At 43.3% G+C, this 121,896-nt stretch overlaps 2 protein-coding genes and 1 long non-coding RNA gene across 9 annotated transcripts; 2 read left to right on the forward strand and 1 right to left on the reverse strand.

Annotated features, from left to right (window-relative positions):
- Positions 1-19,670: 19,670 nt before the first annotated feature.
- LOC103877558 lies at positions 19,671-26,910 on the reverse strand. The gene is made up of 3 exons (XR_637302.4): positions 26,544-26,910; positions 26,061-26,423; positions 19,671-20,218 (listed from the first exon to the last, which is right to left on the reverse strand). It is a non-coding gene; the product is annotated as an uncharacterized LOC103877558 (long non-coding RNA).
- An 85-nt stretch (positions 26,911-26,995) lies between these two features.
- On the forward strand, positions 26,996-74,240 carry CAPRIN1 (cell cycle associated protein 1). Of its 4 annotated transcripts, XM_003910052.3 has the most exons (19): positions 26,996-27,255; positions 27,805-28,020; positions 45,789-45,851; positions 45,962-46,048; positions 50,264-50,502; positions 50,588-50,670; positions 53,646-53,783; positions 56,764-56,816; positions 56,894-56,980; positions 58,270-58,425; positions 58,511-58,619; positions 61,234-61,295; positions 62,022-62,132; positions 62,372-62,521; positions 63,763-63,913; positions 68,817-69,011; positions 69,543-69,643; positions 70,037-70,100; positions 71,630-74,240. In XM_003910052.3, exons 2-19 carry the CDS (start codon positions 27,805-27,807, stop codon positions 71,692-71,694), a joined length of 2,130 nt encoding a protein of 709 aa, XP_003910101.1. In that variant the 5' UTR covers positions 26,996-27,255; the 3' UTR covers positions 71,695-74,240. The 4 variants fall into 4 exon arrangements, with proteins under 4 accessions (XP_003910101.1, XP_021781618.1, XP_009184587.1 ...); XM_021925926.2 differs by lacking the exon at positions 69,543-69,643; XM_009186323.3 differs by lacking the exon at positions 26,996-27,255 and having other exon boundaries at positions 27,598-28,020; positions 71,630-71,996.
- Positions 74,241-76,040: 1,800 nt separating this feature from the next.
- NAT10 (N-acetyltransferase 10) lies at positions 76,041-119,603 on the forward strand. Of its 4 annotated transcripts, none has more exons than XM_021925922.2 (29): positions 76,041-77,961; positions 80,364-80,486; positions 80,891-80,982; positions 84,196-84,367; positions 85,849-85,971; positions 88,272-88,333; positions 90,598-90,712; positions 90,814-90,921; positions 94,846-94,979; positions 96,155-96,248; positions 96,707-96,805; positions 99,867-100,003; positions 103,537-103,661; positions 104,092-104,242; positions 104,832-104,928; positions 105,799-105,915; positions 106,778-106,879; positions 106,971-107,045; positions 107,947-108,063; positions 109,461-109,594; positions 109,794-109,842; positions 111,990-112,086; positions 112,184-112,294; positions 113,188-113,360; positions 113,880-113,999; positions 114,380-114,478; positions 114,936-115,009; positions 116,104-116,187; positions 118,772-119,603. In XM_021925922.2, exons 2-29 carry the CDS (start codon positions 80,379-80,381, stop codon positions 118,881-118,883), a joined length of 3,081 nt encoding a protein of 1,026 aa, XP_021781614.2. In that variant the 5' UTR covers positions 76,041-77,961; positions 80,364-80,378; the 3' UTR covers positions 118,884-119,603. The 4 variants fall into 4 exon arrangements, with proteins under 4 accessions (XP_021781614.2, XP_021781615.2, XP_021781616.2 ...); XM_021925923.2 differs by lacking the exon at positions 76,041-77,961 and adding an exon at positions 78,049-78,233; XM_021925924.2 differs by lacking the exon at positions 76,041-77,961 and adding an exon at positions 78,286-78,305.
- The last annotated feature ends 2,293 nt before the right edge of the window (positions 119,604-121,896 follow it).

The raw sequence follows: 121,896 nt of genomic DNA on the forward strand, positions 1-121,896 counted from the left end.
ATTTAAAAACTTCTTTGAGGGCCTTAACTACTTGTTGGATAGATTGGAAATAAAATTCTGGTCTCAAGTTTTAGTTGAACAGTCTTTTCACTATATCTTGAAATGTGAAAAATGGCCACTCACTGAGGGGTTTTGTTGTTGTTTTTTGTTTATTTGTTTGTTTGGTTGGTTTTGTTTTGTTTTTTTGAGACAGGGTCTCACTCTGTCACCCAGGCTGGAGTGCAGTGATGCGATCATGGCTCACTGCAGCCTCAACCTCCCAGGTTCAGGTGATCCTCCCACTTCAGCCTCTCAAGTAATTGGGACTACAGACATGTGCCACCATGCCTGGCTAATTTTTTGTAAAGATGGAGTTTTGCCATTTTACGCAGGCTGGTCTTGAACTTCTGAACTCAAGTGATCCTCCTGCCTCAGTCTCCCAAAGTGCTGAGACTACAGGTATGAGTCACTGTGCCCAGCCCATTAACTGAAATTTTAAAAATGACCAAAGAGGTTAATTTTGCTTGAAAAGAACTACTCACGGTTACTTGGGCTCTAAATTAGTATTCAATTTATAAAATGTATAAATTAACGCATATTTTTTCTTAAGTTTATGTTTAACTTATAAATCTTGTTTTAGCTATAAATCAAGTAATGTTTTTTGGTATTTAGTTATTTAAAGCTTACCAGATGAAATTTTCCCAAATAACTAGTATCATTTACAAATGTAGTAATTAAATCCATTTACATATTTTGAAATAACTTTGCATAATACCTCCCATCAGCAAGCACTTCAAGTAATTTACAGGATAGACTTACAACTCATACTTGTAAAATCTTTTTAAGCACTTAAGTAGTTCTTATACATGTAACACATCAAATCCATTAATGTGGTAAATCAGCTTCTCTTGTAAAGAGTCTAATTCTGTTAAAAACTATTTTACATCCTGCAGCTTAAAATTAGTCTAAAATAAATTGCATATTTCAGGTAAAATAAGCTAATTTGTGAGATTCTCTAATATGCCAGTTCTCTTAAATATTAGGTACCGTATCAGCTAGGATGCTCTGAGGTCACATAACAATTCCAGCCGGGCGCAGTGGCTTACGCCTGTAATCCCAGCACTTTGGGATGCCGAGGCGGGTGGATCACCTGAGGTCACGAGTTTGAGACCAGCCTGGCCAACATGGTGAAACCCCATCTTACTAAAAACACAAAAATTAGCTGGGTGTGGTGGCAGGCGCCTTTAATCCCAGCTGCTCGGGAGGCTGGGGCAGGAGAATCGCTTGAACCCGAGAGGTGGAGGTTGCAGTGAGCCGAGATTGTGCCATCACATTCCAGCCTGGGGACAAGAGAGACTTCATCTCAAAAAAAAAAAAAACAACAAAAAAACCAATTCCAAAAATCTCAGTGACTGAAAACAATAGTTTGATTTCTCACTCATACTACCTATTCACTTTGGGTTAGCTGAGGGAGTCTGCTTCAGGTCCTGCTCTCTCTGGGGCCCACACAAATGGAGAAGCCACTAAATGGAATGCCAGCACTGCTGGTACTGTGGTAGAGGAAAAGAGAGAGTGCCAAAGCAAACCCTAGTTCTTCAGCTCTCACCCTAAAGTGACATATGCTATTTCTGCTCACATTTCCTTGGCTAAAACAAGTCTTTTTTTTTTTTTTTTTTTTTTTTTTGAGACGGAGTCTCGCTGTGTCGCCCAGGCTGGAGTGCAGTGGCGCGATCTCGGCTCACTGCAAGCTCCGCCTCCTGGGTTCACACCATTCTCCCGCCTCAGCCTCCGAGTAGCTGGGACTACAGGCGCCCACCACCTCGCCCGGCTATTTTTTTGTATTTTTAGTAGAGACGGGGTTTCACCATGTTAGCCAGGATGGTCTCGATCTCCTGACCTCGTGATCCACCCGCCTCGGCCTCCCAAAGTGCTGGGATTACAGGCTTGAGCCACCGCGCCCGGCCTTTGGCCACCATTAACTCCAAAGAATCAGGAAAGTACAATTTTATCGTATTTCTCCATTCATAAGGTGGAGAACTAGAAATACTTTATAGGAATAACACTAATGGCCATCACAGATACTTGAAATAGGAAATATGTATATGATCCCGATGACTGAGAATAACACTAAACTGAAGGTATTGCCTGCTGTTTGATTTACCCAGTGGTGTTGAAGAGGCCAATTTTTACTGGCGTGTTAGAATCAATTGTTAAATTTTTAGGAAATTTGCAAGCCAATTGTTAAATAGAAGTTATTAAAAATTAAATTATGTAAACTTGCCATTAAATAAGTTATACTTAAAACAAAGGTCACATATATTCAAAATGCATTGCTTTCTAATTATCTTACTATTAAATACATTCTGCTAATACCTATGTTCTTAAGGTTATTTACATCTATTTTATCTGTAATAGTACAAAACTTCATAATAGTGTTCTATGGCACGTTTCTTCCCACTGTTCATTCAGTGACATCTCGTTGTTAGCTTACAATTGGCTGTGGTGGGAGTATATTTACACCAGGGAAATCAGCAAACACTACCAATTATGGTTTGATTTATTGTCTATTCTTAAGAAAGTGACGTAGAAAATGTAAATAATATAGTGTAGTGTCTCTAACAATTACATTGTGAACAGCACATAAAATTGAAGAAATGTTCTTCCAATATTCAAAATATATTATCTCACTCAGTAAAGAAGTCACTCATGTATTGATAAACAAGTGAAGTTCTGACATTATTATTGCTTCATTTTCTTCTCACTGATTAGTGGTAAGGAAAACATTAACCAACATTCACGTCAGAACTACTCTTGTTTGTCAGTTACAACCATGGGTTAACCATGGATATAAGAGGCAAAAATCAACAAAAGCATTTTGTGACAATCAATTGGCTATATATAATTCAAAATAAAAAATATTGGCCGGGTGCAGTGGCTCACGCCTATAATCCCAGTACTTTGGGATGCCAAGGCAGGCGGATCACTTGAGGCCAGGAGTTCGAGACCAGCCTGGCCAACATGGCAAAACCACATCTCTACTAAAAGTACAAAAAGTTAGCTGGGCATAGTGGCATGCACCTCTAATCCCAGCTACTTGGGAGCCTGAGGCACGAGAATCACTTGAACCTAGGAGGCAGATGTTGCAGTGAGCCGAGATGGTGCCATTCTACTCTAGTTTGGGGGACAGAATAAGACTCTGTCTCAAAAAAACAAACAAGCAAAACAAACAAAAAACAAAATTAAAAAGTATTATATATCTTTTTGTAAGTTGTGTATTATTCATTACATTAAAATGCAAGCTAAACATACATACACATATACATACACGCATGTAGAAACAAGCAGTTTTTCCTATTCTCTGCTTTCATACAGTCATTCAACATTTCTGACACCACATGTGTGGGATTTTTTTCCTCACACACCAAGCAATTATCTGGCAGATCTTCCAACAGACACTAGCTGTGTGTCCTCTAATTCAATTCACTTTTGACACCGTCTACCTGGAGTTAGCATCAGCTCCCTTAGGTTGAGGTCTCCATCCCACAAGACTGCCCCCTACTTCAGCTGCCAGTCGCAATCACAGGTTGCGACCGTGCTTCTGACTGACCAGCTATACGTCAGGGTTCCCACAGCCCCCTTCTCAGTTTCAATTAATTTGCTAGAGCCGCTCACTGAACTCAGGGAAACACTTTACTTATGTTTATTAACAAATAATATAATAAAGGAGACAGGTGAAGAGACAGAAGAGAGACACATAGAGTGAGGTCTGGCGGGGTCCCAAGCTCAGGGGCTTCTGTCCCCATGGAGGGTCAGTGCACCACTCTCCTGGCACACAGATGTGTTTGCAACCTGGTAGCTCTCCAACACCAGTCCTTTTGGGTTTTTATGGAGGCTTCATTTCGTCAATATGACTGGTTAAAGCCTTGCCATTGATGATCTGCTCAGTCTTCAGCTCCTCTCCTCTCCTCTCCCCAGAGATCAGGGAGTCAGCCTGAAGATTTCAGTACTCTAATCACATGATTGATTCCCCTGGCAACCAGCCCCCATCCCAAGGCTATCCAGGAGCCCCACCAAGAGTCACCTCATTCAAATGAAAGATGCTATTATTATTCAGGAAATAGCAAATGTCTTAGGAGCTCTGTGTCAGGAACTGGGGTCAAAGACCAAATAGCAAAACAGAAGATTCTCCTAGCACCCCTATTTACAAAGGTTTTAGGACTTCTGTGCCAGAAAATAGGGATGATGACCAAATATGTATTTCACAATGTCACACACGTGCACACACCTTTCCCCCAGAGAGCTGGTTGTTAAACATTCACCAGCACCGTTGGTCTTACGTCATCTCAATATACCTTCCTGGAGTTGAAATCTTCTGGAAAAGATCAAGTTTTTAACCTTTGTAGTCTGAAACTAAAAGTTAAAGGAACCTGCCAGGGTGGACTTGGGTGACCCTTACAAAGCGCTTATGATAGGAAAGACAAAAAAAAGAAAAGAAAAGAAAAGAAAAGAAAAGACACTCCCCATAATGATAGGAAGAGCCTGAAGAGCCTGAACCAGTGGGCTCACTTCTGCCTCACGCAAAGGAAACTGAAGGTTCTGGGTCTACCAGAAGGCCCTGCCTCAATGCCCTTGAAGGGAGGCTTCAAGAGTTGATGCTGAGAAGCTGTGCAGAGGGAATCCAGGGTGATCTTAGCTTACAGCACCTTAAGGAAATGACCAACAGCCCTAGTCCAGACTGTAGCCCGCCAGAGTTTCAGCAGGCACAGAGGCCGAGTGCCAGGGTGACACTGTTGAGCAGAAACTTCTCTTCACAGAACTCAGTTTCAGCTGAGTGAACAGGCAGCATCCAAGAGCAGATGTCCAGTCTCAGGCACTTCACTCTGGCTTCCAGCTCCAAAGCTTTGAGAGCCAAGCTGTGTTAAGGCCCCAAGTTCTAGAAGGCTTTTGGCTCTTAGTGAAGTTTCTATGTTAGATGAGATTTGTTTTCTACAAGAAGTAGCAGTTTAACTTTTTAAAAGGAGGGGGAAGAGGAAGAAAAGGAAGAGGAGGAAAAGATAGTTTGCTTGGTCTTTAAAGACCAAATTCAGGCCGGGGTGCAGTGGCTCACGCTTGTAATCCCAGCACCTTGGGAGGCCGAGGCGGGCGGATCATGAGGTCAGGAGTTCGAGACCAGCCTCGCCAACAGTGAAACCCCATCTCTACTAAAAACACAAAAATTAGCTGGGTGCGGTGGTGGGTGCGTGTAATCGCAGCTACTCAAGAGGCTGAGAGGAGAATCGCTTGAACCCGGGAGGCAGAGGTTGCTGTGAGCTGAGATCATGCCACTGCACTCTAGCCTGGGTGACAGAGCGAGACTCCGTCTCAAAAAAAAAAAAAAAAAAAAAAGATCAACATTCAGTTGGGCTCAAATCCAGCACCATGACAAAGAGCATAACATTTATCTTAAAGCAGAAGTGGAAAGGCAGTGAGGGTCCTCACATAGTCAGATCTCAGCAGGTTGCCAAGGGGCGATGTCCCAGTATACATGAAAGCTTGCTACCAAAGCCAGAGGTAGGGATATAAAGGTGGAAAATGTTTCCTAAAGGAAGAAGCCACTTTAAAATGTAGTATTTTTAAATAATTGTTTTCTTGTCCCTCTAAATTTTAGGCCCAACATCAGACAAAGTCTCAGTCCACTCTGATCTAAACTGTAGCTCTAGATCATGTAAACCAAGCCGAACATGTAAACTCTCCAAGTCTCCATGCAATCTTATTGGTAAAATGGAGAGAGTAACCCGACTCACTGGGTCATTGTACAGATTAAATAAAAACATATAAGTCGGGCATGGTGGCTCACGTCTGTAATCCCAGCACTTTGGGAGACCGAGGCAGGTGAATCACTTGAGTTCAGAAGTTCAAGCTCAGCCTAGGCAACATGGCAAGAACCCGTCTCTACCAAAAACACAAAAAATCAGCCAGGTGTGGTGGCAGGCCTGTGGTCCCAGCTAGTTAGGTGGCTGAGGTGGGAGAACTGCTTGGGTCCAGGAGGTCGAGGCTGCAGTGAGCCGAGATCATGTCACTGTACTCCAGTCTGGGTGACAGAGTGAGACTCTTTCTCAAAAAAAAAAAGAATAGGATGGAAAAGAAAACATATAAGATGTGCTTGGCACAGAGTAGGTGGTCAGTAAATGGTGGCCATAATTATTATAAGAAGGTACTTGACCTTACTGGGTTTATTTCTTTTTTCTCTAAAATTAGCAATTGCTTTATTAATGATTTCTGCAGAGAATCTATTGAGGATGTTTTATTAGAGTAGTTACCTGAGAGTTGGGAATAACAATCCATTTTGACATGTAATCCTACATGGGTGCCATCATTCATCTTTTTTATATTACTTGAATTTCAGGCATAGCGTGTAGGAAGAAATAAATAGCTTCTGAAGGACTATGCAAAGCAAACTTATAAAGATATGTGCATTTTGTGGGGGAAAAAATGCTCCTGGTGATTCTGATTGTGCCCATAAATATTTATTTAAATGAATGGATGCACAATCCCCTAAACTCCACAGTGGAGAACCTCTGGGAGCATATTCAAATTCTGTTGCCAAGCTCTGCTTACTTGCCCTAATTTCCAATTAACTTGAGCATGTCCAGAGGGTACATAGTACTATACTTTTAGACCTTCTACGACTCACGAGACAGATATTTCATGTCCTGGTAGATCCCTGGCTCTGTAAGGGCTTGCCCTGCACTAGCCCTGAGCAAGGTTACACACAGGTATTTGTGGGTGGCCCCACCGTTTTTTCCATAGCCAATTAAAGGGGAAGGCCCAACAAAAATCTAGTCTTATCTTGAGAAGTAACAGAAGTGAAGTTGGTTTTGTTCTTTTCACTTTTTTTTTTTTTTTTGGACAGAGTCTTGCTCTTGTCACCCAGGTTGGAGTGCAAGGGCACCATCTTGGCTCACTGCAACCTCCACTCGCTGGGTTCAAGCAATTCTCCTGCCTCAGCCTCCCGACCAGCTGAAATTACAGCTGCCCGCCACCACGCCAGGCTAATTTTTTGTATTTTTAGTAGAGATGGGGTTTCACCATGTTGGCCAGGCTGGTCTTGAACTCCTGGCCTCAGGTGATCCACCCACCTCGGCCTCCCAAAGTGCTGGGATTACAGGCAAGAGCTACCGCGCCCAGCCTGTTCTTTTCTTTTTTAAAAAAATTTAACATGCGGGCTGGGTAAGTGACTCGTGCCTGTAATCCTAGTACTTTGGGAAGCCAAGGCGGGAGGACTGCCTGAGCCCAGGAGTTCAAGACCAGCCTGGGCAACATGGCAAGACCATGTATCTGTTGTTTTTCTTTTTAAATTAATGTGCACACAAAATGAGAGCAGGGAGAATTGTCCCAAGTTTTGCTCTCTTCATGGGGACTAATAGGTTAAGTTAGTATTGACTTTGGCTCATTAGCCTCCTCGGAAGATCTTGTAGAGTTCTTTGTACCCCTCTAGGACATTGGTGCCAGAAGAAGATTCTACCTGCAGTGCTCAGAGAGTTGGCTGATTCCAAATGCCACCTCTTTCCTACTGCAGTTCTAACATTCTGTTAGGATTGAACCTCCAGCATGATCCTGACTCCCATTGGTGCTTCTTCTTGAAAGGGCACACATGACTTGTCCCTCTACTAGCAGGCTAGCAGCAAACGATGGCCACAAGTGATTCATGGGCATGTATAATTTTTCCTGGGAATTTCACAAATGTTAGGAAAGAGGGAAACCTGAGTGATACCATCCCACCTTCAAAGCAAGTAAGTCAGGGTTTGGAGCTTTCCCAGAATTCAAGCCAAGTATCAATGAGATTATTCTTGTAAGAGCATCCCAAATCTCAGTTCTACAACCCCTTTCCAAATATTTTCAGAGAAAACACTGGAAATGATTGGAATCCCTGCTAGTCAATCCAGTAAGGTCTTTGAGCATCAAGATAAGGTGTATTGGCATAGTTGTGACTTCATTTTTATGATCCAGCATGTGAAGTCCGAGACCTAAGAGTTATTGGCAGCTCTGGGTTCTGATCAAGTTGTCTATTGCCTGGCAGCCCTTGATTGCTTCAAGCACCATCGCTGCTTGTCAGTGGAGTCAGACATCTGATTATATCACTGCTGAGACTTCAAAATTCAAGCACCAACAATCCTACTAGGATGCAGCTTTAATCTGGTCTCTGATTCCACTGGACTCAGTATAAATATCCTCCAGTTCACAGGACACCACTGCTTTGTGTCAGGTCCCTGAAGCAGATGTGTCATAGTTCCTCCATAGTAGCAGATTTCTGTTCCCCATGGTGTATTATCTGGAACTAAGCTGACACTATTGAAATTAAGACCAAACTCTCACTATTGCCCCAACTTAATGGACTGAGGCCACAGATGTCAAGTTGCTACCACCTGCAATGAATGGAGCCAAGCCCTCTGTCCATTAGGCTAGAGCCTGACATCCTTCAGGAGATGGCTTAGAGTGATCCACTCTGAACTTTCATCCCTGTTTCTATTGCCACATTTGTCACTGGTCTTCCATTACATCAGTGGTATGAAAGTGTGGTCCTTGGACCAGCAGCATCCATATCACTTGAGAACCTGTAATGCATATTCTCAGGCCAGCCCCAAATCTACTCAATCAGAAATTCTGGGGCTGGGGCCTAGTGCTATGTGTTTTCACAAGCCCTCTTTGCCATTCTGATACATATTAAAGTTTGAGAATGACTGCAACTACATCATGATCCCCACAGTACTCCACATTTCCTTGTTCCTCAGTTCCCCACTGTTGGAATGTACCCGCCTACTCCCAGCTCTCTACCCACCCACTCTCAGCTCTCCAGTGTAGCCTCTGAAGCACCTGCTCTGCGATTAACAAATTCCTCTATGTCTTACACATCTCTTCTGGGGACGTTCTCCATAATTCATTCCATTAATTAAAACCTGATCTCTCTCTCTCTCTCTTTTTAGATAGGGTCTCCCTCTGTCACTCCGGCTGGAGTACAGTGGCTCGATCATGGCTCACTGCAGCCTCAATCTCTAGGCTCAAACAATCCTCCCACCTCAGCCTTCTAAGTAACTGGGACTACAGGCATGCACCGCCACACTCAGTTAATTTTTAAAACTTTTTTAGTAGAGATGAGGACTTGCTATGTTTCCCAGGCTGGTCTCAAACTCCTAAACACAACTGATCTGCCCACCTTGGCCTCCCAAAGTGTTGGGATTACAGGCATTAGCCACCATGCCCAGGCTTAAAGCCTGATCTCTTCTGTAGCAGCCTTCTGTGATACTAAATCTGTGCTCGCAACTATCCACTACAGGACAGGTTCTTGTCCTCCCTTCTCCTCGTCACTATTTCTAGATCATTACTTCTTCTCTACTCTCTTGTAAAAACTCCCACTCCTTTGAGGCTCATGCCCCATGATGGTTAATTTTATATGTTAATTTGACTGGGCTAAGGGACGCCCAGATAGTTGATAAAGCATTATTTCTGGGTGTGTCTGTGAGGATGTTCCAAGAGGAGATTAGCATTTGAATCAGAGACTGAGTAAAGAAGATCAGCCCTCACCAGTGTGGATGGGCATCAATCAATCTCTTGAGGGCCCAAATAGAAAAACAAGGTGGAGGAAGTGCTGGATGTAGTGGCTTACACCTGTAATCCCAGCACTTTGGGAGGTCAAGGTGGGAGGATTGCTTGAGGCCAGAAATTTGAGACCAGGCTGGGCAACATAGCAAGACCCCATTTATATGTGAAAAAAATTTTTAATTTTTAAAAATTTTTTAACGAGGAGGATGAGCAAATTATTCATTCTCTCTCTCTCTCTTTTTTTCTTTTGAGACAGAGTTTTGCTCTTGTTTCCCAGGTGGGAGTGCAATGGCATGATCGGCTCACTGCAACCTCTGCCTCCCAGGTTCAAGCGATTCTCCTGCCTCAGCATCCCAAGTAGCTGGGATTACAGGCATGTGCCACCATGCCTGGCTAATTTTTTTTTTTTGAGACGGAGTCTCGCTCTGTTGCCCAGGCTGGAGTGCAGTGGCGTGATCTCTGCTCACTGCAAGCTCTGCTCCCTGGGTTCATGCCATTCTTCTGCCTCAGTCACCCAAGTAGCTGGGACTAGAGGTGCCACTCCCAGCTAATTTTTTTTGTATTTTTAGTAGAGACAGAGTTTCACTGGGATGATCTCAATCTCCTGACCATGTGATCCGCCTGCCTCAGCCTCCCAAAGTGCTGGTATTACAGGTGTGAGCCACCACGCCCAGCCACACCCAGCCACGCCTGGCTACTTTTGTATTTTCAGTAGAGACAGGGTTTCACCATGTTGTTCAGGCTGGTCTTGAACTCCTGACCTCTGGTGATCCGCCTGCCTCCGTCTCCCAAAGTGCTGGGATTACAGGCGTGAGCCACCATGCCCGGCCCATTCTCTATCATTTTGAGCTAGGACATCCATCTTTCCTGCCTTTGGACAGCAGAGCTCCTGGTTCTCGGGCCTTCAAACTCCAGAACTTGTACTTTACACTTGGGACTTCTTTCTATGGGCTATGGAAAGCCATTGAAGAGTTTTAATCAGCTGATTGAATTGGTCTGACTTTACTTTGAAAAGAGCACTCTGGCTACTATGCAGGAAATAGCCTGTGGGGGAGGCATGGATGGGGCTGAGACACAGTGAACAGAACATGGGTGTGGTCCAGCTGGAAGCTGAAGGTGTGGGCTAGGGAGGTAACCCAACACTTTTTTTTTTTAGATGAGGTTTCGCTCTATCTCCCAGGCTGGAGTGCAGTGGCATGATCTCGGCTCACTGTAACCTTCGCCTCCTAGGTTCAAGCGATTCTCCTGCCTCAGCCTCCCAAGTAGCTGGAACTATGGGCACACACCACCACACCTGGCTAATTTGTGTATTTTTAGTAGAGATGGGGTTTCACTATGTTGTCTAGGCTGGTCTTGAGCTCCCGACCTCAGGTGATACACCAGCCTCGGCCTCCCAAAGTAGTGGAATTACAGGCCTGAGCCACCGCGCCCAGCCAACCCTACACTTTTAACCATATGCTCTCCTTGTACTTTTCTCTGAACGTGCAGTACCTGGACCAGCAGCATCCAACATTACCTGGGAATTTGTAATGTAAATTATCAGGCCTGACCCACTTACCTGCTTACTTTTATGAAACCTCTGATTCTTTACATCCCCTCTCATATCCATGAAATAACTTTCACCTCTTAATTCACAGTGGGGGAAAAAAGAATCTGTTGTGCAGGAATTCCTTCAATTTCCAACCACCATACCTATAAATGCCTATAAATTATTTTCTTCAGGTCCATTTCATACTAAAGAGGGATCCCTCCTTCTAAGTGTGGCTGAACCCTCTGTTTGTGTTTACCATTTACGCATGCTCAAGTCTCCATCAACATATTAAAACCAATAAGTGATTTCCCCTACCTCTGCCTCCAGCCATCACCCTGTCTGTCCCAAAGTCAAACATCTTGGAAGAGTTGTCTACATTCATTCTCTCTACTCTCTCATCACCTCCCCAGCCTACTTAAACCTGGCTTTGGTTCCTGCCGTTCCACTGACTGAACTCTCACTGGGCTTCCCAATGATCTCTTGCTGCTAAAAACACAGAAAACATTCAGTCATGTCACAAGTATGCCTGTACTTCCTGTTAAATTATTGAAATATTTTGCTCCAGTTTTAAAAAGAGCTGCCACCCCAAGTCCCCTCAGTACCTCCTCTCTGGTCACTGCCTCAGACCTTCCTCCATAGCTTCCCATCATCTAGCAACTAAAGAGCTAATGCCACCCACCACAGGCCTGCCTCATCCTGTCCCGTGTCAGGCTACTGTTCATTCTGATTGGTTGGTGTTCAAGCCATATCAGTTGTTAAATATTTTTAGTGTAGCCCACCCTGGCAAAACTCAGCAAATTTTCCAATCTCCATCTTGACTATTCAGAATCATTTAACATAATCAACTCTTTAAAACACTCTCTTCCTTTGATTTCCGTGATGCCATACTCTCTTGATATTTTTCCCTCTACTTCTCAGTTTCCTAGACTGACTTTCCCCATCCATATAACCTTTAAAATGTTGGTATTGCCCTCAGTCCTGTTCGCTTTGATATCTCAGTAGATCTCACTATTCTCACATCATGGCTTCAATGACTATCAATATGTGAATGAATTCCACATTGAATCCAAGACTTCTCTGAACTGCAGACAGGACTTAAATGTCTGCTTAGTGCATTCATTTGGCTGTCTTGTAACTCCTGCAAACTTAACATGCATACAATTGAACTTCCTGGCTGGGTGCGGTGGCTCAAGCCTATAATCCCAGCACTTTGGGAGGCCAAGGCAGGTAGGATCACCTGAGGTCAGGAGTTCAAAACCAGCCTGGCATACATGGTAAAACCCTGTCTCTACTGAAAATACAAAAAAATAGCTGGGTGTGGTGGCGAGCACCTATAATCCCAGCTACTCGGGAGGCTGAGGAAGAGAGAATCCCTTGAACCCGGGAGGCAAAGGTTGCAGTGAGCTGAGATGGTGCCATTGCACTCCAGTCTGGGCAAAAAGAGTAAAACTCCTTCTCAAAATAAATAAATAAATAAACAAACAAACAAATAAATAAATAAATAAAATTGAACTTCCCATCTCTTAGCTGCCCTTCTAGTCCTTCTACCAGGATGGTTCTACTATCCACCCAGATGCATGAATCTAGAAAACTAAGAGTCATCTATGACTCCTCTGTCTCCCTTACTGCCCTCTCATATTCAATCAATTACCATGTTCTATTTATTCTACCTCTAAAATATATGTAATGAATATTAAATCCATTAAAATCTCTCCATATGCCCTGCCAGTACTTTGCTCAAGCCACCATCGACCCTATGATTATGGTGGCCTCTTGTATTCTTGCATCCATATTTGCCTCTCTCCAATCTATTTTTTGTAAAGCAGCCAGAGTTATCTTTTAAAAATGCAAATCTGATTAGACCAATATATCCTTTTTCATTCTCCTGGGGTTCAAAATGAGGTCACATTCCTTTCAACGCTCAAATCAGATGACTTGGAGCCTTCAACTTGTCTCCCTTGTGTGGTAACTTCAGATTCCAAAGGTACAGATTGTCTTGATAAGTGGAACTGGGAAATTTGCTCATATTCTTTTTGCCTGCTGTGACTGTCAGTAAAATACCTGATTCTATGTGTTCTTCCATCCTCATGTAGTCCTTATCCATTGAGGTTATGATGTGCTGTGACTAGGCACAGATGTCTACCAAATAGCCTAGGGTAATCTTTATTCAATGAAAGAAAGTATTTTGATTATCTAGGGGCCCAAGAGTGTTTCAATTCTAGAACTAGGAAAAATATACATACATATATTTCTTTCAAAGTATTGCATTCGGCTGGGCATGGTGGCTCATGCCTGTAATCCCAGCACTTTGGGAGGCTGAGGCGGGCGGATCACCTGAGGTCAGGAGTTCAAGACAAGCCTGGCCAACATGGTGAAACCCTGTCTCTATTAAAAATACAAAAAATTAGCCTGGTGTGGTGGCGGCTGTAATTCCAGCTACTTGGGAGGCTGAGGCAGGAGAATTGCTTGAACCCGGGAGGCAGAGGTTGCAGATTGCGCCATCGCACTCCAGCCTGGGCAACAAGAGTGAAACTCCATTTCAAAAAACAAACAAATAAACAAACAAACTAAAATTAGCCGGGCATGGTGGCACACGCCTGTGGTCCCAGCTACTTGGGAAGCTGAGGTGGGAGGATCACTTGAGCCCAGAGAGATCTAGGCTGCAGTGAGCTATAATTGCACCACTGCACTCCAACCTGGGTAACAGAGTGAGACCCTGTCTCAAATAAATAAATAAATAAATAAATAAATAAAAAGAATATTGCCAGGACCTCAAAAGCCTCTCTTATGCTACATCCCAGTCATTACCTAATGACAAAGGTAATTACTGTTCTGATTTCTTTTACCATAGATTAGTTTGTTTTTATTGTTCCATACTTTTGTGTGTAGTTTCTTTGATTCAACACTATGTGTGTTGAATTCATCCATGTGGTTGCTAGTAGCAGTGGTTTGTTCGTTTTCACTGCTATATGTATTAAATACATCATATATTTATCTTTTTCTACTATTGATAGAAATTTGGGTTGTTTCCATTTTTGGTTACTAAGAACAATGCTGCCATGAACATGCCTGTATATGTCTCTCAATTACCATATCTATGCTTTTCTATTAGTATATGCCTAAAGCAGAATTTCTGAGTTATAGGGTATGTGAATACTCGGCTTTAGGAGATACTGACAAATACTGTTCTAAAATGGCTGGGCCAATTTATTTATTTATTTATTTATTTAATTTTTTTGAGACAGAGTCTCGCTCTGTCACCCAGGCTGGAGTGCAGTGTGATCTCAGCTCACTGCAACCTCCACCTCCCAGGTTCAAGTGATTCTCCTGTCTCAGGCTTCCGAGTAGCTGGGATTACAGGTACACCCCGCCATGCCCGTCTAATTTTTTGTATTTTAGTGGAGACGGGTTATGCCATGTTGCCCAGGCTGGTCTCAAACTCCTGAGCTCAGGCAATCCACCCGCCTCGGCCTCCCAAAGTGTTAGGATTACAGGCGTGAGCCACTGCGCACGGCTGTCTGGGCCAATTTATACTCCCATCCGCAGTGCGTGGAATTTCCAGTTGTTCTGCATTCTTGCCGTTCCTTGTTTATTTCAGGTTTTGCTTTGTTTTTGTTTTGTTTTCTTTTGTTTCTAAGACAGGGTCTTGCTTTGTCACCCTGGCTGGAGTGCAGTGGCATGAACATGGCTCACTGCAGCCTCAACCTCCCAGGCTCAAGAGATCTTCTCCCCTCAGCCCCCCAAGAAGCTGGGACTACAGGCGTGTGCCACCACACCCAGGTAATTTTTTCTTTTTTTTTTTTTTTTTGAGACGGAGTCTCACTCTGTCGCCCAGGCAGGAGTGCAGTGGCCGGATCTCAGCTCACTGCAAGCTCCGCCTCCCGGGTTCACGCCATTCTCCTGCCTCAGCCTCCGGAGTAGCTGGGACTACAGGCGCCCGCCACCTCGCCCGGCTAGTTTTTTGTATTTTTTAGTAGAGATGGGGTTTCACCGGATTAGCCAGGATGGTCTCGATCTCCTGACCTTGTGATCCGCCCGTCTCGGCCTCCCAAAGTGCTGGGATTACAGGCTTGAGCCACCGCGCCCGGCCACGCCCAGGTAATTTTTGTAGTTTTTGTAGAGATGGGGTTTTGCCATGTTGCCCAAGCTGGTCTTTAATTCCTGAGTTCAGGCCATCTGCCCGCATTGGCCTCTCAAAGTGCTGGGGTTACAGGCATAAGCCAATGTGCCTGGCCCATTTCAGTTTTTAAATTTTAGCCATTTTGATGACTGTGTAGTAGTAACTCACTGAAGTATATTACATTAAATTTTATCTCTTTATATATTTGACTATCCTTCTTAATACTAATTTTCTGGAGGCCATAGGATTATGTCTTATTCAACATGTGAATAAACACAGATAGTGCCTGCCATGCACAAGGTGCTAAGTGCTTGTTGCAGAAGTAATGAGGGACTGAGAAGTCTTCCGAAAGCTAAAATCAAACATTTCCGGTACATAAAAATCGACCTTGCCTAAGTTTAATCATCATCAAATCCCAGTCAACAGACATGCCTGAGTGTCCACTCACTGCCAGTATTAGTCTTCCGATACTTTCTTCCCAAGGCCTTGTCAGCTGAGTACTTCATAGCATTGCCTGGCAGTGTAGACATTAGAGCTGTGACAGTACTAATCATAAAGGTAAAAGAGCCCTCGAAATATAATTCCATTTCCCCCACTTTCTGGCAAAATCATTTGTAAATCCCACAAAGAGTGGAATAATCTAATCCTTGTCTAAAGACAACCAGTTATGCAAATAAAGCCCCAAGAAATCTCAGCACTTTGGGAGGCCAAGACAGGCGGATCACAAGGTCAGGAGATCGAGACCATCCTGGCTAACACGGTGAAACCCCGTCTCTACTAAAAAATACAAAAAACTAGCCGGGCAAGGTGGCGGGCGCCTGTAGTCCCAGCTACTTGGGAGGCTGAGGCAGGAGAATGGCATAAACCCGGGAGGCGGAGCTTGCAGTGAGCTGAGATCCGGCCACTGCACCCCAGCCTGGGCGACAGAGCAAGACTCCGTCTCAATAAATAAATAAATAAATAAATAAATAAATAAAGCCCCAAGAAGGTACCGCTTCTGAGACACATTTGCTAGCATAGCTATAATTAAAAACATGGCTAAGGGCAGGGCACGGTGGCTCATGCCTGTAATCCCAGCACTTTGGGAGGCCGAGGCAGGCAGATCACCTGAGGTCAGGAGTTCAAGACCAGCCTGGCCAACATGGTGAAACCCCGTCTCTACAAAAAATGCAAAAATTAGACGGGCATGATGGCAGGTGCCTGTAATCCCAGCTACTTGGGAGACTGGGGCGGAAGAATAGCTTGAACCTGGGAGGCGGAGGTTGCAGTGAGCTGAGATTGTGCCATTGCACTCCAGCCTAGGCGAAAAAGCAAGACTCCATCTCAAAACAAACAAACAAACAAACAAACATGGTTAATAACAAGTGTTTGATGAGGATGTGAAGAAACTGAAACCTCATACAAAGCTGAATATAGTGCAGCCACTTTGGAAAACACTTAGGCAGTTGCTCAAAACATTACATGTAGGCCAGGCACAGTGGCTCACACCTGCAATCCCAGCACTTTGGGAGGCTGAAGCGGGCAGATCACGAGGTCAGGAGATTGAGGCCAATGTGGCCAACATGATGAAACCCCATCTCTACTGAAAATACAAAAAAAATTAGCTGGGCATGGTGGTGCGCACCTATAGTCCCAGCTACTTTGGAGCCTGAGGCAGGAGAACCTCTTGAACCTGGGAGGTGGAGGTAGCAGAGAGATGAGATTACGCCACTGCACTCCAGCCTGGGCAAGAGTGAGACTCCATCTCAAAACAAAAACAAAAACATTACACATAGAGTTACCATATAACCTAGCAATCTACTGTAGGTATATACCTAGTGAATTGAAAACATGTGTTCATACAAAAAATCTGTACATGAATGTTGCATTAGTCTGTTCTCTCATTGCTATAAAGAACTACCTGAGGCCGGGTATGGTGGCTCACGCCTGTAACCCCAACACTTTGGGAGGCCAAGGCAGGTGGATCATGAGGTCAACAAATCAAGACCATCCTGGCCAACATGGTGAAACCCCATCTCTACTAAAAATACAAAAAAATTAGCTGAGTGTGGTGGCGTATGCCTGTAGTCCCAGCTAATCGGGAGGCTGAGGTAGAAGAATCACTTGAACCCAGGAGGCAGAGGTTGCAGTGAGCCAAGATTGTGCCACTGCATTACAGGCTGGTGACAGAGTAAGACTCTGTCTTAAAAAAAAAAAAAAAAAAAAGGAACCACCTGAACCTGGGTAATTTATAAAGAAAAGAGGTTTAATTGGCTTACTGTTCCACAGGCTGGGGGGTCCTCAGGAAATTTACCATCATGGCAGAAGGCAAAGGGGAAGCAGGCACAATCTTCACATGGTGAAGCAGGAGAGACACAGCGAAGGTGGAAGTGCTACACACTTTTAAATAACCAGATCTCGTGGAAACTCACTCACTATCACAACAGCAGCAAGAGAGAAGTCTGCCCTTATGATCCAATCACCTCCTACCCACCAGGCCCCTTCTCCAACATTGGGGATCACAATTTGACATAAGATTTGGGTGGGGACACAAATTTAAACCATATCAAATATTCACAACAGCATTATTCACAACAACCAAGAAGTGGAAAACAACCCAAGTGTCTATCAGTGGATGAATAGACAAACAAACTGTAGTATATCTATTCAGTGGAATATTATTCAGCCATAAAAAGGAATGAAATTCATGCCAAAACAAGGATGAATCTTAAAAATACTATGATAAGTGAAACAAGCCAGGCACAAAAGGCCCTATATTGTAGGGTTCCATCTATCTAAAACATCCAGAATAGGCAATTTCGTAGAGAAAGTAGATTAGGAGCAGCCAGGGGCTAGGAGGAGGGGTAAATGGGGAATGACTGCTAATGAGGTACATGTTACTTCCTGGGGTGATAAAAATGTCCTAAAATTAGGTAATGGCAATGGTTGCATTACTCTCAAATATCAAATATACTAAAAACCAGTTAATTGTACACCTTAAATGGGTTAATTTTATGATAGGTAAATTAGAGCCCAATAAAAGTTCTACAACACACTGAGCTGTTGTTTTGCTTTTGCATAATTTACTTACCTAAATTATTTGCAATAAACTTATATTACTCTTGCAATTTTTAAAAAATGAAGGTTTAAAAATATTTAATTATAATTTATACTTTTTTTTTTCTGTGAAAAGGCTGCATAAACGCATTCCTTGTCACACCATCATTTCTTTTTCTCTCATCAAATCAGCCCTAGCTATCCTAAGGAACGGTCTTCTTTGTGCTTTAGGTAGACGTTAGCACAGCGTTCACGAGGAGAAGCACCACCAGCTCTAGCTCTAAAGAACGCCAAGGAATATGATCTTGTTGTACTACAGGGCTGCCAGATCTGCATTTGGTTTAGACAAGGAGGGTCCGGAGAAAAGGTTGCTCCCTTCTTTCATTGTCCTCTGTAGGCAAAGTCTAAATGGGGTATGACTAGCCTATCCAATATCCCCTTCTATTTTTTCTCTTCTGCCCCCTTTTTTTTGGAGACGAAGTCTCACTCTTGTCCCCCAGGCTGGAGTGCAGTGGCGCAATCTTGGCTCACTGCAACCTCTGCCTCCCGGGTTCAAATGGTTCTCCTGCCTCAGCCTCCCGAGTAGCTGGGATTACAGGCGCCTGCCACCATGCCTGGCTAGTTTTTGTATTTTTGGTAGAGACGGGGTTTCACCATGTTGGCCAGTCTGGTCTCGAACTCCTGACCTCAGGTGATCCGCCCGCCTCGGCCTCCCCAAGTGCTGGGATTACAGGTGTGAGCCACGGCGCTGGGCCATCTTCTGGCCTCTTTAAGAGGAAAATACAAAACAAAAAGTAGCAGCAGGAAACATATATATTATAGTATACTACTGTCATTTTTATGACCTTTTTTTTTTTTTTTTGAGATGGAGTCTTTGTTGCCCAGGCTGGACTGCAGTGGTGCAATCTCGGCTCACTGCAACCTCCCCCTCCTGGGTTCAAGAAACTCTCCTGCCTCAGCCTCCTGACTAGCTAGAATTACAGGCATGAGCCACCACACCCGGCTAATGTTCGTATTTTTAGTAGAGAGGTGGTTTCACCATGTTGGTCTTCAAACCCGTGACCTCAGATGATCTGCCCGCCTCGGCCTCCCAAAGTGCTAGGATCACAGGCGTGAGCCACGGCACCTGGCCGCCTTTGATTACTCTTTTTTTTTTTAAATTTTACTTTAAGTTCTAGGGTACATGTGCACAACGTGCATGTTTGTTACATATGTATACATGTGCCATGTTGGTGTGCTGCACCCATTAACTCGTCATTTACATTAGGTATATCTCCTAATGCTAACCCTCCCCCCTCCCCCACCCCACGACAGGACCTGGTGTGTGATGTTCCCCTTTATGTGTCCTAGTGTTCTCATTGTTCAATTCCCACCTATGAGTGAGAAAATGCGGTGTTTGGTTTTTTGTCCTTGTGATAGTTTGCTGAGGATGATGGTTTCCAGCTTCATCCTTGTCTCTACAAAGGACATGAACTCATCCTTTGATTACTTTTTAAAATTTCTTCTTACCCTTAGTTTTTTCCTTGTTCCAATAATTTCCCTAGATCTGCCATACCAGCATTGCAAGAGGGCTTGTCAGAAACTCAAATGATCAGCCAGCCCTCAGAGTCTCTATTAGCCATTCAGCCGGCGGGGCCCAGCCAGCAGCGCTTTAGTAAGCCCTCCAGGCCATTCTGACTCTCCCCGAAGTTTTAGCACCATTGCTCTAATTGGCTTTTCAAGTATAATGTACCATACAAGAGCGGAAACTACAGACTTGCTGAGTCATCCTTCCTTTCTCTTGGTCACCCTAACCTTCCATTCACCATTCTGCCTGGATTCCATTCTGCCTGGATTCTTCTCTCGGCATATTTCTCTCGACATTTTCTCTTCCATCTTGGAATCCTTTTGCTTCTTCCTGAATCAGCACCTCGAGTTTGCTGTCCTTTTCCATCTATCAACATGCCCTACTTAAGACACTGTCACAGCACTACCTGGGAAGCAAGATAGGAAGATACCATGAAAAGAAGAATTTTTTGGAACATTTTCGGCACTTATTTTTGTGAAAATGAGTAGTATATACACTCTACGTCTATAGAGCAGAGATTCACAAGCTTGAATGTGCAAAGGGGAGTTTGGTTTTTTAAATGGATGTTCCTAGGTTTCAGATTCTGGGATGTAGAGACAATGTCTGGGGTGGAGTCTAGGAATTTTCATTTTGATAAGTACCTCAGGTCATTTTGAAATTGGTGGTCCTTGCCTACTTTAGGAAGCGCTGAATCAAGGACGAGAATTGGGGTGGGGGGCAGGGCTCTCTCCTTTGCAAATTCTACATCCATTGAAAATCTATGCAAGAAAAAAAAAAGCACGGGACCTACATTTTCTCATGACATTTTTCATGTCTCTAGCGATTTGGTGCTTAGGAAACCTTTAAATCAAGTTCTCAGGCTCTCAAGATAAAAAAAAAAGTTATCAACACACAAACAGTAAACCATTAATATAGGGGCAGTTGTGCTGTTAGGTGTGAAAATTATTCTTGAAATAATACTATCCTGACCAGCTACAGGAACAATCTTGAATAAGCTGATTACTTTTATACTTATATTCCTCTAGTATGTATTAACTGAGACACATAAAGTTTTATTCCTTCCAAAATTCGTGGAGCAGCTAGTTGTTACCTTGAAGGAAGTTATTTTTCTCAAATTACTGTTCACAGTGGTTGTATGTATTAGTAGGAGGATTGATACATAGAATACTTTATTGCCTGAAATGACCATGATCCACCTATGGTTTCAGATCCATCTTCCTGTGTTCTTTCTTGTCCTTCCCTTCCTTCCTTCCTTCCCTTACTTCCTCCCTCCTTCCTTCTCTTCCTTCCTTCCCCTCCTTCCTTCCCCTTCCCTCCTCCTTTCCTCCTTCCCTTCCCTGCCACCTCCTCCTCTCTTTCTTTCTTTTCTTTCTTGTTTTTGGGCAGGTCTGTTGCCCAGATGCGGTGGCATGGTCTCCCGGCTCCTGCAACCTCCGCCTCCTGGTTCCAAGCTGATTCTCCTGCCTCAGCCTCCTGAATGGCTAGGATTACAGACATGCTGCAAGCCCGCCTAATTTTTGCATTTTTTTAGTAGAGACGGGGTTTCGCCACATTAGCCAGACTGGTCTTGAACTCCTAACCTCAGGTGATTCGCCTGCCTCAGCCTCCCAAAGTGCTGGGATTACAGGCATGAGCCACCTCACCGGGCTGCATAATGCATTTCTAAACGCATTTTTTATTTGGGGGGCCAGTGTCATCAGAGTAGTTTTACTTGTGAAGTACTAGAACAAGTTGTTTTGTTTTTTTGGAGACACAGTCTTGCCCTGTCACCCAGGCTGGAGTGCAGTGGCGTGATCTCAGCTCACTGCAACCTCCGCCTCCTTCAAGCAATTCTCCTTCCTCAGCCTCCTGAGTAGCTGGGATTACAGGCACCCGCCACCATGCCTGGCTAGTTTTTGTATTTTTAGTAGAAACAGGGTTTCACCATGTTGACCAGGCTGGTCTCAAACTCCTGACCTCAGGTGATCCATCCGCCTTGGCCTCCCAAAGTGCTGGAATTACAGGCATGAGCCACTATGCCCAGCCAGTGACTACATTTTTTCTCTCATAAAATAGAATAGCTTTTCCCAAACTCGGCATTATTGACGTTTTGGTCTGAATAATTGTGTGTTGTTTTGTGCATTGTAAGATGTTTAAAAGCATCTTTGGCCTCTACATACTGGATGCAATTAACATTTTCCCCTCAAGTTGTGACAACTAAGTACTTCTAGACATTGCCAAGTGTCCCCAAGGGACAAAATCACCACAGGTTGGGAACCACTGAAATAGAAACATGACGTTAAGACAACATACAATTCATGTAAGTAACTATATGAAAGATTTTAGTGCCTGTGGCCAAAGTGTTTTTGCTTTTTAAAAATTTTTATCTTTAGGCCGGGCACAGTGGCTCAGGCCTGTAATCCCAGCACTTTGGGAGGCCAAGGCAGGTGGACTGCCTGAGCTCAGGAGTTCAAGACCACCCTGGCCAACATGGTGAAATCCTGCCTCTACCAAAAATACAAAAATTAGCCAGGCATGATGGCGGACACCTGTAATCCCAGCTACTCAGGAGGCTGAGGCAGGAGAACAGCTTGAATCCGGGAGGTGGAGATTGCAGTGAGCCGAGATCTTGCCACTGCACTCCAGCCTGGGCGATAGAATGAAACTCCATCTCAAAAAAATAAATAAGTAAAATAAAATAAAAATAAAATTTTTATTTTTATTTTTTAGATTGTGGGTTTCACTCTGTTGCCCAGGCTGGAGTGTAGTGACATGATCATAGCTCACTGCAGCCTCGAACTCCTGGGCTCAACTAATGCTCTCACCTCAGCCTCTCAAGTAGCTGGGATAACAAGCACATACCACTGTTTTTGCTTTTACGTTGAGTCAAGTGTGTAGCTTCTAAGAGTGTTCAATAACAAACAACAGTATTTCGTGAAATCTGAAATAACTATTCTGAACATATTGTACCTCTACAAAACATGAAGTTCTATTTCTTTTTTTTTCTTTTTTTTTTTTTTTTGAGACAGAGTCTCACTCTGTTGCTCAGACTGGAGTGCAGTGGCACGATCTCGGCTCACTGCAAGCTCCGCCTCCCAGGTTCATGCCATTCTCCTGCCTCAGCCTCCCAAGTAGCTGGGACTAAAGGCGCCCGCCACCATGCCTGGCTAGTTTTTTTGTATTTTTAGTAGAGATGGGGTTTCACTGTGTTAGCCAGGATGGTCTTGATCTCCTGACCTCGTGATCCGCCCGCCTTGGCCTCCCAAAGTGCTGGGATTACAGGCGTGAGCCACCGCGTCCGGCATGAAGTTCTACTTCTATAATATTACAAGTAAGAAAAGGTGGACATAGGAAAATATAAGCGGAAAAGGATGTTATCTCAGCTGACGACCACAATGTAAGAATTCAGAAACAGTATGGACCAATAGTAATAATAATATTATAACCGCACTGAAATGTTAATACAGTAGGCAATACTTAGTAACAAAATAGTTGTGCTGGGCATGCTATTGCTTATGAGGATCCAGAGATGAAAAAACGACTGCTCTTTTTCTTTGAAAAGCTTAGAGTTTAGTGGTGGTTTATGGACACATAGACAAACAATCATTGATTGACTTATAATAAAAAAGACTGTACTGGAAAAATTATGATAGAAATGTCTATTACTGACTTGTAAAATGATTGAAAAACAAATTTAAAAGACTTTAAGAGCCTTAGCTATGTGAACAGTGTAGTTCACACTCTGGTCAGGTTTCTGTCAACCTGAAGCAAAGAGGCAGTTCATGTAATTCAGATGAAGAGTCCCCTCTTTTGCTACAAATAAGCTTAGCATTAGCTTATTGGATGATTCAAGTTGAAGCAGTTGAATTATTTTGCTAAAATGATCAGGATAGTTTAATTATTCACTTCAACTGTGGAGACTTCAAAGTGCTGGGGTCTAATGAAAGGAACAAGCAAATGTCAGCTTGAAAGATTTGCGTTATTGAAATGTATTATGCATATTGTTGTATTTACTTTATGTTAATGTATTTAATATTGGCATATATTAAAGTATACCAGGGTTTTTAAATTTATAAACCATTTATAAACATATTCTGCTCTTCCACTGTGTTTTCCGGGAACTCTTTATTTCTTCTATGATACAATGACCTCAAGCTACTGCATAGCTCTGTATTAGAAAAAAGGGTTTAAAAAATGAGTATTTAAAATTCACATAAACATAGCTTCAGTCCTCTTTTGGTCAAGCAGGAAATAGACAAATTTGAATGACTGAGACCTTGGCATTGAGCTGGGCAGGAAGTCAGCTTTAGGACACAGCTTTGCCTTAAATTTATTGGTCTTTCTGGACTTGCTGACCTGAACAGACAACCACAGAATGTCAGAACACCAGTGAAATGGGATTGGGATGACATAGGAAGCGAAAGCGTGACAGCTACATATATTCACCAAATATTTCTGGTTCACCTGCTTGCTACCCGGTATCTGATAGAATACCATCTCTTGACTCTCTTATGGTTAGATAGGGTCATGTGACTCTTTCTGGCCAATGAATTTAAGCAGATGTGATGCATATCTACCTGTCTAAAGCATTTAATTGACTGAGATATTCCTGAGTTCTCTTGTGGTACAGTGATCAGCAACATTTGAGATATGGCATCAGCATGAATCTACTGAGTGACTACTATGAGCAGGGCATTCTGTTGAACTGTGACAGATGTGTACCATTTGTAGTTGTTTTTTGCTTTTTTTTTTTTTTTTGAGACAGCCTCACTCCGTTGTACAAGCTGGAATGCAGTGGCACGATCTTGGCTCACTGCAGCCTCTGCCTCCCGGGTTCTCATGCCTCAACCTCCTGAGTAGCTGTAATTATAGGCATGCGCCACCACACCCAGCAAATTTTTTTGTGTTTTTAGTAGAGACAGGATTTGCCATGTTGGCCAGGTTGGTTTCGAACTCCTGACCTCAAGTGATCTGCTAGCCTTGGCTTCCCAAAGTGGTGGAATTACAGGCGTGAGCCCCTTTACCTGGTCCCATTTGTAGTTTTAAACCAGGGATTGGCAAACACTTTTTTTGTAAAGGAAGAGATAGTATTCTAGGTTTTGCACACCTTACTGTCTGTTGCACACCCAACTACTCAACTCTGCCTTGCTATGGCAGAAAGGCAGTCATAGAATGGATGTAGATGGATGTGGATGTGTCCCAATAAAACTTTAGACATTGGTCAGGTTCTGAGGAATAAAGCAGTGATTTTCGAAACTTTAATGTACACATAAATCTCCTGAAGATCTTGTTAAAAATGCAGATTCAGTTAAGTCTGCTATGGAGTCCAAGATAGTAGTGACAGTGGTAGTGAGAGAGGTTGGGCTGAATAAACTTTGAGCTGCGAGGAGCTAAAGGATTATCATCTCCCTTTCTAGCCTCTAGGCCTGGCATAATTGCTCAGCATGGTGCTAAGCATGGTTTAGGTGACTAAATTTTGAAACTAGTACTCCCCATCGAATGCAGCAAAAGCCAAAGTCCTTACTACGGTCTTTCAGGCCCTACAAGACCAGTTCCCCCTGCCCCCCCCCTTTTTTTTTTTGAGATGGAGTCTCGCTCTGTCGCCCAGGCTGGAGTGCAGTGGCACGATCTCCGCTTACTGCAAGCTCCGCAGCCTCCCGGGTTCACGCCATTCTCCTGCCTCAGCCTCCCTAGAAGCTGGGACTACAGGCGCCCGCCACCACACCTGGCTAATTTTTTTGTATTTTCAGTAGAGATGGGGTTTCACCGTGTTCGCCAGGATGGTCTCGATCTCTTGACCTCGTGATCCGCCCACCTCGGCCTCCCAAAGTGCTGGGATTACAGGAATGAGCCACCGCGCCGGGCCAACCAGCCCCCTTTTATATGTTTGATCTCATCTCCTACTCTCTGCTCTTGCCACTATGGCTTCCATGCTGTTCCTTGAACCCAGCAAGCACACGCCTTCTTAGATCTTAGTACTTGGTGTTTCCTCTACCTGAAAAATTTTTCCTCCAAGGTAGCTACTTAGCCTTCTTCCTCGCTTCCTTCAGTACTAGCTCAAATGTCAGTAAGGCTTTCCCTGACCACCGTTTTTTCTTTTCTCTACCATTTCACTATCTGCCATATATTTACTTGTCTTCCCCTTACTTAGAATGTAAGCTCCATGTAAATATGTTTTGCTCATAATCCCTAGCACTTAAGAGTTCCCAGCACACAGTAAGGTGCACAATAAATACTCCAATGAATATATAACAGACTTTGCAGCTAACCAGGATATCTTGAGGTCGGAGGCTGCTGTTGTTTCTCCAGGCTCCCTCCGGATGCGCTGTTGCCAGCCAGCGTTACTCATTTCATTCCCTAGGCAACAGTGGGCTTGGTAGAACTCTCTTCTAAATCTCTTTTTCATAGAATTTAAATTATAAATTGGTCATTTACTGTTGTCGCACAATATTGCGTTGCTGAATTTTCCACTGATTATATTCATTTTATTTCCTTCCAGAACTTGGTTTCTTGTTTCTCTGCTCACTGTCCACACCCATTCCACTCCAAGGCTGGAATAATTCTCTTGGAAAAAAAAAGTAATCGTTTTCTTTGTATTTCATTGAACATTCCCTTTACAGTGTTGGGTAAACCTGAAACAAAAGGAAACAAAAGTCTAATAATTCGTAATACTCAGGCCTACTGGATACATAACATCATAGGGTAGCTGAAGACTCTGAGGCCAGAGCTTTAGGATTTAAAAAGCCACCAACCATGACCATGTCCGACACGTTCTACAGAGAACTCCTAGGTCACTGGGTGATTGTTTGGTGGGGAAGCGGCGAGTTGTCTTGTTTTCAAAAGACGTTATGGGGTATGCAGTTTGCTCGCTCTGCATACAGAAGGAATTCTAGAAGCCGGGATTGCACCACCCACCCCACGCACCCCTTACTTGCAGAAACCTTTGCCCCCCAACCCCCACCCCCACCAAATAAGGGCTCTTCAAGGGGCAGTTGCCAGCTCCAGACCCAGCTGCTTGACACCTATTGTCCCCACTTGGGCGTCAAACGATTTCGCCTGAAGGACCCTAGCGTTGATTGCTCTCAAAACTCAAGGCGCCTTTCCCTCGGCCTTGGCGGGGCCATCCCCACCTGCGTCCAGGAGGCGCCCCACAGCGCAGGGGCCAGGGGACAGCAGAGAGGCTAGCAGGCTGCCTCTTCCAGGCAGGCGTTCGCGCCGGGCAGCCCGAGCGGCCGCGAAGGCCCCCGCTCTCCGCTTCTCCCGCCCCCCGCGCCCCAGAGGGCTGCTGGCTGGCTAAGTTCCTCCCGCTCCCGGCTCTCGCCTCACTAGGAGCGGCTCTCGGTGAAGCGGGACAGGGCGAAGCGGCTTGTGCCCACGGAGCGCGCGACACTGCCCGGAAGGCACTGCCACCCTTGCCCCCTCAGCTGCCCACTCGTGATCTCCAGCGGCCTCCGCGCGCGCACGGTGAGCGCCACCCGGGACCGAGCCGCTGCAGGGGAAGAGGGCCGCTGCGCCCGAGTGTCCTTTATCTCCGGACCTGCTGGAGCTTCCGAAGGGCTTGCCCCCAAGTCCCCCCACCCCACCCCGGCCATTTCCCATGCCCTTCTCTGCCCCCAAGCCCCGGCCTCTCTTTTTCCTCCCTTCCCTGGAAGCCGGCGAAAGCCGGCCCTCCCAGCTGGGGACCGTTGCACTGGCCGTTGGCGGCCGGCGCGGCGATGCCCCGCCCCCGGCGCGAGCCTCGTTGCCCCGGGGCTGGTAGGCCGAGCCGGCGGCTCCGCGGGGGAGGGGCGGGTCGGGGGGCGGTGCGAGGCCCGGCCGGGCTCCCCGCTGGCGGGTCGCGCGCGCGCCCGCGCACTCTTCCTGCCCTCGAGGCGCGCCGCGCCCCCTCCCCCACCCGTTCGCGTAGGCTCCCGCCCGCTGCGCGTTTTGTCCCGCGTCTCGCCCCGTCCGTCTCCTGACTCGCCGCTCTTGTCCTTCCTCCCGCTTTTTCTTCTCTCCCCTCGCGGTCTGAAGATGCCCTCGGCCACCAGCCACAGCGGGAGCGGCAGCAAGTCGTCCGGACCGCCTCCGCCGTCGGGTTCCTCCGGGAGTGAGGCTGCCGCGGGAGCCGGGGCCGCCGCGCCGGCTTCTCAGCACCCCGCAACCGGCACCGGCGCTGTCCAGACCGAGGCCATGAAGCAGATTCTCGGGGTGATCGACAAGAAACTTCGGAACCTGGAGAAGAAAAAGGTGCCAGGAGTTGGCGGGGAAGGGAGGGGTGGCTGCGGCCGGGCTCTGCGCCCCCTCCGACCCTGGTCGCTGGAGTCTGCGCTTCTTTCCGTCTCGGGAGCGTTATTAGGTCCCCTCCTCCCACCCCCTGGTCCCCACGTCCGGTCTCCACGTTCAGCGGGAGCTTCGTGCCCAGAAAACGGGCTCCTGGAGGAGGCACTTGTCACCTGACTCCGACGCGGCACTGTCCTCCAGGCCTCTTTATTACTCTTCCGCTGTGGGTCTGGCTTTTGGCCTTTGGGAGTGGGACATGTGAGGGTGGGGGCCTGTCGTCAGGACATCACTGTATGATGCCCTTCTCTCCGTCTCCGAGACCCGATTTCTCTGACGAGGGCCCAAAATGAAGAGGTCCCTGCGCGGGGGGCTCCGGGCTCAACCAACCGCCTCGTGGAGTTGGGGCGGCCTGTGTCCTGTAGCCTTGCGGTCTGTCCGCTCGGTTACCATGCATTTGAGACCTGTCGAGCGTCCCCTTTTCTTCCGTGGGAGAGAAGTGTGTTTAGAATCTTAAGGCGGAACTGCCTTTCCGGCAGGCCCATTTTGAATGGATCTTCGATTTGCTACCCCCGCCCCCATGCGATGGGCTCCCCTGCGTTTCCCTCTTTGTTTCAATTGTTTAGGTGTCCCCCCTAGCCTCACGCTCAGCTCAATCGCGAGATGATTTTCTGCAGCGACTTTTTGTTCCTAGGGGACTCTGAAGGGGCGGGGGACTGCCAGGATTTAGATTCGTTGGGGGCTGGGTCCTGGGGAGACTGGAGAGGATGGCTGGGACTCGGGGCACATGGAGAGAGCGTCTAACATGGCGGCGGCTGCGGGGAGAGGGAAGCGCTTTACTGGAGCTGCATTGTGAGCACAAAGCGAAAGCAGAGGGGGAGGGCAGAGACCAGGCAGCCGCCCGGACTGGCCTCCTTAGGCCCCCCTCTAAAAAGAAAAATCGAGCCACACCCACGATTTTTTGGATTCAATATTTAGTCCTTGTAGATCACACTACTGAGGTGTATCTTCATCTGCAAGTCAGCCTTTTGTTTTATGCTTTCATTGCAGGACAGTGTAAACTCTGTTTAGAGGGGCGTGTGTATGTATGTAGAGAAAAGGTCTGGGCAGAGTGAATAATTAAAATGAGTAAGATCAGAGGTGGAAGGGGAGAAACAAGTTAGTCGTTTGTGAAAACGAGGTAATTACGTCTGTGACTATCATGTTAACTTGAATTTTACCTTGTAAAGTAAAATGAAAGTTTGATAACTTCTACTGTCTGCCTCTAGGAAAACATTTTTATAACATCTTGAATTTCCAGGAAATCATTTTGCAGTGTTTATGTAGCCGGATACCTAATAGCGTTACTTAGGTGCTGATATAGTAACTGGCTAAAACTTGGGCTGTGGGAAATAAGTTGAAGAAAACTGGCGATGTTTAGGTCTTACTAGTTTTACTTATTTACTGATATATTTTACATTTTGGGCGAGTTTTAAAACATTTAGATTTGATACTTCCTGTCTCCTCTTCAGTATTAAAGGTTGGGAGTTTTGCTTGAATTTCATGGACTTTATTTGAAATTGAGAGATGTTCTAATCTTGGGATTTCTTTTTTTTCCAATCATTTATTTTGATAAATGTGTGTTTTGTTATAGGTATTTGGAATAGTAGATGTAGTTACATCAACAAAGTAACAAAAGTATTTTCACTGTAAGCTGTGAGGTAGCTACATTCAAATGTTGAGTGGAATAAGCATGCCCAAGGCCAGTATCTTCTGAGTCTGACACATGATTTAGTTTACCCTGTTGAAATTGAGACTAACTTGGGTATCTTCTTAAATTTTTTTTTTTTGAGACGGAATTTCTATCTTTTTACCCAGGCTGGAGTGCAATGGCGCAATCTCAGTTCACTGCAACCTCTGCCTCCCGGGTTCAAGTGATTCTCCTCCCTCAGCCTCCCAAGTAGCTGGGAGTACAGATGCCTGCCACCATGCCCAGCTAATTTTTTGTATTTTTAGTAGAGACAGGGTTTAACCATGTTGGCCAGGATTGTCTCGATCTCTTGACCTCATGATCCGTCTTCCTTGGTTTCCCAAAGTGCTGGGATTACAGGTGTAAGCCCCTGTGCCTGGCCTCTTTTTAAAATTTTAATGCAGTAAGCAAGCCTATTGATCTGGCTGCTACTTGAATTTTTGATTCTTCAGAATTTCTTTGAAATATTTTCTTCTAGGATAGTACTCTGAATGTAAATATTAATTATGAACATTAATAATGTATTAATACTAATTATGAACATTAATGATTAGTGATATAAAGTGTAGAGACATTAATGACTGAAAGATAACTCCTCAAAGAAGTTAATATAAAGGTAGGTGCTGACTGGCAGTCAATCTAGTTGTGAGGTGGCTTTTAGAATCTAGTGTTCATGTACTTCTGAAAAAAAAATATAAATCTAGTTTATAAGCACCTCCTGAGGACTTGAACCGTGACTGGTCATTAAATGTGTATAGGTGCATGTGAATTACTATACTCTGTCATACCCCACCCTCAAGTTTTTTTTTATTTTTTGAGATGAATCTCGCTCTGTCGCACAGGCTGCAGTGCAGTGGGACGATCTCGGCTTCCTGCAACCTCCACCTCCCGGGTTCTAGTGATCTTCTTGCCTCAGCCTTCTAAGTAGCTGTGATTACAAGTGTGCAGCACCACCCCAGGCAATTTTTTTTTTCCTTTGAGAAGTCTCGCTCTTGTCCCCCAGTCTGGAGTGCTACGGCTTGATCTGGGCTCACTACAACCTCCGCCTCCCAGGTTCAAGTGATTCTCCTGCTCGGCCCCCCCAAGTAGCTAGGGTTACAGGCGCCTGCCACTACTCCCAGCTAATTTTTGTATTTTTAATGGAGACAGGTTTTACCTTGTTGGCCAGGTTGGTCTAGAACTCCTGACCTCAGGTGATCCACCCGCCTCGGCCTCCCAAAGTGCTGGGATTACAGGCGTGAGCCACCGCGTGCAGTCAGATTTTTTGTATTTTTAGTAGAGACGGCGTTTCACCACGTTGGCTAGGCTGATCTCGAACTCCTGACCTCAAGTGATCCACCCGTGTCCACCTTCCAAAATGCTGGGATTACAGGTGTGAGCCACCATGCCCGGCCTCCCCTCAAGTTATAAAGGAGAAAATAATGTAATTATTATATAATTAACTAGGCTAATCCATACTGAAAGATTGCCATGTTAATAATGGAGATTTAGCAAACTGCACAGAGTAACTTTTTTTTCCTGTTGTCTCAGTGTTTTAAGTGGTAGATAGCAGTAAAAAGGTCCTAAGTTACAGTTAAGTCTTGAGACTTTTCTGTAAGCCACAGATGGAACTCTACCCACGTAAGTAGTTAAGTTGGGAGTATTGATGTTGACTTAATTGCTATTAAAACTATATATTTTGCCTTTTGAAAAACTCAGGGCATTTGGATTTTCCCTAAATTTAAGCACATCTGGTTTTTAGTTTAAATCCTTTTTATATTTAGATGATTTACTTGTGAGAAGACTTAACTGTTTTTAAGTATGAGTGAGCATTTCTAATGCACTAAAATAGGATTGCTTTACAAATCAGTTTTGAATTCCTCTTTAGAAACCCTTGTGGAGTAAAGTGAGGTACTGTTTACAATTGGATTTGTTTTGACTTCAATCCATTTAGCAACTTACATTTGAGCTATATTTCAATCTTGACCTATTATCGGAGCCTTCTGGACCAAAATGCTTTTTTTATGGATTTTAAAATCATGTATCCTGGCAGAAATGACTATGGATATGTAGTATTGCTTAAATTAAAACAGATAATTGAAATAATTTTACTGTATTTTAAAAAACAAAGTTGTTTATTTTCTAATAATTTGAGCCATTAAAGAAAAAGCTAAGCATCTGCTCAATGAGAATGCATGCTTAACGTTGATGAAATATGATCCTATTATGTAATGCAACAAAAAGGCTTGGTAGGTTTTTAAATTCAGGCTTACAAAGAGTACATGAGGGCTGGGTGTGATGGCTCACGCCTGTAATCTCAGCACTTTGGGAGGCCGAGGTGGGTGGATCACCTGAGGTCGGGAGTTGAATACCAGCCTGACCAACATGGAAGAAACCCTGTCTCTACTAAAAATACAAAATTAGCCGAGCGTGGTGGCACATGCCTGTATTCCCAGTTACTCGGGAGGCTGAGGCAGGAGAATCGCTTGAACCCCCAGGAGGCGGAGGTTGCGGTAAGCTGAGATGGCGCCATTGCACTCCAGCCTGGGCAATAAGAGCGAAACTCCATCTCAAGAAAAAAAAAAAAAAAGAGTACATGAATGTTTATCAAAGAGAAGAAATACAGCTGTGTTAAAGAGAATCAAGTGTAAAACTCCATTTGCAAATCTTACAGGTAGTATTGAATTGAGTGGATTAACTGCCTAGTTTTCTTTATCAGTTCATTGGTGCTGAACTGGGCCCTAGGCTATGCAAGATATTTCGAAACTAAGTCTTAATTTTAACTGAAGAGAGACCTCATTTGATTTTATTAGATGTAATCACTTGTGATATAGAATAAAGGGTGTTTTAATAGATGACATTTAAAATTGTTATATTCTTTGTGAATATAATAGGTTTAGATTCTAGTGACTTTGGTAGGTGAAAGATTAACTAATGTTCACTTGCGTAAAATGCTAAAATAGCCTGACAGCTTTTTAACCAGTATGTGACCAAAACTGATAGCCAGAAGTGTAGTGTTTTTTATACTTCTTCCTGAAGGCTTTCTGCACTTCATTTTTACAGTTAGTAGTATTTAAAAAGAATGCTGTTGTTGTGAGGGTAACATTTCTTTCTAGAATGTTGCAGTGTGTCTGTGCTTAGAATTTTCGTTGCAGCTGTTGTGCAGAACTTAGGTGTTCAATGTTTTAAAATAAAAACATTCTTAACTATTTTATAAGTAAAATCTTTCCTTGAGGCTATGACCTGAAGCCTTCTTTGACATTTAAGATCTCTTGATGTGTTTGCTTCTCCATGGGTTGCAAGAACTATCCTTCTGCAATGCAGAGGGCAAGATTATTTTGCATTCAGCTTGTCACAGAAAAAAGCTGTAATGCTTAATTTGTTTCCGTTTGCTTGACTGTGTGTTTTTATGTGTAGCACTGGGAAGTATTTAAAAAGGTAAAGCTGTGAATTCCCCCAAGTGATAATGGGTATCTTTTTCTAGGTTGAGAGTAGAAGCGTATTACATTGAGAATGTATTGTTTTAACCTGGCCAAATTTGTTTAGGATACTACCCATGTGGCAAATATTTGAATGAGACTATATTTTGTGTGACTTACAGATTAAGCATACAATTTGCCAAAATTTTATGTAATTAATTTCCTAGTTTACATTTAGGGCTAGATGAAGACTAGTACTATTTCATCTTCTAGAAAAACTAATACTTTTCCTTTAGTAAAAGTGTTAATTTTTGTAATACTTTTACTTTTGCAGAAGGTTAAACTTACAGCAACTTAGTCATAGTTGTAATCTTATACTGTTATAAAATTTAAAAGATTTTTTATTTTTATTTATTATCATCATTTGAGACAAGTTTTGATCTCGTTGCCTAGGCTGGAGTGCAGTGGTGCGACCTCGGCTCACTACAACCTCCCACTCCCAGGTTCAAGCTTTTCTCCTGCCTTAGCCTCCTGAGTAGCTGGGATTACAGGTGCCCACCACCACGCCTGGCTTAATTTTTTGTGTTTTTAGTAGAGATGGGGTTTCACCATGTTCGCCAGGCTGGTCTCAAAACGCCTGACCTGAAGCGATCCACCTGCTTCAGCCTCCAAAATGTTGGGATTACAGGCATGAGCCACCACGTCTGGCGTAAGAGTTTTTTTTGGAGCTTAAACCACCTTAGAATTTAGTCCAATTCATTTTATAGAAGACAAAATTGAGATGTTTATATGGAATGAGTTAGGTTGGAATGGGCGATTTCCAAAGTTTCTCCCAGTTTTTTTTGAAACAGAATTTTGCTCTGTCGCCCAGGGCTGGAGTGCAGTGGTGCAATCTCAGCTCACTGCAACCTCTGCCTCCTGGGTTCAAGCGGTTCTTGTGCCTCAGCCTCCTGAGTAGCTGAGATTTACAGGTGCATGCCACCACGCCTGGCTAATTTTTGTATTTTTAGCAGAGACGGGGTTTCGACATGTTGACCATGTTGACCAAAACTAGCCGGGTGAGGTGGCGGGCGCCTGTAGTCCCAGCTACTGGGGAGGCTGAGGCAGGAGAATGGCATAAACCCGGGAGGTGGAGCCTGCAGTGAGCTGAGATCCGGCCACTGCACTCCAGCCTGGGCGACAGAGCGAGACTCCGTCTCAAAAAAAAAAAAAAAAAAAAAAAAAGAATGTAGTTCAAAGTAGGTGATGCTGGAACTTGTTAACATTTCTTTTTCCTGCTAGTCAGCTGCTTCAGTTCACTCAGACTTACCTGCCTAATTATAACCTTGGACAAGAAATAAGGGTTTTTACAGGATTGGCTTTTATCTTTTTTAAAAAATTGGACAAATGGCTTGTCAAACTTAACTCCTGGATACTTAACCTGCTTGAAAAATTATCTTACAATGGAACCTTAGGTAACATCCTTTTTTTTTTTTTTTTGAGATGAAGTTTTGCCCAGGCTAGAGTGCAATGGCGCGATCTCAGCTCACTGCAACCTCTGCCTCCCGGGTGCAAGCGATTCTCCTGCCTCAGCCTCCCCAAGTAGCTGGTATTACAGGCTCCCACCACCACACCTGGCTAATCTTTTGTATTTTTAGTAGAGACCAGGTTTCATCATGTTGCTCAGGCTGGTCTCCAACTCCTGACCTCAGGTGATTTGTCCACTTTGGCCTCCCAAAGTGTTGAGATTATAGGTGTGAGCCACTGCGCCCGGCCTAGGTTAGCATTCTTATGCCATTCTTAGCATTCAGAAATCCAGCATTCCCAACAGGTGTTCATTCAGCTTCTGCTTTACCCAGTCTTCTAGGCCCTGGTGGAATGCTCGTTTCTCAATGAAAGTTTGTTTCATTGGTGTGCCACTCTTAAGTTCTTGGTATTAGAAGTATATCCTTACCGGCTGGGCACAATGGCTCATGCCTGTAATCCTAACACCTTTGGGAGGCTGAGGCGGGCAGATCACCTGATGTCAGGAGTTCGAGACCAGCCTGGCCAACATGGTGAAACCCCGTCTCTACTAAAATTACAAAAATTAGCTGGGCGTAGTGGCTCATGCCTATAATCCCAGTTACCTGGGAGGCTGAGGCAGGATAATCACTGGAACCTGGGAGGTAGAGGCTGCATGAGCCAAGATCGTGCTACTACACTCCAGCATGGGTGACACAGCGAGAGAGTGTCTCAAAAAAAAAAAAAAAAAAGTATATCCTTACCACCACTGTTTAATAGTCTTTGTTTTCTAGTCTTTAATAGTCTTTGTTTTTTGGAACAGCATAGACTCCCACTATGCGAGCATGCTTTCAGCGTTTGAAGAAAGCTGCTGTGGATCAGCTATGGATTTGTATGTTCTTTCTACCCTGCTTTTAAAAATTGAGGAAACTTTTGCTTACTATCTTTTCTGTCTTCTGGGGATTTCACTAGCTAACAGTATCAGTTGAATTTGTGGAGGGCAAATAGGAGACAGTCAGCTGCCTACCATTGTGGGCAAAGTCAAAACTGGTAATTGTCTAAGTGAAGAATAGAGAATGTGGGGATTGATGACTTGAAATAATACCTAGAAAAACTGCTAAAGATTGGGCCGGGCGCGGTGGCTCACTCCTGTAATCCCAGCATTTTGGGAGGCTGAGGCGGGCAGATCACGAGGTCAGGAGATCGAGACCATCCTGGCTAACATGGTGAAACCCCCTCTTTACTAAAAATACAAAAATTTGGCGGGCGCCTGTAGTCCCAGCTACTTGGGAGGCTGAGGCAGGAGAATGGCGTGAACCTGGGAGGCGGAGCTTCCAGTGAGCTGAGATTGCACCACTGCACTCCAGCCTGGGCAACAGAGCAAGACTCCCTCTCAAAAAAAAAAAAAAAAAAAAAAAAAAAAAAAAGGAAACTGCTAAAGATTATAGAAAGTTGAGAGGAAAAGAAATATTTTGTCTTTGCAAAAGTTGGTGCAGTACTCTAGAGGTGATTTATTTGGCCTGGATACATAAAATATAGCTAGATGCTCTTAACTACTTTGGTTATTTTAGGGTTCATTTTTAAGTATTCCCTCCAGTTTAGAGATCTCCTTAGTTGAGAATAGGAATTACATAGTTTTCCTGGATAGCCAAGTTGGTTTTTTTCAGATGTTTCCTCCTAATCTTTCTTCCAACTATTTATAATTGTTTAGTTGAAGAATTTTTAGGGTTTTTTGGAGTTTATCATCTCTCTTGCTATTTATTTTTAATCGCATAATTAAAAATTTCTTCTTATATTTTTTATTTATGGAATTTGTTGGCTATAACAATAAAGAAGCAAAGCCCAGGAGGGCATCTATCATGGATATCCCTCTTCTGGCACCCTAATGGCACTGTACTGAACTTAATTTTAAAAATCCATTTCAAGAAAGTAACTTTGGTGGTAATGAAAAACTCCTTGGGAAGAGTGGAAGATCTAGATGTACTGCGATTCAGCAACATAATAATCTGATTGGAGAAAGGAAGAAGACAGCAGCAGCAGAGGCACAGCGGGAATGTAGCAACAGCTGGAATCCAGAATGATGTTCTAAGAGGGAGGGTTGTTAAGGCACAAATGATTTTTCTGGGATTTAAGACCTCACTCAGGTAAGTTATTTAACTGTGTCTTTCAATTTGCAGTTAGGTGAAATATGATTGATAGTAGTGCCTCCCTGATAGGGTTAGCTACCTTTTACATTTGAATGTCTGTTACATAGTGAATACTGTCAACTATTAAAAGCAGTAAAGAAACAGGAAATAAAGTGAGACTGGATAGCACTTGTTGGGATAATTATTTCCCAGTACCACATGACTCTACTGGGTGTGGTCACACCTGTCTATCCCATGATTCCCCCTTAAAGACTCTGGGTAATCTGGGAAATGGACTGATATTTATCTTGCTCATATGTGTGCTATAAATGGATTTTTAATACACTTAGGATACTCAGTAGCTGAAAAGGAACTCTAAATTGAATTTCAAGATAGAAAGGATCTAAGAGGGCAGGTTTGTGTTATCAACATTGTAACGTAGTAGGCTTTCTGATGAAGATAGTGCTTTTTGTTTTTTGTTTTTTTGAGACAGAGTTTTGCTCTTATTGCCCAGGCTGGAGTGCAATGGTGTGATCTTGGCTCACCGCAACCTCCATCTCCTGGGTTCAAGCGATACTCCTGCCTCAGCCTCCTGAGTAGCTGGGTTTATAGGCATGTGCTGCCATGCCTGGCTAGTTTTGTATTTTTAGTAGAGACGGGGTTTCTTCATGTTGGTCAGGCTGGTCTTGAACTCCTGACCTCAGGTGATCCACCTGTCTCGGCCTCCCAAAGTGCTGGGATTACAGGTGTGAGTCACCGTGCCCGGCCTGAAGATACATTTTTATGCTAGGAAAATGGTTTCATTCTCTAGGAAAAATGCTTAATATTTATTTTATGTGTTTCATGAGTAGTTGACCAATTTATTGTTACCTATTATGTGTTAGCCATGTTCCAGCCTAAGAAAGAATAAAGCTGTCTGGAGACCTTTATTACTCCTATCTTTACCATTCTGTTCTTAGTATAATGTTGGATCTGTCAATGTGACAAGCCATTTGTTGTATATTCACTTAGTTCATGCTATAAATTTTAACACCAGTAGAAACATTTTCTAGTTGGACTTTAATGTAAGCCATTTGAATAGGAAGTGACAATAGGAATGAAGCCACTTAAGATGGCATCATTTTTTTCTTGAGTAGTCTGTGCTTTCAGAGATTAGGCAAATTGTATTTGGAGAAGTACAGATACCATATCCTTTTCCTTATCGTGGAAGGCCACTTGAGTGACCTGAGATTCTAGCTATAGTAATCTTTATAGCTATTGTAATAGTTACTTTCATTTTGAAAAGTAGAAAATCAGACCAATTGTCGTAAGAGGCTTTCTGTTTATAGTGTACATTTTGGCATTTACCGCTTAGTTTAACTTCTGAGGTGTCAGGTAAGAATGCAAGATTTGACAAAAGTACTATTTATAAATGGAAGATGGTAAACTTTAATTTTTTTCTCTCTCACCTCTGCTTTTCAAAGATGGTAAAACCCCTAAGGGTGTTCAGATCATAAATGGGTATTCTCTTTTTTTTTTTTTTTTTTGAGATGGAGTCTCCCTCTGTGGCCCAGGCTGGAGCGCAGTGGCCGGATCTCAGCTCACTGCAAGCTCCGCCTCCCGGGTTTACGCCATTCTCCTGCCCCAGCCACCTCGCCTGGCTAGTTTTTTGTATTTTTTTAGTAGAGATGGGGTTTCACCGTGTTAGCCAGGATGGTCTCGATCTCTTGACCTCGTGATCCGCCTGTCTCGGCCTCCCAAAATGCTGGGATTACAGGCTTGAGCCACCACGCCCGGCCACGGGTGTTTTCTTTATGAAATAGTTACTTAGATTCGTAAGCTGGTCTAGAAACCCAACCACAGTTCAAGTTTTCTGGGTTGTTTTAAAGTTTCAGCTTTAAAGTTTATTAAACAGCTTCCAAATTAAAGCTGCCATATAATGGTTTTTAAGGTCACTAATCATATCATATGTTTGATTCAGAATAATTTACTTCCAAGTTCTACTGGGCTATTACGAGTTAATTACAATGTATTTGAATGAGATGAGTGTTTCTCACACTTAAGCATGCATCAGAATCACCCAGAAGACTCAATAAACTATAAATTGCTGGGTTCCCCCAACCCCCACTGAGTTTCTGATGCAGTAGGTCTGGGGTAGTGCCGGAGAATTTGTGTTTCTAACAAGTTGCCAGTTGATGCTGTGTTGCTGGTTTGGGGCCCATAGTTTTAAAAATCACTGACCTAAACCAACATAGGGTCTCTGCTCTGCAGAGATCTGATTATATATAATAGTAAAACAAAGTCCCTACCAGATCAGATTCCATGGTGATAAAGTTCTTTGTGTACCTGAATAGCTGAGAGATCAGGAAATCCTATATTTTACTGATAAGGGAAAAACTAGTGCATTTTAATTAAGTTTTTATTGTCATCCTGCAGTTTTCTTAACAAGTTTTGGTATTTCTTCTCACATGAGTGCTATTTTTTTTTTTTCTTTTCTTTTTTTTTTTTTGAGATGGAGTCTCCCACGCCTCTGTGGCTGGAGTGCAGTGGCCAGATCTCAGCTCACTGTAGCCTCACCTGGTTTATGCCTTCTCCTGCCTCAGCCTCCAAGTAGCTGACTACAGGCCTACCACCCTGCCTGGCTAGTTTTTGCATTTTTAGTAGAGACGGGGTTTCACTCATGTTAGCCAGGATGATCTTGATCTTGTGATCTCAAGTGATCCGCCCGCCTCGGCCTCCCAAAGTGCTGGGATTACAGGCTTGAGCCACCGCGCCTGGCCGATGAGTGCTATTTCTTAGAAACTTTGATCAGACTTAGGATCCTGATTTCCTGAAGCTTAGGCAAGGACAGGGGATAGGATATTTATAATAGTAGTGTAGAAAGTGTTAACAGTCATGGAAGAACATGTGTAATGCTATGATGCAAAATTTCTTTTATCGTGGTTAGAAAAATAAAGAGTATAGGGCCGGGCGCTATGGGTTCGCCTGATCCTTAGCATTTTGGGAGGAGACGGTAACGACGAGGTTAGAGATCAGATCTCATCCTGGCTAACACGGGTGAAACCCCTCGCTCTATTAAGAAATAATAAACCTGGGGTTGGAGGAGCCAGTTCAGTTGCTGGGAGGCTGAGGTCGAGAACGGCGGAACCCGAGGCAGAGCTTGCAGTGAGCTGACATTCAGCCACTGACCTGTGCCTGGGCGACAGAGCCAGACTGCCTCAAAAAAAAAAAAAAAAAAAAAAAAAAAAAGAAAAATGTTATATATATGACCTGTCGTTTCTTTTGTTCTCACTCTTGGTCAGATTGGACTGTGGTAGCGTGATCAGGGGTTGAGGCTACTCACTACAGCCTCAACCTCACCAGACTCTGTGATCCTCCTACCTGCACCTCCTGGGACTGCAGGTGCACTCACCACCTACTTCCTGCCAATTTTGGTATTTTGCAGAGACAGGGTTTTGCCATGTTGCCCGGGCTGGTGTCGAACTCCTATTCTTGAGCTCAGATGGTTTGCTCACCTTGGCCTCCTCGAAGTGTTAAAGTGCTAGGGATTATAGGCGTGAGCCACTGTTCTCGGCCAAGACCTATAGTTTCTGTACGTTTTAAATTTATTTTTATTTATTTTTTATTATTATTTTTGAGACAGATTCTTGCTGTCACCCAGGCTGGAGTGCAGTGGTACGATCTTGGCTCACTGCAACCTTTGCCTCCCAGGTTCAAACAGTTCTTCTGCCTCAGCCTCCTGAGTAGCTGGGACTACAGGTGCCCCCCACCATGCCCGGCTAATTTTTGTATTTTTAGTAGAGACAAGGTTTCACCATATTGGCCAGGCTGGTCTCGAACTCCTGACCTTGTGATCCGCCTGCCTCAGCCTCCCAAAGTGCTGAAATTACAGAAGTGAGCCACTGCACCCGGCCACCTTATTTATTTTTTTTGTGACGGAGTCTCACTCTGTTGTCCAGGCTGGAGTGCAGTAGCATGATCTTGGCTCACGGCAACCTCCACCTCCTGGGTTCAAGTGATTCTCCTGCGTCAGCCTCCCGAGTAGCTGGGACTACAAGCATGCGCCACCGTGCCTGGCTAATTTTTGTGTATATATATGTATTTTTTCCCAGTAGAGATAGGGTTTCATCATGTTGGCCAGGCTGGTCTCCAGCTCTTGACCTCGTGATCCACCTGCCTCAGCCTCCCAAAGTGCTGGCATTACAGGCGTGAGCCACCACACCCAGCGTTTTTTTTTTTTTTTTTTTTTTTAAAAGACAGTCTTACTGTGTTGCCCAGGCTGGAATGTAGTAACACGATCTTGATTCATTGTAGTCTCCACCTCCTGGGTTCAAGTGATTCTCGTGCCTCAGCCTCCTGAGTAGCTGGGATTACAGGTTTGTGCCACCACGCCTGGCTAATTTTTGTAGTTTTAGGAGAGACGAGATTTTGTCATGTTGGCCAAGATGGTCTTGAACTCCTGACCTCAAGTGATCCACCTGCCTTGGCCTCCCAAATTGTTGGGATTACAGGTGTGAGCCATGGCGTTGGGTACCTTTGATTTACTACGTTTTTTTGATTGGGTAATTCAATTTGGTGGGTATAGGAACTGTGGTTTGCTCTTTGAAAATTCTGTAAAAGATTCTTGAGATTGTTCAGTTATGATTTACATACTTCTTTCTTTACAGTAAACTCTTTAAGTTCTTCACCTTTTAAAAATCTCAGTTCTTGGATTGAAAAACAAGAATCATGTTAATAGTATTACTAAATCAGAGTAAATAGATGTATGAGCTTTAATAAAAATGCACAGTTTTTGTTGTTGTTGTTGTTGTTGTTTTAGCCAAGATACTGCACTGTCACCCAGGCTAGAGGGCAATCGTGCTCATCACGACTTCCAACTCCTAGTCTCGTGATCGTCCTGTCTCAGCCTCCCAGGTGGCTAGGACCATAGGCACTAAGTTAAAAAATTTCTACGCCTTGATAATTTTAAAATTTTTTATAGAGACAGGTTCTCACTATGTTGTCCAGGCTGGTCTTGAACTCCTGGCCTCAAGTGATCCTCCTGCCTTGGCCTCCCAAAGTGCTGGGATTGCAGATGTGAGCAACCATGCCTGGCCATAATGCATAGATCTTTATTTTGGCTATGCAGAGTTCTTTTTGCATACTTTCTTTTGTTGTAATGTTCCATGAAGAGGTGTACTATGAAGCTGAGTTTCACATACTGGCTGTTTGCCTTTCTTTTTCGTTTCCTCTTTAACCTTGTTCCGGTTATTGCTGTGTAACAGATTAATCCTTTAAGGAATTAAAACCATGATTTTCTTATGCGCAAAGATTCTGCCTGTCAGGGATTCAGACAGGGCACACAGGAGTTTTGATGTTTCTGTTCGATGACACCGGGGGCCTCATGTGGGAAGACTAAGACTTGTTCATTCATACGTTTGTTGCTTGGACTAAAATGAGTAGAACCACAGGGATTGCTGATCAGAAGCTATGAGGCCTTTCTTCATGGCATGGCTTCCTTATCATGTAGCAGTCTCAGAGTTACTGTGTTTGTTATGATGGCTCAAGGCTCCACATACAAGTGTTTGGATCATCAGCAAACAAGGCAGAGATGGATTGCTTTTATGACTCAGCCTTGGAAATCATAGAGCATCACTTATACAGTCTCACTCAGGTGCAGTGGCAGGGGAAGTGGACTAGTCGTTAATGGAGTAGTGTCAAGGTCACATTGTAGAACAGTATGTGAGACTGCATGCAGATTTTGTAGCTATCTTTGGAAAATGTAATCTGCCATAGCTCTCACTTTGGATGAATTCTAAATTTGTTATTGTGTAGAAAATTGGAGGTTTTCTACTATAGGATAACTTGTCCTACTATAAGAGTAGTATAGGTTCATAATTAAGGATTGTTATTGGTGAGAGTCCTGACAATGTACTGAAGTCTGTCAATTTTAATGTCATTTATATTGCATGGAATTCTTATTTTCATTGTACAAACTATATGTTCATTGCATAGCAGTTAAGCGTATAAAACAAAGCAAAAGGAACACAACTCCACCTATAATTTTATCACTCAGGTACCATTCTTACCTTTTTTATTGTTTATCTTTTTTTATTTATTTTCATCTCTACACAAGCATTTTTTAGGAATTTGATTCTATGTCCATTTTGGTTAGATATATAAACTCTACCCCATGAGGGATGTATGGTGTATTTCTAGATTGAGCAACAATTTTCTTAAATGTATAATACTATAGAAGAAAAGGAAGGTGATAAATACCAGGTATAAGTTAATAACAGTGTTTCTTTTGTTCAGTACTAATGAACTGTGTACTAGCGCTGAACTTTAAGCCCTCCTCTTTGTGTATTTTCTGTTTGTATATTTTTAAATAGAGGAATTGTGATTATAATACTATTATTTTGGAATATCCTAAATCATAAATTCAAATCTTACTTAGTTTTTTCTTTTTTTAAAGACGGAGTCTCGCTTTGTCCCAGGCTGGAGTGCAGTGGTGTGATCTCGGCTCACTGCAACCTTTGCCTCCTGGGTTCAAGCGATTCTCCTGCCTCAGCCTTCCGAGTAGCTGGGATGACAGGTGCGTGCCACCACGCCTGGCTAATTTTTGTATTTTTGGTAGAGACAGGGTTTCACCATATTGGCCAGGCTGGTCTTGAACTCCTGACCTTGTCATCTGCCAACGTTGACCTCCCCAAATGCTGGGATTGCAGGCGTGAGCCACTGGGCCCGGTCTAGTTTTTTATTTCTTAAAAGAAAAAATAGCCTACCCTTTAAAAAAATAAAATTTTTTATTTTAAAACTTTTTTTTTTTTTTTAAGCTTCCCAAGCTTATGAGTCTTCCCTTTTTAAAAACAGAATGAACTGTCTGTTGATCCTCAGAGTATCGTGAGGTAATTGGACACATCTTCTGCACCTGTGGTCAGATCTGTCATATCAGTGTAAAAAAATCTTTCTTTTTTTTCTCAAATCAGTAGACTGAAATTTTATACCTGTTTATTTGGAGGCTTATAGCTTGTGTGAAATAGTTCATCTAATAATAAAATTGAATACTTTTAAAAGCCTATAATGTCTTAGTGATTATCTTGGTTTTATTTACCTCCAGTGTTATGAAGGAATTGTGGTAGGGTTTTCAATCTGGGGTAGAATGTCTAGGCAAGTTGACATTTGTTTATGGTACAAAGAAAATAGATCATTTGACCTAAAAAAAAAAAAAAGAAAAAGAAAAACTTATTACCATTGCTTTTAAACTGGCTTCTGTGGTTTCTGAATGCCCTTTATTAGAATTTAACTTTGTACTTTGTTTCACAATTTTATTATTGGTAAGGGGGTAAGGATCTATGTATGTTCATGATTTTCTGGGATTAAGTATTGTCCTGTTAATTTAGATCTATCCTCATTCCCTGTCTTCTGACCTTTACAGTAGTAACAGTTTGTGACTGTGTTGCATTACCTGAATATCTGTGGGGTCTTATCTAATAGTAGTAGCTCAGGAAACCTGCAAAGTTTTAATCTTAGCAAGAAAACGTGATCTTAAACCAGATGTTAGTTTTCTATCCTCACCCCTGAGCTAGTAAAGCAAAGCTGTTGACTTGTGTACTAGTGAGCTGGTAGCTATCTTGTTCAAGATAAATGGATGAAGTACATTGAAGACAATATGCCCATGAGTTTATTCAGAAAAATACTTTTTTTTTTAAAATCGGGGTGGGGAGCAACGTCTCACTCTGTCGCCCAGGCTGGAGTTCAGTGGCATTATTTCAGCTAACTGCAACCTTCACCTCCAGGGTTCAAGCGATTCTCCCACCTCAGCTTCCCAAGTAGCTGGGACTACAGACTTGCACTACCATACCTAGCTAATTTTTGTATTTTTTGGTAGAGATGGGGTTTCATCATGTTGGCCAGCTGGTCTTAAACTCCTGACCTCAGGTTATCCACCCACCTTGGCCTTACAGAGTGCTAGGATTACAGGCGGGAGCCACTGTGCCTGGCCCGAAAAAAGTACTCTTTTCTTCTTTTTGAGATGAAATTTCGCTCTTGTGGCCCAGGCTGGAGTGCAATGGCGCGATCTCGGCTCACCGCAGCCTCCACCTCCTGGGTTCAAGTGATTCTCCTGCCTCAGCCTCCTGAGTAGCTGGGATTACAGGCATGCACCACCATGCCCAGCTAATTTTGTATTTTTAGTAGAGATGAGGTTTCTCCATGTTGGTCAGACTGGTGTTGAACTCCTGACCTCAGGTGATCTGCCCACCTTGGCCTCCCAAAGTGCTGGGATTACAGGCGTGAGTCACTGTGTTTGGCCTAATAATACTCTTATATCACCTAGTCACATGAATTCTTCTTATGGGGAGAGGGAGAGACAAAAATTTAACCTGATAAATGTCTGATATGCTCACCTGATACAGGCAAGATCCTAACCAAATTGTGGCCCTTAGCCATGTGGGTGGGAGCCATATGCCTAGTCCATCTAATACTCTTTCTTGTAGGAAGGAATAATGTGTCATTGATTTACAATACAGTCTTTGATATCATTCAGCAATGGTTGGAGTAGATCTAAAAAGTTTTATATACTTAGGCTGGGCATGGTGGCTTATGCCTGCAATCCTAGCACTTTGGGAGGCTGAGGCAGGTGGATCACCTGAGGTCAGGAGTTCGAGACCAGCCTGACCACGTGGTGAAACCCTGTCTCTACAAAAAATACAAAAAAATTAGCTGCGCATGGTGGTGAGTGCCTGTAATCCCAGCTACTTTAGGGGCTGATGCAGTAGAATAGCTTGAACATGGGAGGCAGAGGTTGCATTGAGACAAGATGGTGCCATTGCACTCTAGCCTGGGTGACAAGAGTGAAACTGTCTCAAAAAAAAAAAAAAAAATTTTTTTTTAAAAATGTACTTAGACTGGACTATATCTTAAAAGTTTATTTAAGGCAAAATTTGAGACAAACTTAAGAGGATTGTGTGGGTTTTGTCAAGCATGCTTAAGCTGGTATATACCTTCAATAGGGAATGTAATTCTTTTTTTCTTTTAATATAGGGTAAGCTTGATGATTACCAGGAACGAATGAACAAAGGGGAAAGGCTTAATCAAGACCAGCTGGTAAATATGTTATATATTTTTTTTAGACCTAATGCTTACTATTTTAAATAGAAAAATTAATTTTGTGGTGTTTTGTCTTCACAGTAAAGTTGGGTTGTCTGTCTTTTTAGGATGCCGTTTCTAAGTACCAGGAAGTCACAAATAATTTGGAGTTTGCAAAAGAATTACAGAGGAGTTTCATGGCACTAAGTCAGGATGTAAGTAAAAGAAAGTATATATATTTATGAAATACTTTTGTTGTTTCTTTGGGTTTTAGTCCTTCCATTACTATTGATAAGCTGTCTGCAAGGTGAGATAGTTGTATCCAGGTATATCTAAGATGCCTTCACATTCTGTAAAGTTTAGCGTAACACCTGAAAGATGTCTTTTAAAAATACTAAGTTTGAAACTGAGGGCGGTGGCATATGTTTGTAGCCCTAGCTCCTCAATAGGTTGAGGCCAAGAGTTCACGGCCGCTGTGCATATGATCACTCCTGTGAATAGCCACTGCACTTCAGCCTGGGCAACGTGATAAAACCCCATCTCTTAAAAAAAAACCATTAAATTAAAAAAAAATTTTAAAAGGAGCAAGTTTGAGATTTGACAAACGTGTTGTAACTAATGCTAAAGGTCTCATTGGTTTAACATGTTAGCTCTGCAAATACATATAAATAAGATAGTTGTTAGACATAAATAAAGAAATGTTTTTTATTTATCATGTTCCTTATGTCTAATGACTCACAATTTAACAGTCAGAAAATAAAGAGGCTCATTTATATAATTGGTAATTATTTTCTGCTTTAGGAACCTTAAGGGGTATGGCAAACTGATGTGCTCCTATATCAGCACTCGATCCAAAACAAAAACCTTTGGGAATAAGGACAAAAGTTAAATGCAAGCAAAGTCAGATAATTTGTTGAGGCCAGAAAATTAAGCCATCTGAATAAGTGTCATCTTCTTTGGAGAAGGCTAATAACATTGAAATACAGGCATATACTCCATAATGATGTTTCAGTCAACTGTGGACCACCTATATGATGGTGGTCCCGTAACATTATAATACTGTATTTTTATTGTACCTATTGTATGTTTAGATATACAAATAGTTACTACTGTGTTACAGTTGCCTACAGTAGTCAGTACAGTAACATGCTGTACACATTTGTAGTCTAGGAGCTAATATGCTAAACCATATAGCCTAGGTGTGTAGTGGATTGTACTATCTAGGTAATCTAAGTACACTCCATGTTTGCACAATGATGAAATTCCCTACTGACATATTTCTCAGAATGTATCCTTGTTAAGTAATGTGTGACTATATAAAGTTTCCTCTAATTTGCTGAAACAAAAAAAAAAAACAGTTTATTATATGAGACAATGCAGTGTAGGGATAAAGAGATGTGATTCTAGAAGCAGACTGCCCAGTTGAATCCTAATTTTGTGACTTGACTTAGTAGTATGACCATGGATGAGTTACTTAATTTCACTGTTCTTGTATTAGTCAAGGTTTTCCAGAGTAACAGATCCAATAGGATAGAAAGGGGGCTGATGGGCAGAGGCCATCAGTGCCTTGGTTTTCTAATCTGTAAAATGGTGATAATAATTGTACCTACCTCATAGGGTTGTGCTTAGAACAGTATTTGATGCATAACTAATATATTTCAAGCACTTAATCCTTTGTTTGTTTGTTTTGTTTTGAGATACAGCGTTGCTCTGTTGACCAGGCTGGAGTGCAGTGCTGCTATCTCAGCTTGCTGCAACCTCCGCCTCCCGAGTAGCTGGGACTACAGACCAGCGAGCACCACCATGCCCGTCTAATTTTTAAATTTTTAGTAGGGACGGGGTTTCGCCACGTCGGCCAGGCTTGTCTCAAACTCCTGACCCCTGAGGTGATTGGCCTGCCTCAGCCTCCCAGAGTGTTGGGATTACAGGCGTGAGCCAATGTGCCTAGCTTCAAGTACTTAATCTTAGAATTACTTATTATATCTGATCAGGGAAGGAAAATCTTTGCCTGGAAACAAAAAAAGTAATTTAATTTTGTACGTAGTGTCTTAGTCAACTTTGTGTTACTATAATGGAATGCCTGAGACTGGATAATTTATATAAAGAACATAAATTTGTTTCTCACACTTCTGGATGCTGGGAAGTCCAAGATCAAGGTACCAGCATCTTGCTGCATTACTGTGTCCTCACATGGTAGAGGGCTTAAGGGCAAGAGAGAGTGATCATACTCCTGCAAGCTCTTTTTATAGTAGTATTAATTCATTCTAAATAGCTCCCAAAAGGCCCAGCCTCCCAACACTATTGCATTGGGAGGGTTAAGTTTCCAACACTTGAATTTTTGGGGGTGCATTCAGACCATAGCACCAAAGGAGAGATTTATTCCACTTAGCTTGATGAACCCTGCCCAATTTCTTTTTCTTTTTTAAAATAGAAACAGGATTGCTATACAGTTTAATGTAACATCTATTTTGGAAGTTACTATCACTGTGTAATGAAAATACCTGTATCCTTTTTTGCTCCTCTTGTAACACTTTGGTATTTTCAGGACTTTTCTCTGAGCTTTGACTTCGTTAGCAGAGCTTTTATTTATCTTTGATCCTTTGGTATACTTTCCACAATTATTAAACATGCTTTTTGTTCAGCATTCAAGAACTTCCTTTGCCTGGCTCCAGCCTACCTTTTCGCCTTTTTCCTTCTTGAACTGTTCATTTCATACAGAATAGCTTTCTTAACTTCTTTTGCTTTGTTAACTTCCTTTCACATTCCTGCCCGTCTTCCTATGTTTCCTGCCTCCACCTACCTATAAAGACCTTCCTGCGCAGGGTGTGGTTGCTCACGCCTGTAACCCCACGGATGGATCACCTGAGGTTAGGAGTTGAAGACTAGCCTGGCCAGCGTAGTGAAACCCTGTCTCTGCTAAAAATACAAAAATTAGCCGGGCGAGGGAACACACACCTGTAATCCCAGGAGGCTGAGGCAGGAGAATTGCTTGAACTCAGGAGGTTGATGTGTCAGTGATCCAAGATTGTGCCACTGCACTCCTGGGCAAGAGTGAGACTCCATCTCAAAAACAAAACAAAAAACACCTTCCTGGCTGGTCATGGTGGCTCATACCTGTAATACTAGTATTTTAGGAGGCTGAGGTGAGAGGATTGCTTGAGGCCAGGAGTTCAAGACCCAAGACTGCCTTGGAAACATAGACCTTGCCTCAAAAAATTTTTATTAAATTATTTTTTAAAAAAGAATACTTTTTTTGTTTTTTGAGACAGTCTCACTGTTTCACCCAGGCTGAAGCAGTAGCATGATCTCAGCTCACTGTAGCTGTCACTTGCCATTTAGTGCTAAGATATTTATTCTGCACGCTTTGTTGCCATTATAGATTTGTCTTGTTATTGCAGCCTTCATCATTCCTCCCAGGTGTCCTTCCCCATTTTTCCCTTTAATATAAGTTTCATATGTCCCCATTTTGGTTTTCTGTGTCTTGGTTCATCCTAGTGAGGCTTGAGAAAGGAGAAAAAGTGGAAAGGAAAACATTGCCATTCCTCTTGAAAAGACTGGCCTTCCTCTGTCCCCAGCCTGATGTTAGATACACGAGAGAGGGAGAGAAATAATTGAGTTTGGCTGATGTTTTCCTTTCAGCCTTTCTAAGGAAGAAAAAAAGGAATGTGGAGAAAATACATTCAGACTTAGCTTTAGCTGTTTTTCTCCACCAGCATCATCTTATTCATAAAAAAAATTAGGCACTCTTTTCAATAGAATGGAATGTCTTTCTGAGACTGGCAGCGGATTATTTGGGGGCAAAGGGGCACTTGTGGGTTTTTGGCATTTCCTTGTGAGTCATTAGTAGATACTCAGAGTTAGAACTTTGGGTTATTTGTCCATAGAGGAGCTAGATTGAGGTAAGATTTTTATTGTTGCTGTGGTTGGGTTTCTTTTTTAATTGGCCTAGGCCTTTAAATTTCTGTATAATTTCTAACTTCATAAAATTTTTACCTTTTATATGCATAATGAAAAACTTCAGACATATATACCTAACTAAAGAAAACAGTACAATGAAACTCTTTGTACCTGTACCGAACTTGTTTATTTATCATCTCATGGTCAGTTGTATTTCACATAAATCCATATTCATTTCCTTGCTCCTTTTGCCCTCTAGATTATTTTGAAAGAAGCCCCAAACACATTGTTTCATCAGTAATATTTCAGTAGTAAAATACCTTCTAGGGAAAGAGCTGTTCTGAATTTTTAACAATTGCTTAAAATAGATTATGTTTAAAACTGTATTTGTAAGTCAGGAATCATCCTTTTGTGTACTGGGGTCATATCTCACTCATTGAGTAAAACATGCCTTATTTAAGCTGAACCTGAAATGGATTGAACTAAGTTTTATAGAACTCATTTTGGTGTTTTACATTGATATCGTTTTGCAGATTCAGAAAACAATAAAGAAGACAGCACGTCGGGAGCAGCTTATGAGAGAAGAAGCTGAACAGAAACGTTTAAAAACTGTACTTGAGCTACAATATGTTTTGGACAAATTGGGAGATGATGAAGTGCGGACTGACCTGAAACAAGGTTTGAATGGAGTGCCAATATTGTCCGAAGAGGAGCTGTCATTGTTGGATGAATTCTATAAGCTAGTAGACCCTGAACGGGACATGAGCTTGAGGTATTAGTGGTATTTGATAATAGAAACTTCTGAGTATTTAAGTTGACAACTGAAAGGTTATTAATTAGCTATTTACTATTAAAAGGTTGAATGAACAGTATGAACATGCCTCCATTCACCTGTGGGACCTGCTGGAAGGGAAGGAAAAACCTGTATGTGGAACCACCTGTGAGTATCACTGATAACTTTGATTTTATAACTAGGAATCTTTAAAAATTAATTTTCCTATGTTTATAGTTCACTTGGGAGAAAAAAAATTAGTTTTTTTTTTTTTTTTTTTTGAGATGGAGTCTACTCTGTTACCCAGGCTGGAGTGTAGTGGCGTGCTCTCAGCTCACTGCAACCTCCGCCTACCGGGTTCAAGTGATTCTATCACCTCAGCCTCCCAAGTAGCTGGGATTACAGACATGCGCCACCACGCCTGGCTAATTTTTGTATTTTTAGTAGAGACAGGGCTCTACTAGCCAGTTGGCTAGACTGGTCTCGAACTCCTTACCGTAAATGATTCACCTGCCTGGGCCTCCTAAAGTGCTGGGATTACAGATGTGAGCCACTGCGCCCAGCTAGTTTTCCTATTTAAAATTAATATTAATTGAATAAAATTTAGAAGTGTCTATATAACATTCATCTGCTATTTACTGCTTGGTTTCTTTTTTGTTTCTTTATATGTTTAATCTGTAATGTGGAAATCAGAACACAAGCAACAAACAACTGAAACTGGGAGTATGATAGTCCTAACTTCACATGGTCTTGTATGTAACTTAATTATGTTTGAGGTAGACAGATTAACATCAGATTGAGTTTCCACAGCTTTTAGTAATATATGGGAGGACTGTTTGTTTTATGGCTGAAGTTTCATGAAACAATTATTGCATTTCATACATTCTGCTCATGTTATTGCCTTAGTTTTTCTTTAGTTTGTCTTAGACATCTGCTAATTTGAGGATGTTAGTTTTTTTCTGTATTTAAAATATTCTGATACTTGGTCTAGTTTTCTGTGTGAGCTCCTTATTCTCAAACATGCAACTGTGAACTGATTTTTTAAAAAACGGACATTCACGTTTCACTCCTTCAGTAAACTAGGAATTTACGTTTTAGCCTTTTGTGAAACCAGGGAATAGATTCTTATCTTTGCGATTTGTAAGGTTGAATTAGGAAGGTAGATTTTTGAACATAAAATGAAAGCATCTGTATTTATGCATTTTTAGCTGTTGGTTGAAAAGAAATCAGATTGAATTATAAGCTTTAGTCACCAAAATGGTATGAGCTTTAATTGGCAAAATTTAGAAGAGTATGTTTGCTTTAAGGGTACCAGTCCTTGTCTGTCCTTTCTTCATTTAAGAAATAATTTTCTTGGTTTGTTAACTTTTACTCTGGTCTGTATTTCTTTGTAAAATATGTGTTTACCTTTTTGCTTTTAGTTCTGCAAGTTCTATATGTATAAGCTTGTTAGCTTAAAAAAGTAGTTTTAGGTCAAGCTTCATCAAATTTTCATGAGCATTGCTGAGTAACAAAGGTGTTATTAAACCTTTAAGCTTATAGCTTGTTTTGGGGTTATTTTCTACCTAATCTTATTCCCACATCATAGGAATGTGACATCTTTACAATGGAAAGGTACTAATCTTTATAATGGAAAGGTACTAATATACCCAAATTAGTGTTTTTATGTACATTTGATTTGTATCTATAACTTCTTGAAAACAGTTTTGAGCCAGGAGCTGCTGAAGTGAAATAAGGAAGACATATGAAGTGTTCATTATCTAAAGAGTTGTTGGTAGTTTATTAGGATTAATTTCCCAAAGCTTTTGATACAGTATAGTCCTCAAAATTTTATTTTTCTTTACAGTGACCTATCAGGGAGTGGCCCTACTGTATAACTATTAATAATATACAAGCCAAGGAAATTGAAAGTAATAACTCTTTATAATAATCTCCCCCTCTGCCCTGCACTGTTTTTAAATATCCTGGTACACCAAATTCTGATAGTTTTTGTTTTTAAATATCTTTCGATTGTCTACTTCTTTCTCTTCTACTTTTATGCCTTTCTCTTGTCTGACGCAGTTGCTTAACTGAGTCCACCCCTCTGCCTCTTTAAAATCTTTAGTGGCTTCATCTCAGTTTTATTTATATAAGTTTGTCCTTAACTTCAAGGACATTCATGGTCTGTTTTTTACCAGTTTCTGCAGCCACATCTTTCCCTATGCTTTTTCTTTGTTCCCTGTATTTTAGCCATAGTGGCTTCCTTTCCTTTTCTTGTATTTGACATCCTTTGTATAGGACTTTGTAATGCTCTTTCCTCCATCTTGAAACACTTCCACCCCTCTACTCTTCTAAATTTCAACTCTTGTAGCACTTACCTAGGAAAGCCTTTTGTGGCCTCACTCTGATTGGGTCCAATCCATTGTACTTCTGTGTAGTACTTTTCACAGATGTAAGTTTTCTGTAGTTGTATTTGATACCACCTCTGTTAGACCATAAGCTTATTGAGGGGAGATACTGTGTCTTTACATACCTTTTTGTTTTCCTAGTGCCTAGCATATTGCCTAATATGTAGTAGGTGCTGAATAAATACTTTTTGAATGAATAAATGTTAAATGTCATCTTTTTCCCCCTGACTAATTTACTTAAAATACATAAAGTTCAGGCCGGGCACGGTGGCTCATGCCTGTTAATCCCAGCCATTTGGGAAGCCGAGGTGGGCAGATCACCTGAGGTCAGACCTTCACAGGGCAACATGGTGAAACCCCGCCTCTACTAAAAATACAAAAATTGGCTGAACATGGTGGTACGCACCTGTAATCTCAGCTACTTGGGAGGCTGAGGAACAAGAATTGCATGAATCTGGGAGGCAGAGGTTGCAGTGAGCTGAGATAACGCCACTGCACTCCAACCTGGGTTTCAGAGCAAGACTGTATCTCAAAAACAAACAAAAAACCCCGTAAAGTTTAATATAAGTACATTCTTCTTGTTCCCTATCATTCTGTAATACATTTCTGTTCTTGGTGAAATGTAATCTTTTTATGTATATATGTGTTTTAGTAATGGTTGTTTTTTAATCACAATATTTTATAGAATGTTGGATCTTCTTCAAGCCAGGCATCCTCAGATAAGTCTTACATTATAATTCATGCTCTTTTTCTTAGATAAAGTTCTGAAGGAAATTGTTGAGCGTGTTTTTCAGTCAAACTACTTTGACAGCACCCACAACCACCAGAATGGGTTGTGTGAGGAAGAAGAGGCAGCCTCAGCACCTGCAGTTGAAGACCAGGTACCTGAAGCTGGTGAGTATTAGGTGGATATGAACTTTAGTTTAGGGTTCTGGTTTTATTTGATTTTGCTACAAGTTTATATATGTACTTAGTTTTCATATATGTACACTAGATTTTATTTTTAAAGAGACTTTAAGCATGACAAACTGTTAAGAGAGATTATTGAGTAATTCCTACCAGTATTCATTATCAGTCATTTGTCTTACTAGTCTTGATCACTATTACAAACTGATAGTTCTTTTGCAGCAGTAGTATGGGTGAGGGCCAGCTGTTAACAAGGATTTTCAAATAGGTTTCTGTCTGAAATGCCCAGATTTGCTGTTTACCATGCCATTGCATTGGATGAATAGTATGAGTTGCTTTTGTTTTGTTTTAATCATGGGGAGATTATAACTCCATAATCTTGAACTATAAATTCCTCCAAGGCAAGGAGTCTTTTCCAGTTAATTTTATCATGGGACACAACACTAATTATATAGCTAGACACCGAACTGTGAATACTTTTATGGTAACTCTTACATTGATGAGTGAAATTCTGAATATAAGGAAACATCGGAGTATAAATTTTGCTAGAATCAGAGTGCCTGAATTTAAATCTTGGCTTCAACATTTACTAGCTTTGTAACTTTGGGCAAGTTAGTAAAACTCTTGTACCTCAGATTCCCTATTTAGAAAATACGTCAAGGCCGGGCGCGGTGGCTCATGCCTGTAATCCCAGCACTTTGGGAGGCCAAGGCGGGCGGATCACGAGGTCAGGAGATCGAGACCATCCTGGCTAACATGGTGAAACACCGTCTCTACTAAAAATACAAAAAATTAGCTGGGCGTGGTGGCGGGCGCCTGTAGTCCCAGCTACTCGGGAGGCTGAGGCAGGAGAATGGCGTGAACCCAGGAGGCGGAGATTGCAGTGAGCCAAGATCTTGCCACTGCACTCCAGCCTGGGTGATAGAGCAAGACTCTGTCTCAAAAAGAAAATATGTCAAGTGTGTATATAGTGCCTGGCACACGGTAAGCACTTGGTAACGGGTAGCTAGTAGGTTGAAACTAGAAGGGAAGATTGTACATTGGTAGGATTAGTAGTTGGAGATTAATATAAGGCAATCTTTTTCCCCCTCTTACAACTTTACTAAGTAAGATTTTTAATCTGTATGCTGCTTTATACTATTACTTATGAGAAGAAAGAGGGCTTTTAATATAGTAGCTCTTTATTTGCGTTATACATGATCTGAAATAGCTACTGTTGAACCTAAAGTAATTAATTCTGGAATAAATGGTAAAGAAAACTTTCTAAAATATAAAACACTGTTAATTTAAAAATAAGTTTGTAAGTAAATTTAGATTATGTGATGGTGAACTATTTACTTTGTTTGGAATTTAAGTTGAATTTTTTTTTTTTTTTTTTTTTTGAGACAGTCTCTTGTCTGTCACCCAGGCTGGAGTGCAGTGGCGTGATCCTGGCTCACTGCAGCCTCTTGCCTCCCGGGTTCAAGCGATTATCCTGCCTCAGGCTCCTGAGTAGCAGGGACTACAGGCGCACACCACCACGCCAGGCTAATTTTTGTATTTTCAGTAGAGATGGAGTTTCACCATGTTGGTCAGGCTGATGTCGAACTCCTGACCTCAGGTATCCACCCGCCTTGGCCTCCCAAAGTGCTGGGATTAAAGGCGTGAGCCACTGCGCCCAGCCTTGTTTTTTTTTTGAGTCAGAGTCTAGCTCTGTTGCCCAGGCTGGAGTGTAGTGGCATGATCTTGGCTTACTGCAGTTTCTACTTCCAAGGGTCAAGCAATTCTCCTGCCTTAGCCTCTCGAGTAGCTGGGATTACAGGTGCACAACACCACGCTTGGCTGATCATTTATATCTTTAGTAGAGATAGGGTTTGACCATATCGGCCAGGCCGGTCTCGAGCTCCTGACCTCAAGTGATCCGCCTGCGTTGGCCTCCCAAAGTCCTGAGATTATAGGCGTGAGCCACCATACCTGGCCTTAAGTTAAATTCTTTTTTTGGGCACTGAATCTCACTCTATCACCCAGGCTGGAGTGTAGTGGCACGATCTCAGCTTGCTGCAACCTCTGCCTCCCGGGTTCAAGTGATTCTCGTGCCTCACCCTTCCCAGTAACTGGTATTACAGGCACACACCACCACGTCTGGCTAATTTTTGTATTTTTAGTAGAGACGGGGTTTCACCATGTTGGCCAGGCTAGTCTCAAGCCCCTGACCTCAGGTGATCCCCCTGTCCCGGCCTCCCAAAGTGCTGGGATTACAGGCGTGAGCCACCGCGCCTGGCCTAGTTGAATTCTTAACTTCAAAAAAGATTTATTGTACTTTATGGTATCATTTCTAAAAAGAGACTTTATTTATATTTATTTATTTATTTTTTGAGATGGAGTTTTGTTCTTGTTTCCCAGGCTGGAGCGCAATGGCCTGATCTCGGCTCACTGCAGCCTCCGCCTCCCGGGTTCAAGCGATTCTCCTGCCTCAGCCTCCTGAGTAACTGGGATTACAGGCGTCCAGTACCATGCCTGGCCAATTTTTTGCGTTTTTAGTAGAGATGGGGTTTCACCAGATTGGCCAGGTTGGTCTCGAACTCTTGACCTCAGGTGTGCACCCATCTTGGTCTTCCAAAGTGCTGGGATTATAGGCATGAGCCACTGTGCCCAGCCGACTTTATTTTTTAGAGCAGTTTTAGGCTCACAGCAAAACTGAACAGAAGGTGTAGCCATCTCCCATTTACTTTCTACCCTCACTGATGCACAGCCTCCCTCATTGTCAGCATCCACCTGACCAGAGTGGTACATTTGTTAACAATTGATAAACCCCCACTGACACATTATTATCACCCAAAGTCCATAGTTTACATTTGGGTTTACTCTTAGTGTTGTAATTCTCTGGGTTTGGACAAATGTATGATGATATGTTATCTACCAATATCACGCAGAGTAGTATTACTGACCTAAAAATCCTTTTGTTTTGCACCATTTTTTAACCTCTTAGAACCTGAACCAGCAGAAGAGTACACTGAGCAAAGTGAAGTTGAATCAACAGAGGTATGATTTTAATTTAATGCTGCCTTTACTTTGCTGCCTTTCAAACAAATGTCTCAAACATTTACTTTGCTTTGCAGTATGTAAATAGACAGTTCATGGCAGAAACACAGTTCACCAGTGGTGAAAAGGAGCAGGTAGATGAGTGGACAGTTGAAACGGTTGAGGTAAGAGTTCTCTGTATTGCAAGGTTGCTGTCTTTGTCTTCACTTAGTAATTTTTATCTCTACTGAGAACAAATTAAGATTGTTTTTTGCATTATTAGTACATTTATTATAATAACAAACTCATTACACCAGACTGTTACTTCGAAAAAATGAATGTTTATCCCTGTGGATGTTTAATAGGATCACTGTTTTGCTGAACCAATGTAAAAAAATTATTTTATACAAAGTTATATGTGGATTAATCTGTTACCATGATTTGTCTCTTACTGAAATTAGGTTGCTTTGTAAAAATCAGGGCTCCTACACTGATCTGTGTTTTGGGGTATCATCTTGTACTCCTTTACCCTAATGCTGTTTGGTCACCAGGCTGTAGACTTCCTCTAGTGTTTTCTAATGCTGTCTCTCAACTGATACGATGATTTTTTTTTGGGTCCTCATGTCTAGTTCAGTGACTCTCTTCATATTACTCCTCTCTGACTGCCTCTGGACCATCCTATTCATTGTCACAACTTAATTTTATTGGAAAAGTTAGCTTTAAGTTACTTGTACTTGAGGCTCTCAGTGATGCCTCGTTACCTGTAAGATACAGTCCAAAAAAACCTTACCAATGGGTCCTGGCCTTCCTTTTGATCCTCTTTTAGATGTCTTTCTTTACACCCCCAAAGTGCAGGAAAATAGCTGTAAGCTGAGGGTAATATGCTTTTCTTTTTAATATGTTATTCTTCTATCAAGACCATTCTCCTGGCCGGGCATGATGGCTCATGCCTGTAATCCCAGCACTTTGTGGGGCTGAGGCAGGTGGATCACATGAGGCCAAGAGTTGGAGACCAGCCTGGCCAACATGGTGTGAAACCCTGTCTCTACTAAAAATACAAAAATTAGCTGGGCGTGGTGGTGGGTGCCTGTAATCCCAGCTACTTGAGAGGCTGAGGCAGGAAAATTGCTTGAACCTGGGAGATGGAGGCTACAGTGAGCCGAGATCCTGCCACTGCTCTCCAGTCTGGGCTACAGAGCTAGATTCCATCTCAAAAATAAAAATTAATCAATCAATCAGTCAACCAACCTGAAATGCTACATAGTGGTCCTATGGAACTGAAACACTGTAGAAGTGATGATATTTTTCAGAATGTTAAATTTGGCATAAATGTAGTCCATTTGTGTAACTGCATTAAAGCCTGTTCTGTTTATAGTATTAGATGGTATATGTAGTTTGGGGGACACATCATGATGGTAGTGAGTGAAGCTTTTTTGCTCTCCTGTTGTTTCTCATCCTGTTTTTTCTACCTTAGGTGGTAAATTCACTCCAGCAGCAACCTCAGGCTGCATCCCCTTCAGTACCAGAGCCCCACTCGTTGACTCCAGTGGCTCAGGCAGATCCCCTTGTGAGAAGACAGCGAGTACAAGATCTTATGGCACAAATGCAGGGTCCCTATAATTTCATACAGGTATGTTCATTTTAGTCAAACACTGTAACAGAAACTTTAAGTGTTTATATTATTTGACTTTATTCTATCCTAACTTAACCTGTAGGATTCAATGCTGGATTTTGAAAACCAGACACTCGATCCTGCCATTGTATCTGCACAGCCTATGAATCCAACACAAAACATGGACATGCCCCAGCTGGTTTGCCCTCCAGGTTAGTAGTGGTACATTTTTATGTGAGAGAAGTATAAGGCCAGTACTTTTCAGGTTTTATAAAGTTTGTGAAAATTAATTTTATTTTAATGACTTTAATTTTGACTTAGGTCTTTTAATTTGATAAAAAGAATGTTATCGTTCCTATAATTTGAATTAAAAATGTAGTTCCATAATTGTTTATTTTTAAACTTCTTATTGCCATGTAGACATAGAAAAATATATGCAAGTTTAATGAGTTTTTATAAACTGAAAACACCTGCACCTAGATTAAGAAATGAAACATTACCAGTACCCCAGAAACCTACATTGTGTTTCCTTTCAATCACTAGTTATCCTCGCCCCTAGCGATAGCAATCACTTCCGTACTTGTAACTATAATAGACCAGTTTTGCCTGTTTTTGTAACTTTAACAAGTGAAATTTTGCTTGGCTTTTAAAATTTCCAAATTTAGGAGTAAAAATAATAGAGATGTCTTTCTTTGAATGCTTATAGCTTTCTAGGATAATTTCTGGATTTTATTACCTTAAAAAAAATACACAGCAATGAAGTGGGTAAGAGGCAAAGGGAAGAGAGAAACCACAAGATAGTTTCAGACTCTTTCTGGACTTACACCATTATTTGAAGTAGTAGCACTAAATAGAGTTGGTGCCTTCCATTGGGTTAAGTGGACCTTCTCTGCAGGACTATTAGTGATTGTAAGTCATCCTGGTTTTTCCCAGAACACATCAGTGTTAGTTGCACAAAAGTGGAACCAAGTAAAATAACCTATTTAATGTTGCATGATCTTAAATATCATAAAAGAAGTTGCTGAGTAAAAGTATGTTTAATGACACTTAATTTGGTGTAAGGTAGTTAGGATTTTTCTGAAGTAAAGGGAGCTCATATCTCTGTCACATTTCTACCAAGAGTTAGAAAACAAATCAAAGGTGACACCTACAAGAGAGCAGTCATGGTTTTTAGTGTTCATTTTCTGAGCTCTACCAAAGGAAGATAATAAGTCGTTTTCTCAGCTGGGAAATTGTGTGAAAGTCAGTATAGGTAGCACTGATAAAACCTGTAAGGCTATTTAGATATTTACATAATGCTGAGTCCATTAGACTCTCCAGTGAAAATGGGTGCTTTCTTAATGACTAACCAAAGATCGTCGTTTTGATTATCTGTTTAATCATAGTTGGGAAGGGAGGTGGGAGAATGATGGGAATTGTTAAGATGCATGCTGAGTTGAATATAGGCTCTTAAAACGTATATATTATTTATTTAGAGATGGAGTCTTGCTCTGTCACCAGGCTGGAGTGCAGTGGCGTGTTCTTGGCTTGGCTTACTGCAACCCCCGCCTCCTGGGTTCGAGCGATTTTCCTGCCTCAGCCTTCCAAGTAGCTGGAAGTACAGGTGCCTCGTTAATTTTTGTATTTTAGTAGGGACAGGGTTTCACCATGTTGGCCAGGATGGTCTCAAACTCTTGACCTCATGATCTACCTGCCTTGACCTCCCGAAGTGCTGGGATTACAAGCGTGAGCCACTGTGCCTGGCCAAAAAGTACATATTTAAAATTTTATTTTCTCTAGAAACATTTGAAATTAATTGAAAGTTGGTTAAGATATATTGAGCTGGGTATGGTAGCTCACGTCTGTAATCTCAGTACTTTGGGAGGCTGAGGAGGAAGGATCACTCGAGCCCAGGAGTTTGAGACCAGCCTGGGCAACATAGACCTTGCCTGTACAAAAATTAAAAATTAGTCAAATAAAAAAAGTTAGGTCGGCAGGGTGGCATGCACCTGTAGTCCCAGCTACTCAAGAAGCCAAGGTGGGAGGATTTCTTGTGCCCAGAGTTTGAGACTACAGTTAGCTATGCTGGCGCCACTGCACTCCAGCCTGGGCAACACAGTGAGACCCTGTTTCAGAAGAAACAAAAGATAAAAATAGAATACTGTCTGTCTGAGGTCTGGAGTATGAATAATGCTACTTTATTGTACCGCTTTAAAAGTTTTTCTCATGGCACTGATTATTTTTTAGTGCATTCTATTATAACATTTTACTTTACTCTTGGAAAAAACAAGATGAAACCAGTTGTGAAAGTAAACTATTAAATAATTATCACTGCCAGTAAACCAAAATGCTCACTTGAAAGCTAAAATTTTATCTGCATTTCCCAATTTATTTTCATGATTGCTAAAAAGTTTATTTATGGTTTACCTTTAATTGCCTTTAATTTACCTTTAATTGCCGGGCATGGTGGTTCATCCCTGTAATCCCAGCACTTTGGGAGGCTGAGGCGGGCAGATTGCTTGAGCCTAGGAGTTTGAGACCAGCCTGGGCAACATGGCGAAACCCTGTCTCTACTAAAAATACAAAAATTATCCGAGTGTGGTGGCACACACCTGTAGTCGCAGCTGCTTGGGAGGCTGAGGTGGGAGGATCACTTGAGCCTGGGAGGCAGAGGTTACAGTGAGCTGAGATCACATCCCTGTACTCTAGCCTGGGTGACAGAGCGAGATCCTGCCCCTCCCCCCCTCCCCCGCCAAAAGCCTTTAATAGTGAAATAAAAGGTATTTAGATGCGTCTCTCTAAAAATTTTAATTTTGTATGACAAAAATATTTTGGTCACCTTTGCAGTTCATTCTGAATCTAGACTTGTTCAGCCTAATCAAGTTCCTGTACAACCAGAAGCTACACAGGTAAGAGTGATAAAACTATTTTCTTCAGGGCCAGGTGAGGTGGCTCATGCCTATAATCCTAGTACTTTAGGAGGCTGAGATGGGAGGATCACTTGAGGTCAGAAGTTCAAGACCAGTCTGGGCAGTATAGCGAGACACTATCTCTATTTTTAAAAAATAATTTAAAAATATTTTTTCACTTTTGTTTTAATTGGTTCCTTGGTTTCTTTCTTAGCTTATGAAAGAAAGTATGAATTTCATCAGTGTCCAAGTCTTCTGTTGGAATTCAACAAATTTATTGTTGTGGATAGCTGTCAGCCTTTATTTTTATGTTTAGGTTCATTTTTCCTCTTGATGACTTTTTAAGTTTTTCTTAAGTCTTGCATTTTAAATAATGTATTATAATGAAATAAACTTTTTAAATTTAGAACTGAGAATTTCAGAAGACATAGTTTAGACATAATTCTAAAATTTAGTGCAGATTTCTCCATCTTAGAAGTACTTGTAGAGGGTCTTTATAACGAGACTTGGGTTTATTTAACATCAAGCTTCAAAAATGTATATGTTTTTTGCAATTTTTAGGTTTTATACAGATTTAAAAAGATGATAGTATTAATTTCTCCCTTTTTTAGCAGTTGTATCTGTTTCTTAGCCTTTCTTAGCCTTATGTGTGTTACAGGTAACTTGTTTTTTTCACAGTCAGTTTTGTAAGCAGGAAAAAGCTTTTATTTCTTTACTTATGTCTAGGTTCCTTTGGTATCATCCACAAGTGAGGGGTACACAGCATCTCAGCCCTTGTACCAGCCTTCTCATGCTACAGAGCAACGACCACAGAAGGAACCAATTGATCAGATTCAGGCAAGTTCTGTTACCAGGCCACATACATTTGATGAGGCACTTACTCATGAATTGGACAGAGGTACATTACCATTAATAACATTCTTCTTCTTTTTGGACCTACTTTGCTTTCATGAAATATTTGAGTTTGTTAATACACATAAGTTTGAGATTAATTTACCACTTTAGTACATCTATTCACTTTTTGTTTGGCTAAGTTTAGTTTACCTCTAAAGTGCATCTATTCACTTTGTGTTTAGGCAACAATCTCTTTAAATACAGACCAGACTACAGCATCATCATCCCTTCCTGCTGCGTCTCAGCCTCAAGTATTTCAGGCTGGGACGAGCAAACCTTTGCATAGCAGTGGAATCAATGTAAATGCAGCTCCATTCCAATCCATGCAAACGGTAAGCAAATTAACATTAATTGCCTAGTGTGTAATGTGAATCATGGTAGATTTTCTTTTCTTTTTTAAAGGTCTTCATTTAACTGTGCTTGAGTCTGCATCTTTCGTAACTGTAGGGTATATTTAATTGAACATAAACTGATTATTCCAGAGATTAACTGATATTAATGGATATTCTAGAGATAAATTTTAGCCTTATGAGTGATGTTCCTGCATCATCTTAATTTGTAGTTTTACCCTTTTGATTTGGTTAACCAAAAGTTTACACATTCAGAGAAATAGACTAATATAACATCCACATAATCATTACCTAGATTTAATAGTTGCCCTGTTTGCTTAATCTTTTATTTTACTGAAGTATTTTTAAGTTTCAGATGTTAATGCTTTACCTTGATTCTTGAGCAAGCACCTTTAGAGAATTTCTAGAAAATAATAATAATACTGTAATCTGTGGGGTTCAGCTAAATCAGTGCTCAGAGGAAAGTTCATAAGATTAAATATTAAAATATTTAACTTGATTAAAATGTCAATAAAAATGAAAAAAACATTCAACCTTGTTAAAGTTCATAGAATAAATTTCTGTAAGTGATACTGCATCAGGAGATTTTCTTATTTATTTATTTATTTATATTTTGAGACAAAGTCTTGCTCTGTCGCCCAGGCTGGAGTGTAGTGGCGTGATCTCACCTCACTGCAATATCTACCTCCTGGGTTCAAGCGATTCTCATGCCTCAGCCTCTGGAATAGCTGGCACTACAGGCATAAGCCACCATGCCCAGCTAATTTTTGTGTTTTTAGTAGAGATGGGGTTTCACCATGTTGGTCAGGCTGGTCTTGAACTTTTGGCTTCAGATGATCTGCCTGCCTCAGCCTCCCAAAGTGCTGGAATTACGTGAGCCACTGTGCCCAGCCAGAGTTTGTCTTTTAAAAAGATTTCTCATATATGTAAAAGTGTTTCCAAGGCTGCTGATTGTATGTCTTTTTATTTTTTTTAATTCCCTACTTCCATTTCACAGCATGTTATCATACTCCCCTTTAAGTACTATACAATATATATGTCTTTTTCCATATTGAAGCACTTGGAGAGATTTTTGTGTGTGTGTGTGTGTGTGAGATGTTTTTGTGTTTGAGACTTCTGTGATGTCTTTATTTATGTCTGAGGTAAAACCACCATTGAGTTTGGCCATGTTATAAAGCAGAGAATAAAAGGATGAACTAATCATTTACTTTATTTACTAACAGGTGTTCAATATGAATGCCCCAGTTCCTCCTGTTAATGAACCAGAAACTTTAAAACAGCAAAATCAGTACCAGGCCAGTTATAACCAGAGCTTTTCTAGTCAGCCTCACCAAGTAGAACAAACAGAGCTTCAGCAAGAACAGCTTCAAACAGGTACGAAATCCAGTGTCACCTCATTGGCTCCTTGCTTTCCAGCACAGTTATTGACAGTGTTAGGACAGTTTAGACTTCAGAGTGGTGGTGTCAAGAGTTTCTGTTTTAGTAGTAAACCATATAAATTTTTCATTTCAGATCATGAGTTAAATTGAATCTGTACTTTGATATGTGAATTATGTGCAAGTTTTGGAGGCTTTATACCCATTTTCCTTTTGTCACTGAACTTATATAATATCCCTATTGCATTGTATAATTTATATGGAATTAAATTTGTTACTTGAATTACCATAAACTATACTTTTTTTGTTGTTGTTGTTGAGATGGGGTCTCACTCTGTCACCCAGGCTGGAGTGCAGTGCTGTGATCTCGGCTCACTGCAACCTCTGACTCCTGGGCACAAGCAATCCTCCCTACCTTAGCCTCCCAAGTAGCTTGGGAATACACGCATGTGCCACCACGCCCAGCTAATTTTTTGTATTTTTGGTAGAGTTGGGGTTTCACCATGTTGCCCAGGCTTGCCTCAAACTTCTGAGCTCCCGTGATCTGCCCACCTCGGCCTCCCAAAGTGCTGGAATTAAAGGTGTGAGCCATTGCGCCTGGTGATAAACTATACTTTTAATTGTTAATTGACTGAAGGCTTTTAGCATGATATCTGGCATTGAGTCAGTTAGACAAAGTTAAGAAAAAACTCATGGTGGCTGCATTTCGTGGACTGGGTTGAAACATAATCTATTTTGTCAAGTAAGGTCATAATTTGGCTAGTTACCATACCTGTCACAATAGTAATGTAGACAGAGACATTTATTTGAGACAGGTTCTCACTTTGTTGCCCAGACTGGAGTGCAGTGATGCTAGCATAGCTCACTGCAGCCTCAAACTCCTGGGCTCAATGATCCTTCTCCCTCAGCCTCCTGAGTAGTTAGGACTACAGGTGCTTACCACCACACCTGGCTAATTTTATTTATTTATTTTTTTGTAGAGACAGGGTCTCCAGGAGCTTACTATGATGCCAGGCTGGTCTCCAATTCCTGGCCTTGAGCGAACTTACTGCCTCTGTCTCCCAGAGTGGTGGGATTATGGGCATGAACTACCTTGCCTAGCTCGATAGAGATACTTTAGATTTTTTTTAAGAAATTGGGTCTCTGTTGACCAGGCTGGAGTGCAGCGGTGTAATCATGTACTGGACCCTTTAACTCGGGGGCTCAAGTGATCTTCCTGTCTCAGCCCCACAAGTAGCTGGGACTGCAGGGTTTTCTCAAATTCAGGGCCTCCAGCAGTCCTCCCACCTCTGCCTTTCAACGCATTGGGATTATAGGCATAAGCCACCATACCCAGCCAGATGGTTTTAAGTCTTCTAGGTCTTTTAATGTCTTCTTTAGGTCTTTGGTTCTTTAATTCCTCGGAATTTAATTGGAATCCCACAACAAACCAGCAATCAGAGGAGTTAATACTTTGATTTTGTCAGCCCAATTTTGAAAAGTTGTACAATTTTCTAATCATTCAATTTCTTGGTAAACTTGGATCAGCATTAGATTTTTCAGTAGTAAATTCTTACATGTCCTGTAGTATTCAGTATCTCTAATATGAAGTTCAAATTTTCCGTACTCTGATAGAAGTTACCAGTTTATACTACGCTCAGCTTCTGAATGATAAAAACTAGTGGTGCGATCACCATGGCTCACTGTAACCTCTGCCTCCGGGTTCAAGGGATCCTCCTACCTCAGTCTCCCAAGTAGCTGGTACCACAGGCATGTGCCACCATGCCTGGCTAAATTTTTATTTATTTTATTTTTTTTATTTTTGTATGTTTGTATTCTTGGTAGAGAGAGGATTTCACCATATTGTCCAGGCTGGTCTCGAACTCCTGGTTTGGGCTTAAGTGATCTGCCTGCTTCGGCCTCCCAAAGTGCTAGGATTACACTCACACCAGTTACACACACAACAAGTTCTCTTTTAATCTCAGGGCCTTCATACTTCCTTTCCAAGTTCTTGCCGAAAACTTTCTCCCACTGATAAGTACATGGATTGCTTTTCTATTTTTGTTTTTAAAAGTTCATTTATTTATTTATTTTTTTATTTTATTTTATTTTTTTTTTGAGACGGAGTCTCGCTCTGTAGCCCAGGCTGGAGTGCAGTGGCCGGATCTCAGCTCACTACAAGCTCCGCCTCCCGGGTTCACGCCATTCTCCGGCCTCAGCCTCCCGAGTAGCTGGGACTACAGGCGCCCGCCACCTCGCCCGGCTATTTTTTGTATTTCTTAGTAGAGACGGGGTTTCACCGTGTTAGCCAGGATGGTCTCGATCTCCTGACCTCGTGATCCGCCCATCTCGGCCTCCCAAAGTGCTGGGATTACAGGCTTGAGCCACCGCGCCCGGCCCATTTATTTATTTTTAATTGAGAAATAGAAACTATATATATGTGTATTTATCATATACGGCATGATGTGTTGAAATGTGTGTACATTGTGGGCAGGCTTCATGGCTGGCACCTATAATCCCAGCTACATTTGAGGCTGAGGTGGGAGGATTGCTTGAGGCCAGGTGTTCATGATGAAATAACATGTATACATTGTGGGCCATTGTCCAGTGCAATGACACGATCTCGGCTCACTGCAACCTCTGCATCTTGGGTTCAATCGCTTGGGTTCAAGCGATTCTCCTGCCTTGGCCTCCTGCCTCGGGCCTCAGGTGATCTACCTGCCTCAGCCTTCCAAAGTGCAGGGATTACAGGCGTGAGCCACCATGCCTGGCCTGATATTTGTTGAACAAATCATTTCAGTATGTCCCATCATTCTAGAAATTGTGTTTTAATTTGAATTAGTGTCTAATCAGGAACAACATGACAAAAGAATCTTTGGCTTTTTAAAATGGCCTACACGTTTATACTTTACCAAAATTTAAGTAGGAATGTGGGTATTTTAAAATAAAATGAAGACTGGGTGTGGTGGCTCATGCCAGTAATCCCAGCTCTTTGGGAGGCCCGCTTAAGACCAGAAGTTTGAGACCAACCTGGGCAACATAGTGAGAGCCCCACCTCTATAAAGTAAATACAGAAATTAGCAGGGTGAGGTGGTGAATGCCTGTAGTCGGAGCTCCTCAGGAGGCTGAGGCTGGAGGATCACTTAAGCCCAGGAGTTCAAGGTTGCAGTGAGCCATGATTATTTGACTGAACTCCAACAGTAACACTGAGTGAGAGAGCTAGACCTTGTCTTAAAAGTAAAAATTAAATAAAGATCACACTTAAGTTGTTGCTGTGAGTTGCTTCCTTTCTTTCTTTCCTTCTTCCTTTCCTTTTTTGAGACAGAGTCTGGCTCTTGTCTCCCAGGCTGGAGTGCAGTGGTACCATCTCGACTCACTACAACCTCTGCCTTCCAGGCTTAAGCCATCCTCCCACGTCAGCCTCCCAAGTAGCTGGGACCACAGGCATGCACCACCATGCCTAGCTGAGTTTTTGTATTTTTGTTGTTGTTGTTGTGGAGATGGGGTCTCACTGTGTTGCCCAGCTGGTCTCAAACTCCTGAGCTCAAGCAGTCTGCTCACCTTGGTCTCCCAAAGTGCTGACCTTGGTCTCCCAAAGTGCTGGGATTGCCAGCGTGAGCCACTGCACTCACCCTTGCTATGAATTTCTTAACAGTAAGATTTGATCAAGATTACAAGCTGTTATTGATAAAAAGTGATTCTAAAATTCAGTTCTTTTGGATACTTTGTACATGGATACAAATGAACCATTTTACATGGCAAATGTTATGTGTATTTGTCATTCACTTATAATTTTAAATTTTGGGAATATAATAAAAGGCAATCTGTATAAAAAGATGACACTGATGTAGTTGGTTTATTAAGTAATTCAAGAGGAGCCATGGCTCTCTCTTTTCCTTAGGTATTCCCTAGTGCTTTCATCTAAAATAGGATTCTAACAACTATTAATGTATTTGGAGTTTCTTAAGGATGTAAAAATAGGTCAAGTAAAGATTTTTAAGAGTCATACAGCTGCTTTTCTCTCTGCCCCAAAAGAGGAGATTTGGGTTGGCCAGCACCTTTGACCCTTGTTGTTAGTGTGTGGGCTTTCCTTTGTTCTGTTGTCTTTCTCACCTCCCAGAGGTACTTTTAGCACCCTATTTTTTTCTCCTCTTTGAATTATATACATTGTTCAGTAGTAGTTAATTTTTGAAAATTTCTAGATTCTAGAACTCTCTCCATTGTGGATGGAGCTTGTATATATGTTAGTGTGTATGTTCTAGAACCTTAGCTTCAAGTGGGTTGAGTGCCAATGTGAGTACCATGTGATTGTTTTCTAAATTGGCTGTACTTGCCATTTTAAATACTTTGAAATGGAATTTGGCATTAAGGGCTATAAATTGAAGGCCTCTGCTGATTAAACTATGTAATTGATGACATATTCTACCATATAGCTCCTTAAATATGAGAGAGTGGTTTTGTATGTTTTACTAAGTACCAAAGGATATTTAAAATAAGAAAATTTCTACCACTAAGGAGCTTTATAATGAAAATAAGTAATTACATGGTACAAAATATGGTAATGTACTAAGAGTAAATCTTTTGAGTTATTTTGGGTCTCTTGTGCTAAAAAGTAGATGCCTTTCAGAAGATGTTAATATAGCCTTTCAAATAATTTGTTTGGAAGAATCAATCATGCACCCTGCTTTCAAAGGTTTGGAATTGTGGTTGGAGAATTTTACCCCCATTAGCTTAGTCTAAGGGTAGGAGAAAGGTAAGAGACTTTATTCATGTTTAGTTTTCCTTATCGTTGTATGCACATTTATTTAAGGATTAAACTTCAAGGAGACTGTGTAAGACACTTAAACTAGAAAGTGCATGGGAGAACAAACGGTAATGAGCTGTGTATATATATACCCTTTTCTTTCTTTTTTAAATTACAGTGGTTGGCACTTACCATGGTTCCCCGGACCAGTCCCATCAAGTGACTGGTAACCACCAGCAGCCTCCTCAGCAGAACACTGGATTTCCACGTAGCAATCAGCCCTATTACAATAGTCGTGGTGTGTCTCGTGGAGGCTCCCGTGGTGCTAGAGGCTTGATGAATGGATACCGGGGCCCTGCCAACGGATTCAGAGGTAAAAAAAAATTTAAAAAGGAAGTTCTATGACCTTTTACTAGTTCAAATTAGTTTTTGATTTGTAAAATATTATCACAGTTTTTTGAAAGGATGTATCTGTATTAGCCTCTTATGTACAATTTAAACTAAATGTATATATTTTGATACAATTGGTATAATTTGTGTATTTGGTATAATTTGTTATTTAAATAACAAATCATGGAATTTTTGTTCATTTGGTTATGTCAAATTAATGTCTACCACTGTCTCCTGGAGGATAAGTATTTTCCACATTACCAAAACTTATGGGGATTGTTTATTATGTTTGTATAGATGTGTGTTTACATGCATAGATGGGTTAAAAGTTTATCTTCTGAGGGGCCGTTAGTACTTATAGAAATTTATAAACAGATTGGATCAAGATAGGAAATTGGAAATTAATTTGATTAGCCTAGCTTACAATTTTCTAGTTCTTCCCATCTTCATTAATAAAAGTAAAAATTCCTTGTGAAGATAAGAAAATTATTTCTTTTCTTGTCCTAAATTTTAGGAGGATATGATGGTTACCGCCCTTCATTCTCTAACACTCCAAACAGTGGTTATACACAGTCTCAGTTCAGTGCTCCCCGGGATTACTCTGGCTATCAGCGGGTAGGTAAAGCAGTTCTAAAGTGTAAACCTGAACTAAGTATACCAATGAAAGTGACTTAGTGTAGTTGCTTAATGAACCTAAGTAACTAATTTGGCATTAACTTTGTGGTGTCCAAGACACTTTGTTGAAACAAAAGCTTTTAGCACTCATAACATAAGTACTCCTTTAGTAAAGCCTGTTAAAGACAGTGATTTCCAAGAGCAGAGAAATATATTTCACTGAATGTTCTTGAGAATAGAAGTACAACAATTACAGAATAAGGTGTAGCCATGATACACTGAAGTGTCTAAAAGATTAAGGAAGAATTCTGTATTGAGTGTTAGACTGAAAGAATAGATGGGTAAGCATTTTTTAAAAAGTACCTTTTCAATACTAACTAGTTTGTCTTTTAGGATGGATATCAGCAGAATTTCAAGCGAGGCTCTGGGCAGAGTGGACCACGGGGAGCCCCACGAGGTAATATTTTGTGGTGGTGATCCTAGCTCCTAAGTGGAGCTTCTGTTCTGGCCTTGGAAGAGCTGTTCATAGTCTGCATGTTAGGAATACATTTATCCTTTCCAGACTTGTTGCTAGGGATTAAATGAAGTGCTCTGTTTCTAAAACTTAATCTTGGACCCAAATTTTAATTTTTGAATGACTTTCCCTGTTACTATATAAACTGTCTTGAAAACTAGAACATATTCTCTTCCTCAGAAAAAGTGTTTTTCCAACTGAAAATTATTTTTCAGGTCCTAAAACCTGCTAAATGTTTTTAGGAAGTACTTACTGAAACATTTTTGTAAGACATTTTTGGAATGAGATTGAACATTTATATAAATTTATTATTTTCATTTTTTGGAAACATGCCTATCATATTTTAAGGCCAGACACCCTTTAATGGCCGGATAAGCCATAGTTAACATTTAGAGAACCATTTAGAAGTAATAGAACTAATGGAATTTGCAATGCCTTTTGGACCTCTATTAGTATATAAATATCAAGTTATTTCTGACTTTTAAACAAAACCCCCAAATTCCTAACTTACTGAACTAAAAAAAATTACAGGTTTGGAGAGTTTTTTGTTTTTCTTTTACTATGGGAAAACTACTTCCCATTCTGTCAGGAAGTTAACCTATTTAACAATTAGAGCTAGCATTTCATGTAGTCTGAAATTCTAAATGGTTCTCTGATTTGAGGGAGGTTAAACATCAAATAGGTTTCCTCTATTGGCCATAACATGTATAAAATGTGTGTTAAGGAGGAATTACAAAGTACTTTGATTTGAATGCTAGTAGAAACTGGCCAGGAAAAATAACATTTTTCTAAAAATTAATGGATCACTTGGGAATTACTGACTTGACTAGAAATATCAAAGGATATTTGCATGTGAATGTGGGTTATGTTCTTCTTTCCCACTTTGTAGCGTATTCGATGAAAGTTGAGTTCAAACTGATAGCTAAAAATCTGTTTTAACAGCATGCGAAAAGTTATTTTATCTGTTAAAAGTCATTATACAATTTTGAATGTTATGTAGTTTCTTTTTAACAGTTTAGGTAATAAGGTCTGTTTTCATTCTGGTGCTTTTATTAATTTTGATAGTATGATGTTACTTACTACTGAAATGTAAGCTAGAGTGTACACTAGAATGTAAGCTCCATGAGAGCAGGTACCTTGTCTGTCTTCTCTGCTGTATCTATTCCCAACGCTTGATGACGGTGCCTGGCACATAGTAGGCACTCAATAAATACTTGTTGAATGAATGAATGAATGAGTACTGGTGGAATACTCCATTAGCTCTACTCTTCTTTTAGCTAAGAGAACATGAGCAAATTTGCGCATGACAACTTCCAGGACAGGGGAAACTTGAACACTGAAGAATTGACCTCTTAAGCCTAATAATGTGGTGACAGGATGCCCACATGCTTCTTGACTTCAGATGAAAATCTGCTTGAAGGCAAAACAAATAATATTTGAAAGAAAAATCAAATGCCATTTTTGTCTTCTAGGTCGTGGAGGGCCCCCAAGACCCAACAGAGGGATGCCGCAAATGAACACTCAGCAAGTGAATTAATCTGATTCACAGGATTATGTTTAATCGCCAAAAACACACTGGCCAGTGTACCATAATATGTTACCAGAAGAGTTATTATCTATTTGTTCTCCCTTTCAGGAAACTTATTGTAAAGGGACTGTTTTCATCCCATAAAGACAGGACTACAATTGTCAGCTTTCTATTACCTGGATATGGAAGGAAACTATTTTTACTCTGCATGTTCTGTCCTAAGCGTCATCTTGAGCCTTGCACATGATACTCAGATTCCTCACCCTTGCTTAGGAGTAAAACAATATACTTTACAGGGTGATAATAATCTCCATAGTTATTTGAAGTGGCTTGATAAAGGCAAGATTGACTTTTTCAACATTGGATAAAATCTACAAATCGGCCCTTGAGTTATTCAATGGTAACTGACAAACTAAAATATTTCCCTAGAAAGGAAGATGAAAGGAGTGGAGTGTGGTTTGGCAGAACAACTACATTTCACAGCTTTTCCAGTCAAATTGGAGCACTGAACGTTCAGATGCATACCAAATTATGCATGGGTCCTAATCACACCTATAAGGCTGGCTACCAGCTTTGACACAGCACTGTTCATCTGGCCAAACAACTGTGGTTAAAAACACATGTAAAATGCTTTTTAACAGCTGATACTGTATAAGACAAAGCCAAGATGCAAAATTAGGCTTTGATTGGCACTTTTTGAAAAATATGCAACAAATATGGGATGTAATCTGGATGGCCGCTTCTGTACTTAATGTGAAATATTTAGATACCTTTTTGAACACTTAACAGTTTTTTTGAGACAATGACTTTTGTAAGGATTGGTACTATCATTCCTTATGACATGTACATTGTCTGTCACTAATCCTTGGATTTTGCTGTATTGTCACCTAAATTGGTACAGGTACTGATGAAATCTCTAGTGGATAATCATAACACTCTTGGTCACATGTTTTTCCTTCAGCTTGAAAGCTTTTTTTTAAAAGGAAAAGATACCAAATGCCTGCTGCTACCACCCTTTTCAATTGCTATCTTTTGAAAGGCACCAGTATGTGTTTTAGATTGATTTCCCTGTTTCAGGGAAATCACAGACGGTAGTTTCAGTTCTGATGGTATAAGCAAAACAAATAAAACATGTTTATAAAAGTTGTATCTTGAAACACTGGTGTTCAACAGCTAGCAGCTTATGTGATTCACCCCCATACCACGTTAGTGTCACAAATTTTATGGTTATCTCCAGCAACATTTCTCTAGTACTTGCACTTACTATCTTTTGTCTAATTTAACCTTACCTGAATTCTCCTTTTCTCCTGGAGGCATTTATATTCAAAGTGATAATTCCTTCCCTTAGATGCATAGGGAGAGTCTCTAAATTTGATGGAAATGGACACTTGAGTAGTGACTTAGCCTTATGTACTCTGTTGGAATTTGTGCTAGCAGTTTGAGCACTAGTTCTGTGTGCCTATGAACTTAATGCTGCTTATTATCTCATTCTGACTTCATGGAGAATTAAGCCCACCTTTAAGCAAAGGCTACTAAGTTAATGGTGTTTTCTGTGCAGAAATTAAATTTTATTTTCAGCATTTAGCCCAGGAATTTTTCCAGTAGGTGCTCAGCTATTTAAAAACAAAACTATTCTCAAACATTCATCATTAGACAACTGGAGTTTTTGCTGGTTTTGTAACCTACCAAAATGGATAGGCTGTTGAACATTCCACATTCAAAAGTTTTGTAGGGTGGTGGGAAATGGGGGATCTTCAATGTTTATTTTAAAATAAAATAAAATAAGTTCTTGACTTTTCTCATGTGTGGTTGTGGTACATCATATTGGAAGGGTTAACCTGTTACTTTGGCAAATGAGTATTTTTTTGCTAGCACCTCCCCTTGCGTGCTTTAAATGACATCTGCCTGGGATGTACCACAACCATATGTTATCTGTATCTTAGGGGAATGGATAAAATATTTGTGGTTTACTGGGTAATCCCTAGATGATGTATGCTTGCAATCCTATATATAAAACTAAATTTGCTATCTATGTAGAAAATAATTTCATGATATTTACAATCAGGATTGAAGTAAGTTCTTCACACAGTGACCTCTATGAATCAGTTTCAGAGAAGGGATGGGGAAGAAATGCCTTCTAGGTTTTGAACTTCTATGCATTAGTGCAGATGTGAATGTGTAAAGGTGTTCATAGTTTGACTATTCTATGTATGTTTTTTCAAAGAATTGTTTTTTTAAACTATAATTTTTCTTTTTTTGGTTATTTTACCATCACAGTTTAAATGTGTATCTTTTATGTCTACTCAGACCATATTTTTAAAGGGGTGCCTCATTATGGGGTAGAGAACCTTTCAATAAGTCTCATTAAGATCTGAATCTTGGTTCTAAGTATTCTGTATAATATGTGATTGCTTGTCCTAGCTGCAGAAGGCCTTCTGTTTGGTCAAATGCATATTTTAGCAGAGTTTCAAGGAAACGATTGTCACACGTGTCACTGTAGCCTCTTGGTGTAGCAAGCTCACATATAAAATACTTTTGTATATGCACAATATAAATCATCTCATGTGGATATGAAACTTCTTTTTTAAAACTTAAAAAGGTAGAATGTCATTGATTACCTTGATTAGGGCAGTTTTATTTCCAGATCCTAATAATTCCTAAAAAATACAGAAAAGTTTTTTTCAATCATTGTACCTTGATATTAAATATCCTTTAAATATTTCTAATCAGTTAGCTTCTACAGTTCTTTTGTCTCCTTTTATATGCAACTCTTATGTGGGAGACTTTTCCACTTAAAGGAGACATAGAATGTGTGCTTATTCTCAGAAGGTTGATTAACTGAGGTGATCAGTTAACAGCTAGTTGAGCAGTCAGCTTCCTAAGTGTTTTAGGACATTTGTTCATTATATTTTCAGTAATATAACTAGAGGAAATGGAATGCAGGTAAGTGCCGAATTCAAACCCTTCATTTCATCTTTAAGCTCGGAATCTGCATTCCACTTGAGTTCTTGTTAAGCATTCTAAGTTTTAATTGATCGTAAGTTAGATTTCACAGAATCAGTATTGCCCTTCATCTTGTCCTTTTTATAGAGTTAATGGGGAGGAAAACCCCTCAGGAAAATGAAAGTAAATTGTTAAGGCTCATACCTTTTTCCATTTTGAATTCTACAAAAGTTCTGGAAAAGACTAGTGAATGTTTAAAATTACATTAGATTAAATTCTATGAAAGCCTGGTTTTCTCACTGTCCTTGAACGAAGTCTGCTTAAGTTGTTAAAAACCATCCAGCAAAAGCTATAAGTGAAGAATTGCTACTGGTATGAGGAGAGGAAAAGGTTTATGTAAGAAATCTGATAGCCTCATCTTCTAATACACTTCTCAGCCTCTACTACTAATATCCTACTTTAACAAGCCGTTCTGAAGCTAATCCAGTTACGTGAGCAGTACGGCTGTTTTGAGTATAGGCAGTGGAAGATCAGCAGTTTGTTCCTGATCATCTAGCAAAGGCATTTCTGTATTGCTCATTTGGAAATACCAGCTTTAAGTACTGTGTTTAATAGGCAGACACACTGTATTAAGCCACTGAATTAAGGCTTTATTCAGCAAATTAGGGTATCCTTTGCCCAGCATCATGCCAAGCACTAGGCATTTAGTGGTAACAAAAATCACTGTGGTTCCTGCTTTCATTGAACTGTCTAATCAAAGACACTGATATGACACCAAAGTGTAGCAAATGCCATGTTGGAGCAATGTGGTAGATACTAAAGCCATGACGGAGAGTGTATATCCTAGTTAAAATGATCAGGGGAGATAACTGAAAGGGGTAATTGAGTAGATTTGAAGGGTAAGGGGTAGTAGACTAGTCAAAAGAAAGGGACAGAAGAACATATCTAAACGTCTGATCACCAGTGACTGAAAGTACCAGGATCAAGTGGAAAGAGAAAGGACTAGCAAAGTTACAGGTTAGAGAAACAGGTAAAGACTACTGTGGACAGCGTAATAGTTGCATTTCATGTTTTGTCTCTCTAAGAACAGTTGCAAAATGTTTTGTCTCTCAAAAACAGTTGCAAACTATTGAAGGTTTTAAAGCTGTGTGTTGGGCCGGGTGTGGTGGCTCTTGCCTGAAATCCCAGCACTTCGGGAGGCTGAGGCAGGGGGATCATGAGGTCAGGAGTTTGAGACCAGCCTGGCCAATATGGTGAAATCCCGTCTCTACTAAAAATACTGAAACTAGCCGGGCGTGGTGGCATGCGCCTGTAGTCCCAGCAATTCGGGAGGCTGAGGCAGAAGAATCGCTTGAACCTGGTAGGTTGCAGTGAGCAGAGATGGCGCCACTGCACTCCAGCCTGGGTGACAGAGCGAGACTTCGTCTCAAAAAAACAAAACAAAACAAAACTTGTTTGGGGTGGGGATGGTGGCCCACTTAATAAAGTTGCCATTTAAATAACATTCAATGCAATGCTGAGAACAACATACGGACCAAGAGATGGTACGGAGGCTTGTTGGAGTGGTCCATGTGAGAAATAATGGATTCCAACTTAAGGTGGAGATGGGGTGGTGGTGAATGGATTCTGTAGATACCCTATCTCACTGGTCACGACTCGGTATCCTTTGCTGAGTTCTCCAGGCCTTGGATGTCAGACTCTCAGTATTCCAAGTCAACTCCTTGATTACCCAACACCAGTTGCTCAGAGCAAATGTTTTGGGTGCCATCTTCAATTTACTTTTATACCCTGTATCTAATCCTTAAGTGAGTTCACGTAGTTTAACTTGAATATCCAGTTATCTAATACTTTTAACCACTGCCACGACTACCATCCTAGCACAGGTGACTACAATAGCTTATAATTGTTCTCCCGTTTTCTACCGTTGCCTTCCTGTGGTTTAGTTTTTTGGCTAAGAGCCTTTTAAGAGGGCAAAGCACATTTTCTCATTTCCCTGTCCCCCACAAACTCCTGTGGTTTCTCATGATGACTAGAATTAAATTCTAAATCTGGTCCTTCACTTGCCCACTGCTTTGGCCACAGACTGCTTTGCCAGGACTTCTTCCCCATCTTGGAGCTTTTGTATGTACATCTTTGGCATGGGGGAGCATTTCACTCAGATACTGTCAGGGCTTATTCTTTATAAATTTTAGGTCCTTGTTTCATCCAGTGTCACCCCCCCCACCCCCCGTCAGAGGCCTTCCGTGTTCGCTTCTAAAATAGTGCCCTTAGTTACTTCATTCACTGGATACTTTTGCTTAATAGCATTTAAAACAACCTAGAATTAACCACGAGGGGCAGTAACATTTTGGTCACTATCCCTTGTAAGCAGAATAGTGCATGGGCATATTGACATTTTGCTGAATGAACTAAAAAATTTCATGATGAATGTTGGATTAAATGGGTGGTGCTGCTGATGACATTAAAATTGGAAGTGTCTATCTGGGGAAGGGGTTTGCATTCAGACATCTGCGGTATCCAGGAGGAAACACCAAGCAGTTGATAATGCTTTTTGAAGTTCAGCGATCTGCCCCAAAGTCAAGAATGCAACATGCTATGTATAGGTTGTCCTTGTAGTCATGTTCTTGGAGTTTACTGGAAGCCCAGGGGGAGTAATTTCATTTGACGACCATATACAGGCCTAATGGGAGCCTGCAAAGTACAGAGGCCGCAGTCATGGGTAGATTACAGGATTCCCATCTGTAAGATCAGTACTGTGGGGGTGGAGGGACAAGCGAGACCAATAAAATAGGTCTGTCGGCCGAGTTTCCTCAACTTACGGGGATCGGTTAAATTGAGCACAGATAGCTGGATCCGTCGCGTCTCGCGTACCCAGGCTGACGCTGAAAACCCTGGACCTACGTGGGCAGGCCCTGGGGGTGCGGACATCTATTTTGCCCTTCTCAGCCAAGGTACCTTAGTTCGGATATGAAGAGCGTGAAGAGGCAAACCGCACCCAATACCCCAGCTACCGCGAGCTGTGAGACTAAAATGCGCAACCGCAGTGGACATCTAAACCCCAGCTCCGCCTCCGGTGGCTTACGTCATTACTCAGCGACAGCCTTGAGGAAGGTCCCTTCTCGCTCGGCATCGCTGCGACTGTAATGCGCTTGCGCACGTGCAGTGTACCAGTGCCTGAGAGGGGCGCGTGCCGCGGAGCCAGGCCAAGTCCGAGACCCGGTCACCAGGCATCCGCTAGGGGCAGTTAGCTGTGCCTTCTCTTTCGGAGTTGTTCCGTGCTCCCACGTGCTTCTGCTTCTCCACTGGCTGGGATCCGCCGGGCTCGGGACGCAGGTACCCAACGCGGGAGGGCCGCGTATGGATGCCAAGATCGGTGTCTGTGTTCTTCCTGTCCCGAGAGGGGACCGGCCTCAGGATGAAGGCTCTGCATCCGGACTGGCCTACGCCGACTGTCCTCCACCCCTCTTTTGGGGCGCTCCTAGATAACAGAATCACCTCTCCAATACGCAGCCGCTCTGGGCGCGTGCTTCTCGAGCATCCTCGGGGATTGCGTGGCTTGATACTCACCCGCTAAGTGCCTGTAACTGGGGAGTCGGGTTGAATGGGTGGGTGACAACACTTGCTTTCCGTGGAGCTTGCCCGCAGTGCCCGGCGGCAGCTCTAAGCTTTAAACTTAGGTAATCTGATTCCAGATCCTTCCACGTTCTTAAATCCTTCACTGTGGACATTCCTTTATACTTTTTATTCAGCAGTCACATTCAGGACTTGGTTTTGTTTGCCAGTGCACCTAAAGTGGTGCCTGCCACCTAGATGTTATGTGTAGATAGATAAATGAATGAGTGAGTGAAAAATAATCATCTCCTTCAAGGCCTTCCCCATCCAGGCCTTCCATGACAGCTTCAGCCTATAGTAATCTCAGCGCTTCCTTCATCTGACCCCTCACTATAGCTGTTTTTTTTACATCTAATTTTACCTGGTTCTTGTTCCTCATCTCATTCTTTTAAATACCTTCTTCAGGAAGAATGCAAGGTTGAAGTCAAGGGCCTTGTGGTACTGCTTCTGGGGCTCCCACAGTAGTTAGAGCAAAAGGCAGCCCCCATTAATTAGTTGTTGATTGATTTTTGCGGGATCTTTATGTGGCCGGCAACACAGGGTTTACAAGTTGAGAAGATTGGTGAACTGGGAAGAGCTCAGGTTTTGGAGTCGGGAAGACTTGAGTGTGAATTCTGTCTCTCGTTTTTCTGCCTCGGGGTATTTGAATTCTGTATACTTTCTCCTTTACTTATAAATTGGGGTCCTTGACAGTGATTTAGTGTTTTATAATAAGACATATACTAAAATCTGTGTTTGGATTGGAAGGTTAGAAGGGACAGTTAAAGTGTGGTAAGCTTCAGTAAATGAACTTGATGTTTGTAATGCAGTAGGTACCGGAATTTCTAAGTAGCATGTCACTTTTACATCGAAGTAGCATGTTACTTTTACAGTGATATTTCTGACGTTTTTATTGTGATGATGCAATATTTTACTGTAGGTAATCACGGAACTTTTTTTTTTTTTTTTTTTTTTGAGACGGAGTCTCGCTCTGTTGCCTAGGTTGGAGTGCAATGGCACACGATCTCGGCTCACTGCAACTTCCGCCTCCCGGTTTCAAGTGATTCTCTTGCCTCAGCCTCTCCTGCAGCTCCACCACCACTCCTGGCTAAGTTTTGTGTTTTTGGTAGAGATGGGGTTTCGCCATGTTGGCCAGGTTGGTCTTGAATTCCTGACTTCAGGTGATCCACCCGCCTCGGCCTTCCAAAGTGCTGGGCTTACAGGCGTGAACCACCACACCCGGTGAGAACTTTTGAGGTCTGTGTACAAAGGCTTCAGTATAGTTTTCCCTAAAATGAGGAAACATTTGGACACATTACATCATGGAATTATTCATTGATAGTTATTGATTTCCCTGACTTTATTAGTAACACGTGAATTTTTTAAGACTCCACAAAAACAAAAGAACAAAATAAAAGTCCCACCATCTAGAAGTAGCTACTTTATACTTTGATACTTCCTTCCAGCCTTTTTTTTTCCCCTCTGTTATGTGTATGCATTAGAAATGTTATGATACTTTATTCTGTCGTGATTCTGTCATAAACATCTATATCCATATCCTTAGTTATTAAAAATGCTTGGCTGCGTGTGGTGGCTCACGCCTGTAATCCCAGCACTTTGGGAGGCTGAGGCGGGCGGATTGGGAGGTCAAGAGATCGAGACCATCCTGGCCAGCGTGCGCCTGTAGTCCCAGCTACTCGGGAGGCTGAGGCAGGAGGATTGGTTGAACCCAGGAGGCAGAGGTTGCAGGAAGCCAAGATCATGCCACTGCACTCCAGCCTGGCAACAGAGTGAGACTCCGTCTCAAAAACAAACAAAATGCTTTAGATATTTGGATATACCCTATGTATTTTAGTCATTCTCCTACTTTTTTGAATATACAAGTTTCTGATTTTTAAAAAGTCTTTAATAGAGGTGAATTACAGGCTTCCCAGGCTGAGGGGAGGTTTTCTCACCTCCGAAGCCCAAGGTTTCCTGAGTTTAACACTAGAGACTAATGTCTTCCCTATGGAGCTCTTAGAGGGTTAAGTAAGACAATATTTATAGATATGCCTAGCACAGTCCCTGGCCCCACAAGAGGCAGCCAGCTAATGTTCCTTAGACAGTCTAGTGCACATGGCCAGTTGTATTTCTTTCTCTTTTAGTAATAATTTTTCACCATGCATCGGAAAAAGGTGGATAACCGAATCCGGATTCTCATTGAGAATGGGGTAGCTGAGCGGCAAAGATCTCTCTTTGTTGTAGTCGGGGATCGAGGAAAAGATCAGGTATGACCCGGTAAATGTTTCCTGAATTACTTTTTCTCTTGTCCAAAAGACTCAGCATGTTTAAGCACTCTGGTGTTTCAGGATATAATGGCATTAAGATCTCTTTGGCTGGTAAGATGCCTAGTGGGAACCTTTATTTCCTGGAAGTGGTGAATTCTCTGTATTTAGATTGATTAGCAGACAACTAATACCTTTTGAAGCCTGGGGTGGTGGGTTGACCACAAGGTTAACTGTATGTGACGTGGCTTCTAGTCCAAACCTGGTCATTGGTCGCCTTGGGACCTTGGGCACTTCCCTTCCCTGGCCCTCAATTTAGTTTCCACATCTGTCAAATGAGGTCTTAAGCCTGGCAGTCTCTAAAGTCTCTTTTGTGCCTGAAATTCTGTGACTTTTTTGTTTGGCAGGTGGTAATACTTCATCACATGTTATCCAAAGCAACTGTGAAGGCTCGGCCTTCAGTGCTGTGGTGTTATAAGAAAGAGCTGGGGTTTAGCAGGTAAGCTGGGCTCTTCATGTGTTTTATCCAACTTACAATTCCTGCTCATTAGTTAAATGCCGGGAAATGATTCCTTGACATATTTTTTGTGGGTCTTTAGTGGAGGTGCTATCTCTGAGGACAAATGGAGCTGATATCCTTTCTTCATTTCTGAAAATAAGTTTCAAATCATTTTCATGCTTTTTAAGTCACGAATCCAATGCCTTGCCTTCTGCGTATGGTTTTCCTTCCTGCTTTTCTAGGCCGATTAAGCCCATCTCATTGCAAGTTCCTTCAAACTGTCTTTCTTACCTCAAATTTATTCTACCTTTTCACTATATCTTTTTTTCTCCCCTTCTTTGATGGAGGGGGATATGTCTCATCCCATGTCCAAGGAAAACCCCTTTATGTACCCTGTGTCTCCTCCCTCACCTCTTTCAGGACCTTATTGTCTTTCCTCTACTGGTCACCCCATACCCTTTGGAAACTTTCTCCTTCCTGTAAACATGCTCAGATTTTTCTATTATCAAAAGCTGATTACTTACATACCCAGATTTCTCTCTCAGGTTAGCATTTCCTCCCATTTTTATTGCCATATACCTTAAAACAGAAATCTTTTGCATTTAGTGGCCACTTTTGCAGTCTGGTTTCTGCTTCTATAATTGTGATCAAATTGTGCCATTAGACATCCCCAGCAGATTGATGCCTAATGGGTCAACTTTTCTCTCTCTCTCTCCTCCTTTTCAGAGCTCTGCCTCTTCTTCTACCAGTTCACTGCTGTATTGACAGTAGGCTATTTGAAGCTGTGGTAGTCAAGACTTGTAGTCACAGATAACAAACTTTCAACACAAATACAATTTGGCACAAAGGGATTTCACTGAGGTATATGGGATATTTCCTGGAATCCAAGGGGATAAGATTTCAGCCCTACTCACGGGTGATCTAGAGCCAGAGTGCTAATGTTCCCAGCTCAGTTTGTCATCTCGGCATATCTGCTCCATGCAGACCAGCTTTCTCACTGCAGACCAGCTTTCTGTTTTCTGTTGTCCCCCTAGTAGAAACAACACTGGAGTTTTCCTTGTTTCAGGCCCAGCCATGTGGAAATCAGACTTTTTCCCAAAATTCTGGTGGAAAGATGCCTATTCCTGGCCAGAGGAGGGAGGGTGGGGTTGGTCATAGTATAATAGGAAGTTGGAAGTTCTACCTACAACTTTGTGTTTGGAGAGGTTTGGGATGGGATGGGGAGTGCTGTTCCTTGGCAGATAACCACCATGGCATCATCTCAGAAATAGTCTCGTTTTTTGGCTTCAGTGTCTTTACTCAGACTACCTTCCGGAGCTCTTCTCTTTCCCTGGATCTTGTCTCCTTACTCTAAACCTAGCTGGCATATGCGATTCTGTCTTTGAGCCTCTTCTAATTTCCAAATGTGCTCATCTCCGATCTGACTCTGAAAGCCTGTCTCCAGCTCTGGCTGCTTTATGCTGTGAGTAACCTCCCTGCTTTTCTTTACTCATGCTGTCTCCTCTGCTTGGAATGCCACTTCCACCTCCCTGATATCACCTACTGAAATCCTCCCTGTTTCTCAGGGCCTGCCTCCTCCATGAAACTTTTCCCGAGCCCCCCAGTCATACCTGATGGTTCCTCTACCTTCCTCTGCACTTGTCCTTCTCATATAATGTTTGTCACTGGATGCTCTTGCTTTGGGGTAGAGTCATGTACATACTGTGACTTACATTCATTTTTTTTTCTTTTATCTTTTTTTTTTTTTTTTTTTAACTTTCAGGTGATAAGCTCATTCAGTTAGGAGCCCTCTCCTATTTATCTTTGTATTTTCATATTTTCAACTGTTTTAGCATGTTTGTCATAGGTACTCAGTATACATTGAGTTGGATGTATTAACAGGCTCTAAAATTATTTTAACTGAAATTAGTTCCAGAGGCTAAACTTGCCCCTGTCCTATGGTCTTAAAGTAAAGGGATTCTGCCTAAAGGAAACCAGACAATCATAAGAGCCTTATTGTTGAAATGTGAAAAGTGCAGAAAACCCAAAGATGAAAATAAAAAGCATTTCAGTGTCTAGGCATTGTCAGCATCTAGATGTTTATTACTGGTATGTAGTTTTGAACAATAATTGGTATTCTGTTGTATATAGTCTCATATTTTGAGAGGTAGGCATTTTTAATACAGATTGAGAATAAGGCCTGCTGCCTATCCCAGAATTTTAAGTTTTTAGGGCTTCTGGTTTTCAATATTTTTCATTTGGCAAATGTGAGACGGGTGTGGAATTAGGCAATTCAGAGTCTTCTGGGCAGATTTGCCTTTTGAATTTAAACCAGCTGGCTTCACTTCTAAAAATATATTTTTGTACCTCTTATAGCTCTTCCGCCCTACCCCTGCCTTGCTGTGGCGGAGCATTATGTTCAAGCTAATGCCTGCTTGTAAGTCATGGGCTTAAGGCCTGAGCCAGAAGGAACAGTGGAGATAAACTCACCCACTGCCTTGGTTCATAGATGAGGAAGTGGAGGCCCACGGGAGGAAGGGCCTTTGTTCTAGCTATTAAGTTAGACAACTATGGTAAAATTTTGATCAGCTGTAATCCTCCATTCTAGAACATTCTAGTTCTCTCTTTTGGTAAAGGAAAGGTAAATAGCAGCTGGATATGCAGGGTTTTTAAGACCAAAAATAATTCAGGGATTCCTTAGAGATGTCCAGATTCCATTCTGATCCCTGTGTCCTATATCATTATTGTCTTATATAAGACCTGCCCTCGAAGACATAATCCCACATTCTCAGGAAGGAAGTCCTCTAGGAAGGATGAATAAAGTAATGTGCCATCACCTTGTCTTTCCCACGATCTCTGGGGGAACAGCACAGTGTAGTTGAAGCATTGGCTTATGACTGAGATAATGAGGCCACTCAGGTTTGGTTTCAAGCTCTGGCTTTGGCCAAATGTGAGGGTTAGCTACCCTGTTACCCAACTTTTAAAGCAAAGTATTTGCTCGAGGTCACAGAGCAAAATAGCAGTGTTCACACATAGACTTATCACTCTTACTCCAAGCCCTTAAGCACTCTAATGCCTCTCCACTGCCCTCCACCTGAAGTGGGCCTCACACTTTCAAGTTCCCTACTCACTCTGAAAGTCTAAGTGGGTGATCACTGAGCCTGTCCCCTGGTTCCAACTCTTTAGCCTCTCTGGTTAACTGGCTCTCATGGGACTGGGGGCGTGTGATTGCAGTCACCGGAAGAAAAGAATGCGACAGCTGCAGAAGAAAATAAAGAATGGAACGTTGAACATAAAGCAGGATGACCCCTTCGAACTCTTCATAGCAGCCACAAACATTCGCTACTGCTACTACAATGAGACCCACAAGATCCTGGGCAATACCTTCGGCATGTGTGTGCTGCAGGTGGGTGATATCCTCTAGCCTCTGATTGAAGGCAGAGTCTTGAGGGTTGCTTGGGCTGCCTGACTTTCCACTGGAAACAAATGTACAGTAAGGAGAGGAGAGTCCCATATTCCCTATCCCCAAGCATTATTAGTGGAAATCCCGGCCACTTTCCAAAGTACACTTGGTCACCTACCCCATATAAAAAGAGAATTTTCTACTTAAATCAGCATTTGTCTAGAGACACCGGAACTGAAGTGATGCATTGTTATAACTGGTTCTAACTAGCTAAAGCTGATAAAGCAAATGCCAGAGACTTTGCGTGCCTCTAGGACCCCAGGTCCTTGTTGGCGTTCACCAAAGACTTTCTTGTCCAGTGAGCAATAGGACTTGTTTTCCAACTGGAATACAGACCAATGCACTTAAATGTCCTGTCCAGAGTGCCTGAGTAGCATATCCACCATGAAGGCCCCTCTCCCCGTTTCTAGCCCTTAAAAACCCCTCACTTTATCTCTCAGAGACTACTTGGTGAATTTCTGCACTGGTGTGTATTCTCTTGCCTGGCAAGTTAATAGACTAAGTTTCACTTTGTGTGTGTGTGTATGCATGTGCGTGTAAGCTCTGGTGGTCTTTGTTTTATTCTTTGTTTCTTTGACTCCCGTGCCACCTCCCTTCCCCATTCTCCCAAAAAAGACAAGACAAAATTAAGCACAAATCCCCACATTCAATGTGTTTATCATATACACCTACGACTGTGCCCTTTATTATGTCGAGTTACATACCTCACAAAACATGGGTTGTCTCCTGTACTCCTGGCTTGCTTCCCACGTTGGAGGTCAAAAAGGAGGGCGCTTTGCCTCATTTTCACCTTTACTCAGGGGAATGCCCTGGCTGATCACTGATTTGTAGGGAGTGGTCTTCTGCTTGCTGCCTTGATCAGTTGCCTGAGTAATGACTCCTGGGAGCAGCAGCTCCCCCATGTGGTATAGTTTTGTCAAACAGGTTTGGGCTATAAATGTCAGAAAATGTAAGATGTTTCTGAAATTCAAGTGTGAATCAATGAAGGCTGGAAAATTTGTTTCCAAATAAGATTTTATCAGAGAGGTGTTTGACATATAAAACTAACAATGTCTCTAATAAGAGACCCATTTTTGGCGTATAAAACCAGGTATTCATATATTCGAGGGCTTGGTCCTCTTCTGTGGTGCGCCCTGTGTGTGTATCCTGGGAAGTCAAGGTGGGAAGAAGTACGGTCTTGGCTTTATGCTCCGAAGTCGTCTTTTTGCCTTATCACCTTGCTTTGGTTAAGAGTCCCTTGGGTTGGGCCAGGTGCGGTGGCTCACCTGTAATCCCAGCATTTTGGGAGGCCCAGGTGGGTGGTGAGCCAAGATTGTGCCACTGCATTGCAGCCTGGGTGACAGAGCGAGACTCCATCTCAAAAAAAAAAAGCCCCTTGGGTTGGTATTCGCATGAGTACCCTTTCTCACGCCCCCTTCTTCCAGGATTTCGAAGCCTTAACTCCAAACTTGCTGGCCAGGACTGTAGAAACAGTGGAAGGTGGTGGGCTAGTGGTCATCCTCCTACGGACCATGAACTCACTCAAGCAATTGTACACAATGACCATGGTAAGCATCTGTTTTTAACTTAATTGTGAGGGTTCAAGTACATCTGTTTTTGCTGTGTTCTGCTTTCTTTAAAGAATTCCTGTTGGGCAGCTCCAGTGAGTAGCCAGCACAGCCTCTGGGCTAAGAGCTCTTTGATTTTAACTAGTGAAAAAGTCACTGCAGTTAAATCTCAGGGTCCCTGAGTGTGCCTAGGAATCTCTGAATTTCACCTTTGTTTTCAGGCATTTGCAAATTCTACACCAGTGAGATTCAGATATGATGCAGCTTTTATGTAGTTAAATTTTCTGGAATGATACTGTATAAGGAGCAATGCCAGTGCCTAAATTTGTGTATTGCAAAAAAAAAGGACCATGTGCAGACTCCTCACTGGCCCTTATCCTAATGGATGACTAAGGAACATTTGCTAGTTGTACTCCCAGTTTGGCAAGAATTTCAACTCCAGCAGATATTCTGTTCTCCCAAAGCAAAAGGCACCGAGGACATGGTGAGGAGTTAGGGATGTGTCTCACCTGATGCAGAGCTGGTCTCCTCTCTCTATCAGTGTTGCCAAGTCAGTGTTCAGAGGCAAGTTTTAAGTCATGCCCATGCCCAGCAGCTCTGTAATGGTGGTCGCATTGGACTTGGTCTGATGAAATGAACTTTCCTCAATAGGGGCTGTTTCCTGTCATTACTTCTCCCATCATCACTTGCACTACAGCCCTTTTGGCCTCCTCGAACGTCCTCAGACATGCCCAGCACACACTCATGCTAGAGCCTTGACACTTGCTGTTCCCACTGGAATGTGCTTCCTCTGGACCTCTGCCTGGCTCACTTCCTCATTGCATTCAAGTCCCTGCTCAGATATCACCTCATCCGTGTGGTCTTTCCTCACACCCTGTTTACAGTAGGCAGCTCTGCCTGTCACTCCTTAACCGGCTTTATTTTTCTTCAAAGCACTTGACAGTTACCTAAAGTTATTATTATTATTATTATTAGTCTGTCCTTCTGTACTAGTCTCTAAATTTCATTGGAGGGCTAGGCACAGTGGCTCACGCCTGTAATCCCAGCACTTTGGGAGCCTGGATGAGTGGATCACCTGAGGTCAAGAGTTTGAGACCAGCCTGGCCAACATGGTGAAACCTCATCTCTACCAAAAATACAAAAAAAAATTAACCACGTATGGTGGTGCACACCTGTAATTCCAGCTACTAGGGAGGCTGAGGCAGGAGAATCGCTTGAACTCAGGAGGTGGAGGTTGCAGTGAGCTGAGGTCATGCCACTGCACTCCAGCCTGGGTGACAGGGCAAGACTCCGTCTCAAAAAGTAAAAAAAAAAAAAAAAATAAATAAATAAATTTGATTGGAACAGAGAGTTAGTTTTCTTTGCTGTTGCCTTTCCAGATCTTAGAAGAGTGCCTGGCAGGCCGGGCACGGTGGCTCAAGCCTGTAATCCCAGCACTTTGGGAGGCCGAGACGGGTGGATCACGAGGTCAGGAGATCAAGACCATCCTGGCTAACACGGTGAAACCCTGTCTCTACTAAAAAATACAAAAAACTAGCCAGGCGAGGTGGCGGGCGCCTGTAGTCCCAGCTACTCGGGAGGCTAAGGCAGGAGAATGGCGTGAACCTGGGAGATGGAGCTTGCAGTGAGCTGAGATCTGGCCACTGCACTCCAACCTGGGCCACAGAGCGAGACTCCGTCTCAAAAAAAAAAAAAAAAAAAAAAAAAAGAAGAGTGCCTGGCATTTAGTAAGCATTCCTTAGATATTTGAGAGTGAATGAATGACTTTGTGTTCATATCAGTTTGTTCTTCCTCTCTCTCTTACATGGCTACCTACTTATTCTTCAGGCCTCAGCTTATCTCGGAGAGGCCCTCCCTCACTGCCCTACATAAGTGACCCCCACTTGCTATCCGTGCAGTCTGTATTTCACATGTAGCATTTGCCAAAATGTGTATTTATCTACTCATTTTTCTTCCTCCCTCCATTACACTCCAAGTGCCATGAGAACAGAGGTCATGCTTTGTTCACTAGTGTATACACAGCATATCTGGCACACAGCATGCCAGTTTTATGAAATAAATGAATATAACTTAGGATGCTAGAAAAAAATGTGGAAAAGTGAAAGATTTTAATAAGCAACATTGCATTCAGTGTCTGATCCCAGTTTTAGCAAATACCATTTGGCACAGCAGGGTGTGTGGGAGTGATTTTGTTTCCAGCAAGATTGCCCGTGTCTCCTTGGATAGAGCGTTGTATTTGGACCCTGGTCCTCAGCAGTGTTTGTGTGCCTTTGTTAATGGATGTTGTCTTTCTTTGTTAGGATGTGCATTCCAGGTACAGAACTGAGGCCCATCAGGATGTGGTGGGAAGATTTAATGAAAGGTAGGTCTATAGTTCCTCCCAATTGTGGGGCAGTCACATTGGGAGGGATATTTTTATCTTGGACTCAGCTGAAAGCTTTGCTTTTGCATTGGGGAAAGTAGTACACGATTCCAAAAATGATGAAATTCTTGACAGCAGCAGCAGTTGTGAGACTAACTGGAAGCAGTGAAATGTAGTAGAAACTTGGAGCCAGGAAACCTCAATTTTGTCTTGTTGCTGGCCCTGACAGTTCAGTTAAACCAAGTTACTCTCTCTGGCTCTTAGCTTACTCATCTTTTAAAGGAGTGATTTTTCTGGATCACTGTTTCCCAGAAGATATTTCATAGAACACTAGTTTTTCCAAACTTTTTATTATGGATATGACATATTTGGCATAGTAGAAATGATAAGAAAAATATGGGAGGGGTGAGATGTAATTAGAGGCAGAAAAAGGCGACAAAATGTTTCTTCTGAGCAAAGGATCACCCATAATTTCAAATATGATACACAATTTGTTATCGGAAATTAAATATTTATTTATTTGTTTATTTATTTTGAGACGGAGTCTCACTGTGTTGCCCAGGCTAGAGTGTAGTGGCGCGATCTTGGCTCACTGCAACCTCTGCCTCCTGGGTCGAGTGATTCTCCTGTATCAGCCTCCTGAGTAGCTGGGATTACAGGTGCCTGCCACCACACTCGGCTAATTTTTTGTATTATTATTATTTTTTTTTTGAGACAGAGTCTCGCTCTGATGCCCAGGCTGGAGTACAGTGGCACGATCTTGGCTCACTGCAACCTCTGCCTCCTGGGTTCAAGCGATTCTTGTGCCTCAGCCTCCCAAGTAGCCGGGATTTACAGGAGCCCACCACCATGCCTGACTAATTTTTGTATTTTTTGTAGAGACAAGGTTTCACCATGTTGGCCAGGCTGGTCCTGATCTCCTGACCTCAAATGATCTGTCCCCCCTCCGTCTCCCAAAGTGCTGGGATGAGCCACCGCGCTTGGCCATTTTTTGTATTTTATTTTTAGTAGAGGTGGGGTTTTACTATGTTGGCCAGGCTGGTGTCGAACTCCTGACCTCAAGTGATCTGCTCACTTCAGCCTCCCAAAGTGCTGGGATTACAGGCGTGAGCCACTGTGCCCGGCCATAGAACACTAGTTTTTTGAGAGGGACCGTATGAGGAGAGTTTGGCCATATATGTCTGGGAAACACAGATACTATTTTTCCTTTATGAAGATTTACCCTAGCCTGTTGTAATCTCTGAAAAGTCTTGCAGCAGCAGGGACCTGTTTAACTGATTGTTTCCCAAATTTATCTTACCACAGTTTTTTTTGGCGGGGTGGGAACACCAGTTAGCACCCTGTGAAACGCCTTAGGAAAATTTGATCTAAATCAGTGGTTCTCATCTGGAGCCATTTGGCCCCCTGGGAACGTTGGGCAATGTCTGGAAATGTTTTGATTGTAATGACTTTGGGAGGTGGTGGGGGGTGCCGTGGGCATCCAGTGGGTAGAGGCCAGGGATGTTGCCGAACAACCGGTGGTGCACAGGACAGCTCCACACCAAAGAATTATCTGGTCCGAAATGTCAGTAGTGCTGAGGTGTAGAAATCCGAGCCCTGATGAACCCTGGGGGCCTTTCTCATTTTAACCATCTGTGATGCACTAACTCAGTAGAATGAGCGGATCAGGAGGAGCAGCTGTGTGCTACTGAAATCAACAGAAGCCTGTGAAATCTTTTTCTTGCAGTGGGAGGATGTTTGAATTTTATAGTCAAACACATTTTTTTTCCTGCATGCAAGAACGTTTGTATTGTATTTCTTTGGGGAGCTTTCCTTTCCCCTTGTTCCTTTTATTTCTTTTTCCTAGTGACAGAAGGTGAATTCATTTGTGTTTTTTCCCTGTGTGACTGGTGATCATATGGGGTTGGGTTTGGAATTCCCCATTTAAGGATAGCCTGAAACACCTCAGTGCTAAAGAGCAAGCCTGGGAGGATGAGGGGAGGGCCCCATGGCGTAGGGAATAGCGGCAGTCATGCACAACAGGAGGGCTTATAATTGATCTCCTGGGATGAGGTCTTGGTTTTCTGATTTGCTGTTTAAAGTATGTTCAGGTGCCTTGTGGAGGAGATGCTGAATCATCTCACGCTGCTCTCCAACTGGGTTTTAGCTTTTTCTGGCTTTCTTAGAGACACTTGGGGCCAAATGATTTTTTGAAGAAAAGTTATACTCTGTGTAGACATTGCATGCCCTCCCCAACTCTTCATTGCAGCGGTTTTGTTTCTCAGGTTTATTCTCTCTCTGGCCTCTTGTAAGAAGTGTCTCGTCATTGATGACCAGCTCAATATCCTGCCCATCTCCTCCCACATTGCCACCATTGAGGCCCTGCCTCCCCAGACTCCGGTGAGTCTGTGCTGGGGTCCAGGAATCTGGGGGAGGCTGTGTTTTCTCTGTTGTTCTTCCTGTGGCAGTGACAGACCTTCCCCTTCTCCTCTCTCTGGTAGGATGAGAGCCTCGGTCCTTCCGATCTGGAGCTGAGGGAGTTGAAGGAGAGCTTGCAGGACACCCAGCCTGTGGGTGTGTTGGTGGACTGCTGTAAGACTCTAGACCAGGTGAGTGTGGTGCTCAGAACTTCCAACACAAAGGTAGAATATAGCATACGGAGCGCAACAGAAGCCGAGGTACGTTGACCCAAGACTCAGACCCTCCTTGGAGAAGGGGGCTTTTCCCCCTTGCTCATACTCGTGTGTGCTCAGCAACAGTAGGGCTATTTCATGTTGTCTGGGTTCACAGAAGAAGTCTAGGGATTACCCCCTCCAGTCAGGCGACAGATGGAGCAGATGAATTATTATTTTTTAAAAGACAGAGTCTCGCTCTGTCACCCAAGCTGGAATGCAGTGGCATGATCATGGCTCACTGTAACTTCGAACCCCTGGCCTCAAGCAGTCCTCCTGCCTCAACCTCCTAAGGTGCTGAGATTACAGGCATGATCCACTACATCTGGACAGATTACATTGAAAGAGGAATGCTCTTACCACTTTTTCCAAGAGTGGGCAATATACCTGTGTTCTTCAATTTCAGTTAAGTTTTGATAATATAAAGGTTTTGCCTACAGCTTATTCAGAAGTGAGAGGAGAACTTGAGGCCCCTAGTCTGGTATTTACCCTGGTTCCAGTGTGAGGCCTGATGAGGGCCGGGCCCTCTGGGGTGATATGTACCTGGTCTTGGGTGCAAATAGGCTGGGTGAGAGCTGCCAGGATGCATTTCTGTGCTCACCGAGGTGGTCTGCACTGGTAAACTTGCCTTCCCTGGTAGTTCCTGGGCCATGATGGGAACTGACTGGGTACAGCCCAGAGGTCTTTGAACTGTCAGGTGTGTTCAGGGTTCTAGGTCAGCTTGAGCCAAATGAGCAACATGGGTTGCTGCCCTTGAGAAGGAAGATAGCTGCAGTGACACCTCCCACTTAGGGCTGAGTCCCAGCAGGCTGACTTCCCTTTTCATTCTGGAAATATGATCAGCAGCTACATAGCTCTTTATGCAGCTCTGGCTGCAGGCCCTAGGCTTTTTTGATTCACTTCCTGGTACCCTCTGTATCCAAAAGAGAAAGAGTGAGCGATAGGATAAAGCAGGAGAGACTGATTCTAGTTAAGTAGTGTTATAAGAAAACAAATGGCCTATGACAAAAAAACAAAAAGTTCGTAGAAAAAGAGTACATAAAGAAATAAGAAGTGGTGTTTCCACTTGGCAGTTTCACTCTGCAGAAACAGCTGCTGTTAACAGTTTATTATGTATCCTGCTACCTCTTTTTTCATGCACATAAATGAATTAAATGCAAAGAGTGTAAATGGTCCACTGTTAGACGTTTGGATTGATTCCAGCATTTCCACTATTAGAAACAGTGCTCTTAAGGGATTCTTACAGGTAAGTCTGTGGGCACTATGTTTAGGATACGTTTCCAGAAGAGAAATTGCTGGATCAGAGGTTGTGTGTATTCAAATGGGTGTTGTACCAGTTGATGGAACTATCCAGTGTGTGGAAATGCCTTTTTCCCTACACCCTTGCAACAGTGATTCCTATTAAACTTGTAAGTTTTTTCCAATCTGATATGAGAACATAGGACCATTGTTTTAACTGGTGTTGCTTCTTTAATTAGGAGAGAGGAGGATACCTCCTTCATATAATTATTGGTCATCTGTTGTTTTGTTGTTGTTGTTGCTGTTGGTTTTTTTTCTTTTTTCTTTTTTTGGTCAGCCAGTCTGCTTATTTCCTCTGCCCACTTTTTAGTTGGATTTTGGCCTTTTTTATATTGGTTCTTCATTTTAGGATGCGTTTTAGTCTAGATTTGGTACCTTTCCGTTATGTCATTGGATTTTTCAGAGTTTATAACTTCCATAATATAAAACAAAAGGGTAAAATATAGCCTTCAGGCAAGGCCAAGTTAAGTAGGACCTGGATTCCCTTTGAGTGTTTTCATCTGGAGAAACTCTGGCTTCCTGAAGCCTCTCCCCTTCCATTTGCCTTGGCCTGTGTCTCTTCAGTGTCTTCTTAGCATCGTTGCTTAGGCAAACTTCCTCAGGACCATCTGGCCTTCTTCCCACCCTCAAAGACATATTCCCAGCACAGATCCAGCTGAGGAGCACAGTTTGGGCCATAAGTAGTTAGTGGCTCCTGTCCTTCTGTGTCACTGGCACCTTGCTTTTGCTTCTAGGTTCTCCTCTAGGCACTGGGGCCCAGCAGTAGGCAAGAGGGATGCGCCTGCTTCATGGAGCTTGCCTCTTAGTGAGATGAGACAGTCAGTAAATGAAAGACATGAGCAGATCATGTGGTGAAGCAGAAGATGCTGCGTACAATGGGAAAAAAGAAAACGTTGCAAAGAGGGATAGGGCATGACAGCTGAGGGTAGGGTGCTGCGGTTCTACATACAGGGGGCAGGGGTGGCCTCATGTAGGAGGTGATTTTGGAGCCAAGCCATGAAGGAGGTGAGGTGAGGTGAGGAAACAAGCCCTGTGGCTCTTGGGGAGCCAGTGCTTCAGGCAGAGGGAGCAGCACGTGCATGGGCCTGGGGTAGGGATGTCCCTCTGTGTTCCAGGCCTGGCAGGGAGGCTGAGGGGCTGTAGCAGGGTGAGTAGGTATGGAGGAGGAGATTTTTGGAGGATCTTTCAGGCTACTGGCAGGGCTTTGGCACTTACTCTATAAGAGATGGGAGCAGTGGAAGCTTTTATGTCCTTAGTCTCCTCTCAGCATAGCTGCCAGAGGCATCCCCAGACTTCTTTTTAAGAGGATCCTCTGGCTGCCATGTTGAATATAGACTGGTGGGGTGAGGATGGCAGCAGGAAGACTAGTCAGGAGGCTGCTGTCATGATGGAAGAAGGATAGGGTGGTGGCTTTGAGCAGAACAGTAGAGAAGGATAGCGGTGTAAGGAATGGTAGGATTTTATATATGTTTTGGAGGTAACAGGATTTGCTGACGAATCAAGTTATCAGGGAAGAACTGAGGAGACTTTGGCCCAAGCAGTTGAACAGTTAACTGAGATGGGAAAGACTAGGTGGAGGAGGTTTGGGGCAACTTTAGGCGTTCAGTTTCAAGTTTGAGATCTGTAGCGTACAAATGGGAATGTGCAGGAAGCAGTTGCATGTGTATAAAAGTTTGGTGTGGGCCAGCTGAGTGCGGTGGCTCTCATCTGTAATCCCATCACTTTGGAACACTGAGGTGGGTAGATCACGAGGTCAAGAGATGGAGACCATCCTGGTCAACATGGTGAAACTCTGTCTCTACTAAAAATACAAAAATTAGCTGGGTGTGGTGGTGTGTGCCTGTAATCCTAGCTACTTGGGAGGGGTGAGGCAGGAGAATCACTTGAACCCAGGAGGTGGAGGTTGAAGTGAACCCAGGAGGTGGAGGTTGCACCACTGCACTCTAGCCCCTGGTGACAGAGCGAGACTCTGTCTCAAAAAAAAAAAGTCTGGTGTGGGCCAGGCGCCATGGCTCACGCCTGTTAATCCCAGCACTTTGGGAGGCCAAGGCGGGCGGATCACCTGAGGTCAGGAGTTCGAGACCAGCCTGGCCAACATGGCGAAACCCCATCTCTACTAAAAATATAAAAATAAGCCGGGCTTGGTGGCACGCACCTGTAATCCCAGTTAGGAGGCTGAGGCAGAAAAATCGCTTGAACTTGTGAGGCAGAGGTTGCAGTGAGCTGAGATCGCACCACTGCACTCCAGCCTGGGCAACAAGAACGCAACTCCATCTAAGAAAAAACAAAAAAAAAGTCTAGTGTGCAGGGAAGTGCTCCAGACTGAAGCTGTAAATTTGAATTATCAGCATCTATTAATAATTGATACTGTAGGCCTTGAGACTGACAGGAGATGACCAAGGGAGTGAGAAGTCCAGGTGCTGAGCAGTGCTCTCTGGCCTGCAAGAACTGCCGCCCTCTTATTTAGCCTGGCATCAACCTCACTTCTCCACAGTGATGGTGGTGAATGGCAGAAACTTGGACCTTTCTTGGAGTTCACCTAATGTGTCTCTCTTTCCACAGGCCAAAGCTGTCTTGAAATTTATTGAGGGCATCTCTGAAAAGACTCTGAGGAGTACTGTTGCACTCACAGCTGCCCGAGGACGGGGAAAATCTGCAGCCCTGGGATTGGCGATTGCTGGGGCGGTGGCATTTGGGTAAGGGGATTCGATCCCCCATCTTTAGGAACTCTGGGCGCTGTGGGGGTAGTGTGCAGGGTTGGGGTCAGAGGACTGGTATCTGACGTTCCTAGTTCTGAGTTCTGAGTGGGTTCTGTGTGTGTTTTCTCTAGGTCTTGATTTCCTGCCGGGAAACAGCAGCACTGTTTCCCCAACCCACCCTAAAGGTGCATGTTTACTTGTGTGGAAACATAGACACATATATACCAGGGCCTTTGTAATCACTATTTACAGTTGAACAAACATGCAGAAGCAAAGAAATGGGAGTAAGAAACTTTACACCTCTCAGGGCATGAGAATATGTGTGACCAGCTTTGCTGACTGAGAAAAGTACAAGTTTGACATTTTAATGATTTTGATTAAGAGAAGCTTTCTTTGGCTTCTGAGGAGCTGGTTTTAGGTGTGATGTTACTTTCTGTTCTTTTCTGTTGGGTATGGAAGATACATGCAACTGCCAGTAGAGTATGTTCTTCCAACTTCTCAGCCATAATAATGCACCTAGAACTTACTTACTGTGTTTGCTTTTGTGCATTATCTTCCTTGGTGCTCTTTAGAGCTCTGTGGGCATTTTATAGATGAATCAACCCAGGCTTGGGGAGTTCCAGTGATTTACCCAAGATCCTCCAGCAAGTCAGTGCTGGTAGAGCTGGGGCTTGAGCTTAGCTCCTGACTCCTTGTCCTTCGTTCTTCGTGCTGCTCTAGCTGTAACAGTCAGCCTCTTAGCCATTAGTATCTGCTGTTAGCATCCTTTATACTCAGCAAGGCAAAGCTAACTTGGAGGTTAGCTTTGGCCTTGGCCTGAGCACCGATTGAGCTCTCCAGCTTCACCACTTGAAAGTCTCAACACAGCTAGTGATGGATGTGAAACTACTTACTGTAGCAGTGCCCTGGATTGGGGAGCAGTCTGTCTGTTCTGCACACTGAGGGCGTTGTCTCCACAGTGCTTCTAAGCAATTTGCTTTCACAGATGTTGGTAGCTAAATGTCTGGAGTTGCTTTGCTTTCCTTTCTAAAAGGTGTCCTGACTTTTTCCCTTGCTGTTACCTCTGGTTATCACCTTTGGGACAGGAGCAAACAAAAATATTTTCTTTTTTAAATTGTTTCTTTAAAATGTTCCTAATTTCTTAAAAATCCTTCTTTTATTTTGTTCTGTAGGTACTCCAATATCTTTGTTACCTCCCCAAGCCCTGATAACCTCCATACTCTGTTTGAATTTGTATTTAAAGGATTTGATGCTCTGCAATATCAGGTAGGAAATTTGGATTAAGAATTTTTATTTTGGACCAGGCATGGTGGCTCACGCCTGTAATCCCAGTACTTTGGGAGGCTGAGGTGGGTGGATCACCTGAGGTCAGGAGTTCGAGACCAGCCTGACCAACATAGAGAAACCCCATCTCTACTAAAAATACAAAATTAGCTGGGCGTGGTGGCACATGCCTGTAATCCCAGCTACTCGGGAGGCTGAGGCAGGAGAATCGCTTGAACCCGGGGTGGGCAGAGGTTGCAGTGAGCTGAGATCAAGCCATTGTACTCCAGCCTGGGCTCGAAACTCCATCTCAAAAAAAAAAAAAAAAAAAAAGGATTTTTATTTTGATACAGTGCTGGGTTTAAATCCAAGTGAGGTCTTTAGAATGCTTGCTTACTTTCATAATATTTAGTTTCTAAAACTTGTTTCTAAAGTTTGTCATTGGTTTGACTCCCCACCAGGAACATCTGGATTATGAGATTATCCAGTCTCTAAATCCTGAATTTAACAAAGCAGTGATCAGAGTGAATGTATTTCGAGAACACAGGCAGACTATTCAGGTGAGGCTTGTTCTCAGACACTGATGTGCAGGGCCAGTGTCTTGCTGTATTTTACTGGCTCTAAGATGTTTCCTGTTATAGACATGTATGTCTTGTGTAATTGCATCTCTTTTAGACAATGGTGGTGTTGTTTGCTAAACCTGTTCCAGATTTTCAGCCTCTTCTGAAGAAAAACATTCAGCAAACTAACAAATATATATAGTTAGATTGAAAAGTTGTGTTTTTGTCCTTTGAATATGGAATAAGTGGGGTGGAAAGTATACTGATTCATTAAAAGAGAATCTTTCTTCTGACATCAGTTCTAACTTTGCTTAGTTATTGCAGTTTTTGAAATGTTGCATCTGTAACTAGAACAATAACCTTACAGCTTAAATGAAAAAAAGAACTTTGCAAAATGTGCTCTGAATCTTTGTGGTTTAGCCAGTGGCCTATTTTCTTTTTTAAACAGTGTTTTCCCGAAAGTTCTAAAAATCTCTAGCACTCTGTAAGCCTGAATGGTCTGCACTTGTCCAAAGGCTGCAGTTTTGCTAAATCTCTGGGAGAGGCATGAGGTGACGGGCTTACAGATGGACTGAGACTAATGGGCTCTTACTGGAGGAAGTTCATTGATTGTTTTTGGAATTGGGTTGGGAAGTGAGCCAGGTGAATTTGGCAGTTTGTACCCTAGCATTTTATGCCTGTCAAAGCATATGTATATGCATGTCAAATAAGTTATACCTTTGTATCAGAGGCCAGATTATAAACAATATTAAGTGTTTATGCCCTTTACCTTAATTTTTTCTTACTAGTCTCTTTCTAGAATCTCTTCATTCTGTATATTTCTTCTCACTTTTGCTTGATTCTCCCAGCTGGCAGGAGGACAGGCTGCTGTTGGTGAGGGTCAGGCTGCAGGCAATGAGAACACGGAGACCTGTTAAAACTCAAGAAAAATACACAAACCGAAGAAGGAAAACATTTCCGTGAAATGCCCTGCCTCGGGCCTTGCTCCTTCTTGAATTTGTAATCAAATACTCTCTCATATTACCAGAGTTCTTTTGTCTCCAGTGTGAGCACAGAGGAGGTGACCTTACTTTATGAGATTCCATTTGTGTTCCTTTCAGGCTTCTCTTTGGTCTCAACATTGAGAAAAAGAAGAATATTAGATAAAAGTTGGCTTCACCTCCCTTGGGGGGCTGCTTTCTGCTGCTTTTATGAGATGCTTGTTTAGTTTTTCCCTTGAAAAATCTAAGATCTGGGGCCCTGTTGAGGATGTACATTCTGCTGCTAGCAATGAGTGGGGTTGGCCGGGCATGGTGGCTCATGGCTGTAATCCCAGTGCTTTGGGAGGCTGAGGTGGGTGAATCACTTGAGGTCAGAAGTTGGAGACCATCCCGGCCAACGTGGTAAAATCCCATCTCTACTAAAATTTAAAAAAATTAGCCAGGCATGGTGGCATGCGCCTGCAATCCCAGCTACTCGGAAGGCCAAGGCAGGAGAATTGGTTGAACCCGAGAATTGGTTGAATCCTGGAGGCAGAGGTTGCAATGAGCCGAGATGATTCCACTGCACTCCAGCCTGGGCGACAGAGTGAGGCTTTGTCTCAAAAAATAAAAAAAAGAAATGGGTGAGGTTGCCGCCTCCCTGGCTCATCAACTTGTAGCAAAGCAGTTAGAACATCTTATTTGTAATGAAATAGTTCAAATGTATAGGAGAGTGCAGAGACCAATATAACATTCAGGTGCCCAACACTCAGGTTTAAGTATTGTTGACATTTTGATGTTTGCTGTGTTTGTTTCATATTTTAAATGTCACTTAGGTTTTTGTTTTAAAGAACTAAAACATCACAAATACAGTTGAAGTTCCTCAACCCCTTTCCAACCTATTCCCTTCTGTCCCTCCCCAGTGGCGACTCATTTCTGATACTGGTATGTGTCCTTTCAGTTAATGTGTTTCTGTGTTTACTACGTAATTATCTGTCCATAGGTGGTAACGTACTATACTTGTTCTCCTTCATCTTTCCTTTTCTAACAGTTGTTTTCAGGATCTATGCAGATTAAAGCTTGTAGATCTGGTTGATTCATCTTTAGGTGTTATATAAGTAAATTATATTTACATGTATGTTTCTCAAAGTGGAATTGTTGGGTTTTAGGATTGTGTAGTTTTCCAGCTTTCTTAAAATTTGCCAAATTCTCTTTCATAATGTTTATACCAATTTACCCCCATGCCAGCATTCATTTGAGCTTTAATTTCTCTAAGAGCTCACCAACTCTGGACGTTTTACAGCTATTTAAGTTTTGGGAAATGTCTCCCTGCTGTCTTTAGCATTTCACTGATTATTGGTGAGGCTGAATATCTTTGTTTATGTTAATTGGTTATTCGGGTTTCCTATAAGATACCTCTTCATTGCTTTTCAAACCACTTTAAACTTAGCAGGAAGCCCTGAAGAAACTGAAGAGGTTGTTTGTATGCATAAAGATAAGTAAGTGTGCATGTATTAAGAAAATAACAAGTTCTAGAAATGTCTGTCAGCAGGGAGACTTGGCCTTTATAATCATGCCATCAGAGCAGGGAGCACAGTGGCCGGCATGAGAAATTCGACATCTTCCTCTTTAGCCACCACTGGGGTCGAGCTGTGCCTTCAGCTCATCGGCTTCCCTTATCTGAGGCTGGGGGAAAACACGAGGAGACAAAGGAGAGAAAGGAAAGGGAGCCACCATCTGTCTATCAGCACTGTGAGTCAGGCACTGGGCAGGGCATTTTTACATACCTGCTTTATTTTTCCCTCAAGCAGCCGTAAGATAGGTATTTCCTTCACTTTACAGGAGGAGTCGTCTGAGGCACTGTGGGATTAAGTGACTTGTCCAAGGTCACATGATCAGGGGCTGAACTCTCTGAACCCAGGTGTCTGACTCCAACCCCATCCCATTTTTGCCCTGCCAGGAAAAAGTAGAAAGGAGGAATGAGAGGAGAGAAGGAAACAGGCAGAAAGAGGAAAGAAAACAGCCTTTATGATGAGTCACCAGTAATCGCAGCTGTGACATGAGTTCGCTAGGCTAATAATCTAAATTTTCCTTCCCCACAGTATATACATCCTGCAGATGCTGTGAAACTGGGCCAGGCTGAACTAGTTGTGATTGATGAAGCCGCCGCCATCCCCCTTCCCTTGGTGAAGAGCCTCCTTGGCCCCTACCTTGTTTTCATGGCATCCACCATCAACGGGTAAGGCACCGTGAGCAGGGGTCCTTACTCCCGTGGCAGGCTCTTGCAGATTCAGGGGCATGTAGCGAATGTGGCCTGGGCCTGGACAGCTAAGTCTGATTCTCAGAGGCTCTGAGTGTTTGGGGCTGCTTCGTTCTCTACTGGCCTTCTGCAAATGGAAACTGCTCTCTTAATGAACTGTTACATGTCTCTGGCCCGACATGAAATGGGCAGCATAAGACTAAAGAATTATAGTCTTATGTGCTGAGTGTCTGCTTCTGTCTGTGTGAGAAAATGTTGGAAAATACATGGATGGCGATACCAATACCTTATATCTTAGAAAATATAGTATTAAAGTACTATAGTTATCGTAAGAAAGCAAGCTCATAATGACATGAGTGGTTTTTTAAATTTGAAATATTTAATTTTTAAATTTGAAATATTTAGTGTTTGCTATTGAAAAATTACAACAGGTAAGCAAAAGAAAAATCACCTGTAGCCGGGTGCGGTGGCTCACGCCTGTAATCCCAGCACATTGGGAGGCCGAGGCAGGCGGATCACGAGGTCAGGAGTTCGAGACCAGCCTGACCAACATGGTAAAACCCCGTCTCTACTAAAAATACAAAAAAATAGCTGGGTGTGGTGGCGCGTGCCTGTAATCCCAGCTACTCAGGAGGCTGAGGCAGAAGAATTGCTTAAACCCAGGTGGCGGAGGCTGCAGTGAGGCCGAGATTGCCTCACCGCACTCCAGCGTGGGCAACAGAGCGAGACTCTGTCTCAAAAAAAAAAAGAAAAGAAAAGAAAGAAAAATCACCTGTAATTCAACCATCTGGAGATAGATTTTGTTAGAATTTTGGTGTACATTTTCTCTGCATTTACTTTTTTCATTTGAACAAAAACATTTTTAATTTGCTTTTTGAATATAACAATGTATTGTGAAATCTTTTGAGGTCGTTAAATATCTATCTCCAATATTGGGAAGATTTCTGTATGGAAATCACATCTTAAAGAGATTATTCTGTATGCAGATTTATTGTGACTGTTTTGCTTACACTGAAAATACTGAAATAAAATGGGTTTTTATTTTTCGAACAGCTTTATTGAGATATAACTCACATACTGTACTATCTATCCATTTAAAATATGTAATTTAATGGTTTTTAGTATGTTCACAGAGTTGTACAACCATGCTCACAACCAATTTTAGAACATTTTTATCACCCCATAAAGAAAGCCTGTGCATCCTCTTTCAGTTCCTCCACAGCCCCCAACCCCAGGGAGTCACTAATCTATTTTCTTTAGCCATAGATTTGCCTATTTTGGACATTTCATATAAATGGAATTATAAAATATGTGGTCTTCCATGACTGACTTGCAGTGTATATCAGTATTTCTTTCCTTTTTGTGGTTGAATAGTATTCTATTGTATGGATATACCACATTTTATTTTTCCTTTTATCTGTTGGTGGACATTTGGGTTATTTCTCCCTCTTGGCTATTATTAATAATCTTGCTTTGAACGTTAGCGTGCAGATTTTTGCGTGGACATGTTTTTCACTTCTCTTAGGGATACACCTAGGAGTGAAACTACTGGGCTAACTCTCTGTTTGACCATGTGAGGAGCTGCCAGACTCTTCCAAAGCAGTTGCACATTCTACATTCCCACCAGCAGTGTATGAGGGTTCTGACTTTTCTGTATCATCTCACACACTTTTTATGTTTCATTGTGATTATAGTCATTCTAATAGGTGTGAAGTGACCTCTCATTATAATTTTCATTTGCATTTCCTGGTGACTAATGATGTTAGCATCTTTTCATGTGCGTGTTGGCCACTCATGTATCTTCTTTGGAGAAATGTCTATTCATATCCTCTGTTCATCTCTCTCATTGGGTTGTCTTTTTTATTAATGATTTGTAAGGGTTCTTTATATCTTCTTGATAGCAGGTCCCTTATCAGATGTGATTTACAAAAATTTTCTCCCATTCTATGGGTTTTTTCACTTTCTTTCTTTTTTTCCTTTTTCTTTTTTTTTTTTTCTTTTTTGAGACAGACTCTCACTCTGTTGCCCAGGGTAGAGCGCAGTAGCATAATCTTGGCTCACTGCAGCCTTCACCTCCCAGATTCAAGCGATTCTTTTGCCTCAGCCTCTTGAGTAGCTGGGATTACAGGTGTGTACCACCATGCCCGGCTAACTTTTGTATTTTTACTAGAGACAGGATTTCAGTATGTTGGTCAGGCTGGTCTCAAACTCCTGATCTCAGGTGATACGCCCGCCTCCCAAAGTGCTGGAATTATAGGCATGAGCCACTGCACCTGGCCACTGTCTTTATTATAATGTCCTTTGATGACAAAAGTTTTTAAGTTTTGTTGCTTGTGCTTACTCTATTTTCTTTTTTTTTGTTCTGTCGCCCAGGCTGGAGTGCAGTGGTGCGATCTCCACTCACTGCAAGCTCCGCTTCCCGGGTTCACACCATTCTTCTGCCTCAGCCTCCCGTGTAGCTGAGTTCACGCCATTCTCCTGCCTCAGCCTCCCGTGTAGCTGGGACTACAGGCGCCCGCCACCGCGCCCGGCTAATTTTTTTTAAATGTATTTTTAGTAGAGATGGGGTTTCACCGTGTTAGCCAGGATGGTCTCGATCTCCTGACCTCGTGATCCACCTGTCTCGGCCTCCCAAAGTGCTGGGATTACAGGCGTGAGCCACTGCGCCCGGCTCTATTTTCTTAAATAAGTAAATGGAATACCTTTGGGGGAGCTTTGTTATGTGGGGTGGAGAGTGGGAATAAAACACTCATTCTAGCTTTTATAATTTGAGTAAGAGGAGGTATTTTACAGTCCTGAATATAATAATGAGTACTATGAAATGAGGTAATGAAAAAAAGTGCTCTGTGTACCCTGTGGTCACATATGCTTGTGACTAAAGACAAGAAGAAACTCAGCAATGAAAGCTGATTGAGTTATCAGATTATAGGTGATTTAATTTTTTCCCAACATGTTTTAGCTGTTTTATGTCACCTTTTAAGTGAGCATAGTAATGAAAAGAATTTCTGAGGTGGTGGATTTGTTTTATTACCCAAACTGGAAATATTCTCAGTTTATTTCCTTATGCACCATACTTCCAAAAGCAGCTCCGTTAGTTGACCATTTAACTTTGTTCCAGCTTCACTAAAACTGCCTAAAGCCTTTATGCCAAAGGCTTTACTTACACCCTTTTTCCAGTCCTTATTTTTTAAGTTCACATCACAGTCCTGTGAAGTGTATAGAATAATCCCCCCTTGAAGATGAGGCTAAAAGAGATTGAACTCCTTGCTCAAAGATACTAAGTAGATGAGCCAGGATGTGAGCCCAGGCCTGGGTGGCCCCTCGCTGATCCACCGTGCCACCCTGCCACCTCTGGACAGGTGCCTGCTGTGCTGGAAGTTCAGAGATGAGGAAGGCTGTCCTGGGGGAAGCAGGGATCTGATGTTTCAGCAGGTGGAGGAAAGCAGCTCTCTGTCCCCTCCTAGACAGTGGTTTGGTACCTCATGCCTGATTCCTTTTGCCTTTGCTTCTAGCTATGAGGGCACTGGCCGGTCACTGTCCCTCAAGCTAATTCAGCAGCTCCGTCAACAGAGCGCCCAGAGCCAGGTCAGCACCACCGCTGAGAATAAGACCACGACGACAGCCAGATTGGCATCAGGTACCCCAGAACCTGACCTGGGCCCCGCGGTTCACAGCAAGGCCCTTCAGACTTGCCGATCCTCGCTTCCCCTGTGACATCATGGGCAGCACCAAACCTTCCCACCATCAGGCTAGGAGGTTGAGTCCCCAGGAGGAGAAGTAGCTTTTCTTGGCCAGTGACCGGATGGGAGCCAGACTAGGGCCTTCTGATGGTGGGGTCCTTGTGTGTCCTTGTCTCGGTATGGTTGCGTTGAGATCCCTTTGAAGTTGGTATCGTGGCAAGTTGAATATCCACCAAAAACAATTTTAAACCACCCAGTTTAAATTCTTACCACGAGGTCTCTGGCCACCATGGGACAAATATAAAGTGAAACATTTTTCCTTGCTTGTTTAGACAATACATATTTAATCATTGTTTCTTCTTTTGTGTGTGTGATTGTGGGGAGCAGCGCGGACACTGCATGAGGTTTCCCTCCAGGAGTCAATCCGATACGCCCCTGGGGACGCAGTGGAGAAGTGGCTGAATGACTTGCTGTGCTTGGATTGCCTCAACATCACTCGGATAGTCTCAGGCTGCCCCTTGCCTGAAGCTTGTGAACTGTATCCTCCTCTAGGTTTCACTGGCCCTGTGAAAAGGAGAGGGGCGGTGTAAGAATTCAAAGGATTTGGGCCCTTTGTTTCATAGGATGCTGCTCTAGAGAAAAGGGAAAGTTGAACATTTTCAATTTCCTTTTTCTCTTCTTCCTTCTTTTTTTTTTTTTTTTTTTTTTGAGACAGAGTCTCGCTCTGTTACCAGGCTGGAGTGCAGTGGCGTGATATCGGCTCACTGTAACCTCTGCCTCCCGGGTTCAAGCAGTTCTCATGCCTCAGCCTCTCGAGTAGCTGGAATTACAGGCGTACGCCACCACGCCTGGCTAATTTTTATATTTTTAATAGAGACGGATTTCACCATGTTGGTCAGGCTGGTCTTGAACTCCTGACCTTGTGATCCGCCTGCCTCAGCCTCCCAAAGTGCTGGGATTACCAGCGTGAGCCACCACGCCCGGCCCTCTTCTTCCTTCTTTTATGTGTTTCTGCTTAGGACACTGAGCTCCTGTTCCCATCTAGGGAAATTTGTTCTGCCTCCAGAGAGTAGTATGACCAGTCTTGGGCTGCTTGTTTTGTTTTGGTTTCTTAACTCCAGACCCAGCTACTACGTTAATAGAGATACTCTCTTTTGCTACCACAAGGCCTCTGAAGTTTTCCTCCAACGGCTTATGGCCCTCTACGTGGCTTCTCACTACAAGGTAACTGCAGCTAGCCCTTGTGTGAATGTCAGCAGGGAGCTTCAGCATTTCGCAGTCCCCTTTTACCTGATTTACATCTTTTATTACCTAGTGGCTTAGGTGACTGTTCCATTGGGACATTGATGAGGTCCGCTGATCTTGCTGTGTGTAGGTATAGAGCGTGGAGCTCCATGCAGTAGCTGGACAGGGTGGAAAGCCGTGCCCATTTTTAAAGGGCTGCTTTCATTTCTTGCCTGCCTACTAAACTGATAGGATGAGGTGACATTGCAGTTGTGGCCCGGTGGTGCAGTTTGACCTGAGACCAGCTTTGTAGCTCTGGGCTATTTTTATGAAACAGTGCATTTGAGAGTTTAGAATATCTGAGACTCTTAAAAACGAAAGGGTTGGTTAGAAAGGATACCTTTTTTTTTTTTTTTTTTTTTTTTTGAGACGAAGTCTCGCTCTGTCGCCCAGGCTGGAGTGCAATGGCCGGATACTTTTTGAATGTCTAGGTAGTATTTTTATGAACAGCCTGTAACGGAAGGCTTGAAGAGTTGGCGTTAGAAGTGGTGACAGTTTTTCCTGAAATAGCAGCCTCTTATCTGTAAAAAGTTCACTTCCTAGCTGTGAAATAAGTAGTGCTAAATAAATTCTCTTCTGCTGTCCAGCCTCAGTGGATGAGAGGACAGTAGGCGTTTGAGGCTAAGTTTGACTTAACTTGTTATGAAGAGTCTCAGACTTGCCAAAATACTAGAAGAGTGCTTTGCTGGAGCTCCTCACTTGGCTTTGGAGAAGGCAATACTGCAGTCATCCTGTGGTTTTGAATCGAACCTCTTATGTTAAGGGCAAGAGGAAGAGTGCTTCTCACTGACCCGTGTTTGGCTTCCACAGAACTCTCCCAATGATCTCCAGATGCTCTCCGATGCACCTGCTCACCATCTCTTCTGCCTTTTGCCTCCCGTGCCCCCCACCCAGAATGCCCTTCCAGAAGTGCTTGCTGTTATCCAGGTATAGGAGCAGAGGCATCCTTGTGGCAGTGATTTGGGGAACCACTGATGCATCAGGAATTAGTGGCTCAATAACTGCATTGTGGGAGTTTTGAAACTGTGGAGTCCTAGTCTGGAACCAAGGGGCTGGGTCTGCTGAGACAGGTGACTAGGGTGCACTGGAAGAGGTCAGTGCCACTAGACACCCAAAGCTCCGCTGTTCGTGGACGGGGAAAAGCCAGAATCGACCACTCTCTTATTTTGACTCACAGCTTCTTCCACAAACAGACTTGTTTGTTTTCTCCCTTTATTACAAAAGCAATACATGGTGCTTTTTGCATTAGAGGCTACAGATTGGGGAACCAATTTTTAATGCCTAGCATGGATGTATTTATGCATTTCTGTATCACTTTTCCTTTTCATATACATGGGAACGCAGTATTTAGTAATCTGCTTTTACTTTTAGGCAGTGTTAAAATACTCATAAGTTTTAAAAGCTGTGTAGTATTTCATTATATGCATGTACCATGATTTGTTCAACCATTCACTTGCTAGACATTTGAGTTGTTTTGAACTTGTGCTGTTCTGTGCAGAGCCTCATGAGCATCCTGTGTCTTGATGACATTGGCACACTCACAACATGCATAGAGACTCTCTTCCAATGTGGCTGTTACTTTTTGGGTCAGGAGGCTGTCTTCTGTCTTGTAACATGGGGCATGGTAGTTAAGCTCCTGTTAGGAATGGATGTGTCAGTCAGTGTCAGGGTTAAACCTGAACACGGGTGTGGAAACAACTGGCCTAGTCGGAGAAGCAAGCTTTATTCTGTGAGTGGGCTGTGTATCAGAGCTGGCCTTTCTTCCTGCACTGTCCTGCTTCCCCCACAGGTGTGCCTCGAAGGGGAGATTTCTCGCCAGTCCATCTTGAACAGTCTGTCTCGAGGCAAGAAAGCTTCAGGGGACCTGATTCCATGGACAGTGTCAGAACAGGTGATGGGCTTTCCCTGGCATGTCTGAGGGAAGCTGGCGGTGTCTGAAGATGTCTGTGTTGCTAAGTTATTGGTTTGTGTCTCCCACACAGTTCCAAGATCCAGACTTTGGTGGTCTTTCTGGTGGAAGGGTCGTTCGCATTGCTGTTCACCCGGATTATCAAGGGGTAATGTGTCCTCAGGCTCCCCTGAAGCCGTGTTGCTGGCGGCACTTTAGGGCGGGGGGTACTTGGTGGTTGGAATAAGAAGATGGTCAATTGGCCGGGCGCGGTGGCTCAAGCCTGTAATCCCAGCACTTTGGGAGGCCGAGACGGGTGGATCACGAGGTCAGGAGATCGAGACCATCCTGGCTAACACGGTGAAACCCCGTCTCTACTAAAAAATACAAAAAACTAGCCGGGCGTGGTGGCGGGTGCCTGTAGTCCCAGCTACTTGGGAGGCTGAGGCAGGAGAATGGCGTGAACCCGGGAGGCGGAGCTTGCAGTGAGCTGAGATCCAGCCACTGCACTCCAGCCCGGGCGACAGAGCCAGACTCCCTCTCAAAAAAAAAAAAAAAAGAAGATGGTCAAGCAGAAGCAAGTGAAGTGTAGGTACTTCCCTGCTCTGGGGAATTTAGCCAGGGTTCGGGGTGGGCAGGTGGACAGGATGATGGCATATGCCCACTCTTCCTTTGTGAGAGCAAGGACTTGTGAACCAGACCCGTATACCAAAATTACCTTCTTAGAACACCTCACTGGGTAATTGGCCGTAGAAGCTTCCTTTTCAGGCAGTGATACAGAAACTGCCTCTCTTTTGGGCTTGCCCATCTGGAGACCAGAAACCACAGCCATCCTTACCATCAAGTGGCTGTTCTTGATGGGCTAGACCAGTGTTAAGAACTCGAGTCACACTGCTTTCAGTCTTAAGCGTCTCTGCTTTGACCTCATTGAGGAACTTCATTGGTTCTCTTGCCCCGTGCAGTTTGACAGGGAGGGAAGGTTCTCTAGAAGCAATACAGGGGAGTCACCGTGGCTTAGACTGAGAGCAGCTCTCTTCCCTCTGCCTCTTCCCCTTCATGTTTACTCCTAGATGGGCTATGGCACCCGTGCTCTGCAGCTGCTGCAGATGTACTACGAAGGCAGGTTTCCTTGTCTGGAGGAAAAGGTCCTTGAGACACCGCAGGAAATTCACACCGTAAGCAGTGAGGTAAGCGTCTTTCGACGAACTTTCTGTGTCCTGCTTCTTGGGAGGATAATTCTCTGGGTTTTTAGGGGCATCAACAAAAACCAGTCCAGAGCTTTGGGCCCCTCTCTCATTTTCTTCTACTGCTGCTTTCTCCAACCGAACACTTGAGATCTTCAGATCAGAATCATTGGGATTATCTGGCAGCTTGTTAAAAATGTAAATTCTTGAGCCTCATTCTAGACCTACTGAATCAGAAACTCTGGGGTAGACCCTGTAATCTGTAGTTTTTAACAAGATTCTCAGGTGATTCTGATGCTTATTCAGGTCTGAGAATCACTGCTGTATAATCTCCTCTTTCATCCTACACTCAGACTAAGGGAAGTTCTGTCATTCCTTGATAAAAATGACTGATACTAGTAACTGTGACAGCCTTTCATGTGCATTCATTGATTTTCATCGTATGTCTATTTGGGAGCTAGGCAAGGGGCTTTTATTTAAGTCGAAGCAGCTGGCAACATGGCAAAACTCCGTCTTTACAAAAAATACAAAAATTAGCTGAGCGTGGTGGCACACACCTGTAGTCCTGGCTACTTGGGAGGCTGAGGTGGGAAGATTGCTTGAACCCGAGGTTGAAGCTGCATTGAGCCGTGATCTCGCCCCTGGACTCCAGCCTGCGTGACAGAACTAGACCCTGTCTCAAACAATGAAAAAAAAAAGTTCAAGCTCAGAGGTTTGTCACTTCCCAAGGCTGTCAGGTGATAGAACCTGGACTTCATGCTGGATCATAGGAACCTGTCTGTCCCTTTGTAAATCTGTCGGGCATTTCTTTTTTCTTTTTTCTTTTATTTATTTATTTATTTTTTTAAAGAGATGGAGTCTTACTCTGTCTCCCAGGCTGGAGTGCAATGGCATGATTTCAGCTCACTGCAACCTCTGCCTCCCAGGTGCAAGCAGTTGTCCTGCCTCAGCCTTCTGAGTAACTGGGACTACAAGCACACACCACCACGTCTGGCTAATTTTTGTATTTTTAGTAGAGATGGGGTTTTGCCATGTTGGCTAGGCCAGTCTCGAACTCCTGACCTCAGGTGATCCGCCTGCCTCGGTCTCCCAAAGTGCTGGGATTACAGGCATGAGCCACCACTCCCGGCGTCTGTCAGTCATTCCTAAACTCTGTGGCTGTCTTCCTGCATTCTGGAGGTCCAGAGCAGTGTGACTCCATGCATGTTGAGGTGTTTTGTGTACGTGGGAATGATTGCTTGACTGTGGTGTTCCCATAGTTTGACAACCACAGCAACAAACCAAGAAACCTCTCCCAGTTTTTGTTGTGCTAAGTCCAGAGTGAGCTGTGGCAGGGTTGCTTGACGATGTCTCTCTCCCTGTGTCGAGTGGACTGTGTTCTCTCCTTGGCATCTTCACAGGCTGTCAGCTTGCTGGAAGAGGTCATCACTCCCCGGAAGGACCTGCCTCCTTTACTCCTCAAATTGAATGAGAGGCCCGCTGAGCGCCTGGATTACCTGGGTGTTTCCTATGGCTTGACCCCCAGGCTCCTCAAGTAAGTGCCTGCCCTCCTTCCTCAGCATCACTCCTTGGCATTGAGAAAGAAGAGTTCTGTGGGCTGTGTGTCTGTTGGTAGCTGGTGCCTGTGCTAGCCTGCTGTTCGTGGCCTGCTCTCCTGGTGCTTGCCCTTGTGTGTCTGTCAGCCGCTCCCCAGAGGCCACACACAGTGACCTACTGTCTTTGTATCTTTGCAGGTTCTGGAAACGAGCTGGATTTGTTCCTGTTTATCTGAGACAGACCCCGGTGAGTGAGGCATCCAGCAGAGGAAAAGTTTAGGTTTGCCGTTGTGGTAGGTGACAGGCCTGTCCTTGCAAAGAGCCCTAGTGCTGCGTCGCTCTGAGCAGGTGGCTGTGCCTCTGAAGAGGTTTATTCTGGTGGACACGGAAACAGCCATCCTCAGGGACGGGCCACGTCATTACACATTTCTTCCCCGACTACACGGTGCATGCCTTGTGCTTAGTCATAAAATGGCAGAGGTGCACGTGGACTTGTTCATCAGATTCTGAGGAAGGAGAGTGGACAGGAGGATCAAGGGTAATTCCTAGAGTTTTGGCTTGAGAAACTGGGTGTCGGAGGTGCTGTCGGAGGTGGGACTCACTGCAGGAGGAGCAGATTTGGAGGGAAGAGTGGGAGTTCTTTTTTGACATTAATGTGAGATGCCTATTGGACATCCAAGTGGAAATGTGGAGTAGGCATTTATTTGACTACAGTAATATGGAGGTAGGGAAGTTTGGGGCTAGAGATGGAGCTTTGGGAGCCATCAGCATATTCATAATAAAATGCACTGCATGAGGGCACGGAGCTGTTGTCTGTTTTGTTCGTTGCTGTATTCCTTGCACTTAGAGTAGCAATTGCTGTGTAGTATGTGTTCAGTAAATACTTTTGTTGAGTGAATGAAAAATATCTGGAGCCAGTGAAAGGACATGAGGGTGACTCCTTGGACCCTAACATTTAGAGGAATGAGGAAGAGGACACAGCACATACAGGACTGAGAAGGAACAGCCCTGATGCGCAGGAGAAAGTCAGGGTATGTCCACGTCGAGGTGAAGAAGTGGGAATGGGAGTCAGCCCTGTAGAGAGGATGAGGAGGATGAGGACAGCTGGCCGTTGGATTCATCAGCAGCAGTGAACTGCATTGAAGCAGCTGCAGTGGAGTGGAGGCTTTGGCCTGGCCAGAGGGAAGAGGAGGTGAAGAACTAGAAGGGGAACAGGCGACTCTTTCAGGAAGCGAAAGGGAGCAGAGAAACAAGGTCGCTGGAGGGAAATGGAAGCTAAAGGGGGATTGTCAGATGGGAGAGTCTAGAGAATGTTTGTTTGCTGCTGGGTTCGATTCTGCAAGTAGTGGTATAGGTGAGGGGGGCTGACTGCCAGAGTGCAGGCCTTGAGGAAGTGGTGGGTGGGACTCGAGACTCAGGAAGGGAGGTGACCATCTACTTCATCCTTCGGACCCAGGGAAGGCAGAGAGCATGGGAATGGAAGGCATCAGTTGGCTGGCTGATTTGGGGTTGGGAGGATGATGACGTTCTCTTCTGAGTGCTTCTGTCTTCCCAGATGAGGGGAGTCCGTCGGCTGAGAGGGAAGTGTTGGAGGTTTAGGGCAAAGCCAGTATCCGAGGCTAGTGTCCAGTGTCCGTCCGAGGGTTTAAAGTGGGACTGGTGAGGACCGCTGGGTGTTGGGCTGCTTCCGTGCAGGCAGGGAGCCGCAGAGATGGGTTGGTTCTCTGTCGGTGCGTTTGGTGGAGGCTGGGGATGTAAATTCGGCCATCAGCTGCAAGGGGAACGCAGGCTAGTGAGCTGCTGTGTGGTCTGCGGTGTGTCCATGTGGTCTTGTACTGTGCGCTGTTCATTTGTGACTTGATAGTGGTGTTTTTATGGTATGGGCTTTGTTGTTATGTAGTAGAAAATGTAAAAACAGTCGCAATTTTAGCACCTGAAGAAGCCTGCCCTTGCAGACTGGCTGCCAGCACTGAGATACAGGTTTTGTCCCTGGAGTTCCTGCTGTGAGGCACCAAACCCATGTAGACTGGATTGTGTGGAGCTTAAGCCCTAATGACTGAGTTCAGCATCCACCTGAGAGGAACAGGTATTTCCCTCCCGCAGGTCCCGAGCAAGAGGCAGGCCCAGAAGAGCGAGCACCTCTGCTCTGTGTCTGTGACACTTCTGAGGAGATTGCAGGACAGTGATCTTTGCAGCCCTTGCATGTGAACTGAGGTGATATGAGGAAGGTGAAGGCGAGGGCTGTGTTTGAGAAGGGCGCCTCTCCCAGCCCAGGTAGAAAGAGAGGCCTGCGGAAGCACCAAGCCTTTCTTCTCTGAGTGTTTACCCTTCATCAATGATGGGTTGTTCAAAAAAGGGGGTTCTTGGTGCCAGTTGAACCTCTGTGTTGTCCAGAATGACCTGACTGGAGAGCACTCGTGCATCATGCTGAAGACACTCACTGATGAGGACGAGGCTGACCAGGGAGGCTGGCTTGCAGCCTTCTGGAAAGGTGACTGAGGAGTGGGGGTTCTGGGGAGACAATGAGGTGATCGGGGGCTGCCGGGGATGCCTCCAGACCTCTAACTCTGCGTGATGGCACCCCACAGATTTCCGACGACGGTTCCTAGCCTTGCTGTCCTACCAGTTCAGCACCTTCTCTCCTTCCCTGGCTCTGAACATCATTCAGAACAGGAACATGGGGAAGCCAGCCCAGCCGGGTGAGACGGGCAGGGACAGGGAGGAGGGTTGGGAGTGGCTTGGCTGTGTCGGAGGTGGGTGTGGTGTCCTAGGAAGGGTGTGGGCTGGAAATTGAGGGTCTGGTTCTAGCCTGCAGTCACTCGCTGGCCACCACCCACTTGCCAGCCCTCTGCTCTGTCCCAGGCTGTGTTGTCTTTCATTTTCATGGTAAGACTCTGGCTGTGCAATTTGACGTCAGAGGTGTCCATTTAGTTCATGTAGCTGGTTTGTTATGGAGGCCGATTTACATCTGTGCTCTAGGGGAGTGAGGTTTAGTTTCTGAGGTTTAGTTTCCTCATTCATGAAATTGTAGTAAGAACATGCTGCTAGCCTTCTGTAGCCAACAGCACACAGAAGTGCTTTGTGCATACAGATTCTATTTGAATAGAATGTGTAAGAGATTAGTTTTATTGCATATTTTATACATAAGTATGTAGGTATAACATGCATATATATGTGTATATGTGTGTGTATATACTTTTTTGCCACTTATATTTTGATGGAGAAATCTGTATATCTTGAGCTGGGCAGAGGTTACACACATTCTGTGACACCGAATGAAGTGACAAAGCAGGGAAAGAGTGTAGTTGTGTTCCCCTAACCCTAGGCCACAGGGAGCTTTTCCTTGGTCCATGTGTTGAGTATGGGAACTGAGCAAGGGTCCTGTGGCAGCCGTCCCCTCCCTGCACATGGCCCGGAGCCGCCCCTTCTATGGCAGGAGCAGGTTTGGTGCCCCTCTGGGCCAGAGCTGTGTGGTATGGCTGCCAGGCCCTGTTAGATGCTTCTGTGTGTTAGGGTGCCGCCTGGGAGCTGTGTGCTATCTCTTGAGGGTGCCAGGTGACCTAACCTATCTGGCTCTGTGTCCTGTGGTCAGCCCTGAGCCGGGAGGAGCTGGAAGCACTCTTCCTCCCCTATGACCTGAAGCGGCTGGAGATGTATTCACGGAACATGGTGGACTATCACCTCATCATGGACATGATCCCGGCCATCTCCCGCATCTATTTCCTGAACCAGCTGGGGGACCTGGCCCTGTCCGCAGCTCAGTCGGTAGGCTACCTGCTGCTTGCGTGGAGGAGGAGAAGCGAGGATTGTGGAGCTGTTTGTTTGCTGGGTGTTGGGTTGGGCCCTTGGACATAATTGTGTGCCTTTAATTCCTCATAGATCTGATAGGTGGGTAGTGGTCTCCTCATTCTACAGGTCAGGAAACCTGGGCTCTGAAGTCGAGTAACGTGCCCAGCCATACGAAGTGAGAGAGCTGCAGCTTCCACCCCGCTACGTTGCCTTGACACTTAACTCCACTTTAGCAGAGGTTCAGGAACATCCCAAACTTTTATTGTAGTTGTGAAGCAGATATTTGTCAGGATAAAAGTTATTTTGGGGATTTAAGGAAGACAGCATTTCTTGGTGGTCTCAGTAACAGGATGAGAGAGAAGATGCCAATATACACAGTGCTAATCTGCCTTTGTACCAATAGCTTTGGGCAAGAGAGTACCCTAGTTCTTGGCGCCATTTTAATGGGCAAGGGCCTGTCCTAGAGGCCCACCCAGCAGATTTTCCATCCTTTAGGCTCTTCTCTTGGGGATTGGCCTGCAGCATAAGTCTGTGGACCAGCTGGAAAAGGAGATTGAGCTGCCCTCAGGCCAGTTGATGGGACTTTTCAACCGGATCATCCGCAAAGTTGTGAAGGTAACCTCGGCCCGAGGGCAGGGGCTTGATCTCTCTCAGATAGTGCAGCGAACCCACTCCCTGCTCCCGAGATGAACACATGTTAGCATTTAGCTGTGTTTGCTGCATCTCGTCACACACACAAATCCGGGACTTCAGCTCTGAAAAATCTGTGAAGTTGTGTGTGTCCTCTCCCAGAGGCATCCCTGTTAGGAATTCGGTACATATCCAGTCTGTGTTCTTCAACTCTTCTTGCGAATATCCATATTCCTAAACTGTAGAGTGTTGCTTTATGTCTTCAAAATGCACACCTTTCTATAAGACACCAAGCGTCTGGGTCACGGGTGACTGGGCGCCTGCTGTTCCTTCATCTTCTGCTTCTCTGTGGTCATCTTTTGTAGCTGTTTAATGAAGTTCAGGAAAAGGCCATTGAGGAGCAGATGGTGGCAGTGAAGGATGTGGTCATGGAGCCCACAATGAAGACCCTCAGTGATGACCTGGTATGTCCCTACTCAAGGCCTCAGGAGTCCTGGCTTTTCCATCAGTTGCCTTAGGCTGTGAATGCAGACTGTCTTCCCTTCCCCTTTAGAAAGAGTCCTCTGCACTCATTGAGCTAAGTGCTATTCCATAGGTTTAACTGGGCAAATGGACCCAGCATTGTCTGAGCACATACAGGCCTAGAGTTGTGCCTGCCATTGGTTGTGTGTATATGTTATGAATGCAGGATTCCAGCATCTGTTGTAAATGTTTTGTCTTTTTTGGTGACTTCTTAAATGCATATTTTATATACAGAGCTACCTTAAAATAATCAGAGCTGCCTACAAGGCTTTTGCAGGTAGATGGAAGAGAAGGAAATGTTTTCTCATCATTGTGCTATTCCACCCCAGCTTCCCCTTTTCCTGTGTTTGGTTCAGTCCTTGACTCTGACTTAGTCTCTATATGGGTCCTTAACCACAGGATGAAGCAGCAAAGGAATTTCAGGAGAAACACAAGAAAGAAGTGGGGAAGCTGAAGAGCATGGACCTCTCTGAGTAAGGCTTGTGGGAAGCAGAGACTTTGCCTTGGCTTCTGGGGCCCTAAGAATCTGCCTACACGTTTCTTCTAATCATATCCCAGGTGCCCTGGGAAGTGTCTTTCATGGGATCAATGTTAGGAGCGCTAACAGTTCTACTTGACCTTCTAACTGCCTGCTTGTATAATTTTGGAAGAATTGGGTTCCTGAGACCAGTGCGGCCACTTTGACTTTCAAATTGCGTTCTCCGATCCCCAAGGCTCCAGGTCACACCTCAGGTCCTTCCAGGAGTGGGGGTGCCGATTGGATGAGCAGGCACTTTAATGGTTACTTTACTCTATTTGGCTTTTACACGTGACTTTGTTTGAAGAAAGGATTCTACTGCTAAAACCAACCAAACAAGCAAAACCCTTGCTCTGAAACTGTCTGGGGATCCTAGTCCCTTCTGAGCTTCAGCTGTAGTGGTGCTGCCTCTCCCTCCACCACCTGGATTGATGTGAACAATAACTCCAGAATTCGTGGCCTCTGAGCCTCTGTGACCTGTAGTCCTGTTTCTGGGTCATCAGTGATGGTGGCTGCTGGGTGTGTGAGATGGAGGTGGCCAGGAGTCCTTGGTCAGAGAATCGAGCTGTAGTTTCTGCCCTCAGCTTTGTAATATCAAAACCTTGATTTGCCAGGACTGCTAAATCTAAAAGAGAAGGGAGGGAGGGAAGAGGCACAGTTCAAGGGCTTGTGGACAAACGCTTGGAGGTGGGAGTGAGTGAGAAGATTGTGGGGACGACAGGAAGCTGCTTTGGGGGATGTTAATGAGAGTCATGTGGGAGAAGCCAGGCAGGCGCCTTCTGTGCAGGACTGTCCTCACTGACCCCCGCCAGCAGACCTGGTGACCCTCGCTCCTGTGGAGCTTCTATCCATAGAGCTAAGCACCACATCTCTTGGCCCTCCTGCATGCTCGTCCCCTTTGTCCTTTCTGCTGTTCAAATGCTGACACTGCTCAGCCTGGCTTTCATGACAGGAAAGGTCTGATAAGAATGTTGTCACTGTTGTATTTTCTCTTAAGCAGTCCCGTCTTCTTTCAAGCAGGCTTTGATAGTGCCCTTCTGTTTTTTTAAGATACATAATCCGTGGGGACGATGAAGAGTGGAATGAAGTTTTGAACAAAGCTGGGCCGAACGCCTCGATCATCAGCCTGAAAAGGTGAGGGCCCAAGGTCTGACCTACATCTGGCGGAAGAGGCATTCTGGCCTCTCTGCTTCTCTTTAACTTTGACTAGAAAATAGGAGGTTGGAGCAAAAGCTTTGACAGAAAAGTCATGGTTCTTCCCTTTGAGAGTCCCTTGGCCGTTATCCTTGCAGTGCATCTCCCACAGACCAGGAGGGCCATCTCTTAGGCATGGATCTCTTCACTGTTTGTATTCGTCAGCCTTGCCAGGGCGCTGGGCCTATCAGAGAGAAGGGCTTGAGGGAACAGTCCAGAAGCTGCCACTGGCTGAGACTTGCCTGTGGGCTTTCATCATTCAGCCCTCAGGATGACAGCATGAGGGGGCTGTTTTATTACTGTCACTGCTTTCAGATGAAGTAACCAAGGCTCTACGGGGTTAAGTAAATTCCCAAGAAGCACACAGCTAGTGAGAGCTGGAGCTAGAATCAAGTCCAAGTTTCTCTACTGCAAGGCCATAGGTTTAACTGTTACATTGTCCTTCCTTTGAGCCAGCAGTTCTCAAGGTTTTGGGTCTTTGAGTTCCTTTATCTCTTAAAAACAATTAAGGCCCCCAGAGGACTTTTGTTGGTTATATCTATTGTAATTTCCCATATTAGAAATGAAAAACTGGCCAGGTACGGTGGCTGATGCCTGTGATCTCAGCACTTTGGGAGACCGAGGCAGGAGGATCGCTTGAGTCCAGGAGTTCAAGACCAACCTGTGCAACATAGTGGGCCCTGTTTCCACAAAAAAATCTTAAAAAGAAAATAAATGAAAAACTGAGAAATTTAAAAAATATTCATTTGTTCACAGTAATAATGGATTCAGTTGTTTGGAAAAACACTCTCATAAAAATTGTGGTGAGAAGAGTGGCATTGTTTTACATATACATTTTTGCAAATCTCTTCAATATCTGGCTTAATAGAAGGCAGCTGGATACTCATGTCTGTGTCTTCACTGACACTCTTGTGCTGTCATATCTTATACTCTCTGGAAAACTGAATATTTGTGAGAGAATGAAGATGAAAAAAGGCAAATAACTATTTTCATACTAATAGAAGTACATTTTGACCTTGTGGACACCTGAAAGGGTCTTAGGGACCCCAGCAGTCCTTAGACCACTGTTTGAAAATCTTCACTCCAAGCTTCTTATCTGCAGAGTGGTGCATTTGTAAATAACTTAGGCTGGAACCTTCATCAGTTTTCCTTGGGAATACAATGAGGCCTTCCCTGCCCAGAACCTCTGGAATTGAGGCTTTCACAGCTGATTTGGGGGTTGATGGGGAGGGTGAGATTTTGGCAGTCCCCTAGTTACTGGTTTCCTTAAAAGCTTATATTTTGGAAACATTTGGAAAGAGGAAACCTTGTGTCTCTGGGAACTATAGGTCCCAGAAATCAGATACTATCTTCCAGAGTCTCCATTAGTCACTGTGGCATCTTGAAGGATCCAGCATCGATGCCGGCCTCATTTCCCAGATGCTCTGTGGTGCAGTACAGAAGCCCACTGTCGGTGTGACCTGTCTCTGGTTTGTACAGTATGGGAAATGTAGCACAGGGCCCATGATGGCTTTGGCTTTGAGCACGGTGGCTTTCACTGGAAAAAAAGGCTGGAGAGCGTGCTTGCTGTGGAGACAGCCTCGGCTCCTCACTCTGCAGAACTTGGCCTTTCCTGCCATTTGTTTGGCCATTGTTGGTAGTGAGAAGGCTCTTGAGTCCAACCAGCCAGTGCTGTGTGGTTGTTGATGTGCTTGATGGCTCTGAGTAAATGTGAAAGCTTGAACTTTGTGAGCTAAAAATGCTGGTAGCTATCATTAAATACTCTGAGGCATTTCTTTTTCTTCCTTTGAGAGGTACTTCATTCATATAACCTTAATGGTATCTGGTCTGAACTCTTCTCTGTGTCCTTGTAGGGAAGTATTTGTTCCCAGAGCAAAATTAAACCTATGTTTCTTAATGGCAGGTGGCCGTTTGCTGAGTGATTCCTTTGCCAGTATATCAATGAAGAATCCAGGAACTGGTCGCAGGGTGTCACCTGTTGTTTTCGATTTCTTCTTCTCATATAAGATAAATAAAATAACAGTAGCACATCATGGCTATTATTATGGCAGGGTTTTCCTTGGAGTCTCATGCCTTGTATTAAGGACTGTCTTCAGGGTCATTGGGATAAATATGTCTGGTTTCCAGAGTCGCTGCAGTGGTGGTGAGAGTGGTGAGTGGTGAGTGGAGAGTGGTGGTGGGGAATCCTTGTGGTGCCTTAGATCTGTCTTGGGAGAGGGGAGCACAGCGTACTGAGCTCTGAGGAGAACCCGGATTTCAGGTGTTAAGATCAAGATTTGTTCTTCCACAGACTAAGAGCTGGGTCAGGGCAGGAACTGGTCTGTGTGGTGTGTCCCCAGCCCCAGCACAATGCCTGCCCCCTAATAGGTTTGCAGAGAACATTTACGTCCAATCGGGTGTCCTTACATCAAGTTTCAAACGGTGGAAACCCTTTTTCACAAAGCAAAGCAAGCTTAAAACCAAGCAGTCTCAGATGTTCAGATCTGTACATATTTCATTCTTTCTATTTTTTATTTTTCTCTAGTGACAAGAAAAGGAAGTTGGAAGCCAAACAAGAACCCAAACAGAGCAAGAAGTTGAAGAAGAATAGAGATACAAAGAACAAAAAAGATATGAAACTGAAGCGGAAGAAATAGTGAAGAGAAACTTTGGCATCAGTGTTTGATCATGGGAAGATACTCTCACTTCCTGAACCCTCTCTGGCTGGACTGTTATAAGCAATAAGAGGCCCCGGCACACCTGCAAACTGGCCGCGGATTCAGCCTCCGGGCCTGTGTCAGTCTGCGAGCTCAACCTGACTGAAGGCAGAGTCACTCCCAAATGGGTGTCCTTAGAACTTGATGGCTGGGCACTGCCACCTAGAATTGCTAGGAGTCTCTCTCTCCCCAACCAGTCCAGGGCCCTCCTTTCCTGTAAGTTCATATTTTGCTTTGGGCCAGCTTTTTAGGCTCATTCCCGCACACGTGGAAGCCATGTTGCCTCTCGTCCTCCTGAGGCCCTTAAGTACATCGCTTTCTGGTAGTGCCCAGGGGGCTGCTGCTGGGCCGCTGGGTCTCTCTTTGTGGCCTTGTGCCTGGAGCAGGAGGACCTCCAGTCCGTCCCGGCATCCATGGCAGCACGCAGTTAGGTGCACCGGGGTTTGCTGATGTCGTCTTGTGCTGTTCCACTCTTGGCTCCAGCAGAGCCACTGTCCCAGAAACACCTGAGCCTGTAGTTTGTGTAGGATGCCACATCTGCGTCCTCAAGACCTGTTATCTCATCCATTTGGGAAAAGATGTTGGGAAAGGCCATTTTGCTCGCAGGGGTGAGGGGAGGGATAGAGAATCTATTTTTAATAAATAATGTTCTAGAAAGACCAGCTGCCTGTGAGCGTTCTGAAATCCACACACGTGGAAGTTTCTTCTGGTCGGTCTTGGCTGCCTGGTGGAATTTGAAAGGCGTTGGTATCAAGGCCGGAGGTGAGCAGTGTATCTAGGGCTTCCCAGCCCAGAGGTCTGCGGGAGAAGTGGCAGGTGGTTGTGGTCACCTCGAGGGGCTTGGTGTGGTGGCTGGAAGCCAGCTAGAACTGCCTCATTTCCTTCCCAGCTCCTTCCAGGTCACTTGGTCCCTTCTATTTGTTGAGAACAGAGATTACCTGGCTTTACACATACTTTGGTGTGTTTGTTTAATGGTATCCAGGCTAATGAATCTGCAGCCCTGATGTGTTGTCTAGGTTCAAAGAAGGACAGGGAAGGAAACGGTAACTTCTCATCCTAAGGGTATTTCATATGCAGCTCCCGGGACTTGTTCCCAGAGGGAGAAGAGCAGGTTCTGTGCGTGACCCTAGTGCTGCTGAGCCTTGTCACCGAGGCTGTCGGGACGTGAGCTAGGGACCTTTCATTTCTTGGAACTGAAGTTTCCTGGCCACAGACCTCTGTTAGGTCTGTAGGAAATTTTGCTGGCGGTGGGGAGAGGAAATGAGAATAATTTTTATTTATTTTCTCAGGTGGGTGCCTAAGCCTGCCTTTCAAAGAGGGTTTTCTTAGAGCGTGGCCAAAAGCAGAGTCACATTCTCAAATGGTCAGAGCTGGATGGGACTGTGCAAGTTGTCCAGGCATATCATCCTACAGGTAAGGAAGCTTTTGTTTAGTGTCTCTACTTCCAAAGTCTCCCTAGCTGGCTCTGCTCTGGGTGCAAGGTGAGAGGGCTCTGGAGGCAGACTGCTCTGCCCTGACCCTCACCGTGGCCTTGGGCAGGTTACTTGATCCTACCTGCCCTTCAGGTCCACTTCTGCAAAGTGTGAGCGGTAGGAATAGCACCCCCGTCATGGGGTTGTGGTGAGGAGTGGGTGGGGTAGAATGGAAAGCATTTAGAACAGTGCCTGGCACAGAGCAAGTGCCTGCTCAATCTCTCTGGGTTCTGGGCACTCATCAGATCTAACTAGAGGAGCTGTTCAAGTTCACTTACATGCCAGCTCTGAGAATACTCAATAAGGACTGGCTGTGGTGGTGTTTTAAAAACAGACAGGGTCTTGTTCTGTTGCCCAAGCTGGAGTGCGGTGGCTCAGTCATAGCTCATTGCAGCCTTGAACTCGGGCTGAAGGCATTCTCCCACCTCAGCCTTCCAAGCTGAGGGAAGGTGCTCACCACCACACCTGCCTAATTTTTGAAATTATCTAGAGATGGAGTCTCAATATGTTGCCCAGGTTGGTCTGGAACTCTGGCCTCAAGTGATCCGCCAGGGCCTCCCAGAGTATTGGGATTAGAGGCATGAGCCACCACACTTGGCCAGGACTGGCCATGTTCCAAAACCACAACCTAAGCTAGAAAAGGCGTCTCACTTGGGCAGCAGAGAGCATGCATTTTGCAGTCAGACTTGTCTGGCTCAGTGTAATATCTCTGTATCCTTGGACAAGGCCTCTTTATTTGCAAAGTGTGTGTTCCTAAACACACGCCTGGGTCTTTGCATTTTGTGGTCATGATCTTGGGTTCTGCTTCAAACCTGAAAAGGCATGCTCCCCCACACTTCACCATCTGGCCCCCAGACAGAGTGACATCTGTAAAGCTTGGCTGTCTTAGGAAATGTCACTTGCGAAATGAATTCAGATAGGCCAGCCATGAATGCTGTCACCAGAAGGGGAAGAGGCTAAAGAAGCCTGAACAAAGAATGTTACTGAATGGTCACCCCCCATGCCCCCTCGCCAGGCGGAGCTGATGCCAGCCTGCTTCAGTGCTTCCACTGCTCATCTGGCCCGGCAGTCCCAGAGGACTCCAGAGTGACCAGGAGACGGGACACAAAGGGGGCCGCTGAGGCTGGGAGGTGGGGGAGGGGCAGAAATAAGTGACCGTCACCTTGGAAAAATGTAGACTCATTATCTGAGGCCCACCCACAGCCATTCTGCAGGCCTAGAGGAGGGGGTGGGGTTGGAAGCCCCTTGGGCTTGAATAGACAATTTCAGGGGATTGTCCCTGAAGGGGCATGCCCTTCATTCTACAAACAATTGGTTCGAGTTAAACCTCATCTGGATCCTGCAAATGGGACACAAAAGGCAGCCTGAAAGGGAGAGGCTGGGGCTTCCTGCTCGGGCTGGTTCTGTTGAGGAGAAAGCTCTAGCCACCTCGCATCTGGCATGGGGACTGATGTGGAAAAGGATAACTGGCCTTCCAGGCG

The sequence above is a fragment of the Papio anubis genome, chromosome 12 (assembly GCF_008728515.1).
Source record: "Papio anubis isolate 15944 chromosome 12, Panubis1.0, whole genome shotgun sequence".
Taxonomy (NCBI): Eukaryota; Metazoa; Chordata; class Mammalia; order Primates; family Cercopithecidae; genus Papio; species Papio anubis.

Coding starts and splice junctions, on each gene's coding strand:
- CAPRIN1 (XM_003910052.3), top strand. CDS start 27,805: ATGCCCTCGGCCACCAGCCACAGCGGGAGCGGCAGCAAGTCGTCCGGA. Junction 46,049..50,263: donor TCATGGCACTAAGTCAGGAT/GTAAGTAAAAGA, acceptor ATCGTTTTGCAG/ATTCAGAAAACAATAAAGAA. Junction 63,914..68,816: donor GCAAGAACAGCTTCAAACAG/GTACGAAATCCA, acceptor TTTAAATTACAG/TGGTTGGCACTTACCATGGT.
- NAT10 (XM_021925922.2), top strand. CDS start 80,379: ATGCATCGGAAAAAGGTGGATAACCGAATCCGGATTCTCATTGAGAAT. Junction 96,249..96,706: donor TTGATGCTCTGCAATATCAG/GTAGGAAATTTG, acceptor ACTCCCCACCAG/GAACATCTGGATTATGAGAT. Junction 115,010..116,103: donor AAGAGCATGGACCTCTCTGA/GTAAGGCTTGTG, acceptor TGTTTTTTTAAG/ATACATAATCCGTGGGGACG.